Here is a 144,179-nt window from a genome sequence, read left to right as displayed (position 1 = left end):
TTATACAACATGTGCATAGTGATTAACATTCGTAACATGCATTTTTACACCATACACGTAACACGGACTGGATTTTTTAAAAAGTAAAAATGAAATTGACACCCAAGCAATTTAGAGAAGGCGTACAACAAGTCATGACTCACAGTGAGGCTATAAAGAAATAATGTGTGTTTTACAATATGGATGGGGGGAAAACTATCATGATGCTGATATGTCATAACTTCATCAACCTCATCCGGCACTTGAGAGGGGGAAATAAAACTTCATCAACCTCATCCGGCACAACATCCGACACAACATCCAAATCCGGGGCTGGTTGTGCGGGTTCATCAAAAACAGCAGCAACCTCAGCCCGATGCAAAGGATCAACCACATTGGCAGCACCTACCGGCTCAGCAAAAAATAAGTATAATGAAGGCGCACCGACCCAACAACAGAAACGCACCAACCTAAATGAAAAAGACAGGAAAATATAAATAATAGTGCCAATTAGCAACTAAACCACACCCTATCTTGCAAACGGTAAGACACTGCTACGCACAAACCACCACAACTAACAAGGCAAACCCCAAAAACCTCGACCAATAAACAAAAAACACGCACCAACCCAAAAACAGTGGTGCACCCGCCTAAAAAAGAAAAAAAAAACAACAAAACAAGCAGTAGCAATTCCCCAACCACACTTTAAATCTAACTTGCACACGATCACAGACACAAACGCACAAACCACCACCAATAGTCACGACCCCCCGAACCCCTACGAAATAATAAATAAATTACAAAGCATGCAACGACCGAATATCAGACGCGCACCAACCAAAATGAAAAACCCCCGTTAAAAAAACTAGTGTCAATTAGCTTGTACATTACACTCTAACCTGCACAAAGGAACATACTGCTACGCACAAACCTATGCCACTGATTACGTAAGCCCAAAAAACCCAAAAAACAACAAAAAAATAAGCACACAAACAACCAATACAAGTGGTGGAACACACATACGTACAAAACCGAAATAAAACCAACAGTAACAAACCTGACACACCTTACCCCTAACATGCATAGAGTAACAACTACAACGCAACAACCACCCCACCCAAAACCAGTAGCCCACCACCCCCATCACGAAAAAAATGGAAACACAAAACCATAATGCAGATTACAACTCCAGACACTATCACACAAAACTATTGGACCCATATGCATTTACCCCACCAAAAAATCCAAAACCCACACCCCATTCTGGGTTGGAAAAAAAAAAAAAGAAGGAAGACACAAAGTGGTTGACATTGTCCGAAAAACCATACACAATACAGCAAAAAAAACAACATTAACCGAAACCGTAAACCCTAAACCGTAACTACCCAGTTCCCCCTCCCAGTCCCCGCCTCCCAGACACCCATAAAAAAAAAAAAAAAAAAAAAAAAAAAAAAAAAAAGAGAGAGAGGATGGCCGCCGGAAAATCACCACCATCCGACCGCCACAGACACCAAAATCCCACAGAACGCACACCCAAAACCCCCCGAAACGGAAAAAAATAGTAGCAAAAAAACCCCACACACCCTAGATAGAAAAAATGAATCGACATAAATAAGGGGGATTGAGATTACCTTCAATGGAACCACCGTTAGACCTCCGTTGCCTCTTCGATCGGCGGACAGTAGACCCAACCATGTTGAACGCGAGAGTTGTGATGGAGAGGGAGAAAGTGATGGATGTCGAAAATACTCACGGAGAGGGAGAAAGTGAGAGGGAGTTGGACTATGGCTGGAAGAGAAATACGCAGAAGATGAAGTGTTGAAAGAAGGGTCAGAAGAGATGCAGATTTCCCAGGCGAAATTAAATACATGGTATAATTAAAGCCATTGCAAAAATTACAAAACAAGCCCTAATGTCCTCTTAAATCTGATGCACGTGGCAAAAAAGCCCAAATCATCTGGACCATTCATCTAAACTAATTAAGGGTCAGAAAAGGTGCTCACGAGCTCATCTGCCAAGGGGGTGTGCACCGGATCCAAAATCTATATATATATATATATATATATATATATATATATATATATATATATATATATATATATAACCTTTGGGTCCGTTTATATATATTTGTGTGTGTATATATATTACGGATAAAATATCAAATAATATTTTATATACTTGTGTGTGTATATATAAATATTATTTTACGATATTAAATCGATTTTGGTTCGTTATCACCAACAATCTTAAAACCTTATTATTTTGATAATGAACAAATCGGTGGATTCCAAAAATGTTGGATCCGTGAATGTTGCTCGTGGTGCACATTCAAATGGTAGGAACGGCAATGATGTTGCACATTCCGTGATGCCAGGTGATGGCAGCAACGTTGGAAATAATATTTCCATGGGAGTTGCAAAAACACACAATGGTGCTCCGGAGAACTTTGGTTCACGATCCGGTAGACTAGTGGCTAATGGCACACAATTGGTACCTATTGTGTTGCCTAGTGGATCGGCTAAAAGCCACGAAGGATCTTATGATGGTGTAATGACTACATGGTCGGAGGACTATGGTAGTGTTACCAATGATTTCAACCGTAATCGAAAGAAACTCAAGCGGAAGCTTAGCTTTCAAGAAGATTACGAGAAGAAGGAGAAATGCCACTACAAAGCGAACCGTCATCCTGGTGAAAAAGTTGAGGACAACTTCGCTATGTTTAAAACGTGTGTATGGTTGGACGAGTGAGGTCACAATCGAGGTACCCCCGATGTGCGCTATGGACCACCCTTCGTGGAGTGGACGATTGGAAAATGGAACAAAGCATACGGGTTGAAGGATCACTACAAGATAGGAATAAGGAAATGTGTTTCCAATGTAATTTTCCTATTTATTTATTTTGAATAATTGTTGTAGTATCCTTGTGATACATTTTATTGTTGAATAAAATGAATTGTTCCATTTGTGGGTATTGAACTTTGTATATTTTGAAATATTCTTGTGTAATATTTTTAATATATAAAAGGTTCAATATGGGTGCGTAGTGCATCACAGAGCATTGTGTGGAAAATGCTAAAATGGCTTAACGGCCGGAACGAAATGTAACAAGCGTGTTACATGTTGAAATCCTGTAAAGAACTTCGATTCTAATTCATGTTGAACGATACAGATTTCAAAATAGGATCAATTTGTCAAAAGTTGGGATAACTATATAATCGTGAGTGTCACAGCTCAAGTGTTGAATATTTTAATTAATATTCTGAGAACGATTATATAAGTTTGATTCAACTAGTCGGAAAATTTGGTTGACTTGTTCTCGTTAATTGTGTTATAATTAACTTGATTAAAAATTCCAAATTATACCAGTATATTTAATTTGAGACAAATTGTGTTTTGGTGAATAGTGCTTTTGTAGCACTAATGGAAAGTGCAATTTAATTTGGCACTTTGAAGTGCAAATTAAAACACTGTAACAGTGCTATTAAGCACTAGGAAGAGTGCCTAATTAGGCACTTTCGGCCACTTGGTGGCTGCAGCTTTAGGTGTTGAAAACTTAAGCATTTGGTGCTTTGGTAATAGCAATAAAAGTGCTAGATTATGATTGGTCTTAATGCTAATCTATTTAGCTTAAACCTTTTGTATGTGGCTAATTAAATTTAGCATTGTAAAAGTGCTATGTGATTAACACGAAAGGAGGTTTGGTTAATTGTGTAATTAACTAATAATCCTTGTGCTAAGTAGCACTGAAATTATAAATTAAGCAACCGAATATTACTGTGAGTTTACAATTTAAAGCAATAGAGATTGCTTTGGAATCGGTGCATTAATTTGACAGCAAAGGTTCGTGCTTGGTATGGCATGTTTCGTGCTTCATTACTAAGCACTGATTCGTGCTTCGATTTTGGAAGCACTGATTCGGGTTTGTGGCCTTTCGGTCAAAACCGAATGGATTTGTAAAGGCTAATTTGTTAGCTTCTATGAGAAGTGTTAACGTGCAACACATGTTTATTCGTTATAAGAATAAAAGAGAATAACCAAATTAATCGTGGATTAATGCGGTTACGAACAATCGATGTGGTGAAAAAAGAAACACCTATTGGTGATTTCAGCGCAAGCGTTAGTGTCGTACTCGAGAGTACGGTACGGTATTCACCTCAATCGAACGTTGTTGCCGAACATAAAATATCAAGACGTTGATAAGTTCGGGTCGGACAAGTAAGTACCTTTTAAATAAGGTTACCTGCATGAAATTCTTACGAATTGTGGATACGTAGGAAGTTTTCCTACCAATGCCTGAAATGTGGGGGTGTCTTGTCAAAAGTGTGTATTGGTTCTCAGTACACGAGTCCAAGAGTTTGGATGTACATAAGAACACGAAATAAACTGAATCAAGAAATTCATCGTTCTTTGAAAATGTATTTTTGTGAAGGTTCAATAAAGGACCTAGCACGTTGAAAGGAACTTTCGGCGAAGCTATGGTTGAAGGGTATGAAAGAGAACCCGAGCTCAAAGCTAGACGTAGCAAGAGAGCTAGGATTGAATAATCCTTTGGTCCTGATTTTCTGACGTACATGCTAGAATGTGACGCATATATTCTAACTTGTTTACTAGAAAATAAATTGGATTTTCTGACATGGTTGTTAGAAAACGAGCCTTGAACGTATGTAGAAGTGGTGACTTCTACAAATGGACCAACACGAGAGAGGCTACTGAGAGTAAAGTAGATTCTATCTTAGAGAACCATACTTTGAACTGGTTGATCTTCTTTCGGGTTGTAAAACCTTTGGATCCTAACAGATCACTAGTTGGAAGATAAAACCGGTTGGTTATATTGAAGTAAAATGGCCGGACTTGTAATTGTAGATTACATGCAACACGAGTGCCATGGTTACTTCGATATACATTCTCTTGTGATGAGAATGGAATCCATTAGTATGACACTTGCCATGGCCGTCTAACGAGACTTGGAAGTTCATCGAAATGGATGTGTTGCTTTCTTAATAGACATGGAACAACCTGAGGGTTTTGAGGTTCCGCGCTATGGAAAGAAAGTCTGTAATTGCTGAGATCATTGTATGGGTTGAAACAATTGCCTTAGTATTTGGCATGTAGGTTTATCATACAATGATGTGTCACGAGTTTAGTATAAACAAATGTGATAAATGTCTATGTAATGCGTACGATAGACGAGGTTATTACTATTTGTCTATACACGATAAACTCAACGTGGGTAGTAACGATCACCGGATCAATTCTACCAAGAACATGTTAAATTTGAGATTTGACATGAGATGAGAGGTGTGGGTTTGACAGATTTAATCCTCGGGATTAAAATTGTGAGAAGACCGTATGGTCTTGTGCTAAGCCAATCTCATTTGTGTTGATTAAATCCTTGCAAAGGATGATAATCAAGTGGCTTGGACAATGTTAGATACTAACGTACAACTAGCCAATAATCACGAAGGTTGTACATCTAACGGAGAATACATTCAGATTATTGGTAATTTAACTGTATCTAATGGGTTGTACTAGGCTAGATATTGCCTTAGCGGTTAACGAACTCGGTAGACATACGAGTAATCCTAGTGTTGCGCACTAGAAGACAATAGCGTTAGTTATGAGATACTTAAGGTATGCTCGTACTCTAGACTGCACTACGTGCACTACAAGAAAAATCGCGATTCGCGACGGAAAAATTCCGTAGCGAAAACGCGAAATTCTGTCGCAAATCACGTTTTACGACAGAATTTTACATTTTCGTGACGGAATTCATTCCGTAGTGTCAAGGCTTGTCATATTTCATTTTGCGACGAAAATAATTTGTCGCGAGCGATGGCGATGGAAAATGGTGACGGAATTTTTCGTTGCAACGTCGGCGACGAAAATCATTGTGTCGCGAGTCCGTTACGATTTTGGCAACGGAAACGCTTTTTTTTGTCGCCAACGCGTGAAAAAATATTCCGTCATGAAACTCATATTCCGTGGCAAATTTCTGCCGTGAAATATAACGACGGAAATAATTATTGTCGCGATTCTGTCGCTAATCTTTCCGTTGCAAATGTTGTATTCCGTCACAAAATTCTGTCGAAAAAAAAAAAAGACGGAACAAATTATCGTCGCGATCCCGTAACTATCCTTTCTGTTTCCGTTGCGAATTTCATCTTCCCATCACAAGATTCCGTCGTAAAATTTGTCATCCGTCACAAAATTTCGTCGTAAAATAATAACAGAACTAATTACCATGATCCCATCGCGTTTTAAGCGACATAAATATTTATGTCACCAATTTTGTCGCCATAAGAATAATGAATATTTTGTCAATAACTTACATTTCGTCATGATTCTAAATAATTATTGTTTTAATATTTTTTATAATTATTAATATTTTTAAAAAGTTCTAATATTAGTATTTAAAACATGAGTATGCAATCACATTTGTAAACAAAAACACTATAAAACAAAAATAAAATATAATTTGTAATATGTAAACAAGAATTTTAGTATTTTAGGGATATGAATTTTTAGTTTAAATTTACACTTTTAATTGTTAAAGGGTTAATTTTGTTAAGTTACAATATATTATATATATATAAATATAGATATAGATATAGATTTTATGAATTAGCTGTTTGGGTTTGAATTTTAATTTTAATTGTTAAAATGGTAGTTTTTAAAATTACAAAATATATATATATATATATATATATATATATATATATATATATATATATATATATATAATTACGTCGTTTTCAATTAATGATCACAATAAATATATCTTCTTAACAGTTGAAAATTTTAATTATTTAATTATTAGTGAAAAATTGTAAAACGATCGAATCGAAGAATTCAACTAATAAATTTTAAACAAAATATTTCAATTCGGTCAATGGTTAAATATTTTAAAAATTTTTAGTTATTGATAGTTTTGTTATAAAGTATTGGTTAAATGAATTTAACAGATCGGTTAAGTTGTGTGTGTGTTGGGGGGGGGGGGGGGGAGATAATATAATATAAAACACCAAATCTAACACGAAATTAAAATAGGTAAATGTTTAGCACAATTGTTAAATATTAAATAATAAATATAAAATAAAAATAATTATTTTCGATATAATCAAAATGAGCATTTTAAACTTATAGTAAAAGTAGTAGTAAAGATGGATATTATTGAAGATAGTTATAATCGATAATAAAATTGATGTCTTTAACAATTTTTCAAAAATAAAATAAAATAAATAAAATAAAATAAATCTTCTTAATTCAATATTGATTAAACAATAAAACTTAACTTAATTGTTATTAAAATTTTAATTATTATAATCAATTTAGTGATTTTGTGACAGTTTTTAATGCAACAAAACAAATGTCGTTTCTAAGAGCAACCCCATTAGGAATTTTTGTGAAGTTTGTTAAGACTATAAAAGCTCAGTAGATGATTTTTGTCCAAACTTTTTTCCTTCAAGTTTAGTTTTTGGTAGAGGAAGAAAAAAAAAACAAAAACAAAAACAAAAGAGAGAGAGAGACGTGTGCGTGTAGTGCACGCCTCGCCCCAGTGAACACGCGTCCGCTGGCAGTCACTCTGAAATATAGTTATCTTTTTTATTTGTTAATCAAAATTGTGTGTTGTTTGCCTCCCTTTTTGTTAACATTTTTTTTAATTTAATTTTGTTATTAATTTTTTAAAAAAAAATTTATGCTATGCTACTACCAACTTTTATATTTAGTTTTGTCATTATTTTTTTCTTCTAATTTATGTTATGCATGCAACTGTCAACTTTATTTAATTTTGTTATTAATTTTATAATTATTAATTAAATTAAATTTTAACATGTTTAATTTAAATATAAATAGTAATAGTTATAATTATAATTATAATTTTATATTTTTAAAATGATAATAAATAAAGAAATACCAGTAATTAAAATATAATTGGTGTGAAAAGGTGGGTCCACAAAAAAAATTTGAAAAAAAAATTGTAATGGGAAGATTAATTTTTTGAGATTGAGTGAGATATTAGATGATGAGGTGAATATTGGACCCCACGGCAAAATAGAGGAAAAAAATTCAAAAGTATGTCTCATTTGTACAAAGTACAATTGTACTTACCCAATTAATTAACTAGAAAATTGATTTTTCGTCTCATTTTGTAGCAAAAACAAACTTTACTTAAAATATTAATTATTTTTGCGATGGAAAAAAAAAAAAAAAAAAAACCATTGCAAATTCTATTGCCAACCTCAAACGCCAAATCTATTTTTGTGCTAAACATCACAACAAAAATAATATTCGTTGCCAATTCCATCGCTATATTGCGACAGACATGTAGGGCGTCGCATTTTTCTGTCACCAACATGTCAACATATAGGAAACGGAATTGATTTCGTCATCCCATTTTGTAGCAAAAATTTACTTTACTTAAAAATTAAATAATTTAGCGACGGAAAGAACGATCGTTGCAAGTTCCCTCGCCAACCACAAACGTCAAATCTATCTTTGCACCAAACATCGCAACAAAATTACTTTCCATTGCTGATTCAATCGCTGTAGCGTGGCGGATATGTTGGGCATCACATTTTCTGTTGCCAATGTGTTAACATATTGGCGACGGAATCGATTCTGTCGTGTCATTCAGTAGCGAAACTAAACTATACTTAAAAATTAAATATTATAGTGACGGAAAGAACGATTGTCGCAAGTTCCGTCACCAACCTCAAACGTCAAATTTATCTTTGCGCCAATAATCGCAACAAAATTAATTTCCGTTGCCGATTCCATCGCAAATAGCGCGACAGACATGTAGGGTGTCACATTTTAAGTCGCCAACGTTTCAACATATTGGCGACGGAATTGATTCCGTCGTCCCATTCTGTAGCAAAAATAAACTTTATTTCAAAATTAAATTTTTCACAACGGAAAAAATTCCCGTCGCAATTTTCGTCGTCAGCCGCTGTCGTCAATTCCTTGGTGGAAAGAGTACGTGGGAATAGTGTCTACTTTGCGCCAAATATCGCAATGGAATTTATTCTCGTAACCGATTATGTCGCAAAACTGCGACGGAACCATAGGTCGTTGTCTTTTCCGTCGCCATTGTGGTGACAAAACTTAATTTCGTCGCAAAATCCGTCACCAAAATGTGGGCGCCAAAATTTTCTGGATTTTTTCCCACTTTGCGCCAAAAATTGCTACAGAATTAAATTACGTCACCATTTCCGACGCAAAATCGCGACAAAACACGTTCTGTTGCAAAAACCATCGTGAATCGACAACGGATTACGTTCCGTCGCGATTTGTGATTTTTCTTGTAGTGGTGGGATATCTAACTATACTTAAAAAGTATAGCACGGATATCAAAGGACGCTAAGTCCATCAAAGGCTACGCCTTTACGTAGGCCGGTGTAGTCGGTTAAACGGAAATTCTCGAAATGAATTTGTGATAGCTAAGATCCGACGGGATCAAAGCTGAGAGCCTTACACTCGTGTCGCGAGCAAGTAGGCCGAATGGCTATGCCATTATTTTGAGAATATTCCTAGTGGTGAACTCGTACCTCCAATTTGTGTGCATTGCGATAGTCAAGCCAAAAATTGGTTAAGTACATAGTTAAATGTGGAATGGTAAGTCTGGACTTATAAGTCGTAGATATAATACCATTAAACAATTTCTCACAACGGGGGTTATCTCTATTGACTATGTCATGTCAAAAGATAACGTAGCGGCCGCTAACTCGCTAACCCGAGGGTAAGCAAATGGTTGTGGAGAAGTTGGAACGAGGATTGCGTCTAAAGCCCTTGGACTAAAAGTTTTATAGTGGATACCCAACCTAGCTGGCACCTAGGTTCAATGGGACAACTAAATTATGGAACGGAGCGTGTCACTGTGGGGGTCTCGGACTCCCTACCACTCCTCGTTAGAAACAGTGGCTCCCGCGCAAGGTTAGCATGTTGGTGCTTCAATGATTCGAATGTCGGTTGACATGTGTGAGTATGCGAGATACTCGGAAAAGAATCACCTATGTGAGAGAGAAGTGAGGGTCGCTTCAAAGGAGAATTGATGGGCACAATTCTTCACAAACTCTTGCAGAACCAGGAACGGTGACCCACGACCAAAATGGGCACACTCATGAGAACAGAGCATGGTTGGGAGGTTCCTGTGTGAGATATGTCATCGTCTACACAAAAGGCAGTCGGTTCAAAGACATCGCGTTCTACCGAACAGCCAGTAGAGTAAACATTTCTTCACAAGGGAAGGTTCAAAGGGTATAGTAACTCCCTGCCTATCCTATGCAGGGATCGAGCATTTGAACATAGTTGTTTCCGATTTCAAAATAATCCGAAAATCAATTTTTCATTCATGTGGGGGATTGTTGGAAAAATAACATTAAAATGACATAAAATGACATGTTAAGTGGCTATTTTGTGGTACAATTATCAGTGGGGTCCACTTCCGATTTGGATCGGGTCAAAGTGGATTCGGGTTCTTCGTAGTGAGACGAAGAGATTGATATATTGTACGCTCAAAACGGATAATGGGTGAATGAGATATTGATTCTCAAAGTGGACCCATTGAGTTGGAAAAATGTAAGGGAAAAGTGAGCTTTGTCCCACATTGATTTGGAAAGAGGATTTCACCCCCCTTTTATACAAGAGCTCTTTTGGAGCTTGTAGAATTGTATAGCATAGAGGCTCTCTCGCGCGCGGGGGGGGGGGGGGGTGGGGTGCTAATCAAATTCCAACTAGAAACGAGATCGAACAGGCTTGATTCAAGCCCGAGCTCGTGCGCTGTCATGAGGTCACACGAGGGTTCGAACTCTCGTGTTGTGAGCACACACGAGTAACTGAGCTAAAACAGCGCGGACCATTCGTTGGTTTTGGACTGTTACAGAATTAATCTTGTATTAAATCCACCTTTTTAATTTTTGAGTTAAATCTCAATAATGGACTAAATGCTATTGATTCCTCACCTCCTATATAAGAAGGGGTGTAGCAGCAGTGTTTATATACAGACTGAAAACAACACACACAACACTGAAATTCTGTTTTCCCAGCTCCAAAATCTCTGCTCCTACTCCCTTCTTGTAGCTGTGTTCGTCCCATGCTCTAGTTCGTCGGGTTCGTTCGTTTGGGTGCTCAAACGTCGAACCGTTGTACGTTTTATCCTGGGAAGCCTAGGCCACAACGCTCCTAGCACTTTTGGGAGGTGACAAATAAGGTTTTAAGGAAAGAAAGGCATCTTGCCTAACTCGTACATTTCTTTCTTCTTCCCCTTCTTTCTTGTTGTTGGATTATGCTTTTAAGCAAAAATCTGTTCTCCCTCTTTTGATATATACGTTGGATTGGACTTATAATCTGAGGATTATTAGTTCCAATTTCTGGTTGATATATATTGGTATATCTTTCTCGTAGATATACATATATATATATATATATATATATATATATATATATATATATATATATATATATATATATATATATATATATAACCTTTGGGTCCGTTTATATATATTTGTGTGTATATATATATTACGGATAAAATATCAAATAATATTTTATATACTTGTGTGTGTATATATAAATATTATTTTACGATATTAAATCGATTTTGGTTCATTATCACCAACATATATATATATATATATATATATATATATATATATATATATATATATATATATATATATATATATATAAGACAGCTCATTTTTAATCATGTCATTAGGTGTGACAGCGTGGTCGTATCTGTGTCGTTGAACCAGTTTAATCTAACGGCAATGGCTAATTATTGAGGATTTGAGGTTTTTAGCGCGTTTTGGTAAGTGGTGTGTGTTATGGTAATTACAGTTGCCATTTATAGCGGCCGGGTTTCAGAAATACACCAATAGTGTTGACAACATGTACCAATAGTATAATAACATACATCACAGTGAATCACATTAATCAAGATTCTTTCACTTTTGAGAAGAGTCAGATCGACAAGTACTCTGAGAGATGATTTTACACTTATAAAAGTCTGAGAGATGAAAAGATTAGTTTCATCAGTGTCATATTTTCTTGTGTTATTTGCAGTACACATTTTAAAATATATCTTTAGATAAATTTCTCAATAACACAACTATGCTGCTTGTAAAGGGAGATTAAAGACTTACTAATAGTATTTGTATTAGGAATGTACGATATATTAAATGGTTGAGTTTGATAATATTTGCTTATTCTTACTAGAAAAGTGATTAGACACCTAAATATATCAATGATCTAATTGTTGTTCCCTTAATTTTTCTGTGGTATATCTCAAAATATTACAAATACAATCATCTTTATTATATTTTCCAACAGTTTACAACTCTTACTAACCCCAAAAAAAAAAAAAAAAAAAAAAAAATTGTGAAACCATTAAAATTAGAAAGGCTATGAAAAGAAGATAGACATGGGTAACATTGGGTTATGCACCAACCTTTTGGAAAAAACAAAAACCTTTTTTAAAAAATAAGGTTGGAGGAGCTTTACATAATCTTTTGTACAGGTTCAAAAAGGTTGTCTGTGTGAGGCGTGAAATGGTGATAAGGCTAGAAAAAGCAGTAATAAAGATGGTTGGATGCCGTGATGGTAAATGCAGCCAACATCGCAACGTGTTGGTAGATAAAGATGACAAGAATGATTTATACATTTGGTATCCGATGAAATATATCTTTATGTGTTTTTCAATTAATATCCACCATAGGAAAATAATGCAAATATCCTGTGTGCTTATTTGGTTGTCTGGTTCTAAAGTACTGATTCATTTGGTTAATATCAACGTGCATGTCATACTATATTGAATATGAATACGATGTTTAGTTTTTGCAAACTTATAACGTTCGATCATATGCATCATGTATATAAAAGAGTTTATCGCACTTTTGGTCCCACGACTACAATGGCCTTATTAGGATTGATCCACGACTTTCAAACATTGCAATCTCAGTCCATGACTATTGTTTTTTTGCTAAAATGATCCTTCCAACCCATTTTTCGTCAATTTCTCACCGGAGTAAGAATCATTTCCAACAAAAACGGACCGGAAACGGAAAATAGGCGAAAAGGACCATTTTTGCAACAAAAATAAAAAATAGTCGTGGACCGAGATTGCAAGGTTTGAAAGTCGTGGATCAATCCTGATAATATCACTATAGTCATGGGACCAAAAGTGCGATAAACTCAATATAAAACATCATTGTCATCATCTGAATGTATGCTCCAGCAAAACCTGCTAATAAGTGCATGATTATTCATATTTATACCACATACTTATGTGTTATAATGGTGTTCAAAATTATCTTTATTTTATTCATTTGATCAATCAGGCACAATAATTCATCATCTTTGAGTATATTGAAGTGAAGGATTTTGGAGCATTTTGGATGCATTTGGAGTCAATGGGAACCAAATATGAAGCTAAGGAGATGGATGCAACACTTCCAAGGGAGGCAAAGAGTGGTGTTTTCAATGATTTCGATCATATGAGCAAACCAAGGCAAAAGTGAAAGAAAATAGCAAGAAGTTGAAATTCGCACACAGTTCGTCCATTGTTCAGTATTTGGACCATATCTTAGCCTAGAAATGACCAAATGAAATGACTCTTGCGCCATTAGAAAACTAACTTGAAAGGATACAACTCTTATGAATATCTCAAAGCGAATTTCTAAAATTTTCAAGTTCAAAATGAATGGTTAATGACAAAGCTATGCAAATCGAAGCAGTGCAGAAACTAGAGGAACTTATATGCCAGTCCCACAAGCCGTATGAGTCAAGGCAATGCTCTGGCCGTGATTTCTCCGCTTATAGATTGTGGTTCTTGAAAGCGTGGTCAAAAGATTGAAGCTGTGTGTGATTGAGATTGTTAGGAATAGATGGTAAAACGAGGAGTTAGAACCACCCCGAGTGTCGCTCCCTCGACGAATGACAACTTGGAAGTTGGGCTTGAGAAAAGGTAATGTAGGCTAGACACTTGAAGGCTCAATTCGGGAAGGTGGATTGACGTTGTTGGTTTGTAATAAAATTAGGACAAAACTTGAAATTGAGAAAGGTAGATCGGGGAATAGGAATTTACTCAGAGAGAGAAAGGCAGGTAGGATTGGGTTTCGATTGTGTTGTGTGATTGGTCAATCCCGCAAGGGGAGTCTTGTGGTGATTTGATTGTGCGCTACAAGTCAAGAGAAGTGGATGGCTAGTGCGATAGCCGATTCAGTCTAACGCCGCCCATAAGAACTCTTGCTCTCTACGGGGCATTTAAACAAACACTTTGCTCTCACTTCTTTCTGAGTCTTGCCCTCTCGGATCGAAGACGGGGAAATGAAGAGGATCAAGACTACCCGGATCTAGCAATCTCTTGTCTAGATCTAGGTTTCCAACACCATCCAAGGAGTTGGGCCCCACTCCAAGAATGTCACAAAGATCATCCTCAACAACAAGACACCCACATAGTCAACAATCAATCAAACACCACAAGATAAGCAAATCAAAGCATCATCACAACAACAATCTACACCTCAACCCTAACCACTAGATTTAGCCAAGCATGATTAAGATCTCAACAATCAAAGGGCAAAAAGAGATATAACAATAAAGCACAAAGTAGATTTAACCCCAATCGTTTAGATTCACCGAATACGAATAGTTGATGAAGATTATCCAAATGCTTTCAATCTTCAAGCTTCTTTGCAAAATCTAGCAATACAAGGTGTTTTTGCAATGTTTCATTTTAATAGATAAGTTTCATTTCCTTTTTATCTCTTTCCTTTGCAATGTTTATGTTTATTACTTGTGCTTTTGCTTTAATTTGTTTATGCTCAATGTGTTAGCAGTTAGTTTATGAGCTTGTGTTAGGATTGTATTATCTATTTAGATGTTATATTCTTGATTATTGCATAAAGAGGATTTTTGCCTACCTAGGGTTCATGAGTTTATGAAGGATATGTGTTTTTATCTTGTTAATGTTTGGTGTATAACATTCATTAGCATGCTTTTGGGGGAATTTTGGCTACAACGAGATTGGGTCAAGATTCAATGTCACTCCTTACGTAAAACCCAATTTCTCTTTATGAAAATATGAGAAATTATGGGGCTTTGATGCTTTTTGTGCTTGAAGAACTTGGAGTTGATGCATCATGAGAGTGAGACAATTCCTTGTTCTAATCCTTGTTTATTTATCACAAGAGTGGCTTATTGTAACACCCCTGTTTTCTAACACTAGAGCCTAGATAAATTGCAAGCTTACACAGCGGAATAAACACTAAACGAGGAATGCTACTGCCATAGCCACCCATTCTCGGATGACTACCAGGCTAAACTACTAAGATCACAACTTATTCAATATCAAACAATAAGAGTTAGGCAGGCCCAAACATCTATTCATCAAGCAACCCATAACATAACAAAGGACGACCTCAGGAATCTACAAACATTCTACTATATTAAGCAATCTAAAAGGTTAACTTCATTAATATCTATTCAAGTCTACAACCACAAGATTTAAAGGATCACATCATTATCAACATAATACTAGTCTCAAAGGGTTACTAACTGAAGTCAAACTAAAACAATAAAACCATCAAGATAAAGTTTCTAAACATGCTCTCATCATGCATCAATCCAAACCTGAAATGGGTTACCAAGAAAACAATATAAAAGAATCCGGTTAGCATAAAATGCTAAGTATAAACCACTCAACCCTGTAAAGTAGATATAGGTTTGGAAAATAGTAGTTTTGACATTTACACATAACTACACGTAGGATCATAGAGGATCACGCAAGTATAGATATATTTGTATATTTACATATATAGAGTCACATATACTTTGGTATACATGTAGACATACCCACTAATTATGCATGTAGACATGAATAGACTAAACTTATCCGCATGCTTATAGAGTTAACAAATATCCTTCAAGTATTCAAACACAAAACTGATAGAAGTAAATGAATAAGTAAGGGTAATTGGTACCGAAATCCGAAAGTAAGGAAGTAACACTAACTGAATAACACCATGCTAAGTAAAACGATTAGATAATAGTTTCATTTCAATTTTAGTCATGAGTAAAGGAAGTATTAGAATAAGATGATCTCCAAGTATATAAATACACACACACACACACACACACACAGATATATATATATATATATATATATATATATATAAGTATCATTTAATATAGATACTCTCACTCTCAAGAAAATATTATTTCTTTTATAATAGTGGAGGAAACATAATCATTTTCATATGTATCATCAATCTCATCTGTATCTGTTGAGATATTTGATGATATTAATCATCTATATTAATAGTCATGTGTCTCTTGAGTTTTCCATATGTCTCTTGGGTTTCCCATGTGTCTCTTGGGTTTTCCATGTGTCTCTTTGTTTTCTCATTTGTATTTATTTTTCATCATCTTGTTAGCACTATATATACAAGTGCTTGTATTGAAGTTGACACAAGACACAATATATTAGTTTTTCCTCTTCTTCTTGTTTATTTGTATTCTACATGGTATGAGTCGCTAAGGTTTATACCTGCGCATAAACTCATCAATGGCTGACGACAAGCAGCCGCAGGCATTAACAGAGCTGATTAGTGGTACATCGATTTTTGATGATCAATTGAATGGTAAATTTGATCCACGGTTGTGGATAATTGACACAGGGGCTTCTTGTCACGTTACTGGTGATTCCACTCAAATGACTGATGCAAAAAATATATTTCATTGGCCTGTTGGTTTACCCAACAGAAAAACAGTGGCTGCAACTCGAGAAGGCTCGGTTCGATTAACGGACAAAATTGTTCTTAATCATGTCCTTTATGTTCCGTCTTTAAGTTGCAATCTTATTTCTGTTTCTCAGTTAAATGATGATATGCATAGCAATGTCCACTTTAACTCTTATATGTGTGCTATACAAGACCAATCGGGGGAACTGATTGGAACGGGTGTTAGACGGGATGGACTTTACTACTTCAAGAGAATCGATTCAGTGCAACATCCTACAGTAAATGGTGTGACAAGTTCAGTCAATCTTTGGCATCAACGAATGGGTCATCCATCTGAAAAAGTGGTAAAACTACTTCCGTCTGTTGGCACTGTTGTGGGAAATTTTAATAAAGCTTGTGAGGTTTGTTTTCGTGCTAAGGAACCTAGAGATAAGTTTCCTTTGAGTAATAACAGAGCATCTCGAATATTTGAGAAAATACATTGTGATTTGTGGGGTCCTTACAAACATCAATCCTCTTGTGGTGCACGTTATTTATTGACTATAATAGATGATTATTCGCAAGCAGTTTGGATTTATTTGATGATGGATAAAACTGAGGTTTTTAAAATGTTCTTGTGTTTTGTGGCTATGATTGATAGACAATTCTCTCAATCAATCAAAGTCGTTCAGAGTGACAACGGTACTGAATTCAATTGCTTGCGTGATTTTTTTCTGATACTGGAATTCTATTTCAAACTTCCTGTGTGGGAACTCCTCAACAAAACGGTAGGGTTGAGCGGAAACATAAACATATTCTCAATGTAGCGAGAACTTTGAGATTCCAAGCCAATTTGCCAATTTATTTTTGGGGAGAATGTGTTCTTGCGGCCACACATCTTATAAATTGGACACCAACACCGTTGCTTAGTAATAAAACTCCTTATGAAATTCTTTTTGTAGTCCTCCATCTTACAACACAATTTGTGTTTTTGGGTGTCTCTACTTTGCCCACAATCAAAAAGCAAAAGGAGATAAATTTGCTAGCAAGAGTCGAAAGTGCATCTTTGTGGGATATCCATTTGGGAAAAAGGGTTGAAAGCTGTTTGATCTTAACACCAAAGAATTTTTTGTTTCCCGCGATATGAAATTTTTTGAGGATGTTTTTCCATTTCCCCTCACAGATACGACTACCAATCCTCATGAAGAATTTGTTCATGAAGATTTTTCTGTAATTGTTGAAGAAGCCGAACCCAGCTCCACAAACGAGCCAAACCCTCAACTTGAGTCAAGCTCCACACCCGAGCCAACCTCTCAACCAGAGTCAAACTCCATACCCAAATTCAGGTCACAACCTGAACAACACACTAGCACTCTTGCTCCAAATAACCAGGATCCGAATGTTGAGATGGGTCGGGGTATGAGAAATGAAGTTCCTTCAGTGTGGTTGCGCGACTATGTTATTAATTATACTGTTGCTAAAAGTCCATCCCCCGTCACACCGTCTCCACAGTCACCCTCATGTACTCCCTATCCTTTAGCACATTATATAAATTGTGACAATTTTTCTCTTCCATACAGAACTTTTCTCGCAGCAATTCTTTCTCAAAAAGAACCAAAATCTTTTAAGGAGGCGATGACACATACCGGCTGGAAAGAATCTATGACAAATGAAATTCGGGCCCTCGAAGACAATCAAACTTGGACTCTTGAACATCTCCCACCTGGGAAAGAGGCTCTTGGGAGTCATTGGGTGTATCGAATCAAATATAACTCAAATGGATCAATTGAAAGACTCAAATCAAGATTAGTGGCTCTTGGTAATCATCAGGAAGAAGGCATCGATTAAACTGAAACTTTTGCTCCTGTTGCTAAAATGACTACTGTTCGTGCACTTCTTGCCATTGCAGCATCTAAAAATTGGGAACTACATCAGATGGATGTGCATAATGCTTTTCTGCACGGTAATCTCGATGAAGAGGTGTATATGAAGCTTCCTCCGGGCTTTGAGGCATCCGATCCTAAATTAGTGTGTCAATTGCCCAAGTCCTTGTATGGATTAAAGCAGGCACCAAGGTGCTGGTTTGCAAAACTTGTTACGGCCTTGAAAGGGTATGGTTTCTTACAATCCTATTCTGACTAGTGCTTATTCACCTTTACTCGGGGTGGAATTCAGATAAATGTACTTGTTTACATCGATGATCTCATCATTTCTGTGAATGATTCTACTACTTTAAAGACATTTAAGGCTTATCTCAGGGATTGTTTTCATATGAAAGATCTCGGCACTCTAAAGTACTTTCTTGGTATTGAGGTTTCTCATAGTGCTTCTGGACTATTTTTGTGTCAAAGGAAATATACTCTTGATATTATTTCTGAAGCAGGATTGTTGGGAGCCAAACCGGTTAGTGTTCCTATTGAGCAAAACCACAAACTCGGCCTAGCTAGTGGCCCAATTTTCTCTAATCCTGCAGCTTATCGGCGTCTAGTTGGAAGACTCATCTACTTGGCCGTAACTTGACCAGATCACGCATACTCTGTTTGTAACACCCCCCAAAACATGCTATACAAAAAGCCTTAACACATGCAGATATCACAACAAACACAGCGGAAGATGAAAAGGTAACTGATTAGACATAAATCAAAAACATGGGGTGTTATGCCACGTTTACCAACAATGATAAACGCTACGGCCAAATCTGCATGGTATACAACTATTCCAAAACTCGCAAGTCTAAAACTAAACCGGCTCACAGGCCGTAAGACAAACGAAAGGAGCTACACTATCGGGCACTAGACATCGCGCTCGTCTAGACATCACCTGAAAGAACACAAATATACATGGGACGACGCCCGGTCAGCGAATAATGCTGGTAACTCACCAATACATGTGAAATAACATACATAGGTAAGGTATAAATTGTAAAACCATTTTCGAAACGGGATACATATATATAAGTGTAAAATCAAGAGTCAAAGCCAACATAAGACTCAACACTCTCAACAAACCACACGGGAACACATCCCAAGACCACAAGAACAACACGATTCACAAAAGAGTCAAGGCATGATCTATCATCACTCAATAGATCAAAACCCGACAAGTACAGCGCAAAAGAATAAGACTTACACAACCGGCAACACATGCCTTTGTGACTACACACGTCACAAGAGAAGAACTCACAACACCGGCTACAATAGCCCTCGTGACATCACCCATCACGAGTTGATATGCCTGCCTTTGCCCGGTTCCAACCTTATGGCTACCCCCAACCTTGTTTCTTCTTTCCAACCATTACCTCCAGGACCCCTGTACTTCTTAGTCCAACCTTTTTCCTCCGGGACCGTCGTCCCCACCAACGACCACCAACGAGAACACCAATTTCATAGTACACAAGGTACCGTACACACACACGGCGACACACATCTTCCCAAGAAAATACGTGAACCTGACACACAGGTCACAACTCCATAATCACGTCACGGCCACCACGAGGACCGCTGCAATACCTTAGTGACTAGTGTCCCATACCACTAATCGTGCAATCCAGGTAAAGCCACACACACATCACACTTCAACAAGAATCAATCAACGGATCACAAAGAAGATATGAAACATACTCAATCAAGGAATGGGTCACAGCCCACAACAACAACGATGAATAACACAAGTTATCATCAACCAGTCGGAAGGTACAAACAACACACACGCCAGCAATTAGGCACCAAACTAGCATGCTTATCAAACATGTAAACTAAACGTAGTTCCGAAGAACACACAAGACTCACCACGGTTCAACGAAACACAATGTTGAACACTTAGCACGATTCAAGACACCAAAACCTACATGGATACCTACCATATAGTTCTAGACATACGAAACATCAAGAAGACACTCAAATAGTTCCATAAAAGAACATCGGGAAGTCAAAAGACCAAATACCGAGTCAAAAGAATCACGAGGAACAAACCCCCAAACAACTCCACTTGTGTACCCGCGGGTGGACCCACGGGTAGTGCCCCACCCGTGGTTCCGCCCGCGAGAACACATTCCCACAAGGTCCGTACCCGCGGGTGGGGCGACGGGTGGTGCCCCGCCCGCCGCTCCGCCCGCGGGTACAATCCTGTACCTCATCAACACACTTCGCGAAATTCATCTCCAAACACAAATTCAAGTCCAAAACATGCCAAATCTCACCCAATACAACAAAATGACTTGAATCATAGGAAATGCCAAGCAATGGCACACAAGAACCCTAAACACAAGCTCTAGATATGCATTTTCACAAGACAAATGCATAAACACTCACATTTCATAGCAAAACACAAGTAGAATCCAAGAAATCATCATATAGCTAAGCAAAATAGATTTTGTAGAGCATGGGTTACCTCTTGTAGACTAAAAGACTTCACTTTACACCTCAACAAGCTCCTCACAAGGTCACTTTCCAAACCCACTTCAAGAACGAACCAAAAGGTCATAAAGATCCTACCTTTAAGAAAAGACATCTAAGATGGAACCAAAAACACAAGATAGGCTTAGATCTTACCCTCCTAGATGCCCAAATAGGTGAAAGGTTGAATCTTAGAAGCAACTCTTGAAGTCTTGGCAAGGTCTCAACTTAGCTTGGAGGAAAAGCTACTCACCTTTCTAGAGAGAAGGTAGAGCTAAATTTTAGAAAGTGTAAGGGGTAGAATGAAGATGTGTACTAGGTTAGGTTACAATACTAACACTAGGTGAAAGGTCAAGAATGCCCTTACTAACATTAGAAAGTGTAAGGAACAAGGGAACTCTCTTCAAAGCTCAAGGTACAACTTGACTTTGGAGTTGACTAGTCAAATACTAGTCCTCAAGTATTAAATTTCAGGATTTTAGGAAATAATTCCTCAATTGAAATAGGATTAATTACTCAATTAATCCATGAATTGAATTTGGATTTTTGGGGTGTCACACTGTTCATGTGTTGTCTCAATTCATGCAAGAACCACATGATGAGCACTGGGAGGCAGCTTTGAGAGTTGTCCGTTATTTGAAAGGTACACCAGGTCAAGGGATTCTCCTACGAGCAGACACTGATCTAAAGCTACAGGGATGGTGTGATTCGGATTGGGCCGCATGTCCTATTACTCGGCGTTCGCTTACGGGTTTGTTGGTTTTTCTTGGCCATTCTCCAATCTCGTGGAAAACAAAGAAACAAACTACTGTTTCTCGTTCTTCTGCAGAAGCAGAATACAGATCCATGGTAGCCGTTACTTGTGAACTCAAATGGTTAAAGAGCTTGTTGTTAAGTCTGGGGGTTCATAATCCCAAAACCATAAAGTTATTTTGTGACAGTCAGTCAGCCCTTCATATTGCAAAGAATCCAGTCTTTCATGAACGCACAAAACACATTGAAGTGGATTGTCATTTTGTTCGCGATGCAATTAAAGATGGTTTGATATTCCCTTCCTACATTCCTACCAATTCGCAATTAGCTGATATCTTCACAAAGGCTCTTGGGTAAAGGCAATTTGAATTTATTCTTCGCAAGTTAGGCATTTTAAATCCGCATGCTCCAACTTGAGGGGGGGGGGGGGTGTTGAGATATTTGATGATATTAATCATCTATATTAATAGTCATGTGTCTCTTGAGTTTTCCATATGTCTCTTGGGTTTCCCATGTGTCTCTTGGGTTTTCCATGTGTCTCTTTGTTTTCTCATTTGTATTTATTTTTCATCATCTTGTTAGCACTATATATACAAGTGCCTGTATTGAAGTTGACACAAGACACAATATATTAGTTTTTCATCTTCTTCTTGTTTATTTGTATTCTACAGTATCATAAATCTCATGGATCATAACTGTCTCATCAATCTCATCTGTATCGTCAATCTCATGGATCATAACTGTCTCATCAATCTGGGTCATAAGAGGCAGGGACTCATCCGCAGCGAAGCCCTAGTGAATGGTGCTTCCCACACAACCGCCACATCCGCACTAACGGAACCTCAAGTGGGGAGGTAGGAACTTCACGAATCGTGAATGAACCTAATCTGGGCTCGGCAATTATCGCCCGGCCTAATTTGAATCTCGCCCAAAAAATCTCATATCACTTTTGGAATCAGGGTCGTACCTTCAGTGTGCACACCCCCTACCGGGATTCCAAAGCCCAGCGAGTAGTATCTAAGCCCTAGTAGCCCATGATTTTTTTACCAAGCTACTTCATAAATTAACTGTCCAGGATTTTTCGACCGGACTCACATTCATCATATCATTCATCATTTCTTTTCATCATTCCTCCCGAAAGGACTATAGACCAAACGGGTGTTCCAAAAATATACTTTTCCTCACACATGAAAAATAGGGGTAGTATAGCATTCTAAAACACTTTCCATATTTGATGCACATTTTAGAAATAGATTATAGATATAGAATTTGAAAATAGGGAAAGGGATATGTGATGGAAATATTAATTTTATTTGATAATGCAATACCATATATATATATATATATATATATATATATATATATATATATATATATATAAAAAGGAATAATTACATAAGGATGTGTTTCTAAAACAATAGGTATTTATTGGCATGTAAATCATAGGTTTGGAAATAGGGAAGTAATAATTCAAGAATGTCCTAACACAATGAATGGATGCTCACATACTTTAAATACAAGAAATACTTAGCAAATCATGTTCAATAATTTCCATAAGACATTTCATGCCAAAACGAGCCCAAAACGAGTTCAACAATAAAGACTTACACTCATATAAACATACTTAACACTTTTGAAAACTCAAGCTTAAATCACACTTAGGTTAAAAATGATGGTACATGCTTTGTTTTGAAAATGGTTTACACATAATCATTTTCAACATTTTTTGCCCGAACACATCAAGTCCTAAGCTGCACAAGTCACCCAAACCCGTAAAAACAAACCATGACCAGACCCAAAAGTTGCTAAAAAATTTCTTCTACCAGGGCCCAAGACCTTGCAGGACTAGACGGCAGGGCTTGCAAGCCTTGCCGCAAGACCTACGTGGTCATGGGCGTGAATGGCAGGGCTCAAGGCCCTAGCTACCATCATGCCCTGCCATAGTTCACGCAGGGCTGCCCGCATACCTCCCAGGTATGCAGGGTAGTCCTGCTAGAACAAAAAGAGAGGTCACGCAGGGCTGCCCCGCATACCTCCCAGGTATGCGGGCTAGTCCTGCTAAAATAAAGGGGAGGGTGAAGGCAATTTTATTCCTCCTCTGTTTCTCTCCGACAACAACAACAACACACCAAATCTACAACAAAGCATTCCAAGAATATAAATGTCATAATCCCACAATAAAAACACTATCATAGCATCAATATACACCACTTACATTACTCACAAATACATTATTTACCAACATCATCACACAAACAAATAATATCAACACTTAGGATAAAAATAATAGTTTGGGTTTCCATGGGTTATACCTCAAGCTTCTAGCCTTAACAAGCAAGAATTCTCCCTCTATAACCTCAAGCTTGGTCTCCTTCTTCACCATCTAAGACTCCAAGACCACACAAACAACACAAACAGACACATGTATAAACATACTCATAGCTCAGGGAAATGAAGGAAGGAAATGGAAGGAGAAAAGAGAAGGAAAATGCAAGGAGAAAAAGCTCATTGTTGGAACCCTCCTTGCTAGCTTGAACCTTAGATTTCTTGAAGAAGAATTGCACGAGAAATAATGAAGAGATAGATGAAGAACAAGGAATAGTGATGTTTATATAGGTAGGGCTCAAAATCCTAGGGCTGATTTGAAGTGAACGGCAAAGAGAGGGCAATTTGGTCCTTTCGCAATTTAAAACTCGGGTTACAATTTTGGGTCAAAAGTTTGGTCAAGTTCGGGTATAAATGCGATATAAATTTTTAGATGGAGATTGGGTTCATTTTAAAATCAAGTTTGGGCTAGAAACAATTCTACTATATTCACAGGTTCCTCTTAGATTGACTTTCAAAGTTTTGACAAATAAATATATCCCTTAAATATGACTTTTAAAACTATAAATAAATATATAAATAGTTTGCATAATTATTTTGGAATAAAGAGTTTAAAATATTTTTATTCTAACACCCATTTGAAAAAAAAAATATCGTATGCAAGGTGGAGAACTTCATCCGACATTGCCGAGATCAACAGTGAGAGGATCGATTGATACTGTTGAACCAGAGTTTGTACGCCGGGTTTGGAGTCGACATCACCGTCGTCGCATCAGAGCCGGAGTCACCGTCAGTGGTGTTGAGAGTGGCCGTCGGACATGGGTGAGTGCCGTCGATGAAGTCGATCAAGTCCTGCCCCTGTAAGAACGGGATGATTTGCGTCTTCCAGAACAAGAAATTCCGCGACGTGAGCTTCATGGAGATGAAGTGATGTGCGCCAGCCAATGGGTTTGAACCGGTCGAGGAAGAGCCACCGGCGGTAGGCGGCGTTCTTTTAGACGAGTTAGACGACATCGATGATCGGAAGGTGGTGGTTTGTTTTAGGTTGAGAGAGAAGAGAGAACGGATCGGTTAGGCTGATACCAGATGAGAATTCAAATTGTATTACAGTTACGATAGATTAGATTACACGAGAGTATATCGAAGACTGCCTCTAAACACTCCTATCTAATAGGATACAACTTCAGACTAATTCTAGCACCACACACTAACTACCATAGGTTATACAATAATAATAACAACCATTATTAATATTACTCACAGGAATAACATAATTTTATTTTGAAATTTGATAAAATAGCAGTTTTGGAAGAAAAATATTTTGGGGTCTCACACTTATAGACTAGCAAGGATTCTTACGTGCATCCCCTCAATTCCTTGGTTGTGAGATTTTTCCCCAATCCTTAGGCTGTGTTATGCATCCATAAGATAATGTTTCCTAGCTTAAATCTTTTTTTTTTTTTTTACTTTGTGTTATTTTCTTGTTAATATGTGTTTGTCTTGTCTTAGTTAATTGTCTTTGCCCTTGACTTGTCTTGAATTGCCTAGCTTCTAGCATATTTCCTAACATTAGTGCCAAGTTGCTTGTGATTACATATTATGTGTCATAAACCCCAATTCCAAGAGAACGATGGAACACCCCTGCTCCCCATAGAATCGTTACCCGCCTAATGATTTTAGTTGGTTAATAATCACAATAATGACGTAAGGGCGCTATGAGTAAAATTCGCTTTATGACTTTAACGGGTAAAGAATGACAATGGGGTAAGACTAATAGGTAACTTTTGTTGGAAAAATAGCATTAAAATGGCATTTTAAGTGGCTATTTTGTGGTACAATTATCAGTGGTGTCCACTCCCGATTTGGGTCGGGTCAAAGTGGATTCGGATTCTTCGTAGTGAGACGAAGAGATTGATATATTGTACGCTCAAAACAGATAATGGGTGAATGAGATATTGATTCTCAAATTAGACCCATTGAGTTGGAAAAATGAAGGGAAAAAGTGAGCTTCTGTCCCACATTGGTTTGGAAAGAGGATTTGACCCCCCTTTTATACAAGAGCTTTTTTAGAGCTTGTAGAATTGTATAGCATAGACGCTCTCTCGCGTGGGGGGGGGGGGTTGCAAATCAAATTCCAACTAGGGATGACTACGGAAAGGCTTGATTCAAGCCCGAGCTCGTGTGCGCCGGCACCTACGGGCACGAATGTCGTCCGGAAATTGGCTGGCCTTGCGGGTAAGCCACTTGAGGCTGGATTCGGCCGAGAGAGAGAGCAGCGCATGAACCATGATTTCGGCGTGGTCGAGACTTGGAGGCCGAAAGGAGACAGATTCGGCCTTGGGAGGCCGAATCATGGGTTGGCCGAACTGAGACGGTTCAGCCTCCGTCTTCTCGTATCCTGTTGCAACCGTTGGGTTTAAATTCAATTGTTACGGAATTAATAACGAATTAATTCCAATTTTTAAATTGTGAATTAAAACTCAACTTATGGTTGCTGTTACAGGAGTTATAAAACAAGTTTGAATGCCATCATGAATGCTATTGAGTACTCCACCTCCCTATATAAGAAGGGGTAGAAGGTAGAAGCTTTACACACCAAAAAAAAAAAAAAGTACAAGAGTTCTACACGATTTTTGTTTTTCAAGCTTCAAAACCTTCTGCTTCTACTCCTTTCTTAAGCCTAACTGTGTTCAAGGCTTTGCTCTAGTTCGCCGGGTTCGTTCGTTTGGGTGCTCGAACGTCGAACCGTAGCGCGTTTTATCCTGGGAAACCTAGGCCACGGCGCTCCTAGCACTTTTGGGGGGTGGCAAATAAGGTTTTAAGGAAAGAGTGGTCTCTTGACTCACGCTAAAAACCCTTACCTAAACACGAGCCAATCTTTCCTTCTTTCGGTTTTTGGATTATGCTTCTAAGCAAAAATCCTCCTTTTTGATATAGTTTGTGTTGGAATTATAATCTGTGTATTATAAATTCCATTTGGTTGATATGTATATATCTTTTCTGTAGATATTCATACATATAACCGTGGTGGTCTTATCAATATATATATTTGTGTGTATATATATATATTTCGGATATATATATCGAATAATATTTTATATACTTCATGTGTGTATATATAAATATTATTTTACGATATTAAATCGATTATTGGTTCATTATCACCAACAATCTTAAAACCTTACCTTTTTTATAATGAACAAATCGTTGTATTCCAAGAGTATTGGATCCGTGAATGTTGCCGGAGATGCATATTCAAATGGTAGGAACGGCAACGAGGTTGCACATTCCGTGATGCCAGTTGATGGCAGCAACGTTGGAAATGTTTTTTCCATGGGAGTTGCAAAGACACACGATGGTGCTCCGGAGAATGTTGGTTCACGACCGGTAGACCTGTGACTAATGGCACACAATTGGTACCTATTGTGTTGTCTAGTGGATCGGCTAAAAGCCACGAAGGATCCTATGATAGTGTGTACACTACATGGTCTGAGGACTATGGTAGTGCGACCAATGACTTCAACCGTAATCGAAGGAAACTCAAGCGGAAGCTTAGCTTTCAAGAAGATTATGAGAAGAAGGAGAAATGCCACTGCGAAGCGAACCGTCATCCTGGTGAAAAGGTTGAGGACAACTTCGCTATGTTTAAAACATGTGGATGGTTGGACGAGTGAGGTCACAACTAAGGTACCCCCGATGTGTGCTATGAACCACCCTCGTGGAGTGGACGGTTGAAAAATGGAACAAGGCACACGGGTTAAAGGATTACTACGAGATAGGAAAAAGGAAATTTGTTTCCAATATAATTTTCCTATTTATTCATTTATTAAATAAATGTTGTAGTATCCTTGTGATACATTTTTTATTGTTGAATAAAAAAAATGAATTGTTCCATTGAGCTATTCAATCATAGTACATACGAATTATTTGATGAAATAATATTGAATGTATGAAATGATTCAATACGGGTGCGTAGTGCATCACGTAGCATTATGTGGAAAATGCTAAAATGGCTTAACGGCCGGAACGAAATGTAACAAGCGTGTTACATGTTTGAAATCCCGTAAAAGGACTGCGGTCCTGGTTCATGTAGAACGATAAGGATTTCAAGGATCAATTTGTCAAAAATTGGGATAGCTATATAATCGTGAGCGTCACAGCTCAAGTGTTGAATATTTTAATTAATATTTTGAGAACGATTATATAAGTGTGATTCAACTAGTCGGAAAATTTGGTTGAATTGCTCTCGTTAATTGTGTTATAATTAACTTGATCAAAAATTCCAAATTATACTAGTGTATTTAATTTGAGACAAATTGTGTTTTGGTGAATAGTGCTTTTGTAGCACTAATGGAAAGTGCAATTTAATTTGGCACTTTGAAGTGAAAATTAAAACACTGCAATAGTGCTATTAAGCACTAGGTAGAGTGCTCAATTAGGCACTTTCGGCCACTTGGTGGCTGCACCTTTATGTGTTGGAAACGTAAGCATTTGGTGCTTTGGTAAAAGCAATAAAGGTGCTAGATTATGATTGGTTCTAATGCTAATTTACTTGGCTTAAACCTTTCGTATGTGGCTAATTAAATTTGGCGTTGTAAAAGTGCTTTGTGATTAACACGAAAGGAGGTTTGGTTAATTGTGTAATTAACTAATAATCCTAGTGCTAAGTAGCACTGAAATTATAAATTAAGCAACCGAATGTTGCTGTGAGTTTATAATTTAAAGCAATAGAGATTTCTTTGGAATCGATGCGTTAGTTTAGAAGCAATGATTTGTGCTTGGTATAGCATGTTTCGTGCTTCACTACTAAGCACTGATTCGTGCTTCAATTTCGGAAGCACTGATTCGGGTTTGTGGCCTTTCGGTCAAAACCGAATGGATTCGTAAGGGCTAATCTGTTAGCACCTACGAGACGTGTTAGCGTGTAACACATGTTTATTCTTTAAAGAATAAAAAGAGAAAAACCAAATTAATCGTGGATTAATGCGGTTATGAACGGTCGATGTAGTGAATATGAAACACATGCTGGTGATTTATGCGAAAGTGTTGGTATCGTACTCGAGCGTACGACACGGTATTCACCTCAATCGAACGTTGTTGTCGAACATAAATATCAAAATGTTGATAAGTTCGGGTCTACCTCAAAGTATGTGGGGTGAGACGATACTTTGGACAAGTAAGTACTTTTTAAATAAGGTTACCCGCATGAAATTCTTACGAATTGTGGATACGTAGGAAGTTTCCTTCTAATGCCCGAAATGTGGGGGTGTCTTGCCAAAGGTGTGTATTGGTTCTTAGTACACGAGTCCAAGAGTTTGGATGTACATTAGAACACGAAAGATTGACTCAATAAATTCATCGTTCTTGGAAGATGTATTTTTGTGAAAGATCAATAATGGACGGATCAATAAAGGACCTAGCACGTTGAAAGGAACTTTCGGCGTAGCTATGGTTGAAGGGTGTGAAAGAGAACCCGAGCTCAAAGCTAGACGTAGCAAGAGAGCTAGGATTGAAAAATCCTTTGGTCCATATTTTTCTGACGTACATGTTAGAGTGTGATGCGCACAATCTAACTTGTTTACTAGAAAAGAAATTGGATTTTCTGACATGGTTGTTAGAAAATGAGCCTCGAACATATGTAGAAGTGGTGACTTCTGCAGGTGGACCAACCCGAGAGAGGCTATCGAGAGTGAAGTAGATTCTATCTTAAAGAATCACACTTGGAATTGGTTGTTCTTCCTCCGGGTTGTAAAACCTTCGGATCCTAAGTGGATCACTAGCCGGAAGATAAAACCGGTTGGTTATATTGAAGTAAAATGGCCAGGCTTGTAATTGTAGGTTACATGCAACGCGAATGCCACGGTTACTTCGATATATATTCTCTTGTGATGAGAATGGAATCCATTAGAATGATACCTGCCAAAGTCGTTTAGTGAGACTTGGAAGTTCATCAAAATGGATGTGTCGCTTTCTTAGTAGACATGGAACGACCTGAGGGTCTGTGGTTCCACTATGTGAAAAGAAAGCGTGTAATTGGTAAGGTCATGGTATGATTCAGAACAATTGCCTTAGTGTTTGGCATGTGAGGTTTTGATCATGCAATGATGACCAACAAGTTTAGTATAAATAAAAGTGACTAGTGGGTCTACGTATTGCGTACGATAGACGGTGATATCACTATTTGTTTATACACGATAAACTCAACGTGGGTAGTAACGATCAAATGATCAATTCTACCAATAACATGTTAAATTCGAGATTTGACATGAGAGGTGTGAGTTTGGCAGATTTAATATTCGAGATTAAAATCGTGAGAAGACCGTATGGTCTCGTGTTAGGCCAATCTCAGCGAGTTGATTGAATCCTTTCAAGGATGATAATCAAGTGGCTTGGACACCGTTAGATACTAACGTACAACTAGCCAATAATCATGGAGATTGTAATTCTCGTGGAGAATACATTCAGGTTATTGGTAGTTTAATTGTATCAAATGGGTTGTACTAAGCCAGATATTGCCTTTGCGGTTAACGAACTTGGTAGACATCTGAGTAACCCTAGTGATGCGCACTAGAAGGCAATAGTGAGAGTTATGAGATACTTGAGGTATGCTCGTGACTTTGGACTGCACTACGTGTAGATATCTACACTACAAGAAAAATCGCGAATCGCGACGGAAAATCGCGACGGAAACTATTCCGTCGCAATATAGCTACGGAATTGCGACGGAATAGTTTCCGTTGCAAATTAACTACGGAATTCGCGACGGAAATTAATTCCGTCGCAACTTTTGGCGCAAAGAGAAAATAAAACCCGCGAAATCTTGGCGATAAAATATTTACGACAGAATTTGCGACGGATGTAAGTTACGTTGTATATTTAGCGACGGAAAGGCGACGGGTTCACGTTCCGTCGCAAAATAGCGATAAAAATTACGACGGATTTTATTCCATCGTGAAAGAAAGGAATTTTTTGATAAAGGAACAAATATTGCGACGGAATTAACGATGAAATTTATTCCGTCGCAATTTTTTTATTTTTATTTTTATTTCAAAACGGACATCATTTTATTTTTTCTTAATAATTATGAATATTGAACACTTCAAACCCTACTCATCCAGTTGCCAACGCTACAACTCTGCGCCTCATCTCCCTCCCAAAAAGAAAACCCTCCGCCATCAGATCGATCTCCCTGCGCCTCATCCCCCTCACAACAGATCCGCCCTCACCACACTTCATCGCCATCGTAAGCCCTCACCAGACCTCCGCCGTCGACACCGCCTCCCTCATCCCCCCACCACACCGCTGACACCGCCTCTCCGCTATCGTCCTCACCTCAGCCTCGATCTCGCTCTCAAAATGTAACGCCTCATCTCCGGCCCTTACCACAGATCAGCCACTCACAACGCCGCCACCGCCGTCTCCACCGGCACAGTTCTCCTCAGCCGCTGCCGCTGCTTTGCGACTTCCACCGCCGCTGCTTCTGCGACTTCCACCGGCGCCGCTGCTGGTCCGCCGAACTGAAGTCGTGCCGCTACAGGTATTTTTTTTTTTGTTAAAATTATTTCTTATAATAATCATTTTAATAAATATTAGATTAGATTTGTTAATTTTTATAGTTTTTACAATCCTATTTCATTGACACAATTCTAATCCTATTTCAGGTTATAGTTAAAATTATTTCTTATAATTATCATTTTTATAGTTTTTATTAGATTATTTCTTATCACATTCTGCTTAGAAAGTATGTGAGTATGTTAGGTGCAACTGATGATCATGCCTATCAGAATCTCCTAGCATTTTTTTTTCTGGGTATGAAAAATAGTGTGCTTTTAGAAATGGTTTAATTTGATAAAGATAGAATTTTAATTTTGATGAATTCCTCCCAACTTGGTTGAAATAAACAAGAAATCTTGGTTAATCATAGTCTCTATTGATAACTATTGTTTTTCTGATTGGCTGATTTGTAGTGTTATTCTTGTCCTTGCTTTGAATTTGGAAATTGGAATTGAATTAAACGTTCTCTACTATGCAGTCCTTGTTCATTTATTTTGATCGAGCTCCTCTAAATATGCTGTTCAAAGAGTGAGGGGCATGAGGATCATGGACTTCTTGTGAGCGAGCCAGCTAGAAAATATGCTATTGTCAAGGAACTTCTGATGTGGTAAGCCGTACTTATCTCTACTTATATTTTAAATTTGGATCTAGATTTTTGAGATATTGATTTGGATTTATTGCTTCATGTAGAAATTGTATGAGTCATTCGAAGAAGCATTTGAGGGGAGATGGATAGTGTCTGAGAAAGAGGATTATAAAGGTAAGGTTTTTATTTGTTAATTATTATGTGGATATCAGGATGTGTGATGTGCTACTCTAATTTTCGTGGTCTTCAGCGGAAATTTTTTGGTGTATATTTATTGCTGAGCATGCATTTCTCCTTCATAGATAATTGTAGTAGCTAATGTACCCAAAAACAATCATGGTTGCCCACTATGTCATGTTATTTGAAGTTTAGTTGAATCTGGGTTTAAAGTTTGTTGAACTCAGTGGTGTGTCGTCGCAAGCATTTACCCGTCGCCATGTTGTAGTTCTGTTAGTTGATGTAGTACTACTGAACTAATGTGAGCCTTTACTATGGCAGCTAGTTATTTGATTGAACTTGAAATCTGGAGATTCAAGTTGAATATGGAAGCTAATCATTTGAGTTAAAGTTGATTATGGGATTTGTTGGATCTGAATTGCTTCTAAAACAAATGTTTAGTGATTAACTAGCCTTGTCTTGGGAGTTGGGAGGCTAACATTTTATAGGAATACTTAACAGCTTTTTAGTGTGTTTCAGCAGTTCAAGTGGTTTGGTCTTGAGTCCCCTTGCTTTGCAAGGCATTATAGATGTTTACAAGTGCACTGCTTTGGTGTTTTATCTTTATTTACTTCCCTTTGTTGGAATGCTGTTGGAGCTCACAAGAAATCTCCAGATAGTATTGACTATTGAGAATGAATGATCCCTAGAGTTTTGGTTGGCACCTCAAAACTGCCATGCCTACCATGTTCACGTTATTAAAAAATTAGAGAGATTTAATTATTTTGTTTTATTATTATTATTATTATTATTATTATTATTATTATTATTCTCATTATTATTATTTATATATGTATAGATGGATGATGTTATTTATTATTATTATTATTATTATTATTATTATTTTTTATAGATGTTGCTTCTTGTAGGGGGAGACTGTTGTTCTTGTGGGTGAGGAGGAACAAGAGGCTAAACAGATAGATCAATTGGACTTTATGGATGAAGGGTAATGAGTTTACTCTAACTTCTGACTTTTTTTAAGCGTTTTTTTTAATCTCATTTTCTTTTAAACATGTCAGCTTCCCAGTATGTGACATGTGAGGCAATTATTATCTCTGTTTGTCGTTATTGGAGATTGACGGGTGTTGAGGAGAAACAAATGTGGATTGATGCCGGGAGAGTTGGCATTTCAGCATCACCTCCGTCCCAAACCAATTGATTTTAGTGTAGATTGTCATTTGTGAAGACTATTATATTATTGTTTAGACTTCAATTGATTATTATTACTCACTGATTGATAATGTATTATTACTTAAACTTAATTATATTATTTTTTATAATTAATTGTGTTTTAGTATGTCATTGCAGTTTTATATTAATATTTCAATAGTTCATATTACCATTAAAAAATAATAATTATAAATAAATTCTTAAAAGAAAAATTCAAAAAAAAAACATGACGGAAAACAATTCTATTGTTAATTTTGCGACGGAAAAGATAATATCGCGACGGAATATTTGAGTTAGAAATAGCGATGGAATTAGCGTCAGAAACATTTCTGTTGCGAAAATTGCGACGGAAAAATGCGAAAATTGCGACGGAAAAATTCCGTTGCAAAATGGCGACGGAACTTTTCCGTCGCGAATTCCGTTGCCAACTTTTGCGACGGAACTATTCCGTCGTCTATTGAAATACGACAAGGCGATAGACGACGGAATAAATTCCGTCGCCATTCCGTCGCTAAACACAATTCGCGACGGAATTTTTCCGTTGCGATTCGCGATTTTTCTTGTAGTGCAAGCTGTACTTGGAAAGTATAGCACGTTAACGGGATATCAAAGGATGATAAATCCATCAAAGGCTACGTCTTTACGTAGGCCAGTGCAGTCGGTTGGATGGAAATTCTCGAAATGATTTGTGATAGCTAAGATCCGACGGGATCGAAGCTGAGAGCCTTACACTCGTGTCGCGAACGAGTAGGCCGAATGGCTATGCCATTTCCGGGAATGTTCCTAGTGGTAAACTCGTACCTCCAATTTGTGTGCGTTGCGATAGTCAAGCCAAATTTGGTCAAGTACAGAGTTAAATGTGGAATGGTAAGTCTAGACTTATAAGTCGTTGACATAATACCATTAAACAATTTCTCACAACAGGGGTTATCTCTATTGACTACGTGACGTCAAAAGATAACATAGCGGCCGCTAACTCGCTAACCCGAGGGTAAGAAAATGGTTGTTGAGAAGTTGGAACGAGGAATGAGTCTAAAGCCCTTGGACTAAAAGTTCTATAGTGGATACCCAACCTAGCTGGCACCTAGGTTCAATGGGACAACTAAATTATGGAACGGAGCATGTCACTGTGGGGGTCTCGGACTCCCTACCACTCCTCGTTAGAAACAGTGACTCCCGCATGAGGCTAGCATGTTGATGCTTTAATGATTCTTGAGTATGCGGGATACTCGAGAAAGAATCACCTATGTAAGAGAGAAGTGAGGGTCGCTTCAAAGGAGAATTGTTGGGTACAATTCTTTAGAAACTCTCGCAGAACCAGGAACGGTGACCCACGACCAAAATGGGCACACTCATGAGAACAGAGCATGGTTGGGAGGTTCCTGTGTGAGATATGTCATCGTCTACACAAACGGCAGTCGGTTCAAAGACATCGCGTTCTACCGTACAGCCAGTAGAGTAAATATATCTTCACAAGGGAAGGTTCAAAGGGTATAGTGACTCCCTACCTATCTTACGCAAGGATCGACCGTTGAACACAGTTGTTTCCAATTTCAAATTACCCCGAAAATCAATTTTTCATTCATGTGGGGGATTGTTGGAAAAATAGCATTAAAATGGCATTTTAAGTGGCTATTTTGTGGTACAATTATCAGTGGGGTCCACTTCCAATTTGGGTCGGGTCAAAGTGGATTCGGATTCTTCGTAGTGAGACGAAGAGATTGATATATTGTACGCTCAAAACGGATAATGGGTGAATGAGATATTGATTCTCAAATTAGACCCATTGAGTTGGAAAAATGAAGGGAAAAAATGAGCTTTTGTCCCACATTGGTTTGGAAAGAGGATTTGACCCCCCTTTTATACAAGAGCTTTTTTAGAGCTTGTAAAATTGTATAGCATAGACGCTCTCTCGTGCGGGGGAGAGGGGGGGGGGGGTGTTGCAAGTCAAATTCCAACTAGAGATGACTTGGAAAGGCTTGATTCAACCCCGAGCTCGTGTGCGCCGGCACCTGAAATTGGCTGGCCTTGCGGACTAAGTTATGCCAACTTTCGGTATCTTTTTCCAACACTAAGCCACTTGAGGCTGCTGGATTCGGCCGAGAGAGAGAGCAGCGCATGAACCATGATTTCGGCGTGGCCGAGACTTGGAGGCCGAAAGGAGACAGATTCGGCCTTGGGAGGCCGAATCATGGGTTGGCCGAACTGAGACGGTTCAGCCTCCGTCTTCTCGTATCCTGTTGCAACCGTTGGGTTTTAATTCAATTGTTACGGAATTAATAACGAATTAATTCCAATTTTTAAATTGTGAATTAAAACTCAACTTATGGCTGCTGTTACAGGAGTTACAAAACAAGTTTGAATGCCATCATGAATGCTATTGAGTACTCCACCTCCCTATATAAGAAGGGGTAGAAGGTAGAAGCTTTACACACCAAAAAAAACAAGTACAAGAGTTCTACACGATTTTTGTTTTTCAAGCTTCAAAACCTTCTGCTTCTACTCCTTTCTTAAGCCTAACTGTGTTCAAGGCTTTGCTCTAGTTCGCCGGGTTCGTTCGTTTGGGTGCTCGAACGTCGAACCGTAGCGCGTTTTATCCTGGAAACCTAGACCACGGCGCTCCTAACACTTTTGGGAGGTGGCAAATAAGGTTTTAAGGAAAGAGTGGTCTCTTGACTCACGCTAAAAACCCTTACCTAAACACGAGCCAATCTTTCCTTCTTTCGGTTTTTGGATTATGCTTCTAAGCAAAAATCCTCCTTTTTGATATAGTTTGTGTTGGAATTATAATCTGTGTATTATAAATTCCATTTGGTTGATATGTATATATCTTTTCTGTAGATATTCATACATATAACCGTGGTGGTCTGATCTATATATATATATATTTGTGTGTATATATATATTTCGGATATATATATCGAATAATATTTTATACTTCGTGTGTGTATATATTAATATTATTTTACGATATTAAATCGATTATTGGTTCATTATCACCAACAACTTTCACAAAGAGAAATTTGAAACCGTGTACTGATTATACCAATTGTTTGACTAAAAAGTTTCCCTCAACTAATTAGTAAATTTAATATTATTTGAATTATTTTTTTTTTAAAAAAATACTTTTTAAAATAATGTGACATATGATCACAATTATGAGGTAAGGCCGCTATGAGTAAAATTCGCCTTATGACTTTAACGGATAAATAATGACAATGGGGTAAGACTAATAAGCCACTTTCACAAAGAGAAATTTGAAACCATATAGTTATTATGTCAATTGTTTGACTAAAAAGTTGCCCTCAACTAATTAGTAAATTTAATATTATTTGAATTACTTTGTTTTACAAAATACTTTTTAAAATAATGTGACATATGATCACAATAATGAAGCTATGAGTAAAATTCGCCTTATGACTTTAACGGGTAAAAAATGATAATGAGGTCAGACTAATAGGCAATTTTCATAAAGAGAAATTTGAAACTGTGTAGTTATTATGTCAATTGTTTGACTAAGAAGTTGCCCTCAACTAATTAGTAAATTTAATATTATTTGAATTGTTTTTTTTTTTTACAAAATACATTTTAAAAGTATAATGTGAATAGGTTGGCTCTGTTACAATAGTCAATACTGTCTCTTCTGAGATTCGAACCTACAACCTCCCATATAAAATAGCAACTTGGTATAACTAGACCACAAGGTCCTTAACTAATGTGAGCGGGATCATTTTTATAAATACTGCAAAATTTTAAAATGAACGGGTGAGTCATTTTCATAAATATTACAAAGTTTTGTTCATTTTCAACCGTTAAACTAGATCAATTTTGAAAAATCAAAAGCGCTGATCTTACCAATTACAAAACTTTCAAGTTTGCAATAATTATAAGAGAAAAGGGTCAAATAGACCCTTAAACTTTACTCAAAAGGGCAATTAGCCCCCTGAACTTTAAAAAGGGACAATTAAACACTTAAACTTGTAATTTTTGGACATCTAAACCCAATAGCAGGTTATTTACCTGAAATAACAGGTCATTTAAAATTCCGGTGATATTCTGACGAAATTCCGGCGATATTCCGAAGAAAAAATAAAATTTCCGGAAACAAATTTTTTTTTAAGAAGTCATTTACCGGAGAAGACGACCGGCCGATCGTCTTCTCCGGTGGAGAAGGCGACCAGCACCTCTGGTCGTCCTCTCCAATGGAGAACGCGACCAGATCTGGTCGCCTTCTCCATTGGAGAAGACGACCGGACTGGCCGTCTTCTCCATTGGAGAAGACGACCAGACTGGTCGTCTTCTCCCATAGAGAAGACCGGTCGTCTTCTCCCATGGAGAAGACACCGGAAAATGCTCCTGTTTTTTTTTTTTTTTTTTTTTTTTTACTGCGGTTAAGGACAAAAATTTACCGGTAACCTGCTGGTTACCGGTAAATTGGGCTTATTTGACTCCAAATGACAAATTTAAGTGTTTAATTGCTCTTTTTTAAATTTCAGGGGGCTAATTGCCCTTTTGAGTAAAGTTTAAGGGTCTATTTGACCCTTTTCTCTAATTATAAAAAGAACATCTTTTAAAAGTTTTCAATAATTATAAAATTGATGTCGTATTTTTTATTTTTTTACTAAACCTCAACCATTAATGAATCCTGATTAATAGTTGAGATCATTTCATACTTTTTACAAGATGACCATATTTTCATTTGATCACTTTTACGCGAAAATACATTTTTTGTTTATCTTTGTGAATTGTTATTTTGAATACGGTGCACATATATATATATATATATATATATATATATATATATATGTGGAAGGGTTCATGTGCGTATATAGCTTCCCGTGCGGTTAGATCTGAGCCGTTGATCAAATCTAAATCAACGGCTCAAATCAATAAAAATTAAAAAAAAAAAAAAAAAAAAACACGTGTTTGGAAGAAAGCCACGCACCTTAAGTGTTAGATCTTAAGCACAAACTCATGCACATTAAGTATAAAACCCACGCACATCAAGCACAACCTCACGCACATTAAGCACAAAATCCACGCACTTTAATTATTAACTCACAGACTTTTAAGTTTCAACAACTATTGACATTAAGCACAAACTCACGCACATTAAGTACAAAACCCACGCATATTAAGCACAACCTCACGCACATTAAGCACAAACCCCACGCGCTTTAATTATTAACTTACAGACTTTAAGTTTTAACAACTACTCACATTAAGCACAACCCCACGCACATTAAGCACAAACCTCACACACCTTACACACAAACCTCACGCATCTTATATACAAAACTCACACATATTAATCACAGATCCGCTCAACTTAATTTTGACCTAGATGCAAAAATTATAAAATTGCCACCGTATTTTTTTTTTAAATTTTGGTAATCCTGGACGTTGATTTAAGCGAGATGAATGGCCCAGATTAAACCACACAACTGCACCTTAACAACCTAACCGCATCAGAACATAATTCTCTCTCTCTCTCTCTCTATATATATATATATATATATATATATATATATATATATATATATATATATATATATATATCCTTTCTTTTTAAAAACTATACATCCCAACCACTCTTACCTTAGCATTATATTTTGGCAATTAATAAATTGGTTGGTTTTGAATTTACGTCCTAATTACGGTGGAGTACAAATTGGTGAGTAGGAAGCTTCCTACATATCTTAGAACGAGACAAAACCACACCATTAAGAATGTCCATGTCTTATCTCAACATTTTGGCTGTCTGCAAATGCTGTCGTTTTAATATATTTTAAATATAGAAGTGATCAATTAGCCGTACGTGTGGATTTTAGGATTAGAACTCTTCCATGTGATAAAGACGATTGATCCAAATGGGAAGAATATCATTCATTTCAATTTTCAAGAACCTAATAATGGAGAACATTTTACTATTATTTTACAATTTAAAGAGATGAATTGAGATGGTTGTCACTCTCGGCCAACTAATTCCCATCTACTGAGAATCATCTATACGCATGTTGATAGGGAGAGTATAACCATGATCCCATAAAAGGAATGGAAAACCTTGGCAAGACAGCAAGTCTTAGAAATTAAAATACCTAATTCTTCTATGCAAACATTTGTTCTATCTCTACCTACCTTTGTTCTCTCCAACCCTTCCAACTTCTTTCCTCCAAAGTCACTCAACAATCACATTCATTTCCCTACAAGTATCTATTTGGATGGTTTACATTTTAATCTCTTTAAAAGGTCAACATTTCTATTTGTCTGGTCCCTAACTACAAATTTTTTGAGTTTGGGCGGTACTCTTTGATATGCATTAAAAAGAACAATTAATATACATTTACTAATCCTAGAAATGGAGAACATGTTTGCCATCCAGTTCTCCATTTTCTAATTTTGATAACTCGATTATTTTGTATATTTTCCAATTTTAGATAAACAAGCACATGTTTATATTGCTCCTAATAGAAAACGGAAGAAAGGATTATAGAAGAAATGAAAAGCAGATTGAAAAATGAAGTAAACAAGTCCTAAATTTTTCCATCCTAATAAAGCCTTAAGTGAATGAATATATACATAAATAAATCAAGAAAATACACAATTCCTTCGTTAAGTCCGATCCGTTAGTATGATTTATCTCTCATATGTAATTTACAAACTATTACACATGAGCAGAGTTTACTTAGTACATATCTTCGTATAATGGTTAATGTTTTTCCCACACCATTAGGTAGTGGTTGCGGTTCTATTTACCCCAACAAAAATTGTACTGTGTAACAAGATACACAAATTTTTTTAAATTTTTTTTGGTAAATACAGCCAAGGGACGTATCAAACCATCCAAGGCACTGTTTGCCTATCCGGTCGGCAAACTAAAGACCTTCCCATGATTCACATTGTCTCTCACAGGCTTCCCATGAAACCACATCCAAGATTTAACATTGTCCTCTAACAACCTCAAGAATATAATAAAGAAAAATAAAAGCATATATATATATATATATATATATATATATATATATATATATATATATATATATATATATAAATGGTGTTCTAATATTCAGTTGTCTCCATCTAATGGCACAATCTGCTGTCCGATCTGTCGATCACAGAATAAATGTAGGTGGCCTTACATCCTTCTTCTCACTAACAGAACATACACCACATTTTCAATTCCTTTCAAAGATTTATTGTGTCAATTTTTGATAATTTTTTTTTGGACCATGTTTTTAAATAGTTGGTTAATTAATGACACCCTAAAAAATATATAGGTAGCTCATGAAAGTTCCTAGAAAAGCCTCAAATATTTTAAACAGTGAATATAAGTTGGAGTTTGCCTTGCATTAAAATAAAAATAGAGAGTTGGTAGTTGGTACAGTCTATTTTTATACGTTTGTTTATCTATTTGGTTCACACAATTTGAATTAATTTTCTTGTCACCCCAGCCCATTCATAATTATTTAATATACACAAAAATTAGTTTTCGCTATTTATTTATAAGTACACTTTGAATAAAGTCCATCTATCTTGTAATCCTAGTTGGTAACCCATTCACAATTCTGACAATATGTGTAAATGTTATACATACTAAGAATAAATATCAATTGAGTTGTTGGACACAATTCAATTAGTTAACAACCCAAAATAAGGTTGACAGTTTGTTTTGCTAATAGTCACAATGCGTGAATCTAAATCATAAGGGGGTTGTAATAATTTGTTTTGTTGTAATTATTAGTGTACAAACATCTCCCTACTAAGACACATTTTCTTATTTACTAAGACTTTAAAGTAAGCATAGATCGAAATTAATTGTAGATATTGTCCCAATGAAAAGGACAAAACCCAACAAGGCGTTACATTTTTTGTTTTTTTATTGACCATGTCTTCAACATTGATTACTAAGACACATTTTCTCATTTACTAGGACTTTAAAGTAAGTATAAGTCGAAATTAATTGTGGGTGTTGTTCCAATGAAAAGGACAGAACCCAACAAGGCGTTACATTTTTTTTTTTAATGACCATGCCTCCAACATTGATTGGTACAAACTCAAATCCAAATAAAAAAATCAGAATTGCATAATCAAAACAATAATTACAACCAAGTATGTCTAAATATAATAGTTAATTAGCATGCAGATAACGTAAGAGAAGTGTAGTCCCCACTGCAGTGTGGAAGCACAGAATCTTCACAATATAATGATTTCGTAGGAGCAAAAGATGGAGAGCTCCTCCACGCTGTGCTGAAAGCTAAGCTCCGCTCAATTTCAACCATACGCACAAAGAATATAATTCAAGAAAGAAGAAGACTGCTTGTAATCTTGTATTTAATTTGTTTCGATCCCAATTTGATTCCCATTGGTTGAAGAAGAAAGGAGGATTTGAAGAAGATTTATGGGGAATTACAAAGGGGCGGCGGAGAAAGAACAGGAAAACGGAGACGACGAAGATGAGGCATTGTCGCTGTGTGATCTTCCCAACAAACAGGAGAGTCAGTTCAAGAAAGAATCTCCGGCTAGCGGCGGCGGGGAAGAGGAGTTTGATTTCTGCTCGTGGGGTGGGTCGACGTTGAAGGAATCGGAGATGTGCGCTGCGGATGAAGTGTTTTTCCGGGGACAGATTTTGCCCCTCCGGCATTCCATCAGCTCCGATGGTGGCAACGCCGCCGGAATCCGCTGCAATTCCATGGACCGTTGCCATTCCGCCGGGCACACCACCGCGAGCAGCAGAAGTAGCAGCACGAGAAGCCACCAGTCATCTAGCAGCGCCGCCTCCTCATCCACTACCACCACACACCGTAAAATCCGGAACCAGTTCCAATACTCTCAGCCCAGCCCGACGCCGCAGCTTCGATTCTCCAAGGCTCCACACGCCAATAACTACGCCCGCAATAATTCCACCCTCTGGAGCCTCTTCCGCGTCGGCCTCGTTACAATGCCGGAAATCGGATCCCACAGTTTCAGAGCTCAGAACAGAGACGACAACAACAACAACAACAACAATCGTAACAACATTGTCCGTAGCGGCAGCAGCAGCAGCAGCATTGTAAGCAACTCCGACACCAAACCCAACATTACCCAGAAGCTGAAGCAGAGATTTTCATTTTCAGACAAAAACCTCGTCTTTTTCGACACCTGCAAGTGCTCTTCCAATTCCGTCCAAACAATCCCTTCAGCACCCGCCAAGAACCAAGACCAGAAGAAAAACAAGGAACCCGTAGCTCAATCGGTTCCTGGGTGGCAGATTATCCGCAAGAAAAACACAAAACAACAACCAACAACAACAGGGAAGCAAACCATGTCACGTATCCGAACGTTTGAATGGTTAAAACAGCTTTCTCTAGAAGCTGAAGGTGCCGCCACAACCGTACCACTGAATAATTAAAACAGCTTAATCATGCTTATGATTGTTGGATGCCTTAACTCCTTGGCTGTATTGTGTTCTGATTGTTTTTAATTTCTTCTTTGTTCTCTATAGAAGCTAGATTGATTAATGGAGTAATTAATCACTGCTAAAATGAAGACTGATGTAATGACTTAATTGCGTAGCACCTATGTTCCTGTTAGCTTGATTATTCAACGAGGACATTAATGATTGCAGATGTGTAGCCGTGATTAGTGGGTTGAAATGAATAGCTGTGAGGAATGTTGGCGTGCCGGTGATAATGCCGCTCATGATTAAAGTGTGAGCCTTTTCTTTTTTTTTTTTTAATACTATTGACTCATTAAAATGTAATATCTGTTCATATATACTTTCTCAACTTACTAAAGTACAAAATGTCAATGTCCCACACTCGAGTTCAAACCTGAAACTTCCCATTTAAGGGCCACAATTATGCCGCTCGACCACAAAACCTTTTGCCAGTGTGAGCCTTTAATAGCTAACATTTTTCATTTTTTTTTATCTTTAAATTACTCCATTGTAGATCATAAGGTTTGACTATCTCGTCTCAATTATTTTATATATTATATGTTTAATAATGTGTCTGCAATTCAAAACGAACAAACAATTTAAGAATCATATTAAAAATACATTTTATCTATTACTTCTGGTTACATATAAGATTTTAAACTATATAATATTATTTTTAAAAAATTAAAGATTTTGAATTTCATGCAACAAAGTTTTTTGTGTAGTGAATTACAAAATAAATTAATGATATTAAAGATATAGTCAAAATCGATCTAGCTAGCCATATTTGACTTGACTTGACAAACCAACAACCTTCTAGATGGTTTCACTGTCCTATGCCATTCACTCATTTGTTTTATGGGCCTAATCTTAGTTTAGATTTGGGTCATACATCCAAATTTTGTTCTTAACTCTTGATTAAGCTCATAGTCATGTCTAGTAATCCTATTTAATGTTAGAGGATAGATCCTTAGTTACTTATTAGTACTTTCCTCTTGAAAATGCTGTCATGTTACGTTGTGTCCTACGCATTCCCTACGGTGCCGTTGGCTGTCCAAAATGTTGGGAAAATTGGATCTTTGTTATTGTAGGGGTCTCTTTAAATTTAGTGTCATTCGACACCTAAACAAACAATATTGAATTGGTTTGATCATACTGTTTTGTACCCACTTGACAGTTGAGAGATGTTACAGAGGCAATCCCCGAAGAGTTGGTCGGCCTAATGGTCTTCTCAGTTTGAGATACATGATTTATAAGGCGGGTTTCACTCAGAATAATGCACATTCGAATGGCATGGATGGATTTCTCGTAAATCAAAATTGAGAGATGTAATAGACATTTTAAAACAATTCTTAACTTCAGTGTTTATTTGATTTATAGGAAAGTCTGTAACTGTATATGAAGTCAAAGGTGAATTATGGGTAAAAACCGTTGATAATGTAAATTAGTTTGGATAGCCTATATGGCCGGGTTGGATAGTGCAAATTAAAGGGAATAACGAGGCAAGACATTTTATGTTGAAACTCAAAAAGAAAAAAAAAAAAAAAAAAAAAAAAAAAAAAAAAAACACAGGCTCTTTAAGCTAGGCTAGGCTAAAATCAACTAATATAATTGAGTAGTACATATTCGAATCTACCGGACTTAATCTTATTGAAATACAAATTAAATATAAGAAGAGGACATCTTCAAAAAATTTTAAGTAGTTTGTTTACATATTAAAATTTAACATTTTGTCTTCCAAAAAAATTAACATTTTGAAATAAAACTATTAGCATAATCATGATCTAAGGGGCATCCCATAATTTTGTCTTCAAAAAAAAAAATTAACATTTGAAATAAAACTATTAGCATAATCATGATCTAGCATCCCATAATGATGTAGCAATATTGTTGCGAATCTCCTTCATCTCAATACATGTCTGACTTAAATTTTCATTGATGGAGATATTACTACTTGAATCTTGAAGTTCATCTTACGGTATGTAATATGGATGCTGCTCAAACACATTAAACATTATGACATCTTGTGAATTCTTCCGAATATAATTATGTAGTGCAAATGTGGCCATAATAACATCAATTTGGGTCTCCACACTAAATTGTGGCATTTTAGCAAGTATTTTCCATCTCTTCTTCAATACTCCAAACGACCTCTCAATACAACTTCGAAGAGAAGAATGTGCACGATTGAATGTTTCTTGAGCATTAGTTGTCGGCTCTTGTTCAAATTGAGATTGATGATACCTTATTCTTGGATGGAGTGCGAATGAAGATGAAGGGAGCGGAGTGCGAATGAAGATGGAGGGGTTGTCATGCAGTGAAAGTTGTTGAGAAGAGAAAACGGTTTGAATTGAGAAGGGTAGAGTATGTCATTTCTTTAAAATAATAAGGATAAAGATGAAACAAAAGTTAGGAAGCTAGTAGCTTATTTTGAAACGCTACCTAAGGTAGCGTTCCAAAATAAGCTCTTATTTTGGGAACATTACCAAACAGAGCTTTAGATTATTAGTAGCTTAAAATAAGCTTGATAACGTGTAGTTTAGTGTGGTGGATGGAATGAAGTAAACGAAGGTTGTGGAACCCCCGAATGTCGAACTCAAGGATGGCCGTTCGGAGCAAGCAAAGTGCAAAACAATCCTATGTCACTATGCATCAACAAAGATGACCTAGGTGCAAGGGAAGAATAGGTGGAAATATGGGTGTGAACAAGGAAAACAAGGAAAATAAAGGAAAACAAACAAGAGTAAAAGACATTTTTGGTCCTAGACTTATAGTGGCACGGACAATTTTAGTCCTTTTTAAAAAAATTAGACAATTTGTGGACACTCTTATTGTGACGAGGACAATTTTGGTCCTCCATCAATTTTTCTGTCAGATGCTCCGTTTGAGGGGGGTAATTTCGTCTTTTCAACATACCTCCTTCTCCTTCCAACTCATTCTTCCATATTCTCCAACTTCTTAAATGTGAATCACTCTGTAAATCCAAACACAAACAATTCCCACAAATATAGAAGTCGGGAGTATTTTGAATATTAGCAGCAGTTATATATGGAGTTGTATTTACGTTGCTATACATGTCTCAAAGTTTTTGTGATTCTTCTATAGTAATTTCGATTGTTCTATTAATATTTTCTTTTATGCGTTAGTGAGGATTCAAATTCAAACTAGTAGGCATAATAAACTCAAGAAATTTTTTAGTTTTCTTTTCAAGTTGGAGCAAGGACAGTGGGTGTTGAGGTGCGTAATCAAAAAGGTAATCAAGCAATTCATTGTTTGTTTGTTAAAATTAGAGAGGGTGTTGACTGATGAATAATTTAAAAGTGAATTTGTGCAAAGAAAAGACAGATTAGAACAAGAAAAATAGAGAAAATTTTATTGAACAGTAATCTGAAGAGCTGCAAAGCTTGTCCTTAATCCACTCGCTTGGTTGGGGAGGAGTTCATATTGAAGTTCAAAATATTATGGTTTAAAGCTCATTTAAGTCCAAGCTATTGTCCTTAAAGTTCAAAATATTGTCCTTAATCCACTCTGATCTGTTGTTTAGTTTGATAAGAAATAGGGAGAGTAACAAGCTAAAGAGTCTATATGGAAGACGCCGGCATTGCCACTCTCGGCTTCCATTTTTGTGGGAATTGTTTGTGTTTGGATTTAGATTCACATCTCAGAAGCTGGAGAATATGGAAGAATGGGTTGGAAGGGGAAGGAGGTATGTTGAAAAGACGAAATTACCCCCCTCAAACGGAGCATTTAACAGGAAAATTGACGGAGGACCAAAATTGTCCTCGTCACAATAAGAGTGTCCACAAATTGTCTAATTTTTTTTAAAAGGACTAAAATTGTCCATGCCACTATAAGTCTAGGACCAAAAATGTCTTTTACTCAACAAACAAATAGGGGAAACAGAGATTTGGATGGAAAGGATTTGTGATCATGCATTCATTGGTCTTCAACTTGGGACAAGAGATGATGCAAAGCTTGCCTAACCTACGGGAGAACCAAGGCACCAACATTAGGTTGCGTCAAACCTAAACTCTCATTCCCTACGTCGGGTGAGGCATTCTATCAAACACTTGGCGGGTGGTCTACCATCTCCTCCCCTAAGCTAGGGGTGTAAATGAGCCGAGCTGCTCACGAGCGGTTCATGAGCTGCTCGGTCAAAGCTTGGCTCGAGTTCGGTCAAAATCGAGCTCGAGCCGAACTCGAGCGGCTCGTTTAGTAAATGAGCCGAGCTCGAGCTCAAATATTCTAGGTTCGTAGCTCGTCGAGCCGCTGGCGAGCAATAATTAAATAAATAGATAAATAAATAAATAAATATATATATATATATATATATATATATATATATATATATATATATATATATATAAGGGAAAAGGGACACATGTTGCCCGTCTGGCATGCCTTTCACGTGTTTTATGGAGACTCGATGACGAAGTTATGCTTGCCAAGTGTCCTAAGAAGGCTGACCACATGATGGGTGCTTGGTGACCGTTGTGTGGTTATTGATGGGGCCAATTGAGAGGGCTACTGATAGGCGCGACCGGGAGGTCTACTGATAGACGCGACCGGGAGGTCTACTGATAATGTGACCAGTAAGTGTACTGATAGGTGCGACCGGATGGGGGGGGGGGGTCTACTGATAATGTGAGTGATAAGTGTACATACACTATTCGGGTCGAGAAATACACTAGGTCAACCGAGAAGTGAACTTGTGAACCCACCTAAGATCGGGCGGAAGTGCTCTTGTGACCCACCTAAGATTGGAAAGTGAACTTGTGAGCTCCTGAAGTCAGGAAGTGCACTTGTGAGCCATCTGAAACAAGGAAGTGCACTTAATTGTGAGCCTATATGAGACCGGAAAGTGCACTTGTGAATCTACATGAGATCTACAAGTGCACTTGTGAGCCATCATAGGGCAAGTAGGGTTGCCCTATAACCCTATCAACCACATAATAACCATAACTGGCAAAGGATTGCACGGAAATAAACAAAGATAGGTTGTTAGAGCATCTCTATTAGGGGGATTTTACTAAGTTTTTGCAGGTGAAAGTGTATAGGTGGAGGAGAGAGATGGAAGAGAGAGAAGGAGTGAGTGTGTTGCAGGAGAACCTTGATTTTTAAAATTGTGGTCCCATCAAATTTGCAATGATTTTCGCCTGGCTGCGTGCAAGGCAAACAACTGTACGCGCCAGCTGGGCACGTTGAAATACTTTATTTTATTTATTTATTTATTTATTTTATTGTACTTGACAATTCATTTTTTTTTTCTTTTCTCTCTCTCCCATTTTCTCTTTCCTAATTACACACACAAAAACTTCTCAAAAACCTCACAAAAAATCCCACTATTGAAGATGCCCTTATAAGTGACATATTCAAATTAAAAATGTCAATAGACAATTCTACAGTGAAATTAATTGATTCTATTACATTGTAGTATATGTTCATTTATACTTTCTCAACTTGTTGAAGCACAAAAAGTTCAACACCGCCTCCACTAAGGCTCGATCTCATAACCTCCCATATAGGAGAGTCACTACATGCCATCTAAGCACACGGTGCTAGGCAGTACATCATATTTCCTATGCTTATCGCGAAAGGTAGTTTTATCATTTATTGTGTTCGGCTTTTTCATAATAACAATCTTAATTAGCTTGCAACATTTAGTACAATAAGGACAGTATTAATAAAATAAAACGCGCTTAGAAGTTAGACTCTTTCAATGGCTTTCAAGATATCTAACCAAAGATTTAAGGAATAAGGGTCAAATAGGCCACTCAATTGCACACCCAATTGCAATTAGGCCATCGAACTAAAAAAGAATGCAATTTGGTTCCTGAACTACACAAACTCATACAATTCAATCCAAAATCGACCTGTTTACCTGTAAAGACGGTTACCGAATTTAAAAATATTTTTTTTAATAATTTTAAATTAAAACAAGCTATAATTAAAATTTATATAAAAAAAAAAACATATGTCGTCTTCGCCGGAGACTAAGAAGTCTTCTTCGTCTCTGGCGGAGACGAACGGAGACGGAGGGATCTTCGTCTCAGGCCGTCTCCATGGCCGGGGAGACGGCCCAAGACGAAGCCGCCACTTCGTCTCCGCCGGAGACGAAGTGGCAGGCAACTCTTGGGCCTTCTCCTCGGCCATGGAGACAGCCTGAGACGAAGGTGGCTTCGTCTCAGGGCGTCTCCATGGCCGGGGAGATGGCCCAAGACGAAGCCAGCCCTTCATCTCCGCCGGAGACGAAGAAGAAGACTTCGTCTCCGGCGGAGACGAAGGGTTTTCTGTTTTTTTTTTTTTTTTTTTAATTTAATTTTAATTTAAATTTAAAATTATTAAAAATATATTTTTAAATTCGGTAACCGCCTTTACAGGTAAACAAGTCAATTTGGATTGAATTGCACGATTTTGCGTCATTCAGGGACCCAATTGCATTCTTTTTTAGTTCGATGGCCCAATTGCAATGTGGTGCGCAGTTGAGTAGTCTATTTGACCCTTATTCTAAGATTTAATATACATACATACACACTACACATGCATACAATATATACAACAGATGAGTGTATGCGCGTGCATAATCATGCGAGAACATGCGGGCAAATCCAAACCATTGATCTAGTAGATTTAACGGTTAAAAATAAACAAAATTTTGTAATATTTATGAAAATGACCCCATTCATTTTTACTGGATTTTCCATCCATCATATTTTGCACATAAATGGTTTTTGAATTTGTCCATAAGTTCCCACCAGAGGGTTCTCATATGATTAGAATTATATATATATGAGGGAGGCTGTTCAGGTCAGAATGGCTTGCCCATGAGAGAACTAAGAATCATTTATAGTCGTTCACGTATCCAGATCTAACAGATCAGAAACACTAATTTAAAAAAAATGCGGTAACATTTTCGTAAATAATTGAATATTGAACTGCAAGTAAATTGTGTTAAAACTTAAGTGTAAGTAACAGTTTCATATAGTACACCTAAGTGCAAGTAAAATATATTAAAAGTGCAACCAATAATGTACACTGAACATCAATATTAAGTACACCAGACGTTATCATTAAGTGCACCAATGTAAAAGACGTTATCATTAGGTGCAACAATGTTAACAAGGTAAGTTACTTGCACTATTTAGCGAAAATGGTTGCACATTTAAGTGATTTTACTTTCACTTTTTACTTGCAAACTTTCACCAGTTACTTAAACTTTTAACACATGTTACTTTCACCAAAGTTCGAGTTATTTACGAAAATGTCACGACGTCTTTTTTAAAATTACATCTGATTCGTTAAATCTGGACACGTGAAATGCTGCGATTGATTTTTAGTTCTTTCCTAAACACCTATTCTCACATGAACGCCTATTATGTGTGTGTGTGTGTGTGTGTGTGTGTGTATATATATATATATATATATATATATATATATATATATATATCACGTTGTAATTTTAAATAATTAAGATGATATATTTTTGAATATAATTGTAACTTTTATCATATATGTATGTGCTGCATGAAGTGTGAACTAACACCTACCTAAGATCATACAAACTCAAAAAAGTGTATTACGCAAAATTATAAAATGCATTATTTGATGTGTAAAAGTGTAACTCAAAAAGACCATTAAGTGTGAATTAGCACTTAAGCTTTGCATGGTGTACATTTTCATCTGACTTGTTTCCTATATATATTTCGTTATTATTATTATTTTTTTTTTTATAAAGAACAAAGGTGTCATATGACATTATTAGTGTATAATATTTTTATAGAGTATTGCATGTCAACATTAGTATATTGTAGTGAAATAATTTACTTGTGTCTATAAACTTATTGGTTTTATAGTAATAAATTTTACCTAAAGTATAATAAAATAATAAATATTTTTGAAAATGACTACTTAGTTTATGCATAAAAAGTATTAATATCTTATATTAATGAACATAAACATAATTTGGTGACAAAGAGCTCAATGTATAATATGCTCTATTTGTAATAAAATAGGTTATACAGATTTGACATTATAAGCTGTCTTCATCGTTAACTATAAAATTTTATGTTTATTTATTTCATATTTGCGAAGAATATTTGCAACTATTAAAACATGATTGTTTTTTTTTGGTAGGCTAAATGAAATCCTTAGGAGAACTTCTAAATCTTCACTCTACACAATGAACAAAAGGAGACTCCTTAAATCATCTGATGGTTGATCAAGCACCAACGTATCTCAATTGACTTGCTGACCAAGATTAGTCATAATATCAACACATTTGTTTCTTTCTCTAAGCAAATATAAGATGCCTTAAAAGTTTTCATTGCAAAGAAGATGCTTATAATTGAGAACCAAGTAGCCACTCTTGAAAGGTGTAACCCATTGGCAAATTCCTGTCAGGGCCTTCACAATTGCTTCCAAGCATGGACAAAGCCAGTATATATATACCCACCTCCCCACCTCCCCACCCCACCTCACCTCACTCTTATATATAGGGGACCCTTGAATATATATATATATATATATATATATATATATATATATATATATATTATTCAAAGAGGAAGTGCTTAGATGATTAAGTATGTATGTTGTGGTAGAGATCAAGGGATTGATGAATTTTCATACTTAATTACTATTTTAATTCTTTGTTAGTCTACCTCCCCCTCTACATATTAAGTATTGATTTTTAACATTTTGTTTGAGTAACAACAATTTTAAATCAAAAGTTTGTTATGGTAAAGTTTGAGTTTTATGGCAAGGCAATTTTGATAAGATTTAAATTAATATATGTAAAGTCAAGTCAACGCATAATTTACCGTACGTATTAAGCTGTGAAACCACATCGTACATATACATTTTATATCAGTAGTTGTCAGTGTCCCACTTTTTCCAAGGTTTTGCCCACGTAACACGGAGCAGCCAGTCAGACACGCCATTTTTAGTCTGGTCAGTGGTCTTCTCCCCCGCAGGAGAAAGTGTAGAACCAATACAACCCCCCCGTTTACCAGTCTTCCCCCACTCTCTCTCTCTCTCGTCCTCTGCTCTGAAATCCGGAAAGAAAGAGAATAAAACACTGACAGAACGAGCACTGTTGGCGGAAGTGGTGGCGCCGGCGGCGACTGAGATGTGGAATTGGTGTTTTAAGCCGCTGAAAGACTGCTTCGAGGGCGAAGACGACGATGTTCTTCTGTGGGACATGGACTTGAAGCGCCACGCCACTGGGGACTATTCCATGGCGGTGATTCAAGCCAATTCTTTGCTTGAAGATCAGGGTCAGGTTTATGCCACCCCCTCCGCCACCTATGTCGGCGTTTACGACGGCCATGGCGGCCCTGAAGCTTCTCGTTTCATTTCCAACCACCTTTTCCGTTACATCCAAGGTACTTTCCTCAACCTTTGCTAAGAATTAATTAAGATTTCAAAACAGTTAACGGTGAAAGTTTAATTTTTTTACTATATTTAATTACTTGATGATTCCAATATTGTGGTTAGAAAATTGGTAGGTTTTAGGTATATCCTTTGTTTACCAAGAATTTGATCAAGAAAATGGATTTGGTCATCTGAATTTTGTGGTCTGATCCTTTCCATAAGGAAGGTTTCAGGATCAACATAATTGTTGAACAAATACTATGAATATGTTAGAAGGTACTAAAAAAATTTATATGAGCATTTTTTGTATCTAGGCTTTTCAAAGGAGCTAGGAGGATTGTCAGAGGAGGTATTAAGGAAGGCACTGGATGCAATTGAGGAGGAATTTTTGCGCATGGTTAAAAGGTCATGGTTAGCACAGCCACAGATGGCTTCTGTGGGATCATGTTGTCTCACTGCTGCAATATCAAATGGGGTGCTGTTTGTGGCAAATCTTGGGGACTCGAGGGCGGTGCTAGGCCGGAGAGTGACAACGACAGATGGTGGGGTGAGTAATTCGGTGGTGGCAGAACGAATGTCGACAGACCACAATGTTGGGGTTGAGGAGGTGAGGAAGGAGGTCGAGGCACTGCATCCTGATGATTCACACATTGTAGTGTATACTCGAGGGGTTTGGCGAATAAAGGGGATAATTCAGGTATGTGTTCTGTCTGAGAATATGTTTCTCTTAAACATTCATTCATTTGTATCTTTGTGTTTCGGAAACCTTGTAAGTCAATGGAATCCCATGAATCACACACATTTGAATATTTGATGTTTAGTTGGTTGATTTAGATGTAGCACACAATGACACTACGTTCTAGTACTCCCAGCCTCCATCAGTTTAAACTTTTAGTTAAAAGCGGAGCACATACTTCAATACGAAATATGCATACTAGTGGTTCTTGTGCAACAGAATATCTCGAACGGGAAGGGGACAAAGTGTATGCATACTTTTAGAACTGGCCCTTATCTCGTTCGAGTCTTCCTTACTGTTGGGAAGATCGAGGAGCTGCGTATTCTTTTAAGAGTACATAATGCCAATTTCTGGGGTATTATTTGTCTTTGACATGATGCTATGCCAACACGACAATTTCAAAAGATAATGCATTGGAAGTAACATAGCTAATGTTCCTTGTTCCCCGTCAGGTTTCAAGATCAATTGGAGACATCTACCTGAAAAAACCCGAGATGAACAGAGATCCTCTCTTTCTGCAATATGGATGTCCTGTTCCTTTAAGACGAGCTGTAATGTCAGCAGAGCCCTCTTTATTGACACGCCAGTTAAGACCAGAAGATTTGTTCTTGATTTTCGCATCAGATGGCCTTTGGGAGCAGTTATCTGATGAAGAGGCAGTCGACATTGTCGTCAAAAATCCCAGAAGCGTAAGTACTCATCTCTCGATTTCTTACATCTCTACATTGCCAGAGAAACAAACATTTTCTTATAATAATGCCTGCTAGACCAGTGAAATTGTTCATGGTTTAAGTGAGTGTTTCGCCAATATAACAATGTTGGTCAAGTTCCAACATTTTGCCTCTTATTGGTCCAGGGAATAGCAAAAAGACTCGCAAAAGCCGCCCTCAACGAGGCTGCAAAGAAGCGGGAAATGAAGTACGAAGAGATTAAAAGAATAGAGAAGGGCACAAGGCGCCATTATCACGACGATATTACTGTGATCGTTATATACTTGGATCAATCTCAAGGCACTCCAAATGGTAGAGTAATGGATCGAGATCGAGACAACTCTAACTGCACAACAACTCCAGTCGACATATTCTCTTTGAACTCAGATCAAGCCGAGGATTCGCCCTCTGCATCTCCCTCAGTCCCTATCAGATCTTTCTGATCTTCCAATGGTGTATATAATGTTGTGTGAAAAGGTGGTTTCTTCACTCCTATGATTTAAGGTGTTCTGCAGTTCTGTTCTGGATATCTTGTGAAGCTCAAGGTGCCTAAAATGTACTATATATATATATGTTGTTGAAGGGTAATGAAGTTTCCAATTTTTGTTTGTTGTTGTAACATATGACTTTTGTCGTTGGAAACTTGGAATGTTTTTGCAGGATTTTATACGTTGTACGAAACTAATAATATATACTATATATATGGAGTGGGTTTATGGATGACATACTTGGGACAGTTATGTTTATGTTTGCAGAAAGCCCAGTAGAACCTGGATAAATTTTTAGAGTAGTAATGGTGTGCATCCGTATGCACCATGCATGGTGCATACGGATACAAAAACGACGTCGTTTTATTAAAAACGCACGTCTCCCTTAAAAAAAAAAAAATCAGGTTCGATTCTCAGCAACAACATTATGTTGTTCATTCATTATGGAATTTTAGTTCATAGATTATGGAATTATAGTTCATCGATTCTGAAATTGTAGTTCATCAATTCTGAAATTTTAATTCATAGATTCTGGAATTTTAGTTCATTCATTCTGGAATTTTTAGTTCATAGATTAGATTCTGGAATTTTAATTCATAGATTCTGAAATTATAGTTCATCGATTCTGGAATTATAGTTCATCGATTCTGAAATTTTAGTTCATATGTTGTTGCTGGGAATCGAACCTGAATTTTTCTTTTTTAAGGGGAGACGCGCGATTTTAATAAAAACGACGTCATTTTTGCATCTGTATGCACCATATGCATGGTGCATATGGATGCACAGCATAATTTGCCAAATTTTGAACAGGTGCTCCAATTGGATCTGTGTGTGGGCCAATTGCAGGCCCAATCTAGCTGTACTTGAAAGCATAGCTAGTGTCTAGGGGCAAATTGCTCTACAATCATGCACACCATCTAGATTCATAATTTCTATAATGTAAATTCATAAAATCTATACTATAGATTCATAATATTATAAATATATGTTTATAATTATAAAGCTATATGTTCATAGTTTTCAATGTTTATATTCCCAATTGTTGAACTCTGTATTCACAAATCACATAACTATATGTTCATAATTTGATAACTATACAGTTTTAAAATTATGAATTTACAGTATAGAAATTATGAATCTACAGTACAGATATTATGAATTTGCAGTATAGAAGTTATGAATCTACTGTATAGAAATTATGAATCTACTGTATTTAAATTATGAATCTATGTTTAAAAATTATGAATCTATAGTATAGATTTTATGAATCTACAGTATAAAAGTTATGAATACGGGACTATACATGGTGCATACGGTTGCACAACATAACAATCCGCGTTTAGGTGATCGTTATATCATGAATTAGAATTCACCATGTACATTGTGGACTTGGTTCATATTTACATAATATAGTAATGTCAAGTACACAATATGGACTAGGGTCCACTATGAACATGGTGAACCTTGGTCTACGGTGTAATTTGCACTATTGTCCATCTTGCAAGGTGGACCTGAGTTCAAAATACACAATTTACATATTGAATGTTCACAATTTACATACTTAATATTTACAATTTTATAAATTCAGTATGTAAATTGTGTATTTTGGATCCGAGTCCACCTTGCAAGATGAACCCGAATCTACAGAATAATTTGCCAATTAGGAGCGTTATGCTATACATCCGTGTGCACCATGCATGGTGCACACAGATGCAAAAACGACGTCGTTTTGACGTCGACTTAAAAAAAAAAAAAATTCATAACTTCATAACTATACATCCAGAATTGCATAACTACACATCCATAACTTCATAATTATACATCCAGAATTGCATAACTATACATCCATAACTTCATAACTATAAATCCAGAATTGCATGCATAACTACACATCTATAACTTCATAACTATACATCCAGAATTGCACAAGTACGCATCCATAACTTCATAACTATAAATCCAGAATTGCATAACTACACATCCATAACTTCATAACTATACTTCCAGAATTGCATAACTATACATCCAGAATTGCATAACTATACATCCATATTTCATAACTATAAATCCAGAATTGCATAACTACACCATGCATAATTACACATCCTTAACTTCATAACTATAAATCCAGAATTGCATAACTACACATCCATAATTTCATAACTAAAAATCCAGAATGAATGAACTAAAAATCTAGAATGAATGAACAACATAATGTTGTTGCTGGAAATCGAAATTGAATTTTTTTAAAAAAATGGGACACACATTTTTAGTCAAAACAACGTCATTTTATGGTGCACACGGATGCACGGTATAATTTGCCTAATTTCTTAGTTTGCAAAATTAATTCAGTTGGGGCACATGTCACACCTCGGGTCGCTATTGTCACATGGGATACAATTTCAGTTTAGCAAACTTAGCCGCTATGGTAATTTATACATGACTTTGTAGTTTGTACTCAAACTCCCCAAACATTTATCTGGATATATTATAACTGGGACAATATTAGTCAAGTTGATTCTTAATCTATATTGCATGGTGGACCTAAATCTAAAATACACAATTTACATATTGAATGTTTACAATTTAAATTGTGAATATTTAGTATGTAAATTATGAACATTTAGTATGTAAAATTGCGATCATTCAGTATGTAAATTGTTTTTTTTTTTTTTTTCATTCGGGTCTATAGAATAATTTGCCAATTTCTTGGTATGTAAAAATTAATGAAATAAAAAGTAAAAGTATATGTAATTAATATTGACATTTACTTTTGAAACCATTTTGAATCAAAATATCTTAAAAATCATACATGTTTAGTCCAACTCAGTATATCTTGTTCAAAATATATATATATATATATATATATATATATATATATATATATTAGAGACGTGTACTTTTGAAACCATTTTGAATCAAAATATCTTAAAATTATACTCCGTATAGTACACGTTTTTTTTTTTTTGAAAGACCGTATAGTACATGTTTAATTAGTCCAACAACAGTGATTCTTGTTCAAAATTTAAAATACATATAAGAAAAGTGTACTTTTGAAACCCAATCGTTATGCTGATATTGCATACGGATGCAAAAACGACGTCGTTGTGACGTCTAACTTTTAAAAAAAATATTCAGAATTGCATAACTACACATCTATAATTTCATCACATCCATAATTTCATAATTATACATCCAGAATTACATAACTAGACATTCATAATTTCATAAATATAAATCCAAAATTAAATAACTACACATCCATAATTTCATAATTATAAATCCAGAATTGCATAACTACACATCCATAACTTTATAACTATACATCCAGAATTGCATAACTACACATCCATGACTTCATAACTATAAATCCAGAATTGCATAACTACAGTCTACACATCCCTAACTTCATAACTACACATCCAGAATTGCATAACTATACATCCAGAATGAATGAACTAACAAATGAATAACATAATATTATTGCTGGGAATCGAAACTAATTTTTACTAGTATTTCTTTTAAGTTGGACGCGCATTTTAATACAAAATAACGTTATTTTTGCATCTGTATACACCATACATTGTGCATACGGATGCATAACATAATTTGCCTTTGAAACCATTTTGGATCAAAATATCTTAAAATTATAAATGTTTAATTAGTCTAGTTCAGTGTATCTTGTCAAATAAATTATCTTTTAGCAATTAGGCATGGCCCAATCTTAGAAACCAATTTCTTAGTCAATTTTAAAGACAAAATTAATGCACTTGGGACACATGTCACGCCTTGGGGCCGCCACTATCACACTAAGATACAAGAGTCACTTTGTACAAGTGGTTGTTATGTGGCAAATTATATCGTGCACCGTGCATCAAAACGACATCGTTTTATTAAGTAACGATATCTATTTCCTGCCGTTCTGCACCCTTCCGCAAAAAGTAACTTGTTATTCAGTTTTATTTTGTATACATTGCAGTTTCAGTTCAACACAACTACAGTTTCATTTCGATATAACTACAGTTTCATTCTCGATATATATAAACTCAAATATGTGAAAATGTTATTTAATTTTATTTTGTATACACTATAATTTTATTAAAACACAACTACATGATCATTTGATATAATTACAGCTTCATTGTACAATATACACTCAAATATGTAAATTTTATTCAGTTTCATTTTATATACAATGCAGTTTTTTTTTACCACAACTAAAGTATCATTTTGATATAACTGCAATTTCATTTGATAATATAAAAATAATACGTGAGGTAGTGTCAGTTTAGATATACTGTAGTGTCAGTTGGTAATTAACATATACAAAATGCGCGCTCCGTTAAAACTAACGGTGCGCCGTTTCTTTAACTTTCTTTACTTAAGGAAACGACACCGTTTTGACCGCGGTGCACATGCACCGCGGTCCACGATATAACGACCCTTGTTATGTGACTGAGATATATTTTTAGTGTTTTGGTACAAATAGTAACTCATTACTCTATTTTAGGACGCAAATTATTCAGTGGACCCACTCCACCTTGCAAGGTGGATTCGGGTCCAAATGTTCACAAATTACATATTAAATATATATTCATAATTTATCTTTTAAAAACTCACAATTTGTATAGAGTTAATTATCAAAATGGTCCTCCGACTATGATATTTTCTTAAATTGGTTCCTTAGACTTTTAATTACATCCAAAGTGGTCTTTCGAGTATTGAATTTTAAGCCAAAATGATCATCTATTAGCTTTGGCGTGAAGTAGGTGTTAAAATGAAAGGTAAAACGGGTAATTCGGATTTTGCACTCCAATTTAATGAATCTGTGACTCCCTTTCAGCAGCCTGCACACGTTTTTTCTTCAAATTAAGTTTTTGCTCTCCTCAATCTGCGATCAAAATGTGGGATAATCAACTAGAAGGACAAAAAATTTCATTTTCAACTTCATCTATAAACTTCCCTAGGCAAATATTTCAGTATGGAGATGTTCTTGTTCATTTTTGTCAATGTGGCACGCAATGGAACATCCCAAAATCATGGAATAGTGAAAATCCCGATCGGAGATTCTGAGTTTGTGGAGGAAGCAATGTTAGTCAAAATTGTTATCATTTTTTATTTTATTTTTATTATTAATTTTACGGTTTGCAATGTTATTATTAATTTTGATTGTAGATAGAGGAGAGCAAAAACTTAATTTGAAGAAAAACGTGCACATGCTACTCAAATTGGAGTGTTGATAGTACTAATTCCTGCTATGTAGAATGTATGTATCGTATGTATGTGTATGAACAATATGATAGATAAGAAGATGTAGAATCAAGTAACCTTTTATTCATGGTGTTCTCTTGCATGTATCTATAGAGAGAAGGAGGAGAGTACTAAGGTGTATGTAGAGAGAGAGTGACCAATGGGGAAGAACCCCTAACTTGGAGGGCTAAGACCCTATTTATAGGGTCAAGGGTTGGCGGGTCGACCTTGACCCGTGGACCAGGACCCGAACCGTTTGACCCCAACTCAAGCAGGAGCCCGGAGCGTACTGGGAGCCTGAACCCGGGGTATATTCCCCATCAAGAAGCCCCCCAGTCCATGCCCTGACGATGAGTTAATGAGGAAGGGTTCGGGCTGGAAAACTAACTGTCCGCAACACGCGGCGGTTACCTCGTTAAAAAACCTTAGACTAGGAAAAACCCAGTGAGAAAAAATTCTAGCTAAGGAAAAAGAGTACAACCCTAAACACAGTCTTTCGGACTAAAAAGGGGTTGCGCGACCTAGGGGTCGCTTTTGCAACACGATATGCGAGAGGTCGGAACCTACCAACCTGGCGATCGGGATGCTAGCTAAGATCGGGAAATCGGGTTAGCTGCGATCTAGAGGTCTACTTTACCTGTCTACCGACCGGGTTGCTGGGTGCGACCGGGATGTCGGATTAATTTGCGACTTAGGGATCGAACTTTCTACGATCTAACACTAAGAGACCCGATGGTCTAACGATAGCGAGATGCGCCCGGTTTACGAATTGAAAGTCCCGGGTGGAGGGACACTTGGAGACTCGATGGTCTAACGATAGCGAGACTGGGAATGTCATTTTGATCGGGACTCGATGAGAGACCGGGGAGGTCAATCGACGCGTGAAGTGATCTACGAGACTGGGAAGGTCGATCTACGCATGAAGCGATCTACGAGACCCGAAGGTCTAACGGAAACGAGACCGAGAAGGTCGATCTACGAGACCGGGAAGGTTGATCTACGTGGGACCCGATGACGAGACCGAGAAGGTCGCTTTGCTCGGGAAGCACCTCAGCGCTCGAGCTCCACAGGCCGAGGGAGCGTGCTCTACAATCTTACCAGTGTAGCCCCCTATTCCCTTAGTTGCGATAATCGTCAACCTAAGGGAGTAGATACGATAGTTTTCCAAGTTTGCTTTGCAACTTAGATTGTGATCGGGAAATGACCCGACTGATCTCATGATGTCGATGCACCAAACTATACTTAGGGTATAGGTAGTCAGTTTGCCTAGCTTGTAGGACTTGGAGGATTTATGAAGTTTGGATTTACCGATCAATAGACCGGACCTCTTAGTATGATAGGGGGTTGCATGCTACTCGACCGATCTACCCGGGAAACACTTTAGCGAACGAGCTACTCCACCCGTGTAGCCCCCCACTCCCTTAGGTGCGAGAATCTTCAGCATAATGGAGTAGATAAGATGGGTTCTTGAGTTCGCCTTCTAACTTTGATTGCGATCGGGAAATGACCCGATCGAACTTATGATGCCAATGCATTGGGTCATACTCATAGCGTCGATGATCGGGAAGTGGCCTGATCGGGCTCACATCGCCGGTGTACCACCGGCCGATTCTGCCTAACTTGTAGGACTTGGAAGATTTACGAAGTCTAAATTTACCGATCAAGAGACCGGACCTTTACCCCCATCAAGTGCAAAACATGAATTACCCATTTTACCCTTCATTTTAACACCTACTTCACGCCAAAGCTAACGGAGACCATTTTAGCTTAAAATTCAATAGTCGGAGGACCACTTTAGTTGCAATTAAAAGTAAGGAACCAATTTAAGAAAAGGCTATAGTGGAAGGACCATTTTGGGAATTAACTCATTTGTGTATTATGAACACACAATGTTAACTAATTACCTTGTTTTGTATTCACAAGTTCTTTTCAAATATTGCATTCACACAATATTAACATATTAGGATTTGATGATCCTATATTGTATTCACAAATTCCTTTCTATAGTTATTATATGTTTTGACTTAGAAACACAATTTATATTCTAGAAATTTACAATTTCAATACTAAAAATACATAATTTATACATCGTTTAGGACCAGGGTCCACCTTCTAAGGTAGACCTTTGTGCATGGTATAACAACCGATTTAGGATCCAAATTTTAACAAACTTAACCATTATTATGCTAAGTCATACTAAATTTTGTATTCAGACACCCCAAACACTTGTCAAAGTATATATTGTAACTGTTTATGGTTACTTATCCTCATGTTACCCTATCTTAATGAAGTATGAAGTATTTACGTACTAAAACTACTTGTTCGGGTTAATAAATCGTAAACCCCTCAAATGCACAATGATTCTAATTCTTTAAAGGAAAAAAAAAATTTTTTGAAACTTTAACCAAAATTTAATAGTTTGGATTAAAGTGCAAATTTACTTCTACTGTTGGATCGTTGAGGTTCCTTATTGACTATGTGAGCCTGTGAGGGTCCCAATTTGGTGAGAAAACCCCAAAGTTTGGTGTGCATTAAATTCTTTGTTAGTATTATATTTCCACCCCCCCCCCCCCTACTAATTTTATAAATTTGAACTTTATACTTATAAATTTAAGGATCTCTTACTGAGTTACTGCTATTGTTATAAATTTCAGGCAATGCAATTTTTACTTTTATTTTATTTTATTTTTTTCAAACCATCATCCTTTTTTGATCTTAGTATTATTGTGATATAACTATTTTTGGTCCTTCATCAACAAAATCGTTTAAATTTCAAAAAATACAAGGGCATTTAAGTCTTCAATTATGATTATTTTTTTTCAAAAAAATAAAAATAAGAATATATCGGGTTAACCCATTTTGTATAAAAATGATCAAAATGGTTTTTTATTTAACGATATTTCAACGATTTTATTGACAGAGGACCAAAAATGACCCTGCAACAATAATACTAGGACCAAAGATGGATATTATTCTCAAAAGTGAGGACTAAAAGTGAATTGTCACCTATAAATCTAGGACAAAAAATAGAATTAACTCATTTTTAATATATGGTTGAGGTATAGTTTCACCTGACATCAACGTAACGTGATTGTGTTTTCTGTCATTTCACACGAGATATTCACATGTAGGGTGTACACTTGCTATGGCTTCACTGTAGAGTTGGTTTTCAAGCTCTCATTTAATTAATTAAGACAGCAACTAAAGAGAAGCTACTTGCAACTATGGCGTCCTTTCAACCAACCGAATAAATATCTCCACTCCATTCATTATGTTATCCTTATCCCTTCTTGATTCCCTTCAATTGCCGCTACATGCATGCAATAAGATCAGAAAAATCTACCGTCATTATCTGAAAGAGACTGTGCACTAGGTAAATCGTACCCCCGTTTTAATCTATATCAGAACAAACTCATGTAGTACGTTTCTTAATATTTATTCTTTCAAAAGGTTAAACCCCAACCTTAAAAGCCTCCCACGTTCCGACCCGACAGAGCATTTGGAAGGATGTAAATCATGGTAACTCAACTGAACATGAACCACAGAGGCTAGACCTTTACTCACTGCGCACAAGGAATCTCTCACTTTGAGAGGGCGTTTCTTAATATTTGTGCTTCTAGGGGTAAGGGTTAGATAGATTAATGCATTTGTGAGTGAGTGAGTGAAGGAGAAGAATTATTGGATTTGATTGGCAATAATTCTGGCAATTTGTTTATTGCTCCATAAAGGCTTGAATGTGACAGTGCTGCACGGCTGTTGAACAAGTGGTTCCACCAAGAAAAGTCCACGAAGACGGTAGATAGTCCACACTACATATAAGGAAAGGAAAGGAAAGGGAGTCGTAGCCGGCCGGAAACCTACGGGAAGAAATTTAATAATAATGGGTGTAGTGGAAGCAGCTCACAACGTTAAGGTTCTGGGTTCCGGCGAGAGGACCATCGTCCTGGGACATGGATTTGGAACCGACCAATCGGTTTGGAAGCACCTGGTACCGCACCTTGTCGACGAGTACCGTGTGGTTCTCTACGACAACATGGGCGCCGGCCCGACCAACCCTGACTACTTCGACTTCGAACGTTACGCGTCTCTTGAAGGTTACGCCTACGATTTACTGGCCATCTTGGAGGAACTTCAGATCACTTCTTGTATATTCGTCGGCCATTCCTTGTCTTCCATGACCGGCGTCATCGCCTCCATCTTCCGCCCTGATCTCTTCTCCAAAATCATCTTAATTTCCGCTTCTCCCAGGTATGTATGTATAGTCCTCATTCTTTAACTAATTAAATTCAATTCGGTAGTTTTAATTTATCCAATTCAAAAATGGAAAAACATACATTTACTAAATTTGGGTAAGTAGTAATTATTGTATTGGATGCGGTTTTTTAAGGTTCATAAACACTGATGATTACTACGGCGGGTTTGAGCAAGAAGATATCGATCAACTGTGCGGAGCAATGGAGTCGAACTACAAAGCGTGGATCTCCGGGTTTGCGCCGCTGGCGGTCGGCGGCGACATGGACTCGGTGGCGGTGCAAGAGTTCAGCCGGACGCTGTTCAACATGAGACCCGACATAGCCTTGAGCGTCTTCCGGACCATCTTCAACTTCGACCTCCGAGGGTTCCTGTCGCGGGTCACCGTGCCCTGCCACATAATTCAGAGCTCCAAGGACTTGGCGGTGCCGGTGGCCGTGGCTGAGTACATCCACAGCAACCTCGGCGGCAAGTCCATCGTCGAGGTGGTGTCGACGGAAGGGCATCTGCCGCATTTGAGCGCGCCGGAGCTTACCATTCCCGTCCTGCTCCGACACATCCAGCACGATATTGATGCGGATGCTGCTTAATATAATTTAATGTTTTTGTTGTGCTCTACTCTACTTCAGTTGTATTATCATATCAAAATGTTTCCTTGTTTATTATGTGGACTCAGTTTTTATGTAATTTATGTTTGTAATTTCTGTGTATGTGACTAAGCTAGGTTCGTTGTTGATAATCTTGTCAATACATGCATTATTCTATCAAATTGTGGATATATGAATGATTGAAAATGAGCTATTTATTATTACAGCAAACTGCCAAAATGTACTTATAACCCTGCCATTTGATTAATTTCATCCGTAATTACAGAAAAAGAGTATTGATTGACTAGATACAAGTGGTCTAATATTTGGTCTTGGCCCGAGTGGCCTAAACCCATGCTCAATCGTTATACCCTACACCACGGCATGCGCAGCACTGTGTGCCGCGCGCCTCTCAAAACGACGTTGTTTTAGGAGGCGCGGTAGGAAGTTGCTGTGATTATGTATATTTGTTTATACAATTATGTATTTTTTGTTCATACAATTATGTATATTTTTTATTATGTACATTTTTTTTATACAATTATGTACATCCAAATTAGGAAATTTTTGTATATTATGTTAAGAGTTGATGTGTATTATGTTAAAAGTTTATGTTTATTATGTATTATGTTAGATTGTGTATTATCTTTTAAAAAACAGTATGTATATTTTGTTATACAATTATGTACATTCATGTATACAATTATGTACATTTTTGAACATGAGTTTTTTTTTTAAGGGAAAATTAACTGTCAAACACTGGATAGCGAAATTTCAAAAAAAAAAATAAAAATCTGAAACGACGTCGTTTTGCATCTGGGCGCACAATGCAACACGCGTCGTGGTGTAGAATATAAATTGCCACCCATGGTAGAATATAATGAAACTTGGGAGAACAGGAGATCTCATTTAAGGAAAAATGAAAACGGAAGATTCTTAATTTCGTTTTAAGAGATTGTTTTCATTATTATTTTTAAGATTGTTTTTTCTTTTATGTTTTAGAAATCTAACTTGTAACTAGAATCTATGATTTGGGGATCTAATTTCCATATATATATTTCATGCAGGTTTAATTTAAAGTTGGTAGTTTGAGTTGTATATATATCATGAAAAAAAAAGAGACATGTCATGGCCACAATCTTTTTTTTTTTTTTTTTTTTTTTTTTTTTCAAAAGCAATAATAATTCCCTCTTTTTCAAGTTCCCTTTAAGCTTTATACATTACTTTTTCAACCGATTGTGTTAGCAAGCTCTTGACATACATCTTTTGTCGTATAATCAATAAATATGATTCTTTAAAGAAATTTAGATACCGAAAATATCTAATACATGATATACTTAATTTAAACGTATATTGTTACTGTGGTCCTGTTTGTTAAATGACTTGTTAGCTGTTAGCTTATTGAATTAATTAATTAAAAAGTATAACTAGTTGATAACATTAGCTGATTGTAGAAATGTATTTGGTAAATTAGTTGTTAGTTGTTTAGTATAATTTCTTTTCTCAAAAAGCTAATTAAAAAAGTTGCTCAAAGCAACTTTTTTAATTTTAGCATTTTAAAATTATAAAAAGCTCATTAATTAAACATTTATATTAATTTTTTAACCAAGTCAAACAACTAGTGATCAAATTAGTCAAAATTAGCTGATAAGCTAACTATTTTACCAACGGGGCGCGGGCCTGTAAGGTTTAGATTCATACAATTCGATACTTCCAAGGTTAACTAACAAACCATTGGCATGGTTTAATGTACATTCGAAGGTGGTCCGGCTGGCGGTAAAGGGCGGAGTAAGCTGAACGGCATATATACACAACAAGCCAAAACAATTGAGCAAATACCAATTTTGGTCCCACAAGTATTAGCAAAATGACAGTTTTAGTCCACATGTTTAATTTCTACCAATTTTCACCCACGACTATCACTTTAGTACCAATTTTCATCCACGACTATTGTTTTAGTGCCAAAATTCATCACATAGGGTCACACATTTATGTAAGACATGTCGAAATATGAAATTATTAAGGGTATTTTCGTCTTTTCAAATTAAGATTCCAATTTGAGCATGAATAAAAAGATTTAAGCCCTAAGATCTATCTCAATTCGCAGTTTTTCTCCTCAAATTAAAGTAGGATGAGGAGGAGAATTGCGAATTGGGATTGATCTTAGGGCCCTTAGGGGTTACATGCATCCCTTTATTCATGCTCAAATTAGAGTCTTAAGTTGAAAATGACAAAAATGCCCTTAACATTTTTAGATTTCGGCATGTCTTAGATGGAGGGGTGACTGGCGTGATGAATTTTGGTACTAAAGATAATAGTCGTGGATGAAAATTGGTACTAAAACAATAGTCGTGGATGAAAATTGGTAGAAATTAAACATGTGGACCAAAACTGTCATTTTACTAATACTCGTGGGATCAAAATTTGGTATTTGCTCAAAACAATTTAATGTTGACAATTGAAGTTGGTTTCTGGTGGCCCATCACCCCGGCGCGGCCTCCGATCCGCAACGACGGTGGACCACTCATCACGTCAATCAATGCATGCACACTCATACTTGTGTTAATCTAGATATTTGGCTTCTTAAGACTATATTTAGACTCATATGTATACAATGACTTCTCAAGTTTTTGGTGGAATTCAAACATTCAAAAGAAGACTAAACGAAAAGTAAGAATGATTTCGTAATTATTGAGGATTGAATCCTGGTATTCTTGTAAGAAGTCTAGATCACGCACCACTAGACTAGGAGATCACGATGTAGTGTTCAGATCATGATGACTAAAGGGAAAACAAGTATGCCAATTTATAGTGTAGATCAGAGATACATTCAGATACTTGACAAGTGTGTGGTTTTCATTACAAGTGTGTGGTTTTCATTGGCCTCTCATCTTAGCGATACATGTGTCATATCTTTCATCCCCACTATGCTTCCAGCACCCTTTAAAGAAATATGTACAACCTGCTGCATCTTTGTAGTCAAGAACTAAGTAGCTTGGCTAGTTGGTGGGTGTGTAACTATGCATGAGGTTGCGGGTCTCAACCTAACTTGTTGAACTATACTCTCTCTATATTTTGCTCCCTTAACTTCTTCTATCCTTTAAGTCTAACAAGACTTCTAATTCACTCTTCTTGAGTCCATACCTTCCAAATAAAATGGGTATGGGGGTTCCATAGATTCATCAGTATCGGTTTAGAATGATTCTATTAAATAAAGATCAAAATTTCAATCATGATAGCCATTATAGTTCTTACTCTAAAAACTTGATGAAAGAGGTTAATCTTGATATATATATATATATATATATATATATATATATATATTTCAATGTGATCTACAACTTTTTCAAATGTTGATACTTGATACACGAATGCCTTACCGCAAATTATTGGTCCACACAGTGTTATGTGGAGCATAACAAAAAGTACATTTTTAATATACTAAATGTACATTATTTTTGTATTGAATATATATTATTTTTATACTGAATGTAAATTATTTTACAATATACAAAATATGGTCCACACAATAATGATCGAAATAAAATTTGCCAATGCAAATGGTAAATTATGCCCTGGAAACGTGTCGGGTCCAAACGACGCCATTTTTACGTAAAAAAAAAAAATATTCGTGAATGTGGTGTTAACGGCGCGCGTTTGGTCAGATTATGAATTTTCTGTTATGAGATTATGAATGTACTGTAAATTCATAATCTCATAACAGAAAATTAATAATCGCATAAAAGAAAAACATTTATTAAATTATGAATTTTCTGTTATGAGATTATGAATTTACTGTAAATTCATAATCTCATAACAGAAAATTCATAATCTCATAACAGAAAATTCATAATTTATGAATGTTGAAGAAGCTTGCGCTACAGAGGAGCAGCCATGGTTTCGGACGGGAATGTGTAGGGCATGGTTCCAAAGTGAATGTGCAGGCATGGATTCATAATTTATGAATGTCCGAAATCATTGCTCACCTCAAATTAAAGTGAAACCGCGAAATGTGAAAATGAAGAAGAAAAATCACGTGATTAATTAAGAAAAAAAAAAAAAAGATAACGGTACACTAACATCGTTGGAAATTGGGACCGTGTTTACCATAGATGGTGAACACGGTTCCATGGCATAACGATTGAATGCTAATATACCAGGCCGCCTAAGCAATTGTAGGCCCAATTCTGGTAGCCGAAATAATATCAGTTCCAAAGGATTTCAGGCCCAGCATGATATGTTTTCGGGCAGCATTCTACGGCAATAGTTATGCTGTGCAACCGAATGTACCATGCGCATGGTGCATACGGTTCAAAACGACGTCGTTTTGATTAAAAACGCGCGTCCCACTTAAAAAAAAAAAAAATCAGGTTCGACTCTCAGCAATAGCATTATTGTGGATATATAGTTATGAAATTGTGGATATATAGTTATGAAATTGTGGTTATATAGTTATGAATTTATGGATATTTAGTTCATTCATTGTGGATATTTAGTTCAATCATATATTGTGGATATTTAGTTCATTCATTGTGGATTTTTACTTCATTCATTCATTCATTGTGGATTTTTACTTCATTCATTCACTGTGGATATATAGTTATGAAATTGTGGATATATAGTTATGAAATTGTGGTTATATAGTTATGAATTTATGGATATTTAGTTCATTCATTATGGATATTTAGTTCAATCATATATTGTGGATATTTAGTTCATTCATTGTGGATTTTTACTTCATTCATTCATTCATTGTGGATTTTTACTTCATTCATTCATTCATTGTGGATTTTTAATTCATTCATTCACTGTGGATATATAGTTATGAAATTCTGGATATATAGTTATGAAATTGTGGTTATATAGTTATGAATTTCTGAATATATAAAAATGCTATTGCCGGGAATCGAACCTGATTTCTCCTTTAAGTGGGACGCGCGTTTTTTTTTAACCAAAACGGCGCCGTTTTGCAACCGTATGCACCTTGCAAGGTGCATTCGGTTGCACAGCATAATTTGCGATTCTACGGCATGTGGGCACTGCCCACTATTTTTAAATAGAAAATTTGTATCTATGCGACTATACCGATGCCCACCTAGAGAGTGCAATCGTTATATCGTGGCAATTTATATCCTACACCACGGCGCGCGTTGCATTATGCGTCCAAATGCAAAACGACGTCGTTTTAATTTTTTTTTTTTTGAAATTTTCCGCCCCAGTGAATGGCAGTAGTTTTTTCTTTAAAAAAAAAAAAAAATCCGCTGTTCAATAATGTACATAATGTTATACTAGAATACACATAATGTTATACATGAATGTACATAATTATATAACAAAATATACATACTCTTTTTAAAAGATAATACACATAATCTAACATAATACATAATAAACATAAACTTTTAACATAATACACATCAACTCTTAACATAATACACACAAATTTTCTGATTTGGATGTACATAATTGTATAAAAAGAATGTACATAATTGTATAAAAAATACACATAACTGTATGAACCAATACACATAACGTTGTGAACAAATACACATAACGTTGTGAATAAATACACATAATCTCAGCAACTTCCTACCGCGCCTCCCAACACTACCCCAAAACGACGTCGTTTTGGGAGGCGCGCGGCGCACAGTGCTATGTGCGCCATGGTGTAGGATATAACGATTGTTATATCATCGACCAGGATCCATATTACACTGTTGATTTGATTCAATATACATTATTCATGTTTATAATACATATAATTCATGTGCATAATACATATACACATAAACACGATATAATGAACATGAATTATGTGCATTATGAACATTAGTTATGTGAGTTGTAAACATAAATTCTATGTATTATATAATTGAGGACATAAACACTTACCATAATGCACAAATTTCATGTTCATAATATCATATTTATATGTATGTGTATTATGAACATGAATTATGTGTATTATGAAATCAAATTCTGTATATTTGACCGGGGTTCATTTTTCTCAAAATGTGGATGGCAATCTTGCCAAATTGTTGAAGTTGTGGGCTACCAGAAGACGAACAACTTAGGGAGGTATTTGGGAGTCCCGTCCAACCCTGGGAGGGATTTTCTTCCAATCTTTATACACCTATGCTGGATCATATCAATCAATGACTCGATGGTTGGAAAGTAAAACACCTCTCTCTAGTTGGGCGCCAGGTCCTTGCTTAATCTGTCCTGTGTACTATACCTTACTATATGATGCAATCGACCTTCTTGCCGGGATGTGTTTGTGAGAATGTATTGACATGAAAATTATGAATTTTTTTTTTTTTTTTTTTTTTGGGGAAACTTAGAGGAAAAAATATGTATGCACCTTGTGAAACAGGAAACAGTAACACAACCGAAAATAAGAGGCGGCATGGGCATCAAGCGAGAGCCATGGATATGAATTTGAGTTTCTTAGCTAAATTTGGGTGGAGAATTGAAATCGATCCAAATCAACTTTGGGTGAGAGTCATTATGGCAAAATATGTGATTGGAAAGCATGGAAATCACAACATATGTCCAAGTGGAGCTGCCTCAAATGCATGGAGGGTGGAGGGGGATTGTTAGTGCTAAACCTATTCTTCACCAGTGCTTTTGCAAACACGTAGGAAATGGTGAGGAGACAAGCTTTTGGCATGATAAGTGGCTTACCGACACTTCCCTGAAGGAGTTAGTGTCAATAGAGAATCACGGTTTTATTAATGGAGAAAAGGTGGCGAGCATGTGGACAACTAATGAAGGGTCGAAATGGGGTCTCTTTGGTGATGCTCTACCAGAAGACATTAAGAAGGAATTGGAATCCCGAAGCATTAATGAGGAAGCAGATCAAAGCTACTGGAATTGCAATGGCACATGTAAGTTTTCAGTTAGCTCAGCTAGCTTATGATATTACTAAACGAGATGGCCTAGACATGCATGATGAAGGATGAGAACGAACCTGGAAGCTCAAAGTACCAAACAAAATTAGGGTTTTTTGTGGCTTGCTCGGCATGAACGGCTAGCTTGGAATGCTGAGAGATGGACACACCTTGCTCTGGTGGATGATTGCTGTATTTATAAATCAGAGATGGTGGAACATGTTCTTAGGGAATGTCCACGCATCAAGCGGATTTGGGCAAAGATGGTGAGCACGAGCAAAATGCACAAATTCATTGGCCTTAGCTTTAGAAAGTGGATGGACACCAGCATCGCAAATTATGTTGTCCAACCGTTTGCACCATGTATGGTGCACACGAATACAAAAACGACGTCATTTTGATTAAAAATGCGCGTCCCACTTAAAAAAAATAAATCAGGTTCAATTTTCAACAATATCATTTTTTGTGTAATTTGAATTATATATCCATAAATTCATAACTATATATCCACAAATTCATAACTATATATCCACAGTGAATGAATAACACAAAATCCAGAGTGAATGAACTAAATATCCACAATGAATGAACTAAATATCCACAATGAATGAACAACATAATGCTTATTAATTATTGAGGAAGACAAACTGGATCCATACTTATTAATTATCTTGTGGTTCATAGCTATATGATTTCCTGCTAGTTTGATTGAGATTTGATTGAGTATTTACTAGGTACTTATGCAACATCTAGGAAAATATAAATACAAATTGATGTTTGTCTTGAACAGTTTAAAGTGTATTAGTTTGATTCTATTCAAACATTGAAACAAAGGGTGGATATTAAGAAGACAATTAATATACATTTATGTATTGTAAATGTAGTATATTAACTTATTTCATTCATTTAAATATATTATTATTTTTATTTTAATAGTGCATTCAAAGCATTACAATGCCAAAGCAAAGTAAGTTAAATATACTCAAATTGCCGAATTGGATTCCAAGCGAAGTAAATACTTTATATTTATACAAAATGCATGTTAAGTAGTATTTGTGACTTATTGTATTTGATATATAGTTGTGATTGATTACAACTTCTTTGAATTCTTTATGATGATGATTATTGTTACTATATACTAGTATTTGCACTCGTGTGCGATGCACGTAATGCATTTGTTATAATATATGAATTATAATTTGCTTCATATTCGATAGTGTAAATTTGAATGTTGAATTAAGGTTTGTCTGAATATTTCAGAATTGAATTAATTGGTCTCATTATCTTTATGTGTAGTAATTTAGCTATAGAAATTTGTGTAACGGAATATATATGTAATATGTAGATATGTAACAATTTTGTTATATTGGTGCAAGAAAAAAACATAATATAACTGTTTTGAATTACGCATTATTGAAAACCTCTTTATAGAAGACATTAGTAGTAGTAACAGAAGTTTGTCCATCATCGTCTAGAGCTAAAACTTAAGGCCATTAGGATGAGTGACTCGGGAAAAAGCCATGTACAATTGACCATGATTAAAGACTGGTTTTTTCAACAATAATCCTACGTGAGTTAGTGTTTTACCCTGGCTTTTGTTGATAGTCATTGCATATGCTAGCATTAGCGGAAATTGTTTACGCTGGAACTTGAACGGCAATCTCGTATCAGAAGGGGTGAGAGACATTCGTGGTATAAGTACTTTGGTTCCTTGCTGCGTTCCATTAACTATTCTTGCTTCGACAATATGATCTGCCAATCTTGTAATGATGAGGCGCGTACGGTTGCAAAGACCAAGAGAGTGGTCTATGTTCCGCAGTAACATAACAGGTGCACCAACTTTTATTGTCAATGAATGATTAAGAAGTCCAAACAATCTCAAGCTATTTAAAAATTCAGGAATATGTACTTGTGAGCACTAGTGCAAAAACAGTCATTCGCGTTCAAAGTTAATGCTAAAAGGCGTCCAAAGTTGCTTGGACGCGGATGTAGGAGACGCTAATTGTATATACAAGTAGCGTCCAAAGTAACTTTGCACGCGACGAAAAATGATAATTCGCGTCCAAAGTTGAAGAACATTGGACGCGTATAGTATTTTTTATTAAAAAAATAAACATCATACGCGTCCAAAGTTCATGAACTTTGGATGCGTATGTTTGCATTTAAAAAAAAAATACTATACATACCCGTACAAAGTTCATGAACTTTGTACGCATATTATATATATATATATATATATATAGATGTGTATTCAAATGAGGACAAGTATATTATAGAGGACTGTGAGGACAGATGTAGTGTGTGCCATTAGCAGGTATGTCGTGTGCATGACCGAATGTAGTCGTGTGCCACAGTTTGTATGTCGCGCGCTAGATTTGTTAATTTATAGAACTTGGGTTCGAAACCTGATGTTTACATTTATTCTTGTGTGCCATTATGTATTAAGTTGTGTGCCTGGTAAAAATTTGTTGTGTGCCCATTATTTGTCCTCACGGTCCTCTATATATTGTTGTCCTCATTTGAACTCAACCCAGTATTCAAATGAGGACAAGTATACTATAGAGAACTGTGAGGATAGATGTAGTGTGTGCCATTAGCCGGTATATCGTGTGCATGGCCGAATGTAGTCGTGTGCCACAGTTTGTATGTCGCGTGCTAGATTTGTTAATTTATAGAGCCTGAGTTCGAAACCTGATGTTTACATTTATTCTTGTGTGTCATTATGTATTAAGTTGTGTGCCTGGTATTAATTTGTTGTTTGCCCATTATTTGTCCTCACAGTCCTCTATATATTGTTGTCCTCATTTGAACTCAATATATATATATATATATATATATATATATATATATATATATATATTTAAGATAAAAAAAACTGAAATCAGCACTAATACATAATATGACAAACAATAAGTTGTCATCTTTTGCGACATTGAACTTATAGGCGCATTACATATTTCAACAATCTATCAAACTACACACACCAATTCTATCAACTAAAACACACCAATCTAAAATTTTAATTCTAATAACATTTTACTACAAATAAACTATAAATTCTAAATGTTAACAATTAAAATAAATTACTTAAAAGATGTAATATTGTGATAACATTTATCAACCACATAAAATATCCTCATGCTCGAAGCAAGAAAAATGTCTTGGGAATCAAAACAATCACAGAAGTTCAATACCCAAAATCAATGTAAAACTAAGGCCTAAAAGCTGAAATTCACACAAACAACAAGAAAACAAACACTTGGGACTACTTTACCTCTTGCAAGACCAAGAGTACATTGAAGCCATGCCTCTGCACCTCAAAACATTAAGCCTCTCAATTACACCTTCAGAGAAAAAAAACAAATTTTCAGTTCAAACACCTTAGAATGAAGTAAATTTTGGTCCAATTTTCAGTGTAAATTGGTGGTTTAAATTTGTGTCGAGTTTTTCTCGTTACTAAAAAAAGAAAAAGAAAAATTATAATAAATGAAGAGAAATGTGAGGTGTTTTAAATTTGTGGTTGAACTACTACTCACCCCATTGAGAGCCTGATGGCTACGTCTGCAGCATTCTTGTGGAAGCAAGAAGGTAAACCAAACTTAACCTCCATTATCACACAAAAAAGATGAGAGGGTAGTGTTGTTGTAGTTACAACAGTACACCTATATATATAATATATTGTATATTGATGTGAAAAGGACACCCAAAAATCCATTAAAAATTTGACAGTATAGTGCTTACCCGCTCCAGAAAAAGAAAGCAACTTGGAATGCATTCTGCAGTGCAGATCAGATCAGATTAGAAACAAATTAGAGGATCTCACAAACTAATCCAAAATTTTCTTTAAATGGCAGCCAAACAGCATATGCATACCTGTCCTGCATATAAACAAGATGATAAGAAGATATACGGAGGTTTAATGTTAGTTTTTGTTCCCAATCCCAATCCACAAGCTAAGGGGGAATCATCTTTATCAACTTCAGGGTACCCAGCCAAAAGCTTTATCAGCTTCAGGGTCCTTCTTCATTCATCCATGTAGGAGCTATCTTTTTCAGAAGTTCCTAACAAACATATAAAGGCAATAAAGACCATATGATAAAGTAGAAAAACTCTTGAAATATCTAATGAACAAAAACATATAAAGGGTCCTTCTTCATTCATACCTAATGATAATCACAAAAACTCTTGCACCATTTGATATATTCATTGAAATATCTAATGAACAAAAAACTGTCCATGTGGTTAGTCATGCCATATGATTTAAATATTTTGAGTATGCAATAGTCTTTAAATTTATTTTTTGCAAAAATAATGGAATATATTGTTTTTGGTTTATAAAGGAAAAATGTGAATACCTGTAAGGCTGTAACTGTAACCAACTGAAACAAAAAAAAAAAAAAAAAAAAAAAAAAAAAACATATATCAATGAGAAAAGCCAATATTATTTACTAATGTCATATCTATCTATCATATTATATCAGTGAAAACAGGACAGAGAATCCTCCCAGAAGTCAACTAAGCTAAGCTAATCAGTGCACAATAACAACTAACTAAGATTGGGCATTGAAAATAGCACAGAGAATCCTCCCAGAAGTCAGCTAAGCTAAGATAATCAGTGCATAATAACAACTAACTAAGATTGGGCATTGAACTTGTGGAAGAAGAAACCAAGTTCTTCAAAGTCATGAAGGAAAGAAATAATATACAATAATGCAACACGTGATAATCTACACCCAAACAAGTGAGTAGACCTGAAGGAAAGAAATAAGACTTCCTAATCAATAATGCAATATAGTGGAAAAAGGCAAGTATAGATGCAAATAAGCCGACTGCCTACAATATTTTCTTAGCAGTTCATTAGTTAAGTAGAAAAGAATTAAATTCAGTTAAAAGAACATGAATACTTTTCACAGAGTTGTTACACGGTGAATAATGGTTATCGTTTACTTACTGAATCTCCAGGACAAACTGGCACAGGTCTGAATTTTCAATCGTGGAAGCAGCTATGGGCTTTACCGGTTCCTCCTAAAGTACGTAATCTCCTGTGGCGTTGTGCTCGTGATATATTACCGGTTTGCGAAAATCTGAAGAGGAAACATGTCTGGATTGGGAGTGGCTGTTCATTTTGTGGTTGCGCTACGGAAACTCCTGAACACATTTTCGGTGAATGCATGTGGGCCGAGAGGGTGTGGAGCGAGAATGATATACTAAAAGGGCATAATTTACAAGGTTTTCTGGATATGATGCTGATGGGTCCGAGTACTGACAAGGCTATAAAGATGGCAGCCATCATTTGGACGATTTGGAACGCGAGGAACGATATTGTTTGGCGCGGTTTGTCACCTTCAGTTGAGGGGATGAAGATCCAGATCGACAGGTTGCAGTCAGTTTGGGCAGAAGCTTTTAATCCCATTAGAGTGCCGGGGTCTCGGCATGTTGTCACGGTCCTTTGGTCACCGCCACCACTGAACTTTTTTAAGTGTAACATCAATGCGGCTATTTTCACAGTTGGGGCAGGCTACGGAGCAGTTTTACGAGACCACGCCGGGCAGTTTGTTGCGGCTAGAAGTGAGCACGCCCCTGATATTCAGGATCCTTTTATGGCTGAAGTTCTGGCGGCCAAGTCAGCCTTAGTTTGGTTAGCCGATCTTCAATACAGCCGTATAATTCTAGAATCAGATTGTTTAAATTTCTGTAACGCGTTTAATTCTCGTAAGGTAGACTTTTCTTATACTGGTACGATTGTAAAGCAATGTTTGTCGATTGCTAGGGACATAGGGGACGTTAAGGTCCAACATGTCAAGAGATCAGCGAATCTAGTGGCTCACACACTTGCTCGGGCAACTGATTCATCGTCTGTCTCAGGGTCGTGGGATGTTACCCCACCCGTTTGTATTGCTGGTTTGTTGAATTTGTAATATATTGGTTTGGCGTTTTGTTTCAAAAAAAAAAAAAAGTAGAACATAACTAATAACCATTTCCAAATCTTGGTTGTTTAGTGAAGCACTGGTACAAGGGAAAAGAGAGCCAGCATGAGAGGAAACTATAACATTAAAGTTTGAGAAAAAATGAGGGTTGGCTCACCTTTTCTTTGAATCAGCATCTAGAACCTGTAATGTAATGTAATGCGATAAACAGTACAAAACTCTGAGTACATATAACAAAGAACTTGTCCTATATTGTTTAGAATTAAGTTCAAGAACTAAACTCAAATAAATAATGATCAGTTTAGCACTGCCCCAAGCAGTCAGCTATCAACTTTCCAGTGGCAAATGAACCATCTCAATAGAATTTACTCCACATTTATTTCCTTGACTATAGTGGCATTTTCACTTCAGAAGGTTTGATTTGTTTCACTTTTAGTTCTTGACAGATACCAGAACATACAAAAAATGATCAATTAAAAAATGTTCATATAAAACTGATACCAGAACATACAAACTTCAAATGCTCTCACAGCGGGAAGATTAAATATCATTCTTTGTCCATACTTAAATTGAGAAAACCAACTACTATAAATGTTTACAGACATATAATTGAAAAATATTACTCGGTGTAATCTATTTTCTACATTAAAATGCACATTAAGAAAATAAAATTTGGAATCCAAGAAGATATACTCACAATTACTGTAGTCACAATGGCTTTGACCCCTGTGTGCCATGGTCAGCTCTTTGAATTGCTTCACAATGCGATCTATGTGTTTCAGCCTCCCATTGTACTATATTAGAGAGCTTTTAAGTATACAAATATGCAAATCTAGTGTTATATCAAAGATCTTGTCTTGAAGCAATACAGTTTATAGCATAGAGCTTACAGGCACTCACTCAACATACCTTAATTTTTTGTTCTTTTGAAGCAGAGGCAGTTGCATAGTTCCTCAGTAGCTGCAAGAAATGTGAGGGTTTCAATACTTTCTTGGAGTCATTAAGGAAATTATGAATCAAACAATTATGCCTAAAAGCATCACCATTGTTCACAATGCAAAACTGCAGAACAATAAAAGTCAACCTCCTAGTTGGTGATAAATTATTAGCAATGTATCATCACTATTTATTCAAACCATAAGGAAAAAATTGGTCAAGGACTACTCCCAATTCTATAGGGGCATGCTGCTAATCCAAATAATCAACTCATCCGAATTACCTTAGGGTTGGAGAGGGTAGGACAGAGAAAGGATCGATGAGCGTTAGATCTCTCGGCTGAAGAGAGGGCCTTCTGGAGAAGAGGGAAGCCCATCGATCTAGCACGTCCTGCCATTGACATATCAGAGAGCTCTTCTTTGCTCTAAGGTGAATCGTTCGCCGGCGCGAGAGAGAGAATCCAGAGACAAAAGGGAAGGGTTTGAGAACGAAGCCCAAAGAACGCTGCAGTTTACCCTATAGACCACCACTATTGCTCTCGCTCCGTCTAAAATGAATTACTCCGTAATAAATAAATATATATACGTACCGTTCCACAGCCGACGACTTTCTTGGGGCGGAAACTTTACAGCGGCGTGGACCGGTAGCGGCGGCGGCGGGGCTAGAGATTGGTGGCGGAGGCGACAGCGCTGGAGACCGGCGGCGATGGAGCTGTGCGAGGAGCGATGGAGGAGGCGACGTCGCTGGAGACGGCCGGCGATGGAGGAGTGCGAGACGACGGGAGATGGAGAGCGGCAGCGGTGGCTATGGAGACAACGAACGACGGGAAGATTGGAGAGCGCCGGCGGCGGAAGACGAAGTGTATTGGTTTGAAGTGGGTGAAGACGACGGGAAGGGTTTTGATCTGAAAACAAAAAATAATCGCGTCCAAAGTTTGAAACTTTGGACGCCTTTATCAAAGCCCGTATACATTGGGCATCTAAAGTTACTTAACTTTAGACGCCAGTGTTTTATTTAAAAAAAAAAGAATTTAATTATATAGTTGCATTTTAATTACAAAAATGCCACCGCCTCCCACATTACGCGTCCAAAGTTTAAACTTTGGATGCGAATTATTCGATTTTATTGATGTTTTTTGTACTAGTGGAGAGATTATCACCATCTGATTCTGCTTTACAAAAAGAGTCACAGCTTAAATACGTCCAACCTTTTGCAGTGTTTATGTCACACATATACTGATTAATTTGATCAACGTAACAACATCTAAAGTCGGTGAGAGGATCGCTCGTCCTTCTAGGTGCGACTCTTCTAGCATTCCATACTTCGTCGCTGGGAAGATGCTTTCAACTATAGTTGCAATTGGATAAGGTCCACACTTCAACATAAACCTTCGTGGAATATCGATCTCAAACAAACCATTGTTTACAAACCCTGTAATCCCATCTCCGATGTCTGCAATCCATCTTGAGAACCAATCAACCGTCTGTCTATCTTCGTTTGAAGCTAAGCTCTATAGTCTCAGGTTCTTCGTGGGCCTCAATACCTTGCAATTCCTCTAGAGGTATGAAGAATTAATAAATTAATAATGGATCCTACAATCATTGGTCTCGTTGCTTTTGGAATAACTGGAAGAATCTGTCTAAAATTTCCGCACAATAATACCGTCTTTCCACCAAATGATTTATGATCACTACCAGGTACGGTGAATCTCAATATATCCCTCATGATTTTGTCTAAAGCCTCAAAACAGTATTTGTGTGTCATCGGTGCTTCATCCCATATTATCAATTTGCACTTGATTATATGTTCGCAAAGGGTCACTATCTTGAGAGATATTGCAGGTGGAATCTTCATTCAGTGAGAGTGGTATAACAAATCAAGAATGCGATGTCCTGCCACCCGGCAATAGTAAAGATGTTATTCCACTTGAAGTAACATTCAGAACAATATCTCCGCGGCTCCTTATCTTTGAAGATAATGTTCTCCACACGAACGTCTTGCCTGTTCCTCCGTAACCATACACAAAAAAACAATCCCCCTCCATTAGAATCAATATCATTAATAATAGAGTTGTAAACAACCTTCTGTTCATCCGTCAATTGAGTTACCAATGTTTCATGCTCTGCCTTCAATGATTCCTTGTCGTACGCCAACTCATCGAATATCAACATGTTTTCCGTCAATCCAATGTTGTTTTCTTCTGGAATCGGCATTTTTGGATAGTTGCTTAGGCTCTTCCCCCACAAAGACAGTAACTTCTCCAACTCGAACAGAGAAAATTGTTGTTTATCGTATTCCGATAACAACAAATTTGCATAGTTTAGAAACGAAATGAAAACATAATCAAAGAATAGGTTTTTGTATAAATCATGAAAAGCAAATAATAATGTTCAATAAATAGATTGCATGTTGATTTACTTGGATTGTGCATGAGACGTCGACGATGAAATTGTGCATCCTCAGCAAGAAATTGCCAAACGGCACTCCACACCACCTCGGGTTTAGTGATTGAACTTGAAGTGAGCAACGTAGCAAACAACATTCGCAATGCAAATGCGGATGCCCAGTAACTGGATTCAGTAACACCGTCGATGTACTCCTTGTCATCATCTAATAATCCATATACTCTGCATAAGTCGAGGATTTGATCTTCCCCATAGACAACGTTATGTTGCTGCTTTAAGTGGTAATTTGACCTCTCCAAAGGTGCCATGCAATTATGGATCATGTACCAAAATAGTCGCCAAGTTGCTTCACATGCTGATATATAGCGACAATCGTAATACATGTTAATCTCATCGACCACATCACCACTAACTGCATTCGTAGAATTATTCATGAACTCTACTGTGACTCGATCATTTCCTTTATTAACGTATTTGAATAAATATTTGATTGATCTCAACTGGTTGCACCATTCAACGTTAATATGTGCGTGATATTTTAAAAGTAGATGTCTATTATGCGGGACAATGTAACGGTTATCAAGTTGGATTCCATTCCTACTGATTGTGCGTCCATTATCACGCCTTCTGTAGATTGGGTAACCATCTTTATCCAGAATCGTCTGACTAACATATTTTTTGGGAAAATACTTTGAACATTTACCATTTACCATGCATGGCGAGTTCTTCCGGAGTTGTCCGCACGGTCCGTGCAACATAAATTCGCTAACTGCGTCATTGTACTCGTTGTCAGCATCTGGGTCTGGAATCTCAGCAGAAATCAAGGCATCAATTTCCGGTGCAGAATGTGCCCGATTAATTCTTTTGGCAAATAGCAATATGTGCGTGTGGGGGAGTCCTCTTTTTTTTTGAAATTCAATTGTGTAGATAACTGTGCAGGAAATTTTTTAAAAAAAGTTAGTTTTATAAATGTAATTTAGAATTAATTCGGGCACATTAAAGTATGTATGATAATCAAATACCTCCACATATGTCACCAAACAGCTTTTCTGACTTGATCTCTTCAATCATAGCATCAAGTTTCATCTTAAACACGCGACAAACAATATCGGGTCTATCCTCTGCTTTAAGCCCATGTTGTGCAACATACCGCTCAATCTCAGGCGACTTCGGGTTGCATGTGAATGTAATGAACAGATGAGGATAACCAATGTGCCTACATATTGTCATTGCATCTTGATAGTTTTGAATCATATACCTAACTCCACCCGTGAATGATTTTGGTAATATAATTCTTTTACCCCGAGTTGTGGGGTCTAATTCGCCCCTTGTTAATGCATTGCTCAACCCTTGATAAGCTTCACAACGCAACGCCTTATGATGAGTTCTAATGTAGGTCAAACGTGCATATTCGATCATTGTATATGCATCAACTAAGTATTGTTGAAATAACCTCCTAGAATATAACAATGTTTGCTTCTCATTTACCTTCTCATGTATATAGAATGAGAAATACTCTTTAGGGCTAATTCTTTTTCTACCACCATGATGTCCTTGGCGCCATGCATTAGAAAATGTAATATCTTCACGATAACCATCTTCGCCATATGGGAACAACAAAGGGTACTGTAGGGGCAAATATGTAGGGTTCAAATGATTTATTCTCTTCAACTGTCCAGTCTGGCTCTCGATCAAAATGTCTAGATCACCCATTGATGGGTCAAGGTCCCCGACAATAAGTGCAGCCACCTCATTAGCGGTAGATAAATTGTAGGTCCTTCCACCTTTATTTCGCCTGCCAATTAAATTCATTTTAACCTCAACAATTGGATTAGACTGAATTTCATTTCTTGCCATTCTGAAACATTTTACCAAAACATTATTTCCATCCAGCATGTTCTTTAATTCCTCAACAATATTTTCATGGATATCCCCTGAGTTAACACCTCTTCTGCATAGGAAACAAACGGATGTAAATAAACAATAGATGTCATTGTTGGTATAAGCGAAACGAAAGGTATAACGTATTTGGATACTTACGTAACAGAATTGATGCGATTATTAATCTCATTATCTATGTCGTAAATATATAACTGTGCAAACTTTGGCATGAAACATTCTCCTGGAACCAAGCTTCCAATCCAATGATAATTTTGACCACTTATCCTAAAAATCGGAGGACCGTTACCGGTGTTGATTGACCTATCGACTCTACCTTCCAGAGACGTGAAGCAAAACATGTTATATCTTCGAATATTGTTGAGGAAGTGTATGCTCTGTTCATTATCATCAAAGTGTAGGCTCTAGAGAACAGGGGGAGGATCATTCATGCGAGGTAATTGTATCTTGCCCTCATAGCAACACTTTGCGTATTTCGGCAATCATCGCGTAACATTTTGATTTGAGCGCTCATGTCGCCAGAATAAGGCACCACAATAATTACAAGAATGAGTAGCATCTCCAAGGTACAAATAGGAATCTAATTACATAAATAGTTAACAATTAACGAAGATGAACATAAAAGATTTGTGAATTCATAAAAATGAAAATTACTACGATTTGTGAGTTTATAAAAAATTATCATATCTGTTGTTTTCACATACGAAATGTTTGAATTCCGTATTTAAATTCCTTACATTTGTTCTTAATGATATTGTACTGGAAGTTCTCATAACTGATCGCAAAGCACAATTAGATTTAGGATGTGCTGGTCTTTACACTGGATAAAACATAATAAATTGTTATTTATTGTTTTAATAATGTTAAAAAGTTGAGGCAACAGAATAGCACTAACAAAGATGTAACAAATCGTGAACAATGTAATAAAAATTAACGTTTGATACATCAACTAATGGTTGGCGTGAAAAAGACGTTGAAGTTGACATATTTGACATATTAAAAGAATGTAGAGTGGACGGTGGAGACATGCTGCGCATATGAACTGCAAATTTTATATCAAAACATATTTAACATGAGATTAATAGTATATGTATATTATGTGTTAATTCAAACATATATAACCTAAAACTGAACATATACGACATACAAAGAAATAGACAGATATTTAATACACAAAGATGTTACCATTTGTTGAGGTAGTGAAGGGTGTGGCCGATCGAATATCACTGTTCAATGCGTATATATTTGGGTTGGTAGCAACTGCAAATAGATTTAACGCATAAAATTCAAACAATGATTAATTAAATAAAATGATATTAAAAAATTGCTTAGTATTAGAGGATAAAATGATATTTTGACTATAAAAATACCATTTGTAAACCAAATAAACATTAAAGTAAAAATTATAAAATTGATAAAATTATTAACATTGTAAAAAAAAAAAAAAGTGGTGATTTCATTAACCTCAGAATATTTCACCTTTAACTCGCTAGCAGTGACCCTTAGTAGAGGGGTACACACATTATCCCAAAGTATTAGTTGACCATCTTGATCATCATCAAGGATATCAATCACCAATTTATATTTTATGATTCCATTTGCCAACTGTTTGTTACATGGCTTGCAATACATTTTGTCCTAACTTTGTTGAAGTTTATTCCCACAATTCTTATTCGTACATGCAGTGAAATGCTAACCGTTTTCAATATCACGAATTTCTCTAAACACCCAAAATTGTCCAACCTACAAAGTTTATTAAAAACACGTCAAATCATGAGTTGTATGTTAAAAGGAATGTAATATAAATTTAGTTTAAATGATTGTGACCTTCTTTTCGTCATGAATATCCTTTAAAGAACTGACTATGATATTATGATTCGACATAGCTCCAACAGATCCGCTTCCAATGAGTCTGGAAGTTGAGCTTATACTTCGCACAGGAGTAAAGAACCTAGGCAAACTACTTAAAACAAATATGTTGTAATCGTTCAAGATGTTATCGATTGCATATTATATGGCGTGACCAAATTAAAATGTGTCAATACCTCTCCTTAAAACTAAAAAACTCAAGACATTCGTAGTTGAACAAAATCTTAGTTTCAGTATAGGAACTGGAAATCTTGACCTCACCATCTAATATAAAAAAACAGTTTTAAATACGTATATTTGACAAAAAAAAAATTAAAATCTACCATTGTATTATTACTCACCTTCAGTCACCCTTGCCCTACGCAGTTGAAGTATAACAATCAATGGATCTGTTAAAACAACATTAGAGAACGGCAAAAACGAATCCACATGCTCGTCCCACAGGGTTATGCTCAATCTACTTTTCCTGAATTAACAGAAATTGATTTCGTAATAAAGGTTATATATTTATATTTAATTATACCAATAAAGAAGACATAACAATTTTACAAAATACATACCTACAATCCTCAATGACGAAATCAATCAACCTTTGAGATTTTTGATGAACATGAATAACTTTAGGCTCATAAATCGAAACTACACGACCAATCAAATCTGGGAAAAAAATAAAATCGAAAAATTGCAAAAAGAAATGACATAGGTTTATATGAGGAGTAATAAAAAGAACAATATGTATAAAAGTTGTTGCAATGATCTTACTAATTAATTCGTTACAATCAACACCCCTGAAGCCTTCAAGGGCCCAAGGTCCTTAAATTTAAACATGTTTTTTTGGAAAAATTGAATCATCTTGATCCGAGACTTTAATCATCGTGTCACTGTTTGCTTTCATAATGAATTTGTGCTGGCACGTCTTAAACCTCACGTGAGATGTGTGCACAATGAAATTCTCAATGTCATACACTTTTCCTTCGATCAAAACAGTAGCAAATTTGTCCACATATTCTTTTGGAATTTGTAGATGTATGCATATTCCCTACATGAATCATTCATTAATTACAATTGATAAATAGATATTGAATAGAAGAGAAAAAACAATGTTGTAAAAAATTTATAAATTCAAGACATACTTTGTAATAATGAAATATGCATTCCAAAGTTTGGTGCTGTAATGACGTGCGTTGATATTCCCTAGAAAAATAGCAGCGCATTAACCTAAGACATATAGATGTTTTTGTAGTTCTAAGTGAGAGATCGGATGCAGAAAGCTAATTAGACTCCATGGGAATTCAACTGTATGATGCAGTATTGTGTATTGGTTTTAAATGTATGTAGATGAGAAAAACGTAGTATTGAGTACTGTGTACTGATTTAAGAAAATTTGACCGAGAGATGTAGCATATATATATATATATATATGTGTGTGTGTGTGTGTGTGTGTGTGTGTGTGTGTGTGTGTGTGTGTGTGTGTGCGTGTGAGGTGAATCTGGGCTAGTGTTGATCTAGTCAAGCAAGATGACTTCCAATGTCGTTCACCGCTCGGTTACTAGGTCTTTCATAGGTGTGGAACCACCATTCCGTGACCACGTTCCTTATGAGCATTTCAACAAACGCTTTGTCTACATCTCATTCCGGGCCTTATCCTCTCGGATCTGAGGGTGGAAAATGCACGTGGAAAGGCTTAGAGTGTATCGCAATCTCTTGCTAATACACTCTTCTAACAACTCATACATGTGGTACACAAACTCAAGCACAAGTCAAGACAAACACACTACCTGCTAGCAAGGCTAGAGTGTATCACAATCTCTTGCCAATACACTCTTACGAACAAGGCTAGGATGTATCACAATCTCTTGCCAATACACCCATCCTAAACCTTACGCAAGAGCACGCACAACACATATATAAGGCAATACAAATCCACTTCCAACAAGACATCAACACAAGGCCAAACAAATAGATCAATGCATATTTAGCACAAATAAATGAGATCCAATCCACTACTAGAATTTTAGCCAACCATTATACAAACCAAGATCAAGCAAATAGCACAATGGGTAAAACAAAATATTATCAAATGAAGAACAAAAGTAATCTTTACCCAAATCCAAGCTAGATCCCTTCAAATTGGGGGTGAGAAATGAGAGATCCAAGCTACAGAAACTCTAGATCTTCAATCTTCCTTCCAAAGTATCTAGATTTGATGCTAAAACCCTAGAAAGAGAAAATGTAGACTAGCCTAAATCTAAAGCTACCTCTAAGAAACTTCTCTCTAGAATTGTTGAAAAATGAATTGAATTCCCCTTCCAAATCCGATTTTTGCCCTTAAATATGCTAAATTGGTTCGCAACCCCATTCATGCACGGCCTCATGCCGTGAGGCCGACGTGAATGGGGAATTAATCTCCTCCATGCTTAGCTTTCTCGGCCGCGTTCAGATCCCGTTCACGCTCCCCTCACGGCGTGAATGGGAAATGGGAAATAATTCCCATTCTGTCCTTCCTCTCGTGCGTAGTCCCGGTGCGTTCGGTCCTCGTTCGCACTCTTTTTCCCGGCTTTGCTCCTTTTAACTTTTTTACCACGTTTTCCGTCCAAAAGTACCTTAAAACAAGTAAAATATAGAGTTAATACCCAAAATAGTCCCTCGACTATGTCGTAATTACCAATTTGGTCCTCGACTATCATTCTTACCCAATTAAGTCCTCAACTATACAATTTTTACCCAATTTAGTCCTTTGTCAATTTGACTGTTTGTTGACTGTCAAAAGTGGAAATAAAGTTGTAATTTTACAAGTTTTCTCCTTCCTCCTCATTTAGCAGCGCCAAACCATGTAGCAATAAGCTCCGGTTGGGTTCTAAACCTGTCAGTATCGAAGTAGTGGTTATGCATCGGATAGCCCATGAATTTGATTTCCAACGATTTTTTGACGATCGAAATCTGATCGGAGTGTATTGCTGCATGGTTTGGCGCTGCTAAATGGAGAGGAAGGAGAAATCTTGTAAAATTATAATTTTATCCCGACTTTTGACAGTCAACAAACAGTCAAATTAATACAAAGGACTAAATTTGGTAAGAATTGTATAGTTGAGGACTAAATTGGGTAAGAATTGTATAGTTGAGGACTTAATTGAGTAAAAGTTACATAGTTGAGGACTTAATTGGGTAAGAATGGTAGTTGAGGACCAAATTGGTAATTATGGCATAGTCGAGGGACCATTTTGGGTATTAACTCTAAAATATATTTAGGAAGGCATTTCCGTACTAAGCCGTACTTTTAGGACATTTCACTCTAAAACGTAAGACTTTTATATGAAAACGAATGCAAAACTCCTATAAAAGGCTACTAAAAACTAGCATATTTTGAGGCTTATCACCAACTTTTGTTGCAATTGAATTCCCTCCAATAACATGCCAAGAATAATGTTGTGTACCACACCTGTACAAGAGAATGTAAAGAACTCCTCACAACATTTGGAACCCTAACTTGAAATTCCACCATTATATGCAATAGTCATAGCAAAGGCATTTAGAAGGTCAAGCTACCCTCAACCCAAGTCCTAAATAGAACTACTCACAGATATTTAAAGCAAATAAAGCAAAATCATAGATAATAGACGTACAACATCATTAAAAACAAGAGAGAATAAACAAATGAGAATGAATTTATCTATAAAGTGATATTGGATTTGGTAATGGAATCTTCTATACAACCTTTTAAAAGTAAGGTAATATAAAACTAAAATTGTTCTATGGTGAGAATCTTGCTTAGGAAATAAACATGAGATAGTATTCTCTGGTCTAGGGTTCGAACTCCCACACAAAACTCAGGAAAACAAATTTAAAAAACGAAACAGGGATCGGTGCACGACATTGACATGTGTGTTGCGTCGCTCGTGTTCGGACACCGGCTGGCTCATGGACGTGTCGCTGCCTGTGCCTAGTAATGGGTTGTGCACGGGCATGCCGACGCCTGGGTGTTCGCCACAATTTCAGCTTCAAACCCAACTTCAGTTTCTTCAATGAGATCTCCTCCCGAGCGGCTCCAAATTGTCCTTAGCTTCTTTCCGAGAGTTCCTTAACTCCAAACACTTCTTTTTCCTTCATGATGCGAGTGGGTGTAACTATAAATAAAAGCATGTGTTTTAGTTTCAACTCACAACTTATCAAGTCAAATTATACACAAAATAGAATAAGTAGAGGGGTAAAATATCAACAAATAAAGAGGTTATCAGTATTCGATCAGTTATATTGGTCCAACCTACAAGTAATATATTTTAAATGAACATTTAATATATTAAAAAAAAACAAACAAACATGTATATCAATTGTCTACAATGTAATATAGACCATGATCCACAATATAATAATTAAGTCTGCGCCCGAGAAACATGACGAATTCATGGGGGTGAATTTTCTTTTCTTTCTTTCCTCTTAATTCACTACAGTGTTAAAAAAATCAACTAGAACAATATAATAATATGGTAAGTGGTGACTATATATCCAATAATAAATTAAAACATGAAATGTTGCTCAAAACAATTTCTTTATGTAGTTACCATATAGCTTAGCTTTGGTCATAATTAATTTGACTAATATCCACAATTTAATTGAATAAATTATCTTGCTCACACTAAATAATTTTATCGACTGCACACTTTTATGTCAATTGCTCATTCACTCATTACATGAGTGATTATACTTAATCATGATTAGCTCATTTTGACACAAAAGTATAATAAGTTCATCCCTAATATGTACCATGATCACCTCCTTGTCCCTACTCATAAGTACCCACAAAAATAAATTTTAAGGGGAGAATGTGTAAATAGTCATATGAGAATATTGAATTTTTGTCTATATGACATTAATAATTTAAACACTTATTTAAAAAAAAAAAAAAAGATTAAAGCACTATGCTAATTGCTAAATGAATAAATGATGTCGTTTAAATTTCGTAAACTGGACAAGTTAGCCTTATTAAGTTACGTAAGCTAGTCCAACAATTATTTTGATGGGACGAGCGGAATAAAATTGCATACCTTTTCTTCTCTTTAATTATTCAGTGTTTTTTATTCATCGTTTATAAGCTTCCTTCTCCAGCAAGTTCCGTTACCGTCACGGACATATACATTGTATCGAGCCATTTGTCTGACATAAAGACGGTGTCTTTTTTTAGTATCTTTTTAACATACAAGACTTGTCCTTTAAAAACAATTTTAAGTTCACTTTGCGTAGTCTTTACTTTATGTATCTGACATTCTTTTTGAACCCATCTTATTTTTATGTAAAGGTTCTTCACACAGGAAGTGCCGTCGTTAAAGTTGCCGCCGTTAAGTTCTGCGGTGGAATGGTGCGTGAGAGTCCAGCTAAAGTAAGCCGATTTCCGTGTGAAAAAAGCAGTACGTGGCGGATTCTGATTCGTTTAGCATCCATGCGGTCCCACTTTTAGTATTTTCCAGCTGTGATCCCTAGACGCGAGTCCAGCTAAGGAATCACCTAACTCGCGAAATGCCCAGCTGGGTTCTCGTGACGTGGCAGCCACGACCCTCAATTTTTGCAATCAGGGCCCACGTTCACGCGCCACATAGTATTGTGTTTCGTTCGATTGCGCGTTGGGCCCACCATATTGTCCGTTATATACGACTCGTCAGCTCCTTCCCTCTCCATCTCGAAAACTTATTTCATCTTTCTCTGTTCGTTTTTGTAACAAAACCTCCTCTCTGTTTCTCTCTGATGGATCCGAAGGTTGGAATCGCGGTGGTGTTTATGTGCATCGTAGTTGCCGGCGTCGGAGGTCAGTCTCCGGCTTCTGCGCCTTCTGCTGCGCCGACGACGGGGACTCCTCCGGCGGCGTCACCTTCAAAGCCTGAATCTCCGGCTCCTGCTTTGGCTCCACGTATTGCAGTTTCCGCTCCCCAGGCCAATGCTCCGGCCGCCGCGCCTGTATCCCCGCCTGCCCAGACACCATTGTCCTCACCTGCTTCGGCTCCGGTATCCTCTCCACCGGCAGCCACTCCCGTGCAGTCTCCCGCCCCGGAACTTGCAACTCCCCCCGCTAAAGTCCCCGTCGCTGCTCCGACTCAGGCTCCAACTCCGGCATTGCTCAGCCCACCTGCGCCTCCAAGCCAAGCCCCCGGACCTAACCCCGACTCCATCTCTCCCTCTCCGTCGGGCCTTAATGATCAGGTACCTTCAACTCAACATATGTTTTATAATCTAAAATTGGACGAAAATTACTCAATTGGGCTGTAATGGACATAATCAAACCACACTAAAAGACTGAATCCAAATCCATTAATTAGTATAACTCATAACTCCTTCTTTTCAACTTATGATCGATATGTTCTGTTTAAATTCAAAGATAGAAATGCATACTAATGTTTGAGACTTTGGATGGAAAATTGCAGAGTGGAGCAATGAAGGTGACGAGCATGGTGGGAAGCTTGGTGATTGGATGGGCTGTGTTGAGCTGCCTTCAGTTCTAGAGACCATACAAGAATAATTGCAACCCATCACCATATTGTTGATGATTTTGATATATAGATATTAATTATACACTCTCGATATGGCACGGGGAATGATACTTTGACTTCGGGCGTTTAGGATTTGCCTTATTGGCTTCATTATATTTCTTTTTTCATTCTTTTGCTGTAGTTTGAGATGACTCTTGTAGTGTTCATTATTTATATATTCTGCTTCTATACAATAATTTCCTTTTATAATGCTCTATGATGTTTTGTGTTTTCATTTTGTCTGGTTGAGAGGATAGAACATGATTATCATACAAAAGATTATGAATTTTGTTGCCTCATTTACTTCTCCAACAAATTATTGCGTATACGTAGGGATGACCACGGTTCGGTTTGAACTGAACCGGACACTAAAGCAATCGAATTAAAAGTTTCCGGTTATGATTCAGATCTAGAACTCAATATTTAGATGCCAATTTATTAAAATTATGTATCAAAAAATTTGAATCTTGAACCGTGAACCGGCGGTTCCGGATCCGGTTCGCGATTTTAAACCGTCTTTATTTTAAAATTTTATTTTTTATTTTAAAATAGTCTAAATTCAACAATAAATGTATTTTATTTTTTCAGTTCGGAACATGAACTGTCCGTTTCGGTTCACGATTTTAATAAACTCTAAATATTGAGTTTCGATTCTGAATTGTAATTGGAATATTTCAGTTTGGTTGCTATAGTGTTTGTTTGGTTTGAACCAAATTATGGTCATAATTTGTTGGAGAAAAAAAATAAATAAAATATTTATTTTAAGGGTAAATATGTCCATTTAACATTTCAGGGGGAAAAACAACCACTTCAATAATTCAGGGGGAAAAACTGCTATAGATATATAACTCAAGGAGAAAAAATGTCATTTTCCCTAATTTAAAAATCAAGTTTTCATTTATTTCCGTTTTAAACATACAATATATAAATAAAATTTCTTACTTAGGAAAATTTGACTCCACTTTGAACATACTCAATCAGAATTTGACTACACTAAAAACTTTGTCTCAGAATGATCATTTTCTATGTCGTTTTAGCTCATTTTCCATCAACTATAATGTCGATTTTTTTGGCCACCGAAATAGTCAAACAACAGTCAACACAACCAGAAAACTAAGACAAGAGTTGCGAGAAAAAAACAATTCTCTTTATTGAATTGCTTTTTGTGCGTGTATAAAACTTAATCTTTTTCAAGGTATTCAAGGCCTATTTATACATGAACTAAGGGGCCTAAACTAGGCAACTCTATCTTGCCATAAATACATGGGATCTTCCTTTCATATATAATTTATTCCCTTTCGTAAACATAATTGATTTTCTTTCCTTATAGCCTCTGTGTACCTCACCGCCCTCTGTGAGATTCGCTCCTCAAATATCTTCTGGATTCCGTTGTATCTTCTCTGCATGTCTGAGTCATCTTCGGAGTTGAAAAATCTTCCCCTTGGTAGACTGAGTGGCTCACTTGTACTCCCGAGCACGACTCCTCTAGGTGCTCGGCGCGGCGCCCCCTTTGGGTGAATCCCTTTCTACTCGACCCTTCAGTCGAGTGCTTGCCCCCTGCCACTCGACCACCCTTTGATTGCTAGCTCCACTAATCCATACCTACTCGGCAATCTAGCCGTGTGCTTGCTCCTTGCCACTCGGCTACCCCTTCGACTACTAGCTCCAAGTGTTCGATGCCCGACTTACCGCCCATAACATTCATTTGTTCGTTGGTTAGTTAAAATTTTTTTTTGTCAAAATTAGTGTTCTAGAGAATCACGCGATACTTGTAAATTTTTAAATTTTGCTTTTATCAATATATACTCTCACAGCATGTTTGGTTCACGGAATGAATTTTGAGGTAATAGACTAATAGGAATACTATTCCATAAGGAATGAAAAGGCAAGGAATAGAATAAGAATTGTATTCTATTATTTGGTTCGCGGAAGGATTAGACTTTATGAATTATATTACAGTGTTTGGTTGGTTTAAGGAATAGAAATGAAATATGTTTTAAAAAACATAAATACCCTTATAAAAATGTGGTGGTGGCGGTGGTGGTGAAATAGGAAATAAATTTAATTGGGTGGTTAAAATAGGAAATAGAAACTTTAGGTTATTTCTGATAACTCAGGAATATTTGATGTCGGGGGGCTCCCAAGAATCTTTATTCCATTGCAAGAAGAATAGGTCATTTTCAGAAACATTGTTCCTGAGAATAGATGTTTTTACCAAACAAAAGAATAGGCCTATTACTGAGAATGCTATTCCATTCCAGGTCTATTCCGCGAATCAAACGTGCCATCACATAGTTATAGTAGGTTTCAATCGTAACTAAAAAAATCTTTATTTTGTGCAGGGTCCTTGTAGCTGCTTAATTCCCTTTATTAACCCTTAACTTTGGATGAGTGTCTTAAAAGAAGAAGAAAAATAAAATAGAAAATCTTTAGATGACTGATTCCCAATCGTTATGCGTTGGACTCGTGTCCAGCATGCATGCTGGACACGGCTAACAGTGCCGTTAGGCACTGTTATCTCTTTTTTTTTTTTTCTATAAATTTCAGACCGCTTCGTTATAGGAGTATATGTTCATAATTTTATTACTATATGTTAATAACTGTACATTCATAACTCCATAACTGTACGTTCATAACTCTATAACTGTACATTCATAACTCCATAATTGTACATTCATAACTCCATAACTGTACATTCATAACTCCATAATTGTACATTCATAATTTTCGAAGCTCTATGTTCACAATTTTAGAGCTCTATGTTCATAATTTTATCACTATATGTTCATAATTGTAAGTTCATAATGTCAGAGCTCTTTGTTCATAATTCGATCAATAACTGTACATTCATAATTCCATAACTGTAGATTCATAATCTCATAACTGTAGATTCATAACTCCATAACTGTAGATTCATAACTCTATAACTGTAGATTCATAACTCCATAACTGTACATTCATAATCTTCGAAGCTCTATATTCACAATTTTAAAGCTCCATGGTCATAATTTTATCACTATATGTTCATAATTGTAAGTTCATAATGTTAGAGCTCTGTGTTCAATTTCATAATTGCATAACTGTACATTCATAACGGCATAACTGTACATTCATAATCCAAAAAAATAACGCCGTTAACGGCAAAACACGCGCGATTTTTTTTTTTTTTTTTTAACTAAATGACGCGTTTTTTTTTTTTTATAAACGACGTCGTTTTGGGCCGTGTCCACAATTCATTGTGGACACGGGTCCAGGGCATAATTTGCCACTGATTCCTTATTGGCTTATATGTCCAAGTAATGGACTTGGTATTAAGGCCTATTGTGTGTGGCCCAAGCAACAGCCCGTTGACCCAAGTGGGTTAACCTAACAAGAATATCTATCCATGGTTAGGTTTTTAAAATTATAATGGTTAATACAATCATTATTGTGCGGACCATGATCTAAACAAGTTGTGTGGACCATATTTTGTATACTGTAAAATAATGTATATTCAATACAAAAATAATGTACATTGTATTCAGGGGATGTACATTATTTTTATACTGAGTATGCATTATATTCAGGCAAATTAAATGTACATTATTTTCATACTGAATGTAGATTATAAATATAACGTACACTCAGAACAAAAATAATGTACATCCCCTGAATACAATGTACATTATTTTTGTACTGAATGTACATTATTTTATAGTAGACAAAATATGGTCCACACAATAATGATTGATTATAACCATGAACCACATCAATAAATCTCACTTAGACAGTTAGACTTCACTAGCGGCCAGAGTGGTTTGTCCCACGGGCTAGTAGTCGACAAATTATGTTGTGGAACCGTATCAAGGTGGACACGGTTTTAAAATTGTTCATAATTATGAATATATAGTTCAAAAATTATGAACCTATAGTTTTATAATTATAAACATAGAGTTGTGAACATAATTATGAACACATAGTTCTGAATTATGAATATAGAGATTCAATCATTGTGAATATATATTTCAAAAATTATGAATATATAGCTTTATAATTATGAACATATAGTTCAGTAATTATGAACATAGAATTATGTAATTGTGAATATAGAGTTCAATAATTATAAATATGAAGTTCAATAATTATGAATATATAACTTTATAGTTATGAATATATAGTTCAGAAATTATGAACATAGAACCGTGTCCACCTTGTTAGGTGGACGCGGTTCTACAGCATAACGATTGCTAGTAGTCTAACACGCTCAATTTATTTTATGACAAAAATATGCAATTGATACGATTCCATCCACAACTCCTTAGACTTCTTACAATAACAAGATACTTACTTCCTACTCAAACATTCAAATAAATAAATAAATAAATAAATAAATATATATATATATATATATATATATATATATATATATATATGGTTGCATTCAAATACAAACCCTCTTAAAATACAAACTTGAACTCATGCACACATTAACATACTTACATGCGCACATGGCGCAATGCCAACAATTTCTGGGATTAGCTCGTGCACACATTAACATACTTATATGCACACAGCGCGTAGGATGAAAAATCACAATCATCCATCAAAGCTCGTGCACACATTAACATTCTTGCATGCACACAACGCGTAGGAGGAAAAAATCACAACCATCCATCAAAGCCCGTGCACATATTAACATACTTACATGCACACTGGACATACTGCCAACAATATCTGGAATTAGCTCGTGCACACATTAACATACTTACATGCACACCGTTTGTATTTTAAGGGATGTTTGTATTTTAAGGAGGGTTTGTATTTAAAAATAATCATATATATATATATATATATATATATATATATATATATATATATATATATATATATATATATATATATATATATATATATATATATGCGAGCCAAGCCCACGGGGCAAGCAGGGCAGACCTCTAAGCCCCTCTCTTTGACATGTTGTTGAAACTGAAACCCACCCCTACTTAAATAGGGGCAGGGCGAACTGACTTGGCAGACAAAGTTCATTTTGACGACTTTACTTGTCTACTTGAGTTATGCATCAATAACACGCTAGTAAAGTGAAACACCCTTACTTAGCCAACATACTAACCAAATCGATCTATGACCACCATAAGTCGGTGTCACTCTAACCTATGTCTTAGATCCGACACTCCACCTTTTTAGAAAAACTAGCTAGCTAATATCAAATCATAGTTGATTCACTAGATTTATGATTCTACTAGTTTTCTTATATATTATAATTTTAGGGAAAATGACATTTTTTTTTCCCGAATCAATGAATACGCATAAAGGCTCGGTGATTTTTGCCCATGACATTTTCAGGAGACTTTTTTTGTACTCTATGCATTATTGGTTGGACCTTGCAACATGAAATTCCTCATCTGCCCTTATGATGCATCCACCATTCAAAATCCGGCTTGTGTCCAGCTTGTGAAGTACAAAGAGATTGTTAGCTTTTTACTGTAGCCATGTGCTGGCCTGACTACCCATCCCTTACCTATTGTACTTCTCTTTCGAACAACCCATGCTTGCATTTAATGTGAATGTTTCTTCTTTCACGCCATTGACAACGTTCACTGCATTTAATTTCTTTGGTCATCTCTCTGTGCTCAAATCGACAGCGTTCACCGCATCATCAACTCCTTCTTCTTCGTGACTGCTGGGAACGCTACACCAGCGACCATCCATCGCTGCCATCAGCCTCTCCCATCCAAGTGAGGTAGTTTGTGTCTGTTAACTTGGTTATATTTGAGAAATTAATTATAAGAAGAGGATTTTGAGGATCTTGTGTGGTGGGAATGATAGCAGGAGGAGCATCTGTAGTTGTAGTTGGAGGGGAAGATGGGTTTTCCAAAGCCATGAAGAAGATAAAGAAAAAATTACCCAATAGGATCAAGCTCTTGATACCATGTTATGAGATATAAACAGCTTATATATTTCATTAATAAGGAACAAGTATATATACACAATTATATAACAAAAGTGGGAAATAGCTAGGCAAAGAGAAATTATAGAAACCACTACACAAGAGTAGGAAACAATATTAGACTAAGTTCATAAATATAATATTATTCTCTAATACTTCCTGTCGGGCGAGACACCACATCCAGCGACGTCTTGATCTTCACGGACGATTTCCATCTGTTGGAGATTTATATAGTAATGGAGATTAATATTTCAGTTGGACTACCATGAAAAGCTTAAATAATATTTGGTGTTGTGGAGTTATAAATATTATTTTAGTTTGGTAGAAAGTAAAATGGGAAATATGTTTTTGTTTGGTTGAGACCGAAAGTTCTCGTATTGATTCAGGTTTGATAATTGCATTGCTTAACGAAAGTTGATGGCCCTATTGTTGATTTCGTTGGTTAAAATGAAATGGTTTTGTTGGTTGAAATGAAATGGTTTCGTCCTTATCATTGAGGTTCACGAAACTTTGCATGGTATGGTTTGCATCTTTCGGCCAAGTGAATTTCACGTAAGCTTATTTCAAAAGCCTTTCTTTTGATTTATGTCTGCATGCAATGTATGTTCATGAATCTAAGTTTCGGCTATATGGCTTCCTTCCTCAATTTGGGTTTAATATGTCTGCATGCATGTAAAGTATAAATATATATTATTTATTTATTATGTAGCATTGCATGGTTTCTACATGCATTGAATAATAAATATATATATAATATATATTTTACTTTGTTATTTTGTATGCAGTGCATGAACCTATGAAGGTCCATATGATATGAATATTTATAATATTCAATTATATATTTCCCATGCTTGATATATCAGATAAGATATATCTTATGGAAGTTGAGTTTTGAACTCCTATAACTTCCATGTAACTTCTCCTAACTGCTATATAAATATCTGGGGAAACATCTGAAGAATACAGAGAAAAAGAAAGTAGGCAATTGATGGAGGCAATCAACTTGCAGGAAACCAAGACATTTCACAGAATTACAATTCTACAGGGAATTCTCAAACAAAGCAACTTGAGAATTTCATTCATCTTCTTGTATCCCATAAGATTAAATCTTGAACCTTGTTGCTTTTATAGAGGGAGATTTAAAGCTTATAGGAAAGTGATTACACGCCTGAAGATATCAAATGATCCAGTTTTTGTTCCCTGTTGTATTCTGTATTATTGTTGTATCTCAAATGTATTACAGCTTACAAGCACCTTTTTCCAACACCATCTCTGGCTTGGTAGCCCCTCCTCTGGCGCAGGCAACTGGAGGAATCGCGACCTCTAGTGGCGACTCCGGCGAACAGATCACTGGCTGGGCAGCAGCTGAACGGACACAGCGGAAATTTGACGGCGTCCCCTGTTTTCCCTGCCACAGGTAGCAGCTTCCCCTACCACTGGTTCCTTGTCGACATCTTGCACTGGTGACCAACGACGAAGGAGTTGATGGGTATTTGTGCTGTTCCAAGATGTTTTTATTTTCTTTTTGCTGTCCATTTTTCTTGCTTGGATTCCTGAATTGATTCTTTGATACTTGTCTAATGACTCTCTTTTTGCTTTTTTTTTTTTCTAGGTACACTCTGATTCCCAAAGTGTAAGATGGTTGAATCATGCTCTAGAGAAAATCTGGCTTGTTTGAATGTATTTTGATTTTACTATTTAATAATTTTAGGATTTTGTCAACTGCATAAATTTTCCATGCAGGTTCAAAGTAGATTATTTTTTCCCAGAGATCTTACTCTCTCTTCTTTTATTTATTTATTTTTTATATTTTTATTGTTTTATTGATTTGATTTTACTTTATCTGCCTCTTGCAGGGTGAAAAAAAAAAACTTTCTTCAATTGAAGTGAATTTCTTTTTTTTTTTTTTTCGATTGATGATTGGGCATACATTTGCTCTCAAATTTATATATTCAAGGACAACACAAGCATACTATTGATGTTGATATGCAATCTTGCATTTACTATGGTGTTAATGCACACCTGGGAAGTCAAGAATTACTTTGTAGGAATGGTTTTTCACGGCACAGTTTTGTTCTTCGGTAGATTTCTTGGTCTTCCAGGCGAACATCGTTGTAGCTTCGATTTTCATGAATTTGGTCGGCCACCGCCTTTCTCGCTGGTGCGATGAGTAGAATCTTGGGAGAACTTCCACCATATTCAATCAACGGTGGGTTCGGAGGGACATGTTGCTAAATAAGCCGAGATACTTATTTCGTTCTCTGGTAGATTTCTTTGTCTTCCGGGCGAACGTCGTTATAACTTCGGTTTTCATGAATTGCGACAGATAAGAAGCTGGCCGGGAAAATGGAGGAACACGCAAGGGCCAATGGTCACGGTGAAAGTCATATTTGCACGTGGCTCAAAAATTGTCCTTGCATTAAATTTTTTGTCTATCTGTGCACGCTTGTCCATTCAGTGGTAGTCATAAATGCGCTGGTCTGGCTTCTTGGACACTCAAATGGGAGACTTGTCACGTCAAGACTTGTTGCTTCATTGTGGATATGATACAGGAGTGCATCAAGAGTGCCATATATGTTTTATGATATGATCCATATACTCTTGAAATTAATAATTGTGATATTAATGAGATAAAGATTTATCAAGTAGTTTATAACAGGGTGTTTTTACTGTTATTTATTTTTCGTATTTTTGCTGTATTTTATTTTTTTGTGTAGTTTGTGAATTAATATATAATAACATAATTTACCAGATGCATACTTTTGCGAACTAGTTACAAATTTTCATTGTCATAAAAAAATAAATAACTAATGAGTAGTAATTTTTTATGTGAATATTAATCAATGAATACATATAAATCAATGAATACGCATAAAGGTTCGGTGAGTTTTGCCCATGACATTTTCAGGCGACTTTTTTTTTTTACTCTATGCATTATTTGTTGGACCTTGAAACATGAAATTTCTCATCTGCACTTCTGATGCATCGGCTGTTCAAAATACGGCTTGTGTTCGGCTTGTGAAGTACAAAGAGATTGTTAGCTTTTTACTGTAGCCATGTGTTGGCCTGACTACCCATCCTTATCTATTGTACTTCTCTTTCTGACAACCCATGCTTGCATTTATTGTGAATGTTTCTTCTTTCACGCCATTGACAACGTTCAGTGCATTTAATTTCCTTGGTCTTTTCTCTGTGCTCAAATTGACAGCGTTCACCGCATCAACTCCTTCTTCGTGACTGCAGGGAACCGTACACCAGCGCCCATGCACCGCTGTCATCAGCCTCTCCCCTTCTTCCCGCCAGGAGAGACACCACGTCCAGTCACATTTTGATCTTCACAGGCGACTTCCATCTCTGGCCTAGCAGCCTCTCCTCCGACGTAGGCAACTGCAGGAATCGCGACCTCTGGTGGCGACTCAGGCGAACAGATCACTGGTTGGGCAGCAGCTGAACGAACGCAGCGTTTCTTCAACGGCGTCCCCTGTTTTCCTCCCTACATGCAGCAGCTTCCCCGTCGACATCTTGCACCAGTGACCAACGATTAAGGAGTTGATGGGTATTTGTGTTGTTCCACGATGTTTGGAATCTCTTTCTGCTGTGTGTTTTTTTTGCTTGGACTCCTGAATTGATTCTTTGATACTTGTCTAATGACTCTCCTTTTGCTGTTTTTTTTTTTCAGATGCTCTCTGATTCACAAAGTGTAAGATGGTTGAATCATGCTCTAAAGAAAATCTGGCATGTTTGTATGTATTTTGATATCAATATTTAATAATTTTAGGATTTTTTGAATTATGTAAGTTTTTTGTGCTGGTTCAAAGCAGATTATGTTTTCCTAAATTTCGTATTCTCTATTCTTTTATTTATTTTTTTCTTTTGTATTTTTACTATTTTATTGATTTGATTTTACTTTATATGTCTCCTGATGGGTGAAAAACAGGTTAACAAAAAAAAAAAAAAAAAAAAAAAAAACTTTCTTCCATTGAAGTGAATTTCTTCTTTTTTTTTTCTGATGTTTGGCTGCTTTCAAATCTTTATGATGAGGTTGCCTGCTTTGATTACATGCATGTTTTTTTTTTTTTATTTGCGTTGATGGTTGTTGATGTTGGAAAAATAGCATTAAAATGATATTTTGAGTGATTATTTTGTGGTACAAATATATGTGGGATCCACTTCCGATTTGGGTCGGGTCAATGTGGATTCGGGTTCTTCGCAGTGAGACGAAGAATTTGATATAATGTACGCTCAAAATGGGTAATAGGTGAATGAGAAATTGATTCTCAAAGTGAACCTATTTGAGAGAAGTCAAATTAAGCTTAGAAAGCTTAAAGCTTAAGATTAAGCTTAATTAAGATTAGTTAGTGTGACAACATGAGTTGTCAAGCTTGAGAATAAGCTTTTGGGAAGCTTAATTAATGTGCTAATTTGTTAGCATGAAATGGAATTGGGACGAAAGTTTGCATGGACGAAAGTTTGCTAAATGTAATTTGAAAGCTTAATTAGTGAATTACTCGAGCGTACGACACGGTATTCACCTCGATCAAACGTTGTTGCCGAACATAAGTATCAATACGTTGATAAGTTCGGGTCTACCTCAAAGTATGTGGGGTGAGACAATACTTTGGACAAGTTAGTACCTTTTAAATAAGGTTACCCGCATGAAATTCTTACAAATTGTGGGCACGTAGGAAGTTTTCCTCCTAATGCCTGAAATGTGGGGTGTCTTGCCAAAGGCGTTTTGGTTCTTAGTACACGAGTCCTACACTCTGAATGTACATAAAAACACAATAAACTGAATCAAGAAATTCATCGTTCTTTAGAAGATGCATTTCTGTGAAGGTTCAATAAAAGGACCTAGCACGTTGAAATGAACTTTCGACGTAGCTATGGTTGAAGGATGTGATAGAGAACCTGAGCTCAAAGCTAAACGTAGCAAGAGAGCTAGGATTGAAAAATCCTTTGGTCCATATTTTCTGACATACGTGTTAGAATGTGGTGTGCATATTCTAACTTGCATACTAGAAAATAATTTGGATTTTCTGACAAGGTTGTTAGAAAACGAGCCTCGAACATATGTAGAAGTGGTGACTTTTACAAATGGACCAACCCGAGAGAGGCTACCGAGAGTGAAGTAGATTCTATCTTAAAAGAATCATACTTGGAACTGGTTGTTCTTCCTCCAGGTTGTAAAACCTCGGGATCCTAAGTGGATCACTAGTCGGAAGATAAAACCGGTTGGTTATATTGGAGTAAAATGGCCGGGCTTGTAATTTTAGATTATATGCGACGCGAGTGCCACAATTACTTCAATATATATTCTCTTGTGATGAGAACGAAATCCATTAGGATGATACTTCCAAGAGCTGTTTAGCGAGACTTGGAAGTTTATCGAAATGGATGTATCGCTTTATTAATAGACATGGAACAACCCGAGGGTTTTGTGGTTCCGTGCTAGGGAAAGAAAGTGTGTAATTGGTGAGATCATTGTATGGTTTGAAACAATTGCCTTAGTATTTGGCATGTAGGTTTTGATCATACAATGATGTGTCACGAGTTTAGTATAAACAAATGTGATAAATGTCTACGTAATGCGTACGATAGACGAGGCTATCACTATTTGTCTATACACGATAAACTCAACGTGGGTAGTAACGATCAAATGATCAATTCTACCTTGAACATGTTAAATTTGATATTTGACATGGGGTTGGCAGATTTAATCCTCGGGATTAAAATTGTGAGAAGACCGTATGGTCTCGTGTTGAGCCAATCTCACTGTGTTGATTAAATCCTTGCAAAGGATGTTAATCAAGTGGCTTGGACACCGTTAGATACTAACGTACAACTAGCCAATAATCTCGAAGATTTTACATCTCAGGGAGAATACATTCAGATTATTGGTAGTTTAATTGTATCTAATGGATTGTACTAGGCCGAACATTGCCTTAGCGGTTAACGAACTCGGTAGACATACGAGTAACCCTAGTGTCGCGCACTAGAAGGCAATAGAAGTTATGAGATACTTAAGGTATACTCGTGACTTTGGACTGCACAACATGGGATATCTAGCCGTACTTGGAAAGTATAGCACGGATATCAAAGGACGCTAAGTCCATCAAAGGCTACGTCTTTACATAGGCCAGTGCAGTCGGTTGGATGGAAATTCTCGAAATGAATTTCTGATAGCTAAGATCCAACGGGATCAAAGCTGAGAGCCTTACACTCGTGTCGCGAGCGAGTAGGCCGAATGGCTATGCCATTATTTCGAGAATGTTCCTAGTGGTGAACTCGTACCTCCAATTTGTGTGCATTGCGATAGTCAAGCCAAAATTAGTTAAGTACAGAGTTAAATGTGGAATGGTAAGTCTAGACTTATAAGTCGTAGATATAATACCATTAAACAATTTCTCACAACGGGGGTTATCTCTATTGACTACGTGATGTCAAAAGATAACGTAGCGGCCGCTAACTCGATAACCCGAGGGTAAGCAAATGGTTTTGGAGAAGTTGGAACGAGGATTGGGTCTAAAGCCCTTGGACTAAAAGTTCTATAGTGGATAACCAACCTAGCTGGCACCTAGGTTCAATGGGACAACTAAATTATGGAACGAAGCGTGTCACTGTGGGGGTCTTTGACTCCCGACCACTCCTCGTTAGAACAGTGACTCCCGCGCAAGGTTAGCATATTGATGCTTTAATTATTCGAATGTCGGTTGACATGTGTGAGTATGCGGGATACTCGGAAAAGAATCACCTATGTGAGAGAGAAGTGAGGGTCGCTTCAAAGGAGAATTGATGGGCACAATTCTTCACAAACTCTTGCAGAACCAGGACAGTGACCCACGACCAAAATGGGCACACTCATGAGAACAGAGCATGGTTGGGAGATTCCTGTGTGAGATATGTCATCGTCTACACAAACGGCAGTCGGTTCAAAGACATCGTGTTCTACCGTACAGCCAGTAGAGTAAACATGTCTTCACAAGGGAAGTTTCAAAGGGTATAGTGATCCCTACCTATCCTATGAGGGGATCGACCGTTAAACACAGTTGTTTCCTATTTCAAAATACCCTGAAAATAATTTTTTCATTCATGTGGGGATTGTTGGAAAAATAGCATTAAAATGATATTTTGAGTGATTATTTTGTGGTACAAATAATGTGGGATCCACTTCCGATTTGGGTCGGGTCAATGTGGATTCGGGTTCTTCGTAGTGAGACGAAGAATTTGATATAATGTACGCTCAAAATGGGTAATAGGTGAATGAGAAATTGATTATCAAAGTGAACCTATTTGAGAGAAGTCAAATTAAGCTTAGAAAGCTTAAAGCTTAAGATTAAGCTTAATTAGTGTGACAACATGAGTTGTCAAGCTTGAGAATAAGCTTTTGGGAAGCTTAATTAATGTGCTAATTTGTTAGCATGAAATGGAATTGGGACGAAAGTTTGCATGGACGAAATTTTGCTAAATGTAATTTGAAAGGTTAATTAGTGAATTAAGCTTTTGGGCTCCTTTCGTGCAGCACGAGTTGGTGCTTTTATGCATTGATTCGTGTTGCACCATTTTGGTGCTTGCGGACCACTCGGGTGTGGTTTCCGGTCCAAATTTGTTAAACTTTCAGGTTTGTACGGACTTCTCGGTCGCTCAGATATTTTTGAAACTGGTCGTTATGGTCGGTACGAATTAATCGGATATTAAGTTCGTGACCGTTGATATTATTTCGATAATAAGTACGACCATTTCAAACGTTATAATTCAATTTTTAAATTGAATTTATGTTGGTTAATGTGTCATGATGATGCTATTAAGTACCAACCTCCTATATAAGTGTAGTGGAAGTAGAGGTCTTTTAAACTGCATAGTGAGAGACAACAAGAGAGGGAAGAACGAGAGTGACACAACACACAAAGATAAGAACTTTTTCTTCTCAAAAACTCTGCTCCTACTCCTTTTCTTGCTACTGTATTTTGCCCGTGCTCTAGTTCGCCGGGTTCGTTCGTTTGGGTGCTCAAACGTCGAACCGCTGTACGTTTTATCCTGAGAAACCTAGGCCACAACGCTCCTAGCACTTTTGGGAGGTGGCAAATAAGGTTTTAAGGAAAGAAAGGCACTCGCCTAACTCGTACAATTCTTTCTTCCTTCTCCTTCTTTCTTGTTTTGGATTATGCTCTAAGCAAAAATCCATTCTTTCTTGTTGTTTTGGAATTATAATTTAAGGATTATATTTTCTTTTTGGTTGATATATATTGGTATATCTTTTTCGTAGATATACATGTATATATAACCGTTGGGTCCGTTTTATATATATTTGTGTGTGTATATATATTTCGGATATATATCCAATAATATTTTATATATATTTCATGTGTATATATATAAATATTATTTTACGGATATTAAATCGATTGTGGTTCATTATCACCAACAGTTGATTATTTCCTTACAGTGGTGAAACAACATCAATGAAGGAGTGGCCCAATTCTCTTGAAGTTAAGGGTCGAGTGTCTTTGATTCCTTTCTTCAAGAGGTCCCAATGTCACGAAATCGTGCAATCATGATATCTTATGGCCTTCCTTTCTTTGTTGCAATTTATTTTAGACAGGTTCTGGTTCAGGCTATTTGAACTTACAGTGTGACAATTTATTATACAATTTTACTTATTTATATTTTGTGATCTAATGAAAGGATGTACATCAAATTCTTTGAAAGGCAGCTTTATTCAGAGAAATGGGGTTTACTACTTTATTCTGAGTTCATAGTTTGTATATATGTTAAAAAGTTTTATGTCTTGGCTCATGATGATTGGGCATACATTTGCTCTCAAATTTATATATTCAAGGACAACACAAGCATAATATTGATGTTGATTTGCAATCTTGCCTTTATTATGTTGTTAATGCACAACTGGGAAGTCAAGAATTACTTTGCAGGCATGGGTTTTCACGGCATAGTTTTGTTCTCTATTAGATTTCTTTGTCTTCCGGGCAAACGTCATTATAGCTTCGATTTTCACGAATTTGGTCGCCCACTACCTTTGTCCATGTACAAGATAATTGATCAGTAGAGTTGTTAACAATTAACAGTGCAATTATAAATTTCTGCGAACACCATGATGTAAAATAAAATCAAATATTATTCAAAATCATTCCAAATATGACTAATATTGAATATTTTATATGAACCAAATTGGTAAATAATTATAAATTATTTAAATTTATCTTGATGTAAAATAAAATCAAATATTTATTGAAAATCATTCCAAATATGAGATAACTAAATTTATATCATTTTTAAAAGTAAAATCATTCCAAATATGAGATGACCTTATCATTGCGGATTGGATCCAATTTGCCAAATTTAATATTATAATAATTAATTAATTTCATCAAATTTCATAACTTCAATTCTGCTAAATCATTTTAAAATTCTTAACGGAATTGCAGTATTTAAGTAACAATTAACTCATTTCATCGACAATGCAATTATAAATTTCTGCGAACACCACGATGTAAAATAAAATCAAATATTATTCAAAATCATTCCAAATATGACCAATATTGAATATTTTATATGAGGCAAATCGGTGAAATAATTATAAATTATTTGTTTTTATCTTGATATAAAATAAAATCAAATATTTATTGAAAATCATTCCAAATATGAGATAACTAAATTTATATCATTTTTAAAAGCAAAATCATTCCAAATATAAGATAACCTTATCATTGCAGATTGGGTCCAATTTACCAAATTTAATATTATAATAATTAATTTCTTCAAATTTCATAACTTCAATTATGCTAAATCATTTTAAAATTCTTAACGGAATTGCAGTATATTTATTTATATAATAATTATTTCCATATGAACGTATGTAGCTGTCAATTCCATTATTTACAATATACATAATATCATCCATTATATATATATATATATATATATATATGTATGTATGTATATATATAATATTTAATTTAATATATATACTAATAATAATTTTATTACCATACTTACTTTACTTTCTATCTTTTTTAAATAAATTATTAATATACTTTCCTTTAGAATTACTATTTTCCACCTATAAATACAAATTTATAAACTTTGACATTCATTCATCTTCCCTCACACTACTGATTCTTCATGATTTTAAATCTATTCCTACGTCTTCTTCAATCCTAGCAAAACTCATTCACTTAATCTCTACTTCAGGTAATTATTTCTACTCTCCAAATTCTTTTGTTTAAATCTAAGTTTGTTGATACTGGTGAATTGAGATTGATGATGATGCTTCGGTAATTATTATATAATAATAATAAGATAATGTTTATATGTTAATAATAATAATAATAATAATAATAATAATAATAATAATAATAATAATATTATTATTATTATTATTATTATTATTATTATTATTATTATTATTATTATTATTATTATTATTATTATTATTATTATTATTGGATTTATTTGATTCACGGGTTTCTTATCAAGGTGTTTAGGATGCTACTAAGGTTTATAGAAAGTTTGCCTTCGAGGGTAAGATTTTATGTTCACGAAAATTATTATTTTTCCCGAGTATTGTATGTATTGATATTATATGTGATATTATATGAAATATGTTATTCATGTGCAAACTTGGGGTGTCCACAATTAAGTGAAAAGGTTAGGCTTGAAGATTAAAAAAAAAAAAAAGAATAATGAAGATATAATAGTAAAATGGTCTCTCTCTAGGCTCTCTAGGGTTTTGCCTTCTCTACTAGGATTTTCCTAGGTTTTTGCTATTCACGTTCGTTTTCTGCTGGTGATTCTTGCGGGTTCTGTTCGATTGTACCTTTGAGTTTCTGTCGTATGGCGTCTAGCGAGGGGGTGGATGAGGTAGCCGGCCTAACGGAACGGTGGGGCGATATGTTGCTAGATGATGAAGAGGCAGTATTTGCGCCGGTCGGTCTTGAGGCGGAAGGTGGCGATGTGGCTGCGACGAAAACCTGGACAGTGGTGGGGAGATTCCTCACGACTAAGATGATAAAATTGGATTATATGAGGAAGGTTTTAGCGTCTGTGTGGCAGCCAGTGATGGGGGTTACGGTGACGGAGTTACAGAAAGGGGTGTTCCTTTATGTTTTCTTCCATAAAACGGACATGGAATACGTTCTGGATGGTGGCCCATAGGCGTTTGAGAACCACATTCTAGTTTGTTGCCAGGTTAGAGATGGGGTGTTGCCTGGGGATGTGGTGCTAGATTCTGTGGACATGTGGGTGCAGATTCATGACCTTCCGATGGGATACACTTCTGACCTTATGATTGAGCAAATAGGTAACTTCATTGGAACTTTCGCCAAATGCGATGATAGATTTGCAGGTGCACCTTGGCTTGCGTTTTACTGAGTTCTAGTGTCGATACCGGTAGATAAACCTCTACGCCGACGTATGAAGTTGTTGAAGCGGGATAAGACCACGTGTTGGGTTAATTTCAAATATGAGAGATTGCATACATTTTTTTTCTGTGGACTGAAGGGGCACTCTTATAAATTCTGTGTTAAGGCACGTATGGCTACGGTGCCAGTGGATAAATACCCGTATGGTCCGGATGTTCGTGTAGGGGGTAATCGGGGGCCGAGAGAAGTAGGGGACAACTGGCTCGTTCTCGTTGGCGGAAAACCGAAGGTGGCGGGTGGAGGGGCGGCCTTGGGAGAGGTTCGGCCGGCTGGAGGGGTTGACCGTGGGGCAGTGTTGAACGGTACGGAGGTGTGGAGTTGCCGGTTGCTGCGGTCGCGAAGAGGAGACGTGAAAATTCTGCCTGGAATGATCGCTGCATGGGAATGGGAGGAGGTGATGTTACCATGTCAGAGGTGCCAAAAAACTTGCCTATGGCGGGTGCTGCTTTTCAGGCCCGCCCATCATCATGAGTACGCTCAGTTGGAACTGTCGTGGCTTGGGCAATCCACGCACAGTTCGCGAAATTGTGGACATGGTGTCCTTTAAGAAGCCTGATTTTGTATTTTTTTAATGGAAACGAAGGTGCAGCGTGACCATGCAGAAAGGTTACCGGTCAAGCTCGGTTTCGATGGAATGTTCTATGTCGATCCTGTGCGTTTGGGTGGTGGTTTGGCTTATGGAAGAATAATAACACGGCACGTCTTATTAATTTTTCCAAAAATCATGTGGATGTAGAAGTGACGATAGATGGTTACACCCCATGGCGTATGACTTGTTATTATGGCTTTCCGGAGGGGAGTAGAAGGCGGGAGTCATGAGAACTCTTGACGAGATTATCGGTGCAGTCATCCCTTCCTTGCGTCGTGATTGGAGATTTCAATGATCTCCTATTTCAATCTAAGAAGCGAGGACGGCATCCACATCTAGAAAGGCTCCTTCACGGCTTTGGGGAGACACTGGATGAGTGTGGTTTGTTATACATGCCCATGGATGGTTACCCCTATACCTGGCAGAGAGGGGGTGGTACGGAAGATTGGGTAGAGGAGAGGTTGGACAGAGTTGTAGCTACAGCCAACTGGCGGGGTATCTTAGATGAGGCCAAGGTGTGTAATATCCTAACACGCACTTTCGACCATTCAGCTTTGTTCCTCGGTCTAACAGGCTTGGGACGCCGGGGTGGTGGAGGACACAGTGGGTTCCGTTTTGAGATGGCCTGGTTGCTGGACACAGGTTGTAGGGGAGTGGTGGAGCAGGCCTGGCATGATGGGAATGATGGTGGTTTACCTAAAAGCTTACGGTTATGCAAAGACCGGTTACAGGTGTGGGGTGGAAACCGTTTCCACCTGTTTGGCAAACAGATTAAACTCCTTCAGGCAAAACTAATAGGCTTGAGGGGACGCACGGACTCGGTATCGCTTGAGCAGTACAACACCATTGAGGCGCAGCTAGCGCAATTAGAGGCCCAGGAGGATGTTTACTGGAGGCAGCGCGCAAAACAGCATTGGTTGCGCGGTGCAGATGCCAATACCAAGTTCTATCATAGGTATGCCTCTTCCCGTAAAAGTAAAAATTATCTTTCTAGATTAAAGGGCTTGGATGGGGAGTGGGTCAGTAAGGGTCGTATGAATGCTGTGATAATTGATTATTTTGAGAATGTTTTTAAGTCTGGAAGCCCCCCTGTTAGTGATGATTTCTTTGAGTTGGTTTTACCCCGAGTGTCTGTTAGTCAAAATGGATCCCTGCTTGCACCGTTTGTGGCTGATTAGGTAAAGGGGGCGCTATTTTCTATGTTCTCGGACAAAGCTCCAGGACCAGACAGAATGAACCCCGGATTTTATCAGCACTTCTGGGATATAGTGGGTAGTGATGTGACTACTTTTGTGCTTAACTGTTTGAATACTGGTCAGTTCCCAGATGTCTTAAATGTGGTTAATATTGTCTTGATTCCAAAAAAGAAGAGTCCAAAATTTACTACTGATTTAAGGCCTATTGCGTTATGTAATGTTGTTTATAGAATCATGGCTAAAATTATTGCAAACAGAATGAAGCCCCTCATGGATAATATTATTTCAGAGTCGTAGAGTGCTTTTATTCCGGATAGGCTCATTACGAACAACATCCTAGTTGCTTCGGAAATTGGTCACTTCTTGAATAGAAAGCAGTGTGGTAGAGTTGGTTGGGGTGCCCTTAAACTGGATATGGCCAAAGCTTATTATAAAATGGAGTGGCCTTTTTTGAGGCGTATGCTGATGGCTTTGGGTTTTGTTGATAGATGGGTGGATTTGCTTATGATGTGTGTAACAACTGTCTCTTATAATGTGATTGTCAATGGTTCAGTGAGTGGTGTTGTTAATCCAACCTGGGGATTGAGATAAGGGGATCCTCTTTCTCCTTATCTCTTTATTATTTGTGCTGAGTGTCTATCTCTGTTATTACAAAATGCTCAAACGCAGGGCCTTATACATGGGTGTAGGGTAGCAAGGGGTGCTCCTGCGATATCCCACCTATTTTTTGCAGATGATAGTTTGTTATTTTTTAAAGCAAATTCCCAGGAGGCAGGTGTGATTAAACAGTGTTTATCTGAATATGAGGTACTGTCTGGCCAATCTGTTAATTTCCACAAGTCTAGTGTTTGCTTTAATAAGAACACGGGGAGTACTGACAGAGATGAGGTGGTTGCGGCACTAGGAGTTGTCCAGGCTAATGATTTTGGAAAATACCTGGGACTTCCATCTTTCATAGGAAGGAATAAGAAACATGTATTTGCTTATATTGGGGAGAAAATAGCTCAGAGGATTGGGTCATGGAATAAGAAGTTATTATCTCGAGCATGCAAGGAAATTCTCTTGAAAACTGTGGTTCAAGCAATGCCAACTTTTTCTATGAGTGTTTTCTTGCTAAATGAGTCCACTTGCCTGGCTATCCAAAGAGTTATGAACAGATATTATTATGGTAGGAGTGGCGCTAATAACAGAGGAATACATTGGATGGCATGGGACTGACTTCGCAAGCCTAGGACTGCTGGTGGTCTGGGATTCAAAGATCTTAGAGCTTTCAATTTGGCTATGCTGGGAAAGCAGACATGGCGTTTTCTCACAAAGCCAGATTCTCTGTACAAGGCAAGGTACTACCCAAAACTTCCTTTTATAATGCGTGTATAGGAAATAATCTCAGTTTCTGTTGGAGGAGTATTATGGCAGCTCATGCACTGGTTTGTGGTGGTATAAGGCGAAGAATAAGGGATGGTTGCTCAACATTAATCTGGGATCATCCTTGGATCTGGGATGATAATTTTCGTATACAAACTACTATGCCGGCTGAATTACATGAGGCAAAAGTAGTGGGTTTGATTGACCAGAGTACTCACGCATGGGATATTGAAATCCTTATTTGATGCTGCTGATGCGAATCGAATCGTATCCTCCGGATCCCTGTATGCCCTACATATGAAGACACATGGTACTGGCCCAAGGAACCAAATGGAATTTATTCAGTATAAAGTGCGTATAGGATTATTATTGGAGATATACCAAATACTACCAACTTTGATAGATGGTAACGTTTTTATGGAGAGCAATCCGGGGTATCCTGCCTACCTCAACCGCCTTAATTGAAAAAAGAGTTGACATATACCCGTACTGCCCTATGTGTGCCATTAGTTATGAGGATGTTAGGCACTCACTTATTGGATGTGAATATACTAACCGTGTTTGGAATGAATCTCATCTCCCTATATTTTCTATACATGGTGGATCGTTTGCAGAATGGTTCCAAAATGCTATGTCTATGTTAACCCCGGATGTTATTATTCGAATTGTTGCAGTACTTTATCAAGTGTGGAATGCGAGAAACACCGTGCTATGGGAAGCGTACCTGCGTGCACCGAAACAGGTCTGGATGGCTGCAGTTGCGTCACTTGCGGCATGGACAATCGCTGGACAGCAGGTGGCAGCCCCAACTCTACAGCAGCAGCACGTGCCTTCTTACGCTGGATTAGCCTGCTTCTTCGACACAACATACGATCCCAACACATGTGCAGCGTCGTATGGGGTGGTCTTGCGTGTGGAAGGAGGAGCTTTTATGGCTGCTATGAACGAACCATTACCATACTGTGAGAATGCTCTTACTGCGGAGGCCCTCGCTTGCAAGGAAGCACTATCTTGGCTCAGGGCTCGTGCTGTTACAACAGTTACAATTTACACGGACTGTGCAATCGTACAGAATTATATTTCAAAGACATCTTCTACTCCGAGATCGTATGTTGGCATAGTCATCAATGACTGCAGGGCTATCATGGCCACGTTTACTTATGTTAGTTTATTTTCGGTTTCAAGAACCTTTAATTTTATTGCTCATTCCTTAGCTTCGTTTGCTTCGGCTCAGGCCACGATGTATTGGAATTTGATCCCACTTGACTATGTTCTACCGTATCTTCAGTAATAATATGCTCGATGTTTGCTTTCAAAAAAAAATGTTATTCATGTGCACACAAGTACATTTGTCGATAAATGGTAATATTGTGAGTAGTGATTCTCGAAATATCGAGAATGAGTTTCGATGTTCGAACCCGTGCGTTGTGTAAATACTTGGCTTGGAATTTTTTGTGTTGTATACATAGTAGTATTGTGAAATTGTATTAATACTGGATTATGGACTATAATTATATTTTGGACAAATCATGTGGAGAAAATTGTATATTTTTTAAAAAAAAAATGTATTTGGAGAAAATTGTATTTTTGTGGAGAAAGTATTTATTTGTCGATAAATAATGAAATTTTGAGAAAATAATATATTGTGTGATGTTCAGTAAAAGTGAGTACTATTCACTTGGACTATTTCCTACTCATTGGGCTTGGAATCCCATGAGAGTGTATCACATAAGTTATGATTCAGTTTCCAAATTGTTTGAGTGGTAGTACGTAGGAAAACCTGACTACTTGGATCATATATTACCTAGTGGCTTGGAATCCTCTAGGGTGTGCACATAGGTTTTAGTCCAGTTTCAAAGTGGATTTCAAAAAGTTTGGTTACTTCTCCATAAATAACTATTTATTCTCCATCCAAAGAAATGTATAACTCTACATGTATTTTGAAAAAGTATTAAATTATATGAGTTTTGAAAATATAAAAAATCCAGGCCATTATTTTAAGGGGTGAAGTGAAACTTGCTTAGCTTATGCTAATTTTTGTCTACATTCTGTTTTTGTGTAAAATTATTTATACAGGTGAACATGGATAGGAATTCGGGATGAATTCAAGTTGAGAAGGAATAAAGTTTAATTATTTGTTATTTTGAGGAAAATATTGTTGTATAGTAATTTCAGTTTTATGTAAGTTGATTTTGAGATATTATTGAGGAAGAAGAGGCTTGGTAATAGAATCATAATGGTTTAGTTTTTATGGAAGAGCGTAGAGATGCATCGAGGATGATAACGACAGTGATTTTGATAATTTTGTAGGATTCTCTGAAACTTAAAGTTAGTATGTTGACTTCGAGATTTGTACATGTCATTCAAGTTTTTATGTTTTTTTTAACAAGCAGCGTTTAGGGTTTACGTGGTTCGCTTGGCAAAACAGCAATCAAGCAAAAGCTAAATCAAATTGAGGGGAGAGGACGTTGTAGATGGTCTTTTCTCATCCTACTTTGTCTTTTTCTATAGAGAATGCGAATGTGACAGTGAGGAAAGAGAAAAAGGAAATGGAGAGATTTTTTTTTTTAACCAGAAGTTTCTATGTTTTTCTTATACAAATTTATAATTGTAAATTTATATTAATAAATAATTATTAAGTCAAGTATAATTTATATTATATTGTGGACAAATTATTTTTAATAATTTTGATTTAATAATATTATACCTTAATTATAAAAATTCTACCTAATAGTTTTAGTATTAAATTTCATACAATAATTACCATAAATAATATTTAATAATTGACAAATTCAATTAGGCAATAAAAATTACTATTATAAAATCTTTTGTACTATGGACACGTTATTTTTAATTATTTCGAATTAATAATATTATATCTTGTTTATAAAAATTCAAAGTAATACTTTTAGTACTATTGAATATTGATTGACTAAAATTTATCTTAATTATTATTAAGGCAATTAATAGGTATTTAACTTTAAAAAGTCTTCAAATATTTTTTTTCAAAAAAAAAAATCTTCAAATATATAAATTATACATAGTAATATGGAATCAATTAGTAGGACAATATATATAGTAATATGGAATCAATTAGTAGGACAATATATATAGTAATATGGAATCAATTAGTAGGACAATTGAACAACTATAAGGTTGGCAAGTGGAACGAGCATTTTGCGATGATAACTTGGTGGATATGGAGATGGCGGTGTAATGCAGTGTTCACAATTATTAATGTTTGGATATGGAGCATTTTGTAGGTTGGCAAGGAGTGAAATAATCTATTTATTTATTTATTTATTATTAGTGGGGTTTGTGAAAGATAAACTCAAAATGTATGTGTTGTATTAGTTTTAAGCAGTTTGGAGCAAATTATTGAGTTATTATATAATTTTTTTGTGTTTTTATTAAAGTCAAAATGTTAAAATGACGAATTTGTTAAAATTTTGACGAATTTATCAGTAATCAAATTACAATAATAATAATAATAATAATAATAATAATAATAATAATAATAATAATAATAATAATAATAATCCAAACAAAACGATATACAAAATAAAATTAAAATAAAAAAATAAGAAGAAGACAAAAGGAGCCACGGGCTCCCCTTTGTAAATGATGTTGGATCATTTTAATCCCACATTGAAAATGTTTGAAAAGAGGAGCTTTTGAGACTCCTCTTATAAACATAATTGTTTGTCCATCAATGTGGGCAAGTATTGAGAAGTCCAAAGTCTTTTTTTTTTTTAGTACTATTAACCCGGCAAATTATGCTGTGGAATCGTGTCCACCTTGCAAGGTATACATGGTTCTAAAATTGTTCATAATTATGAATATGTATAGTTCAAAAATTATGAACATATAGTTCTATAATTATGAACATAGTGTTGTGAACATAATTATGAACATATAGCTATGTAATTATGAATATAGAGATTCAATAATTGTGAATATGAAGTTCAAAAATTATGAATATATAGCTTTATAATTATGAACACATTGTTAAGTAATTATGAACATAGAGTTCTGTAATTGTGAATATAGAGTTCAATAATTATGAATATGAAGTTCAAAGATTGTGAATAGATAGCTTTATAATAATGAACATATAATTCAGTAATTATGAACATAGAACTATGTCCACCTTGCAAGGTGGACAAAGTTTCACAACATAAATATTCGATTCAATCTATTACATGTAGTATCTGTTCATATAAACTTTCTCAATGTATTGAAGTCCAACGTGTCAAAAGGCGCGCTCTTATTTAAGAAACCTTATCGTAATGGCTTCATATTTTAGTTTTTTTTTTTAAATTTTTTAATTTCTTAGGGGGTTTGGGAATGATTAACCCAAAATGTATATGTGTTGTTTTAGTTTTTAGTAGTTTGGAGCAAATTGCTAAGTTATTAAATAATATATTTGGTGTTTTTGATTAAATATAAAAAGTTAAACCGGTGAATTTCTTAAAATTTTGACGAATTTGTCAAATAATTAAATTACAACAACAACAACAACAATAATAATAATCCAAACAACAACAACAATAATCCAAACAAAACTATATATAAAATAAATTTTAAAACAATAAAAGACAAAGGGGAGCAAGGAGCTCCCTTTGTAATTGATGTGAGATCATTTTGATCCCACATTGCAAATGTTTGAAAAGAAAGAACTCCTCTATATAAGAGGAGCATTGTTCCTCTTACAAATATATATAATTGCATGTCTATCAATGTGAAGAAGTATTGAGAAGTCAAAATGTTCTTATTTTAGAAGCCTGAGCTTTGTCATCTTATTTTAGTTTTATTTATTTATTATTTATTAGCTTTGTCATCTTATTTTAGTTTTATTTATTAGTGGGGGTTGTGAAAGATTAACCCTATGTGTTGTAATAGTTTTTAAGAGTGAGTTATTATATAATATCTTTTGTCTTTTGATTAATGTTAAAATGACGAATGTATTAAAATTTTGGCGAATTTATCAATAATCAAATAATAATAATAATAATAATAATAATAATAATAATAATAATAATAATAATAATAATAATAATAATAATCCAAACAAAACTATATACAAAATAAAATTAAAATTAAAAATAATAAGGAGAAGACAAAATGGAGCGACGGGCTCCCTTTGTAAATGATGTTGGATCATTTTGATCCCATATTAAAAATGTTTAGAAAGAGAAGCTCTTGAGCTTCTCTATATAAGAGGAGCAATTCCTCTTACAAACATAATTGTTTGACCATCAATGTGGACAAGTATTGAGAAGTCCAAAGGCTCTTATTTTATTTTTGTGTACTATCGACCCAGCAAATTATGTTGTGGAACCGTGTCCACCTTGCAAGGTAGACAAAGTTCCAAAATTGTTCATAATTATGAATATATAGTTCAAAAATTATGAACATATTGTTCTATAACATAGTGTTGTGAACATAATTATTAACATATACGGAGTAGTTATGTAATTATAAATATAGAGATTCAATAATTTTGAATATGAAGTTCAAAAATTATGAATATATAGCTTTATAATTATGAACATATAGTTCAATTATTATGAACATAGAGTTTTGCAATTGTGACTATAGAGTTCAATAATTATGAATATGAAGTTCAAAGATTATGAATATATAGCTTTATAATTATGAATATAGAGTTCAGTAATTATGAACATAGAGTTCAGTAATTATGAACATAGAATTGTATCCACCTTGCAAGGTGGACATGGTTTCACAACATAACTATTCGATTGACCCTGTTACATGTAATATCTCATATAAACTTTCTCAACCTATTGATGCCCAATGAGTCAAAAGGCTCTTATTTAAGAAACCTTATCATAGTGGCTTCTTATTTTAGTTATTTTTTTTTTATTTTTTAATTGATTAGGGGGTTGGGGAAAAACTAACCCAAAATGTATATGTGTTGTTTTAGTTTTTTGTAATTTGGAGCAAATTGATAAGTTATTAAATCATATTTTTTGTGCTTTGATTAAATACAAAATGTTAAACATGCGAATTTCTTAAAATTTTGCCGAAGTTTCCAAATAATCAAATTACAACAACAACAACAACAATAACAATAACAATAACAATAACAATAATAATAATAATAATAATAATAATAATAATAATAATAATAATGATAATAATAATAATAATAATAATAATCCAAACAAAACTATATACAAAATAAAATTAAAATTAACCAAAAAAAAAAAAAAAAAAAAAGACAAAGGGGAGCCACGGGCTCCCTTTGTAAATGATGTGGGATCATTTTGATCCCACATTGAAAATGTTTGAAAAGATGAGCTCTTGAGCTCCTCTATATAAGAGGTACAAACATAATTGTTTGCCCATCAATGTGACAAGTATTGAGGTACAAAGGTTCTTATTTAAGAAATCTTAGCTTTGTCTTCTTATTTTATTTATTTATTTATTATATTATTTATTATTTATTTATTATTAGTGGGGGTTGGGAAAGATTAACCCAAAATGTATGTGTTGTTTTAGTTTTTAGCAGTTTGGGCAAAATACTGAGTTATTAAATAATATTTTTGGTATTTTGATTAAAGATAAATTGTTAAAATGGCGAATTTTTTAAAATTTGACGAATTTGTCAAATAATAATAATAATAATAATAATAATAATAATAATAATAATAATAATAATCCAAACAAAACGATATACAGAATAAATTAAAATTTAAAAAAATAAGAAGAATGATGTGGGATCATTTTGATCTCACATTGAAAATGTTTGAAACGAGGAGCTCTTTAGTTCCGCTATATAAGAGTAGCAATGCTCCTCTTACCAACATAATTGCTTGCCCATTAATGTGAGCAAATATTGAGAAGTCGAAAGTCTTTTTTTTTTTTTTTTTTGTTTAGAAGTGAAGGAAAATTAAATATGGAAAGGAAATATTTCAATAATAATATTTTACATCATCAAATAGTAAAGACATATTTTAAAAATTGGTAAAAGTAAATTAAAAATGTAACGAAAATATTTCTTTAATAATATTCTACATCATCAAATTAAAATAGAACGGAAATTAGGTGAAAATATCATTGCATCTATATTCTAATTGACTAATTGACTGAAAATGAATCTAATATTACTAATTGACTGAAAATATAAAAAGAAATGAATATTAATAATTGACTGTAAATAAAAAATGATCCATAATTGACTAAAACAAAAAAGAAATGGTCAGATCATTGCATTTTAATTAAAAATGGAATGAAAATTAAAAATTGGAGAAAAATATTTCAATAATAATATTATACATTATCAATAGTAAATGCATATATTAAACAATTGTAAAGGTAAATTAAAAATGGAACGAAAATATTTCAATAATAATATCTATATCATCAATTAAAAATGGAACGAAAATTAGGTAAAAATATAACCGCATTTGATATTCTAATTGACTACTTGACTGGGAATAAAAAAGAATAATTTGCTGAAAATGAATCTGATATTAATTGACTACAAATATTATAGGATAACTAATTGAGTGATATTCTACCATTATATATTTTCACCCAAGTAACCCGTCCTGATGGATTGAAGGTGTTAGCTCTAGACGAAGATGAACAAGATTGTGTTACCACTACCAATGTCGTCTACAAAGATGTTTCAATAATGTGTAAATATAATCGGTGATAGTAAGTTTTTTCTTTAAATGAAAAAATTGTTATATATCTAGACAAAAAATATATATTTTCCATACAAATGGTGAATAAGGATAGTAATTCATTTCAATTCTATAACTGAGTTGTTAGAGAACGAGCACATTTGCCTAATTTATGAAAATACTAAATAATGATAAATAAAATCTTCAAAGTTATAGCACCGCATGCGTACATCTAGACATTAACTATTAATTTGAGCAATTATTTGCACAAATTCAAGCAATGATAACATCAAAATATATAAATGATCCAAACCATATCTCCTTTTTAAAAAAAAAAAATCCAAACCATATCTTTAATTGCACTATATAATATTTGATGTTCTAATTTAAATAATTATATATCGATTCATATATTCTTAATATATTACAACAAATTCATTTAATTTAAATAATTATATATCGATTCATATATTCTTAATATATTACAACAAATTCATTCCGTGCATCGAACAGGTGCAAATACTAGTATACATAATATACTTTAACAATGTAAAAATAAAAAATTAACATTAACTACTACAAATTTATAGGCCGTGCATCGCACGGGTATCATACTAGTATAAAATGAAACTAAATAATATTTCACATATTTGAGTGTATATTGTACAATAAAGTTGTAATTATATCAAAATGATCATGTTGTTGTGTTTTAATAAACTATAGTGTATATAAAATAAAATTAAATAACATTATCACATATTTGAGTCTATAAATATCGAATGAAACTGTAGTTATATCGAAATGAAACTGTAGTTGTGTTGAACTGAAACTGCAATGTATACAAAATGAAAATGAATAACAAAGTTACTTTTTACGGAAGAGTGCGGAACGGCGGAAAACGGATGCCGTTTATTTTCATTAAACAAAACGATGTCGTTTTGATTCGCGGTGCATAATCGATTATGTACCGCAGTGCACGATATAATTTGCCTGTTTGAGGTTTTGTCTGTTAGAGTTATATCCGCCTTACCTGCACGATCTTGTCCGATCGAGTGTTACATCTATCCCGCTTCTTAGTGATGGGGCATCTTGCGGGTCGTTAAATAACAGTTGGAGGTAGAATTGTTTGTAATATTTTTCTCCCTACATGATGACTTTTCAAGGAAGAACCCAAAAAAAAAAAAATGTGTTATAACATATGCATGTGAAATTTTGTTTCGGCAGCCAACTTAAAATTGTTTGATATTTATGTATTTTTAAAAATAACACGAATTTATTGCCTTATGCAAATCAAATATTTTTTTATTTTAATTTTTCTATTTTTTATTTAATTCTGTTATTTAATCTTTTATATGTTATGCAATAGTGTGATTTTTTATGTAATAAATATTTTTTTAATAACAAATTATAATAATTAAACTTTTAGAATTATCAATTTATTTAAATGTTGACATGTTTAATTTAAACTTGTACAGTTAATTAAATTAGACTTTGACTTTAAAAAAATAAAATTAGACTTTTAAATTTCTTAGCACATATATTGCACAATTATGTTAATTTTACTTTCGTTTTGAGTTTAGACAATTGTTATATTGTGAATATATATCAACACTATCACAAAAAAATACTTTTGAAGTTTATTATTTTTAACTTACGACAGCATCGGTTATATTGCGTGGCCGATCTTGTTGTAGTACTAAATAAATGAAACGATGTCGATTTTCGGAAATAGACGTCGTATGTCGTTAAAAAAAAAATTACATCATAACATTTATTAAGAGAGAGAGAGAGAGAGAGAGAGAGAGAGAGAGATACGATGTCAATTTGTATATTTTTGTTCTAAATTTTAAAAAAATTATATACAACGCCGCTTTTTAGGAAAAACTAGAGTCGAATCTTTTTAAAAAATTATCAAACGATGTTGGTTTTATATGTAAACCAGTTGTTGCTACTTTAAAAAAATAATAATAATGATACGACATCAGTTATTCCAAATAACCAACGTCGTATATAAATGAAACGCATGACCGGTTCCATCTATCCCGCTTCGCATTGATCAACATATCCACCCCGCTTCTCAGTGATGAGACCTCTTGCCGATCAAAAAAATAATATGAAAAACTCCTAGGCAGCTGTTCGAGGTTTTGTCCATTAGAGTTATATCCGCCTTACTTTCAAAATCTTGCCCGGTCGAGTGTTACATCTATCCCGCTTTTTAGTCATGAGGCCTCTTGCAGGTCGTTAAATAATAATTGAAGGTAGAATTGTATGCAATATTTTTCTCCCTACAAGATGGCTTTTTCTGGAAAGAATCCAAAAAAAAAAAAAAAAAAAAAAATGATGTGTTGTAACATGCTTATGCTCAGCGGGTGCGTTTTAGTGATGAGGCCTCTTGCAGGTTGTTAAATAACAATTAGAGGTAGAATTGTTTGCAATATTTTTTTTTCCTACAAGATGGCTTTTTTGGGAATAATCCAAAACAAAAAAAAAAAAACAAAAAAAAAAAACAAAAAAAAAATTGTGTGTTGTAACATGCCTATGCTCAGCGGGTGAGTTTTGCTTCGACAGCCAACTCAAAATTGTTTTATATTTATGATTTTTTTTTAAAATAACACGAATTTGTTGGCTTATGCAAATCAAATATTTTTTTCTTTTATTTTAATTTTTCTATTTTTATTTAATTTTGTTATTTAATCTTTTATATGTTATGCAATAATGTAATTTTTTATGTAATAAATACTTTTAATAACATATTGTAATAATTAAACTTTTAAATTATCAATTAATTTAAATGTTGACATGTTTAATTTTAATGTGTAAAGTTAATTAAAATAGACTTTAGAATTGACAAGTTGCCATAGCCCATGCATGTACACATGTATACTAATTCTTCCAATTGTTATGCCATGGACCCAGGCCCAAAACGACGCCGTCCAAATCTTTAAAGAATGACTTACTTGCCGTTTGTCTTCAGAATTCGTTTCTCTATATTCACAATTTTAGAACTAAATATTCACAATTTTAGATCTTATACAAAATTACAGAACTCAATATTCACAATTTTTTAACTCTATATTCACAATTTAATAACTTTATATTCACAACTAAATAACTCTATATTCACAATTATAAAATTCTATAAGTTCTACATTTCAATCTTTGTTGGGCATTGCATAACCCGCATCGCGCGTGCCACTGCTAGTTATATGTTAATGGCATATTTTCTCCCTGAATTATTCATGTACTCACATTAGCCCCCTCAATTATTCTAAAAGTATCGTTTTTTCCCCTGATATATTAAATGGATATTTCTACACTTAAAATAAACACTTTATTTATTTTTCTTCTCCAACAAATTATTGCGTAAACATACGGATGACCACGACTCGGTTCGAACTGAACTGGACATTATAGCAATCGAATTGAAAGTTTTCTGTTATGATTTAGAACTAGAAATCATTATTTGGGTTTCAGTTTATTAAAATCATGAATCAAAATAATTGGGTTTCGGTATATATGATCGCGATATGGTTTTGATTTTGAAACGCCGGTTCAAGGTTCCGGATCCAGTTTGAATTGTTGGCTCAAACTTTCTTTTAAAATTTTGTTTTTTATTTTTTAAATAGTCTAAATTTAACAATTAATGTATTTTATTTTTTCAGTTTGAAACATGAACCGACCATTTTGGTTAACGCTTTTAATAAACTCTAAATATCAGGTTCCGATTTTAAACTTAATCGAAACCTTTCGATTTGGTTGGTATAGTGTCTGTAATTGAATCAAATTACTTTCATAATTTGTTAGAGAAGAAAAATAAATAAAATATTTATTTTAAGGGTAAATATGTCCATTTAACATATCAAGATGGAAAAATTGTCACTTTAATAATTCAGTAAGAAAAAGTGTTATAAGTATATAACTCTAGAGAAAAAAGTGTTTTTTTCCCTATACTTTTATTTAAATATCACTATCACATTTTGAACAAATCTATGCAATTGCGTGAATCATGAATTGATGATTAATAACTTCACAAGCTTTCTTCCAAGAGGCTAATGACTACTTTATCTTTTAAGTAACCCATAAGGCCATAATTTCGTCACAACTGCTCTTTAATAAGCTATATATCACAACGTCAATAACAAGGACGTTATGCCATGGAACCGTGTTCACCATTCATGGTGAACACGGTTCCAACGGTGTTAGTACACCGTTATCTTTTTTTTTTTTTTAATTAATTGCGTGACTTTTCTTCTTTATTTTCACATTTTGCGATTTCACTTTAATTTGAGGTGAACAAAGATTTCGGACATTCATAAATTATAAATTCATGCCTGCACATTCACTTTGGAACCATGCCTACACATTCCCGTCCGAAATCACGGACATTCATAAATTATGAATCCATGCCTGCACATTCACTTTGGAACCATGCCTACACATTCACTTTGGAACCATGAGATTATGAATTTTCTGTTATAAGATTATGAATTTTCTGTTATGAGATTATGAATTTTCTGTTATGCGATTATGAATTTTCTGTTATGAGATTATGAATTTTCATTACATTCATAATTTCGGACAATCGTAAATTATGAATTCATTCCTGCACATTCATTTTGGAACCATGCCTACATATTCTCGTCCGAAATCACGGACATTCATAAATTATGAATCCATGCCTGCACATTCACTTTGGAACCATGCCTACACATTCACTTTGGAACCATGAGATTATGAATTTTCTGTTATAAGATTATGAATTTTCTGTTATGAGATTATGAATTTTCAGTTGTGAGATTATGAATTTTCTGTTATGCGATTATGAATTTTCATAAAATTCATAATCTCATAACAGAAAATTCATAATTTGATCAAACGCGCGCCGTTAACTCCACATCTGCAAATTTTTATTTTTATTTTTTTGCCTAAAAACGACGTCGTTTTGCCTTGTGTTCACCATTCTCGGTGAACACGATTCCATGGCATAATTTGCGTCAATAACACATTATTTAAAAAAGGAATAAGGTTCAAATTGGCCACTGAACGTAACCTGAAAATGCAATTAGGCCACTGAACGAAAAAAAAGTGTAATTAGGCCATTGAACACTCAAAAAAATGTGCAATTAGGCCACTGAACTCTCCAAACGTATGCAATTTTACCGGATAGCAGGTTACCATCAATTTTAGCAGGTTACCTGCTTACGTGGCAGCTTAGTTGGCATTTTTAATAATTTTTAAATAATTTTTAATAATTAATTTTAATAATAAATTTTATAAAAAAATTGGAAAAAAATAAATAAAAAATAAAATAAAGTCGTTTTTATTTTTTTTAAAAAAAATTTAATAAAAAGTTATTATTAAAATTTATTAAAAATTAATAAAAATTTATTAAAAATTCCAACTCAGCTGCCACGTAAGCAGATAACTTGCTAAAATTGAGGGTAACCTGCTATCAGGTGAAATTGCACATTTTTTGAGTGTTCAGTGGCCTAATTACACTTTTTTTTCGTTCAGTGGCCTAATTGCACTTTCAGGTTACGTTCAGTGACCAATTTGAACCTTATTCCTTTAAAAAAAAAAAAAAAACTGTAATCTAACACCGAGCACTCCGCATGATTTTGACCAATCGTTTTTTTTTTTTTTTTATTATTATTTTTATTATTATAGCGAGTCATTTTTAAGGGGTAACTCAATTCTAACGGACACCTTTTTGTTTGAGTTCAGGAGATAAGTGAGAACGAGATTTATCTGTGACTCTGAATTTTCTTGATTACTAATAAAAAAAATAAAATGTGAAGATGAAAAAAGATTCAACCTTTCCAGTAACAAGTGCATGCCTGCACAGGTGGCACTAGGGGTGTAAACAAATCAAATAAAAAAATTTCGATTCGTAATTCGAATTCGAATATTTTGAATACGAATCCGAATTCGAATACTTTTTTCGATTCGAATATTTCTCGAATACGAATACGAATTAGAGTGTATTCGATTCGAATAGTATTCGAATATATTCGAATATTTTATGCTATATAAATATAAATTTTTATTACATTTTATCTTAATTTATTAGAGAATTTTGTAAAAAATTAAATTAAGCATTTCGATTTTCAAAAAAAAAAAAAAAAATTAAGCATTTCGAATTCGAATATTCGAGTCGAATCGAATATATTCGAATAAACTGGTCGAATCGAATACGAGTCAAATTTGATATTCGAATATTAAACGAATATTCGAATATATAGTCGAATTCGAATCGAATACTGAGATATTTAACTCGATTCGTTTACACCCTTAGGTGTCACAAGTGCATGACCGTTAAGACAAGAAAACACTCCTTCGAGGACGCTACGCCCACAGAATACACAACCCGCTACATACATACATTCATCGTACTTCAATTATTTTATATTTAGCCTCTATCTATAATTCTGACCGTCACTTTCGACAATTCACTTGAGGTTGTCCGTACGGTTAAGTTTCACCATCCTTATCTAATTCCTCTTCCTATCTCATCACCTGTAGCAGTAGCTGCCACATCCCAGCCTACCAACTCCGGGACCACGCCACTCATTATCCTTTTATATATATATATATTCTTTTCACGTGGTTTTTGCACAGTATAATGTAGTATAAGCTCTCAATAATTACCAACACTAAATTTCTTGTAGAATATATAATAATTGACTTTGCTCTTATAACCAAACCCCCACCCCAGGCTTCATCTGTAAGTTGCACTGTGGGTCTTCTTTGATTTTTTTTTTTCCTTTTATCCAAGTCGGATAAGTTGTTGTGCATACCATAGCTGATAGCTGTGAATGCGAGGAGATAAGCAGCTATGTCTCTTGATATGTCGACTTTACTGGCAAGGTATATTTCTCCATGTTCTCTGTTTTTTTTGTTCTTGTTCATATCTCTTCTACAGTTAAGAACAGTGGGTTGAATTTTGTTCTTATTAGTTCTACCTGCGTTTGCTTGTTCTTGATAAAGGGTGTCTAAAGTTTAGTTTTTTGCTGAATCTTTGGTCAAGATTGCTTCAGAGCTCTAAGGATTTTGTGTTTGGGCTTGAATGAATGTCAAAATGTGGAAAGTTGTCTACTTTTTCTGCAAATAGTCAATTATTGTGGTGGAATGATTGAAATGCTTGATCTGCTTGTCTGTGTATATAATTCGTGTTAATTTTAAGGATTTTGCTTGAAATTGTTGCTGCAGGTACCTGGATTCTTGCAAGAGCCACGATGTGCTACCCAATTCTGCAATACTATCAGCACTGTATAAGGTGATTACCCACTCACTCCTTTTGCCACAAGAATAGTACTCAATCTGATAACTGTTCACACGGGTAGCTCAGTTGGTTTCTAGGTAGTAAATTGTGGGCAAGGACACAGTATCGAGCCCGCAATGTGGGAGTTTCACCCTATTATGGGGGTGGCTTCTTGTGGGCACAGACAATGGTCTTCTGACCTATTGAGTCACCATGGTTCTTCTTTTGTTGGCAAGAAGAATAGAATAACTGAATTTTTATTTGATGAAATGAAAACATATTGCCTCGATTTCTGCTTTTAGTGTTTATTTTGTGGAGGATTGTCAGTCATGATAGCATTTGGTGCTTGAGCTTGCATACTTGTCAGATTGAGTAGTATTCTTCTTGTTCTTTATAACAATGGTTAGAATCATGCAAAAAGATTTCATTTTGTGTTCAATTGGTTTAATCTCAATGGATGGACTCTTTGGTGTTGCTGTTCAGGCCATGTTGCAGAAAAGAATACAGCAGGAGTGCACCATTGTGGTTTCGCTTGATGAGCTGGAGGATTCCGACTTATCCCCCATTATTGATGCCCTCCTTAAAGTTCACTCTTTTAGCGTTGATGCAGTGGACATACTTTGTAGATCTCGCTCTATCTTGAACCAAGAGTATGTCTTGTCTTTAATGCGGGCAGTGGATTCAAAGCTTCGAATTGCCAATCTCCAGGATATGTTATTGAGAAAGGATATCTTATGGTATGTATTGGTGATGATATTACCCTTCACAATATTGGCATTCTTGTATCTGCAACACTTTATATTGACCAGCAATTTTTAGGGATGAAATTTCAACGGGGAAATGAAGTTTAAAAGTATACTTTGATAATAATGCTCAACGCCCTTGTAGTGGTTAAATTAAACCTTTGTGATAGTAATGTTAGGATGGGATCTTTGCAGGGAACTTTTTGAAGGTGGTTCAAATTGCGGTCTGCTAAAACTGAGGTCTACCGAGATTCAGAAACTCAACGTGACTGGGAATTTCGTGCAGCTACACACCCTCAATCTGGATTTCTGTTCTTCCCTCGTTTCTCTGGAGAAGGATTGCTTTGCTAACATGCCGAAGTTAACTTGTCTGTCAATGTGCGGGACGAGAGTAGCTGATCTTTGGACAACCAGTACTGCGTTGTCAAGACTGACTTGTTTGGCAGAATTACGGTTCCAAAACTGTATATGCTGCAAAGACACTGGAGTGTGTCTTGCATCATCCAGTAAGACAACAAATCTTATCTGTGCAAGAATCTCAATCAGGTCAATTAAGTAATTGCTCTTATAGCAGGTGATTACTCATACACGGTATAGATGTTACGTATTTGAATATTTTGCAGATGATTCCGATGACCTGGTTTCTACTCCTATCCACGATTTCCAGAATACACCTCAGGAGTTACCAGATGATTTGGTGGATCGAGTTCTTGATCAGATCAAGAAAATTATGGCACTAGATTTGTCTTCTGCTTCCTGCTCTGGACCACAAAGTTTAGAACTCGAGGTCAGAAAGCCAAAGCCTTGTGTTGTGAATTGTGATAACGGATTAAGTTGTAGTCTATATTATTTTTGTCGCCTCAAGTTCCTATCACTTATCAGGTCCCTGCTGGAGAATTGAATGTTCAAGAGAAAAACGAGTCTCCTCGTCCCTTGAAGCTAAGAGATACTTCAATTGTTTCCGAGATGTATGTTTCTCATCATGCTTCTCCCATCTGCTTCGAGAAACACTACAGGGAGTACATGATTACATCATTGCCTCGTCTTCGAGTGCTAGATAATATGCCTGTAAGGAAAAAGGATAGGGAAATAGCCAAGGCCGTCTTCTCGACTTCCTATGAGTATTTACCTTACAAGCGCCCGCATAAAGAGAGTGTTCTTAGAGTTTTGCATATGCGTGAAACTGGAACAAACAATCTGTACTCTAGAAAATCGGCAAGAGTGGAGAGGCCAGCTTCCCAGGGAAATAGCCAGTTTTCCTATTACAGGTCCCTTTGTGCTGCGAAATTCAGGGCTTCATCATGGCCTTCTTCAAACCCCTTGTCTCAGATTTGCGATATTATTAAAGAAGACAACAAGATCCCTCAACCAAGACAGTTTGAGTACCACCCGTCTGATCCTAGTCTAATGTCATTCGGTACCTTGGACGGGGAGGTGGTTGTTGTAAACCACGAGAGAGGAAATATCGTGACTAGAATTCCACCTTTTGGAATGACAAATAGCGTTTTGGGGCTTTCTTGGCTTAACAAGCATCCATCAAAGGTACTTATTCATATCCTCACTGAATTCATGACTATGAACTATGCTTTATTGGTGACTATGAACTCTTTAACATTATGTTTAGTTTCTTATATAACTAAAGCATTGTGGAAGTGCTGTTCTAGACAACATTGATCGTTTCTCATAGTCTAGTCGCGTGCTAAGTGGTTTAAAGCAATATATATTTTCGTGTTGTTGATCTAATCCACTTTGATGACGGTTCTTGAAAATCAGCTGCTTGTTGGTTCCGATGATGGTTCTTTGAGATTGTATGACATCAATCATGCTCGGGAAGAAGCAGGAGGCTACTATTACACCTCAGCCCCTATAATTTTCGAGAGTTTTGAGCACTTGACTTCAGTTCATGTCAATTCAACCGATGATCAATTCCTCACGAGTGGTTATTCCAAGAAAGTGGCTATATATGACATTTGCAGCGGCAAGCGCATACATATGTTCAGTGACATGCACACCGAACCCATAAATGTTGCTAAGTTTGCAAACCACTCCCCTAACGTGTTGGTCACGTCATCGTTCGACCACGATGTCAAGCTGTGGGATTTACGACAGCAACCAATGCGCCCTTGCTATACAGCTTCAAGTTCGAGGGGAAATGTGATGGTTTGCTTCTCGCCTGATGACCTTTATGTGCTCGTATCTGCTGTAGACAATGAGGTACTTAAACTCATAACGAGAGAGTAGAGACTGTGTCTAAAGTTTATATAATTGTAGATACTCCGTATATGATAACAGACTGAGGCTAATTCCAATGATGCCAGGTGAAACAACTTCTGGCAGTAGATGGAAGACTTCATACAGATTTCGGGATACACTCAACCGGAAGTGCTCATAACTACACACGCTCGTATTACATGAACGGAAGGGACTACATCATCAGTGGAAGCTCTGATGAGTCAGTTGTCCGCATTTGCTGTGCTCAAACCGGGAGGCGGCTGAAGGACTTGTATTTGGAGGTAGAGCCTAATAGGAGAAACGTTTGCCTATGATTTCATTCCAACAATACATTTGACAATGTCTGGTGTGTTAATCTGCTTGGTCTGTTACTTCATTTGCAGGATAGGGACTTTGGACACTCGATGTTCGTGCAATCGTTGAGAAGTGATCCCTTTCGAGTAAGCTCTCCTCCATTGTCATCTCGCTTGCATAGTTCATAATAATCTCCAGACAATAATGTCCCAACACATTATCATTTTTCCATGAATTAGCTTCTCATGCATCTGAAACATGTGTATTTTCCATTGTTTTAGCACTTTCACTTGGCTGTCTTGGCTACCTATGCTCATCCCTGCTCAAAACGCGATATCATCAAGGTACCTCTCGAACTCTTCATTCTTCGCATTGTGAACTAGGATCACGCCTTATATTATATCATGATTCCTCATTTCTTCATAGGCATTACAAGCAAGATTTTACTAATCTGTTAATTCTCAGGTCAATTTGCTGGAATCTGCCCAATCTAAGGAAAACTTGGGATGATAAGACTCATTCCAGATTTCCAACAGTCTTGGGGGTTGAATTATTTACTTCTGCAAATCTGTTATCTGTATGTATTGTTCATATACTATTTCATGACACAGTTGTATGTAATTTTCTCCCATTTCATTGTATAATATATAGTCACCAGGCTGAAGATATAATACTAGAAGTAATTTCTTCTTTAACAATAAAACTACAAGGTTGCAACTTGCAAGGTTCTCAAAGATCTACAAGACCATAATATACATTCTGTCATCTTCCTTGTAATAAAGAGGGGCCCCTTATCTCCATTTTCGTCCCACGACTACTAAATTCAAGAAGCAACCATTAGCTGGAAAGGTTAGATTGGCATGGTACACATAAGTGTTAGGAGGGGCACTGAATCAACTCACTTCATCTGTGATCCTCTTGTTTTGGAGAAAGGGTATGTTCCTCGACACGAGATATATTATGAAGGCAACATATGCAGCTGTGAAAGCAAATACTGCAGATGTAAACACCACTCCACTAACTTCTGAAGAGAAGAAGTCCAGCAAGAGATATCCATTAATGATAATCACCAAGGTAGCGACGAGCCATGATATTACCTGAATGTAACACGATAATGGATGTTGTAAATATGAGTGCTCTTGTAAATAGGAATGTAAAAATAGTTTCTGGATCATCCCTCTGTTGAGCATATATATAATATATAAACATACATAACCAACCCCAGCTTAGGCTTTTCTTTTTTTTGAGTACTATTGACTCTATTACAAGAGGTAGTATTTGTTCTATACTTTCTCTATCTATTGCAGCCCAAAGAATCAATATCCCACCATTGGGGTTCGATCCTGTGACCTTCCCTCAAAGAGAGCCACAGAGGTGCTATCTAAGCACAATGTGCTTGGCCTCAGCTTAGGCTTTTAGTTGACATGGATCACATGCTTCAATTTAGTACCAGAACCAACCCCATACAAGCTTAGTCTTTTAGTTGAATAAAGCACATGCTTTAATTCCCTCAAATATAAATGTGCAGATCAAAAGCATACCTTGAGGATGGGGTTAATCTTGAAAACGCCCATTAGTTCCTCCTTGGAGACTAGGCAAAGAAGGGGAATGAGAGCAAAAGGGATCTGGACTGACTGAAGAATATTAAGCCACTCGTTTAGAACATCCAACGAGTCCTTGGAGGTGTCAAAAATAAGGGCAACAATGAGAGTTGGGATAATAGCAAAGCTTCTTGTTATCAACGCCCTCTGCCATTTCTTCAACCGCATATGCAGGAAGCCTCCCATGATGAACTGCCCGGCATAGGTTCCAGTTATAGTGCTGCTTTGACCAGCAGCTAGCAATCCAATAGCCCATATGTAAAGGATTGGAAGCAACCCTCCTCCATACTTCTCCTGAAGATACTGCCCTGCATTTTCAAGCCCAATGCTTTCCGCCTTGTCAGTACCATAGAATGACTTGGCAAACACAGTTGTGACAAATAGATTGATCATGAAAGAAACTGCAAGGGCAACTGCAGACTCTATCGAGTAGTAGTTGAGCGCTTCCCGAACTCTGCCTATCTTGCGCTTGTCAACATCCCTGGATTGTACAAGAGCAGAATGCAGAAACACATTGTGAGGCATGATAATACACCCAACAACTCCCACCGCCTGCTTTATTGTTCCCGAGCTGAGCTTTGGAACCAATATACCTAAACTTACAATGGCATTTACCATAGTTTTAGATCAACCAAGAAAACAGTTCAATCAATCATAAAACTACAAAGACAAATGCTCAAACATTAAACCGACTGTCCTCACCAAGAAGAAGTTCAACCCCACTAGGCTTCGTCTCTCCAAACATCCACGCAAACGAGAATGCCATAACACCAATGAGTACAGCGAAAAGAGCTTCTAGTTTCCTCACTCCATAGTTCTCAAGAAACAGGAATATAAAGCTGTAATCAGAAAGAACATAATTTTATAGGTCAAATGCAGAATGTAAATATCAATAAGCCTCTAGACATCAGATATATAAACAATAGAAAAGAAATGTTAGAGTCAAACTTTTAAATTGACCTCTATAAACATCATCAGTTAAAAATTCCAAACAATTGGACAAAATTGAGGTAATCAAAGTTCTTTCTTTTCCTTGTCCACTGCAAGAGTATGAGACATACATATATAACAGGAGAGAGCTGAGAATGAGTATAAACATATCTATTGAGTAATATGAAGGAAAAAAAAAAAAAAAAAAAAAAAAAAAAACAGGCAGAAATTAGAATTAATATATTAAATTACTAGTCCTTTTAGAACAAGCAAGTAAAGGCTTCTCCAAGCAAGGAAAGTAATCTTAAGAATTTGACACCCAAGGTGTATTACTTTGTGATAAGAACAAATTAAGAAACTAATTTTGGGATGGAAGGAAGAAATATGAAGAGAAATTACCAATCTAGAGCAGTTATGACGACACCAGCCCAGAGAGGCAAGAAACCATTACTGAGAATCTTGATGGCAATGGCACTGCCAATTACCTCTTGAATATCGGCCCCAATCAGAGCCAGCTCAGCCATAACCCACAGCAACATCCTAGCCCACTTGGGGTACTCGTCCCGGCAGAGCTCAGCCAAGTGGCGGCCGGTAGCAACCCCGAGGCGGGCGGACAAGAGCTGGACCAGCAGACCCATAGCCGTGGCCCAGAAGAGCAGCCACAGCAGGGAATAGCCGGCAATCGCGCCGGCCTGAAGATCGCCCTCCAAATTCCCGGGATCGAGAAAGGCTATGCTCATCAGGAACCCCGGGCCGGTGAAGAGCCAGAGCTTCTTCCATGAAAAAGGCGGCGTCTTTGTGCTGTCCTCCTCGGTTTCGGCTTCGTCAAGTCCGATGATGTGGACTTTCTCGGTGCGCTCATAGGCGCTATCTTCCTCGTCCGGATTCAGTAACGGCTGCTCGCTTCGGTTCTCTTCTTCATGCGAACCCATTTCTATTTCCTTCACTCCCTCACAACAATCTCAGAGAGACCATTAACACGACCTTCGGGGAAGGTTTTCTTACACGCAAATGGAGCGGGGAAGAAAGAAGTTTGTGAATTTTTTTATTTTTTATTCTTTTATTGCTGTGTGCCTGTGTCTTTTTTTTTTTTTTTTTTTTTTTAATTTTATTTTTTCCATCCCTAAAAGGAAAATGCCAGTCGTCACTATGACTCTATCTTTCTCATTCACTTATTATTTTTCTTTTTTTAGATATTATCACTTTCAGTCCATTGATTATAAGTTATGTTTCACAAATTTAATTTAAAAATTACGATCTAAAAATAAATAAGTTAATAAACGTACAATGACAAAAATATATTATTATTATTATTATTATTATTATTATTATTATTTTAAGAATGAGAAAGAAATAAGGGAAAATGGATAAGCTTTAATTAAGGGAAGTAGTGGATAACATTATCTTTTAATATTAATAGAGATTATAATGGAGAAAATTGGAAAGTTATACATATACTAATTCACTTTCTTATTATTTATTATTGAAAAAATTATGGTGACTGATTATGACATTGATCAAATCAGGAATACTCAACAATTATAACAACTTGTAATGCTTATTTACATTTACATATACAACATTATCTTATACATTATTTGATTAAAACATTTAATTCAATTATCATTATCATACTAATGTTCACAACAATATACAACATCAAATAGATAAAAATAAACATACCTAATATTATTTACTTCAATAAAATCAAATTTTAAGCTTCAAAAGTTCTCAAAAAATGATGACAAATTTTAAAACTGATGCATGAATTACCTAGGATGAAAAAAAAAATCACATTTAGCTAATGTTAGTTTCTTCTCTAGAAAGTAAATAATAATAATAATAATAATAATAATAATAATAATAATAATAATAATAATAAATTGAATGGGTGCCCGTTGCGTGCACCAGAGTAATAATAATAATAATAACAATAATAATAATAATAAATTGAATGGGTGCCCGTTGTGTGCACAAGAGTTGTCTAATGCGAGCGTACAACTCTGACTTTTTTTTCTTTAAAAAAGAAAATAAAATTCTTACTTTTTTTCCTACTTAGCATCCTAAATTTGCTAAAAATATCATATTTAGATTATTATTCCACTAATGTTGCTTTCATGATTGCAATTATGTTTTTTTTTTATGTATAAATTTAATAATTTAATAATTACATTAAAGTATAATTAATTGGGAATATTTTTTGCCCAAAGACACTATTGTGAGATAATTGTGAACTTAATTTCGTAATCTTTGCCCACATTTGGAACAACAATTGTGGGGGGGCATATGTGATGTGCCATCTTGGCCACATTAGATGGATAAGGACCTTCTTATGATCTACTCATTCTTCACTTAAATTTGCTTTACCTTAGCCATTTTCTATTACTTGCTAAATATGTAAATAATTTCACTACATACTTTCACTTTACGTTTTTATTTTTTATTTTTATGGATCATACATTCTGTTTAATTACACAATTAAATCCAAGCATAATTCTTCCTAAAGTCGATGGGTTTTCCATTGAGCACTCAAATGAATCATATAAAAACTTAAAACATATATATTCTCAAATTCTACTCTATCATTTTTATTTCCTGATGTGACAGACAATACTCTCTGATGTGGCAGATAATAACAGACTATTGTTATTGTTAGGACTCTAGTATTAGTAGTCTAGTAGAACTCTTTATACTTGTCTTCTATATTAGTATTGTACAGACTATTATTCGTTTTCGGTTAATCAATACAATCCTCATCTGGTATCATATCTAGGTTTCTTTCCATGGCAGCTTTGGGTGGGAATAATGATGGATCTGTTCGTGATTCTTCAGAACGGACCGTCTCCGAGGTTGCCTCCACCCCCATTTATCCGTCTCCGAGCTTGTCCAGTGCTCATCACTTTGTGTCGATCAAGCTCACCGCACACAATTATCTGTTCCGGCGTACCCAGATGCTCCCGTTTCTCGAAGGTCAGGGGGTGTTGGGCTTTGTTGACGGCACGGTGGAGTGTCCGCCGGCAGCCTCGTCGGCTTCGTCAACGGCAGACAGCGGCAGCACTGCCTCGGCAGTAGCGTCGCCGGTGGTGCAGTGGCGTCGACAGGACAAGGCTGTCCTGTCTCTCTTGATCTCGTCCTTGTCTGACGAGATGCTACCGTTGGCTGTGGGCCGACCGACGTCGCGTAAATTGTGGTTGGCGATTGAGCAAGAGCTCGGCTCGGCAACGCGGTCTCGCGCGGTTCGTTTGCTCAGTGAGCTGCAGCGTTTGTCGCAGGGGGCTTCGTCCGTTTCGGATTATTTGAACCGGGCGCGGATTTTGGTGGAAGACTTGGCCCTTGCTGGGCGTCCGGTTCCTCTTGATGAGCAGAATATTTATATCTTCCGTGGTCTGCGGTCGGATCTTCGCCCGCTCGTTGCTCCGTTGACTCGTGGTGACCCGGTAACTCTCTCGGATCTTTCCGATTATTTAATTTCTCAAGAATATATCTGCGCAGGTGATGGTCCGGTTGGTGCGCCGGCTGCCTTGACCGTTCACCGTGGTGGCCGGGGCGGTCGTGGCGGAGGCCGGTTCTCCCGAGGTGGCTCGGGCAGTGGGGGTTCCGGCGGCAGTGGTTCGGGCACCGGCGGTTCGGGCAGTGGCGGCCGTGGTCGCGGTGGCCGGGGCCGTGGCCGTGGTCGCTCGGATGTGCGTTGTCAGATTTGTGACAAGATTGGGCACTCGGCGGCGAATTGTTGGCGCCGTTATTCTGAGTCGTCTGGTCCTCAGGCTAATGTGGCTTTTTCTGGTGGTGAGGGTGGTTCGGTTGACTCTCACCAATGGTTTCCTGATACGGGGGCCACTAATCATGCCACTCCCGATTCCTCTCAGTTGATGTCCTCGGCAGGCTATGACGGTTCGGACACTCTTCGTGTCGGCAATGGTGAAGGTATGCCTATCTTTAGTGTTGGGTCTACTTCGATAGCCTCGTCTTCTAGAGTGTTTCGATTAGATGATGTTTTGCATGTCCCTGGTTTGTCTTCTTCTTTAATTTCTGTTCAACGCTTTGCTAAAGATAATCGTGTCTTTTTTGAGTTTCATCCTGACTGTTTTCTTGTGAAGGATCTCTTGACCAGGGAGGTGGTTTTTAAGGGGGGAACTTCTGGTGGCTTATACTCCTGGCCCGCGTCTTCTGCTCGTTCTGTTGCTTATGTTGCTGCGCGTGCTTCGTCTTCTACGTGGCACAAGCGGCTTGGTCACCCTCATACTCGGGTTCTTCGTCAGATTTTGCAGTCTTCTGGTGTTAGTAGTTTTAATTCTAGTGATCTATCTCGTTTGTGTTCTTCGTGTCAGTTAGGGAAGTCATCCCGTTTTCCTTTGCCCCGTGTTGAAACTAAAACTACCCGTGTACTAGAATTGGTTTATACTGATATTTGGGGCCCTGCGCCTGTGCACTCTGTGAATGGTTTTCGTTACTTTGTTTTGTTTGTGGATGACTTTACCCGTTTTATTTGGTTTTATCCGATGCGCTTAAAAACTGATATATATTCCATATTTGAACGGTTTCGGTCACTCGTTGAGCGCTCGTTCTCACAGAAAATACTTTCTATTCAGTCTGATTTAGGGGGAGAGTATAAGAAACTTCACTCTACCTTTGAGTCTCTTGGCATTCGTCACAGGCAGTCCTGTGCATACACACATGAACAGAATGGGCGGGTAGAACGCCGTAATCGGCATATAGTTGAGACTGGCTTGGCCCTGATGGCTCAAGCGTCTGTCCCATCTCGTTTCTGGGACTATGCGTTTGAGACTGCTGTATACTTGATTAATAAAATGCCTACCAGTGTCTTAAATAATGAGTCTCCTCACTCTCGTTTGCACCGGTCTCCTCCGTCCTATTCCTTTTTGCGTGTCTTTGGGTGTTTGTGTTTTCCTTTATTGCGTCCCTATAACCGTAATAAATTGGAATATCGTTCTTCTCCTTGTGTGTTTTTAGGGTATCCTGACTCTTTTCGTGGCTATCGTTGTATGAATCCTGTCACTAATAAGGTCTTTATCTGTCGCCATGTGCGATTCGATGAGTCCGTTTTTCCTTTTGCTAGATCTGTTGCTTCGCAGGTGGTGTCTCGGCCTCCAGTGGTGCCGTGGGGTGTTGCCCCCATCGTGCCTATCTCCTCTTCAGTTATGGAGCCTGTCGATGATACACCGGTTCCGGATATGCCCGCGGGTCCGGCTGACTCTGTCTCCACTGAACGGACCGTTTCGGCTGTCCCTAAAGCTTCTCGGGGTCGACCTCGTGGTAGTAAGAACAAGGTGGCAGGTCCGCCCTCTCATGTTATGGCAACGAGGAGTCGGGGCCCGCAGGAGCATGTGGCTCTCGTTTCTGCCGCTACAACACCCGAGCCGACATGTTATTCTCAGGCTGTTGCGCATCCGGAATGGCGTGAGGCCATGGATGCTGAGTTTAATGCTCTCCTACACAACCAGACTTGGACTCTGGTCCCGTACACTCCAGGTATGAATGTTGTGGGTTGCAAGTGGGTGTTTCGGGTGAAACGGAATGCTGATGGGTCTATTGAGCGACATAAGGCTCGTCTGGTGGCCAAAGGTTTTAATCAGGTCGCTGGTAAGGATTTCTTTGAGACTTTCAGTCCGGTGGTCAAGCCAACCACGGTTCGCCTTCTTCTGTCACTTGCTCACTCCCGTGGTTGGTCCATTCGTCAGCTGGATGTCCACAACGCCTTTCTGAACGGTAACCTGGCGGAGACAGTGTATATGCGTCAGCCGCCTGGTTATGAGGACAAGTCTGTTCCTGATTATGTTTGCCATCTACAGCGTTCATTATATGGACTGAAGCAGGCTCCTCGTGCCTGGTTTACCCGATTGCATGACTTCCTGATCTCTGTTGGCTTTGTTCCGTCCAAGACTGACGTTTCGTTGTTTATATATTCTGTCAGTGGTGTGCAGCTTTACTTTCTTGTGTATGTGGATGACATTTTGGTCATGGGATCGGACTCGAGCCGTGTTGATGGGCTTGTGGCTCAGCTTGCGCGTACATTCAAGATTCGGGACATGGGACCCCCGTCTTTCTTTCTTGGCATTGAGACGATGTCACTATCTGATGGTATTCTTCTGTCTCAACGGCGTTATATACAGGATATTCTTAGACGTGCAGGCATGGTTGACTGTAAACCGGTTTCTACACCCGTTTCGGTGGCTCGGTCTGATGTTGATGATTCTACTCCGTTTGCTGATCCTACTCACTACCGTAGCATTGCGAGTGCTCTTCAATACCTGACGGTGACTAGGCCGGATTTGTCTTATGCAGTTAACAGGCTTTGTCAACGCATGCAGTCGCCCACCACTGCGGACTGGGCGGTTATGAAACGTGTTCTGCGGTATGTGAAAGGCACTCTTGGTATGGGTCTATGTATTCGCAAGTCGGAGTCTCTTGCATTGCATGCGTTCTCGGATTCGGATTGGGCAGGTAATCTGGATGACCGAAAGTCTACGAGTGGGTTTGCCGTCTTCTTGGGGTCTAATTTAATTGCTTGGTCTTGTCGGAAGCAACGGACAGTGGCGCGGTCCTCTACTGAGGCCGAATATAAGGCACTGGCTGATGTGGCGGCGGAGGTCACATGGTTGGTTTCTTTGCTGCGCGAAATTGGCTTCCCTCCGGAAGCTGCGCCGGGGCTGTGGTGTGATAATCTGGGAGCAACATACCTCTGTGCTAATCCGGTTTTTCATGCACGAACTAAGCATGTTGAAATCGATTATCACTTTGTTCGAGACAAGGTTGCCAAGAAGGAGTTGCAGGTTCATTTTATTTCCACGAAGGACCAGCTAGCTGATATTTTCACCAAGCCACTTGCATCTGCTCGGTTTTCATTGCTTCGGGACAAGCTCAATATTTCGAATGCTCCACCTTGAGCTTGAGGGGGAGTGTTAGGACTCTAGTATTAGTAGTCTAGTAGAACTCTTTATACTTGTCTTCTATATTAGTATTGTACAGACTATTATTCGTTTTCGGTTAATCAATACAATCCTCATCGTTATCATGTGGGTCCCAAGATAAATGTAGAATTTAAGAGTGAGAGTAAAATTTGGGAATAGAACTTGGAGTCCACGTAATAATTTTCATAATAAATATACAATTTCACTTTCAAGCGAGTAAAAATTGAGAGTATAAAATAGGGATCAACCAAGTATTTTCATTAACTTATGAAAAATACTTCATGTATTATCATTTTCTCTTCAACTTTTATTCTCACACACAAAATCGTAAACACTTGTATTGAGACCCACATGAAAAAAGTAACATATCAGTGTCTGTCACATCAAGAAATAAAATTTAGCAAGTATGATTTGGGAATCAATTCAAGGTAACAGAAATATACAACTCTCAACTTATTATACCAATCTCATCTTTGCCGATTTTTCATCTTTCACCCATTTAGGAGTAACTTGCTGTCTACTACTATCCATAAGCAATCCCATTATTATCCATTGGAAAGCTGCAATGTTAGTGATGAGAGTGATGGAAGTGGCCACTTTTTCTCTACAATCTGTTGGTTTTGTCTGTATAAGAACCATGGGCAAGGTAAGGAAGCATCCTCGAAGCTCACTCTGCTGTCATCTATCGTTGAATTGGCTCCACCACACAACCTTAATGCTGCCCAACGGCAGATCGGAGCAACCTAGTTATTCTATGATATATAATTGAAGTTTGCGTATATATACTAACTTTTATATCATTCGATTCTTATTGAATTTTATAATTTACATGATTATTCTCAAACATTATATGCGGGCTATGTAAAGAGTGGTCTCACCATCATAATATATATTATGATGTGACATTTGAAAACATTTAGAGTTAGTAATAGAATAAATGCTTGTTTTTTTCTAGAGAAATTAAGAGCATCTATAGTAGTATTAGTTTTTTTTGTGGTTTTTATTAGTCCATGTAGGAAAGGGAGTAAGGAAGAGAGAGGAAGAAAATAAATAAGAAAATCGCTCACAAGTGTTCACCAAAAAAAAAAAATAATAAATAAATTAAACAAAGCATATTTACGCGTCAGCTAAGTGCGCCAGGCCAGGTGCGCGAAATGCACACCTCTGGGATGTTAATATATTCATTTCTCTATCTTCTAGCATCAACAAAGGAGTCCACAAAAATGTATTGTTTGCCGGAATTTAAAAAAAAAAAAAAAAAAAAATTCCACACTAGTTAAAAACCCACCCTTATTTTTTAGTCAACAAAAACTAAATAAAATCCACAAACGTGGATACTATAAGTTAGATGTGAGTAATCATAACTAAATTGATCAGACGATTAATTTTGATAACCATAATATTTCAAGTTTCAATTCTCATGAAAGAAACGTTACACTTTTTCTAACTATGAATGGTGTATATTTTCTTAAAGACCAAGAAAATTTTAATTTATGGACACCAAATTTCAAATCAACCTTATAACATTAATTGATATAGGGTTATGTGGTAAATCAACCTAAATAAAAAATTTCAATAAGTCAGCTCTCATTAAATTGAAATTTAAAATCTTACGATTATTTTCAAAAGAGACATTACAGTTGCAGAGTTGCAGCCTTAGTGGAGCACTTAATAAAAAGTATAAGAAAATAAGAAACAAGAATACGTGATTATTAAGCAAGTTGCGTTATACATATTCGTTCTTTTTATTTATTGGTTGCCATCTTTCACTTTCGCTTTTATGTCGCAGCGTCGGTACTGTACCCCGTCACGATCGCACTAAAATTTGCGAGTCCCAAACTTCTTGCCCGCACGCATATACGGTTAAATTAGATTGCACGCGACAATATTAATATCAAAATTTATATCGTAAGAATAACCGTGTGGGAGTTACTTTTCAAAGTGAGAAGGTTCTTTGTGAACAGTGAGCAAAGGTCTAGCATCTGTAGTTCATGTTCAGTTGAGTTACCATGATTTACATTCTTTCAAATATTTTGTCGGGTCGGAATGTGGGGGGCCCTTAGGGTTGGGGTTCAATCTTTTGGAAGAATGAAAATTTATATCGTGTACCATTCACATAGCATTATGAATTCTAAATCAAAATTATGTCGTTTTGATATTTAAACTTTAACTGGTTTTGTAATTTTTCATTTTTCATGTTTCAATGTAAATTTAATTTATTCTAGGTAAAGAATTAATATTCTTAAGTTACAAAATTTCATAACACAAGATACAAAAACATGCAATAGATACACGTGTTATATATTTACTTATTCTTAAATCTGATTTATGTAAATAATATATGTCCTATAGGCACATAATTTTATAATACAAGCTATAAATTTGTAAAATAAGACACATAATATTTTGTGTTACACAATTACTAATCTATTTCAGGTATAGAATTCATACGCTTAAGGTACAAAATTGCATAACATGAGACATAGAAATGCATAGCGCGAGACACATACACATGTTTTATATTTACTTTAGTTCAGGTACAGAATCAATATTCTTAAGGTATAGAATTACATAACATAAGACACAAAATCGCATAACACAAGATACAAAAAACGCATAGCACAAGATACAAAAGCGCATGTTATATTCACTTTATTTTAGGTACAGAATTCATACACTTAATTAAGGTATAGAGTTGCATAATATGAGACACAGAAACACATAACGCAAAATTAAAACATACACATGCTTTATAGTTAAAAAAAAATAAATTATAACGCGAATTGAACAATAAACAATCGGCATGAAAATTAAAAATTACATCATTTAGGACTAGAGTAGACAGTACACTATGAACCATCATAGTTCACTGTATAACGATGAGATTAATATAACGATTGGATTAATATAATGATGTACAGAAGTACAAAACGTAGTCGACTAGTCGCAACTGAGTAAATATCTTTTAATTGGATGGACTACATTTTAGTATTTCACATTGGTTCGTGAATACGAAGAGAATAATCTCCGTTCACACTGACCATTCTTTTTCATGAAGTGACTGCTTTCAAGTTTCAAGGATTACATATCATACACCATAGAAACTGGAAGGGCCAAACAGCCCAAGCGGCCCATATCGGACAACCCGATTCCTCCACTCCTTAACCGGATCAAAACTCCTTGGTTTTTGTTTTCTTCATTGATGTTTGACCAATAATCTTGATACTCTCTCGATAAAGCATCGGCAAAAAGGACAAGTCTTTGCTTCTCCTTCGATAATCCTACACCACAATTTATTAATTAATATGGATACTCAATATTTTAACCCAGTTGAACCGCCTAACCTCGATTGACCCATCTACATTGGATCAAAATATTTTATTATTATCCTATTTACTATCCTATTAAAACCTATTTATCTACCCTATCTTCCATAACCTTCCATTCATAACCCACTAATGGCCTATTAATTACCCTATTAATCCCTCACTAAAGACCCAACAGATACTTTCTAAACTTACTGCTATAAAACAAGGATAAAAAAGTAGGGGGCTCTTCCATCTATTTGCACCTGGAGGACTCTTCCTCACACCACACTCCCTAGAGAAGACTCCATCACTTTTCCCTACCAGAAGATACCTTATTCACTCATCACACATGAGAAGACTCTATCACTCTTCCACACAAGAAGAAGACTCCCTTTCGATGTACAAAGTAGCTTTATTCATACACAAATATGTATACATAGATACAAGCCAATACAAAGAATTCATAGCCAATTATCTTTTCGTTGTTAGTTATTTTATTTTACCGGTGAATCCATCAACCACGGTTTTGTTGAACCTCATTGAGCCCAAAAAACCCTAAAATCAACATACATAATTATATATTTTTTACCTCTATGAATAATTAGATTGATTTATCTCTGTGTAGTCCTTTATGAACTAGAATCAAGGTTTACTCAATGTACACATTTACAAATAGTGATTGCAGATTTTTTTCATCATCTTAAAAAAACTCTAGACAAACATATTTTAAGTACAGACAAAAGGCTTAAATTAAAGCTAAAGGTTGAAAAATTTCAAATTTATCATTATACCTGACAAATACTCCGTAATATTTACTGAGAGTTAGACGGAAGATTAAAAAAAAATGACAGAAAATCAAATAATTAAGAGAATTGTTTTTGTACTCGACACTAAATAAGACCGTGTTACTGGGGACTAAATGAGATTAATCATATCCTTATAAATTGTAATATAATGATGACTAGTTAATTAAAGTTTGTCCTAGCTTCTTCTAAACGCAACAAATTAAACTCATCTGCCCTGCCCAGAAAGCAAAACGACAAACCTTTTGGTACATGAAGAGCAGGTGGCGCAGTGACCGCACGGAACGAAAAACCAACTCCGTCTTTTGTCGTAGCAAATCGCACACACTTTTCCCTCGAACAGATCGTCGTACGAACTGCTCCGACCGCATGTCCCCAACTCCTCGTCTTCCTCGTCAAACACCCCGTACATTGTCGTCGCCGCCTCTTTCGACAGCAGCCCGCTACTCTCCGTCGCTATTCCTCCCTCCGCCACCGCGCCGCCGCCGTCGCAGAACCCCATCAGCTTCAGCAGTAACGCTATCACCATCACAAACACCGCTGAACCCCATCCAGACAAACAAAAACTAATAAGCACAAGAAAAAAAAAGTTTTATGTAATTAATTAAGCAATTAACTGACCCAGAACTGAGGTGTAGACAAAAACCATAACCGCAAATTCCAATGTAGTCCGCCGGTCATCATAGTCCTGCGTGATTGGAATTATATTACAGCAACAAGAAACCCAGAATTAAACAGTGATCAGAAGTAAAAATGCAGAGCTTTTCAAGAACCTTAATTATTACCTCAGAAGAAGTGATCGTCGGAAAGTTCATCTCAGGAGTCCCAGAAGACATTCTTTTTGGTTCTGTATCTCTTTTAATTTGCCGCTACTTTAAACCAATATAAAACGAGGAGGAAAGCTTAAAAGAATAAGGAATTAATTAAAGGATAATATAATGTA

General features: G+C 36.3%; 9 protein-coding genes and 2 long non-coding RNA genes across 18 annotated transcripts in view; 8 read left to right on the top strand and 3 right to left on the bottom strand.

Moving 5' to 3' along the window:
- The first annotated feature begins 41,732 nt into the window (after positions 1-41,732).
- LOC109151906 (putative uncharacterized protein DDB_G0292438) lies at positions 41,733-43,374 on the top strand. 3 transcript variants are annotated; one of them, XM_019299509.1, is made up of 2 exons: positions 41,733-43,097; positions 43,131-43,374. In XM_019299509.1, exon 1 carries the CDS (start codon positions 42,097-42,099, stop codon positions 43,084-43,086), a length of 990 nt encoding a protein of 329 aa, XP_019155054.1. In that variant the 5' UTR covers positions 41,733-42,096; the 3' UTR covers positions 43,087-43,097; positions 43,131-43,374. The 3 variants fall into 3 exon arrangements, with proteins under 3 accessions (XP_019155054.1, XP_019155056.1, XP_019155055.1); XM_019299511.1 differs by having other exon boundaries at positions 41,733-42,907; positions 42,953-43,347; XM_019299510.1 differs by having other exon boundaries at positions 41,733-42,912; positions 42,958-43,347.
- Positions 43,375-52,090: 8,716 nt separating this feature from the next.
- On the top strand, positions 52,091-54,656 carry LOC109151905 (probable protein phosphatase 2C 63). The gene is made up of 4 exons (XM_019299508.1): positions 52,091-52,496; positions 52,800-53,182; positions 53,674-53,910; positions 54,078-54,656. The coding sequence occupies exons 1-4, from the start codon at positions 52,241-52,243 to the stop codon at positions 54,372-54,374; spliced, it is 1,173 nt and encodes a 390-aa protein (XP_019155053.1). The 5' UTR covers positions 52,091-52,240; the 3' UTR covers positions 54,375-54,656.
- An 8,800-nt stretch (positions 54,657-63,456) lies between these two features.
- On the top strand, positions 63,457-64,689 carry LOC109151922 (probable esterase KAI2). Its single transcript, XM_019299527.1, has 2 exons — positions 63,457-63,917; positions 64,057-64,689. Exons 1-2 carry the CDS (start codon positions 63,550-63,552, stop codon positions 64,508-64,510), a joined length of 822 nt encoding a protein of 273 aa, XP_019155072.1. The 5' UTR covers positions 63,457-63,549; the 3' UTR covers positions 64,511-64,689.
- A 9,839-nt stretch (positions 64,690-74,528) lies between these two features.
- Positions 74,529-75,496, bottom strand: LOC109151892. The gene is made up of 4 exons (XR_002049299.1): positions 75,271-75,496; positions 75,139-75,173; positions 74,934-75,001; positions 74,529-74,741 (listed from the first exon to the last, which is right to left on the bottom strand). It is a non-coding gene; the product is annotated as an uncharacterized LOC109151892 (long non-coding RNA).
- Positions 75,497-90,091: 14,595 nt separating this feature from the next.
- LOC109151920 (lysine-rich arabinogalactan protein 18-like) lies at positions 90,092-91,155 on the top strand. Its single transcript, XM_019299526.1, has 2 exons — positions 90,092-90,622; positions 90,844-91,155. Exons 1-2 carry the CDS (start codon positions 90,170-90,172, stop codon positions 90,919-90,921), a joined length of 531 nt encoding a protein of 176 aa, XP_019155071.1. The 5' UTR covers positions 90,092-90,169; the 3' UTR covers positions 90,922-91,155.
- Positions 91,156-98,296: 7,141 nt separating this feature from the next.
- Positions 98,297-105,395, top strand: LOC109151921. The gene is made up of 3 exons (XR_002049310.1): positions 98,297-98,390; positions 100,575-100,595; positions 105,361-105,395. It is a non-coding gene; the product is annotated as an uncharacterized LOC109151921 (long non-coding RNA).
- Positions 105,396-110,529: 5,134 nt separating this feature from the next.
- LOC109151885 lies at positions 110,530-111,333 on the top strand. The gene is made up of 2 exons (XM_019299485.1): positions 110,530-110,667; positions 110,884-111,333. Exons 1-2 carry the CDS (start codon positions 110,530-110,532, stop codon positions 111,331-111,333), a joined length of 588 nt encoding a protein of 195 aa, XP_019155030.1.
- An 80-nt stretch (positions 111,334-111,413) lies between these two features.
- On the top strand, positions 111,414-112,771 carry LOC109151884. Its single transcript, XM_019299484.1, has 2 exons — positions 111,414-111,455; positions 111,884-112,771. The coding sequence occupies exons 1-2, from the start codon at positions 111,414-111,416 to the stop codon at positions 112,769-112,771; spliced, it is 930 nt and encodes a 309-aa protein (XP_019155029.1).
- A 12,988-nt stretch (positions 112,772-125,759) lies between these two features.
- LOC109151902 lies at positions 125,760-130,399 on the top strand. 5 transcript variants are annotated; one of them, XM_019299500.1, is made up of 11 exons: positions 125,760-126,002; positions 126,345-126,411; positions 126,880-127,133; positions 127,335-127,645; positions 127,763-127,926; positions 128,022-128,681; positions 128,913-129,353; positions 129,458-129,652; positions 129,755-129,811; positions 129,947-130,009; positions 130,131-130,399. In XM_019299500.1, exons 1-11 carry the CDS (start codon positions 125,971-125,973, stop codon positions 130,173-130,175), a joined length of 2,289 nt encoding a protein of 762 aa, XP_019155045.1. In that variant the 5' UTR covers positions 125,760-125,970; the 3' UTR covers positions 130,176-130,399. The 5 variants fall into 5 exon arrangements, with proteins under 5 accessions (XP_019155045.1, XP_019155049.1, XP_019155050.1 ...); XM_019299505.1 differs by having other exon boundaries at positions 125,845-125,859; XM_019299501.1 differs by lacking the exon at positions 125,760-126,002 and adding an exon at positions 126,047-126,207.
- Positions 130,337-133,250, bottom strand: LOC109151903 (metal transporter Nramp3-like). The gene is made up of 4 exons (XM_019299506.1): positions 132,596-133,250; positions 131,969-132,105; positions 131,207-131,859; positions 130,337-130,762 (listed from the first exon to the last, which is right to left on the bottom strand). Exons 1-4 carry the CDS (start codon positions 133,126-133,128, stop codon positions 130,559-130,561), a joined length of 1,527 nt encoding a protein of 508 aa, XP_019155051.1. The 5' UTR covers positions 133,129-133,250; the 3' UTR covers positions 130,337-130,558.
- Positions 133,251-142,007: 8,757 nt separating this feature from the next.
- The window catches only part of LOC109151866 (probable E3 ubiquitin-protein ligase LUL1), a 2,601-nt gene continuing 429 nt past the window's right edge, over positions 142,008-144,179 (bottom strand). Inside the window, exons 2-5 of one of the 2 annotated variants that reach the window (XM_019299468.1) lie at positions 144,022-144,138; positions 143,858-143,924; positions 143,479-143,776; positions 142,008-142,406 (exon numbers count right to left, since the gene is read on the bottom strand). In XM_019299468.1, coding sequence (XP_019155013.1) covers positions 142,322-142,406; positions 143,479-143,776; positions 143,858-143,924; positions 144,022-144,072 — 501 coding nt within the window. In that variant the 5' untranslated portion in view covers positions 144,073-144,138 and the 3' untranslated portion in view covers positions 142,008-142,321. Of the gene's footprint in view, positions 142,407-143,478; positions 143,777-143,857; positions 143,957-144,021 lie in introns of both variants that reach the window. The other variant, XM_019299469.1, reaches the window with a different exon arrangement.

The sequence above is a fragment of the Ipomoea nil genome, unplaced genomic scaffold, assembly GCF_001879475.1.
Source record: "Ipomoea nil cultivar Tokyo-kokei standard unplaced genomic scaffold, Asagao_1.1 scaffold2297, whole genome shotgun sequence".
Taxonomy (NCBI): Eukaryota; Viridiplantae; Streptophyta; class Magnoliopsida; order Solanales; family Convolvulaceae; genus Ipomoea; species Ipomoea nil.
Note: the sequence above shows the minus strand (reverse complement) of the source record. Positions and strands in the feature narration are given on the sequence as shown.

Bases quoted from the DNA above. Each gene is read 5' to 3' on its own strand.
- LOC109151906 (XM_019299509.1), top strand. From the start codon at position 42,097: ATGGGGAATTACAAAGGGGCGGCGGAGAAAGAACAGGAAAACGGAGAC.
- LOC109151905 (XM_019299508.1), top strand. From the start codon at position 52,241: ATGTGGAATTGGTGTTTTAAGCCGCTGAAAGACTGCTTCGAGGGCGAA. The intron at 53,183-53,673 runs GTATGTGTTCTG...GTTCCCCGTCAG, and splicing joins GAATAAAGGGGATAATTCAG to GTTTCAAGATCAATTGGAGA. The intron at 53,911-54,077 runs GTAAGTACTCAT...TTATTGGTCCAG, and splicing joins TCGTCAAAAATCCCAGAAGC to GGAATAGCAAAAAGACTCGC.
- LOC109151922 (XM_019299527.1), top strand. From the start codon at position 63,550: ATGGGTGTAGTGGAAGCAGCTCACAACGTTAAGGTTCTGGGTTCCGGC. The intron at 63,918-64,056 runs GTATGTATGTAT...CGGTTTTTTAAG, and splicing joins TTAATTTCCGCTTCTCCCAG to GTTCATAAACACTGATGATT.
- LOC109151920 (XM_019299526.1), top strand. From the start codon at position 90,170: ATGGATCCGAAGGTTGGAATCGCGGTGGTGTTTATGTGCATCGTAGTT. The intron at 90,623-90,843 runs GTACCTTCAACT...GGAAAATTGCAG, and splicing joins CGTCGGGCCTTAATGATCAG to AGTGGAGCAATGAAGGTGAC.
- LOC109151885 (XM_019299485.1), top strand. From the start codon at position 110,530: ATGGCCAAAGCTTATTATAAAATGGAGTGGCCTTTTTTGAGGCGTATG. The intron at 110,668-110,883 runs GTGAGTGGTGTT...GCAAATTCCCAG, and splicing joins ATGTGATTGTCAATGGTTCA to GAGGCAGGTGTGATTAAACA.
- LOC109151884 (XM_019299484.1), top strand. From the start codon at position 111,414: ATGGCGTTTTCTCACAAAGCCAGATTCTCTGTACAAGGCAAG. The intron at 111,456-111,883 runs GTACTACCCAAA...CAACTTTGATAG, and splicing joins GATTCTCTGTACAAGGCAAG to ATGGTAACGTTTTTATGGAG.
- LOC109151902 (XM_019299500.1), top strand. From the start codon at position 125,971: ATGTCTCTTGATATGTCGACTTTACTGGCAAG. The intron at 126,412-126,879 runs GTGATTACCCAC...GTTGCTGTTCAG, and splicing joins TACTATCAGCACTGTATAAG to GCCATGTTGCAGAAAAGAAT. The intron at 127,927-128,021 runs GTCAGAAAGCCA...ATCACTTATCAG, and splicing joins CACAAAGTTTAGAACTCGAG to GTCCCTGCTGGAGAATTGAA.
- LOC109151903 (XM_019299506.1), bottom strand. From the start codon at position 133,128: ATGGGTTCGCATGAAGAAGAGAACCGAAGCGAGCAGCCGTTACTGAAT. The intron at 132,106-132,595 runs GTAATTTCTCTT...TTCTGATTACAG, and splicing joins GTCATAACTGCTCTAGATTG to CTTTATATTCCTGTTTCTTG. The intron at 131,860-131,968 runs GTGAGGACAGTC...TTGTAAGTTTAG, and splicing joins TGGGGTTGAACTTCTTCTTG to GTATATTGGTTCCAAAGCTC.